The 143,491-nt window shown below is 50.1% G+C and overlaps 1 protein-coding gene and 1 long non-coding RNA gene across 3 annotated transcripts; one reads left to right on the forward strand and one right to left on the reverse strand.

Moving 5' to 3' along the window:
* Positions 1-2,095: 2,095 nt before the first annotated feature.
* On the reverse strand, positions 2,096-111,099 carry Smad3 (SMAD family member 3). Of its 2 annotated transcripts, none has more exons than XM_046426663.2 (9): positions 110,400-111,099; positions 24,936-25,129; positions 24,680-24,811; positions 23,337-23,411; positions 20,431-20,481; positions 13,114-13,326; positions 11,221-11,358; positions 8,903-9,047; positions 2,096-6,568 (listed from the first exon to the last, which is right to left on the reverse strand). In XM_046426663.2, the coding sequence occupies exons 1-9, from the start codon at positions 110,603-110,605 to the stop codon at positions 6,415-6,417; spliced, it is 1,308 nt and encodes a 435-aa protein (XP_046282619.1). In that variant the 5' UTR covers positions 110,606-111,099; the 3' UTR covers positions 2,096-6,414. The 2 variants fall into 2 exon arrangements, with proteins under 2 accessions (XP_046282619.1, XP_046282620.1); XM_046426664.2 differs by having other exon boundaries at positions 2,096-6,538; positions 110,400-111,094.
* Positions 111,100-111,322: 223 nt separating this feature from the next.
* LOC124080606 (uncharacterized) lies at positions 111,323-114,527 on the forward strand. The gene is made up of 2 exons (XR_006847743.2): positions 111,323-111,576; positions 112,589-114,527. It is a non-coding gene; the product is annotated as an uncharacterized LOC124080606 (long non-coding RNA).
* The last annotated feature ends 28,964 nt before the right edge of the window (positions 114,528-143,491 follow it).

Below are 143,491 nucleotides of genomic sequence, written 5' to 3' on the forward strand. Positions count from 1 at the left end.
ATGAGCAGTTGTGGAGAGAGGCAGACACAGAAGAACCATGAGTCGCTGGGCTGCAGGGATAAGGCAGGGAGTGATGAGAGCTACACAGGGACCGAGGAGGAAGGCCACATGTTCCATGGTCAGTTTGTGCTATGGACGGTGGTGTGAGGGAGGCATTTCTGGGGACAGAATTCTAATTTGGATATGAACTATCCCCCAAAGATCCATTTGTTAAAGTCTGGTCCCCATCTCATGATAATTGGGAGGTGGCACAGCCTTTTAGAGGTGGGGTGTAATGGAAGTTAGGTCCTTCATTGGGTGCCTACCCTTGAAGGGGATTTTGAGGTCTTGGCCCCTTCCTCTCTTTGCTTCGGGGTCACAGTGAGGTAAACAGCTCTTCATGCCACATACTCCTGCCTGATGCACTGAACCACCACAGGCCTAAAGTAACAGGACCAAGCAACCATGGGCTGAAAACCTCTGAAATGTGAGTCAAAATAAACCTTTTCCCTTATTAAGTTCATTGTCTTAGGTATTTTGTTACAGTAACAGAAAGCTAACAAAGGCAGTGTGAATTTGTAAAAATTCAGGCTGGAGGCGACGGGACCAGTTAGGAAGCTGGTCCAGTGGTCCAGGTGCTGAAGGACTTGCTGTAGAGCAGAGGAGAGCTCAGGGAGCAAGGCCAATTGGAGGTGGGAGCAAGGGAGCCAGAGACAACAGTGACTTCCTTCAGTACAGGCTAGGTGAATGGTCATGCCAAAAATGGGGGCAAAGTCCAGGGGACACAGATGGTTTAACAAAGGAAATGAATGTTTTGTGCTTGAGGTACATGTGTCACTTGTACATATCAGTAGCCAGCAGGTTTTCTGACATGAGTCTGAAGCTTTGGATTGGTGTTTGGTCTGTGAGTAGTGATGAGCAGTTTATGTGGCTTGAGATCATAGAGGCCAGGGAGCTCACTCAGGGACAAGTGTCAAGAGCACATACAGTGGTCTGGGAACACCAGATGAAGGAGGCAGCGGAGATGCTGGCCAAGAGAGTAGAGTTTAAGGGCCAAGGAGAACTGGGAAGTTTGGGGCAAGGCCTTTCCAGGGGAGTTTGCTCAGTCAGTGCGGCCTTAGCAAGGAGCAAGGAAGCTGTGAGGACCCCGGGAGGGGGAGGGCAGGCCTAAGAACCTGGAGGCAGGATGGAGGAACTGGGGCGGGCCCTGAGGAAACTGGTTCTGTTGGGGGAGGGGGGATGTGTGTTTTGGATCTGTTTTGGATCCCATGTAATGGGCTGTTGGAATTTATGATAGTATGGCTCAGCTGGAAGGTGCCAATCTGAGAGAAATATACATTTCGTAAAACCTTGGCGAAGGCCTTTTAGGGGTCTGGAGGGTGGGATAATCCCAAGGCAGGCATTTGATGCAGTTCACAGAGGACAAGTCTGCAAGCCCCTTGGTGCCCTTGCTGTGAAATGGCCTTCCTGGACTCTGGTGAGGTCCTAAGGTGGACTGCTGCAGAAGAGGTCACACTTGGGGATGATTCTGGCCCCATTTCTTCCTCTTCCCTCCAAATTCTGCTTATTCAAATTCATATTTAGACAAGGAAGAGATTTTGAAATTTCTTTTTTCTTGGGAGTTTAGAATTCAAAATGCATTCTCATAGATGCTAACAGTCATTTGAGCAGAAAGCATGGCAACCCCGTTACTTGTGAGTATGAAACTACCTGTGTGTCGATGGGAAGGCAAGTCTGGCAGCATTTAAGACACAGTGACAGTGCGGAAGAGGCAGAGTGGAAAGGACTAACAGAAGCGTGGGGTGCAGGGCTGGAGGCAATGGCTTCAGTCATGGCCAGGGGCCCTGCAGGTACCAGGGAAGTTAATGCAGATGCCACAGGGTCTCCTGCTGTCTCTCAAAGACTGGCAGGCCCTGGTGATGCCCTCAGTGAGTGAATGAGGGCAGCTGGGATTATCTGAGGACCACCTGGCACATTGGTGGTCAAAGTACATCTGGGTTTGCAGACATTTCCCTCTGATTGCCCTGGATGCTGAGGCCCCCAGGACCTCAGTGGGCTCTGTTAAATCTTCTCTTCACCCGGAGACAGCAGCAAGAATCAGACTGAGCTCCTGGCCTAGGAGCTTTTCAATGAAAAGTTTATTAGAAGGGCACTTACAAGAGGAAGGGAAGGGGAATGGACACGGATCTTTAACAATAGGGGTACAATGCTTAGAACAGGTGCTCTGCTTTTAAGATACAAAACTTAGAAAAATCTAAAACACTATAAATAGGTACATGCTTTTTACAAAGATATTAAAAGGTCAGGCTGGCTGAATAGTGAAGGTAATCAACATCCTCCACATTCTCGTCTTCACCCCGACACATGCCAACACAGGAGTCCAGAACAGCCTGTTGGCAGTGGCAGCAGTGCAGGCCTCCTGGATAAAAGTGGCTCCCTCTCTGGGTAGCGTCTTCACCCCAGGATCCCTGTGGAGGGCCTAGATTTGACTCAGAGCTGCCTGATTTTACACACTGTCACTTGTGCAGCCAGCCTCGCTTGGAGTTCTAGATGCTGAGCCAAAAAAGCCACTACACTCCTCAAGGCACCAACATTCAGAACTGGCTGTACCCAACTCTTCCAGCCACTGACCTCAGAAGGGAGAGGCCTTCGCAACTGTCTTAAAAAATTAAATAGTTATCTGTCTGAATGGTTTTAAGAAATTATTACATAAATATAAAAACACCAGAATGCTAGAGTATCCATTATTTCTGCATTAAAAAAACAAAAATCAATTACAGAATCACTGAGAATTTCTCACTCCAGTTTGCCCAAGAGGTGAGTTTCTTTTACATGACAGCTGTGTTTCTGAAGAGGTGCCTGTGTACCAAGTCATCCCCGCTGACTGACACCTCCCATCAGGGGTGCTACATCATCATGGTGACCCACATTCTCTTGAGTATGTTTCCTGCATTCCATCCACTCCAGGAAGTGGCCGATGCTCCTTAAGAGGGGGATGGACAATGTGAAGACTGTTACTTGAAGGGGTCCTACGGGGGAGCGTTGATGCCACAAAAAGAAAAATGGCACAACCTAGCTGTGCTAAGGTTTTCTTCTACTAAAAATGAGACACATGTACATTCTGAGAAAACACCCAACTCTAGCCACTTAAAGCACACTGTAAGAAACAGCGTCCGGAGCCAAGCTTGTGCCATCTCTGGCTACTAGTGGCCCCCTAGGTAAACAGTCCTGCGAGCAGCCTGCAGAGTCCTTTCCCAGCCTCTCCTTTTGAAGACTAGAGGGCACAATCATGAAGCCTCAGAAATGGCAGGTGGGGCTAAGAATGACAGCTCCCTGGACAACTTATGTCCATGCACAACATGCACACACTACTTAAAAGAAAACCTTCCTGTGGTTTGAGTAAAGGCATTCAGCCCTGGACTAGGTCCAGACTCTAGGAAGCCAAAGGGAGATGGAGAAAAACAGACTAAGCACACAATATGTGCTACAGCTCATTTCAATACATTAACAATTTAAAAAATAACTACGGTCAATTAAAAAAAAAAAAAAAACAGACCACATCAGGACAATGGGAAAGTCTGCCAGCAGCATTGCCCTCATGTGTTTTCTTCCCAAGAGTCAGAGTCCCTGCTCCTGACTCCAGGCTAGTCATAGGTGTCAGGTCCTCCAAAGCCTGCCAAGAAAGTGGCCAGCTGAGATGATGCGCCAGCACAGGCCTGTAGTCCAAACCGGCTGGGGCAGCTACCTGCGTGTGCACTGGAGGGTCTGTTACTGAATTAAGTGAGGAAGCAGAGAGTGGTGGGGAAGGAAAGGTGCTAAAAGCTGGCTCCTCGGGAGTGCTGCAGACACCGGATGCAGCTGGGGGACAGCACATGAGGTCATGTTGCCTGAGCAAACTACACTTAAAACTGCTGTCCGGCAGCCCTTCCCATGCCTCTGAAACTGCCCTGGTTTTCCTCTTGCCTCTTTCAGCTGTCCTTTTAAAAAAGTTTTTAAAATGTATAAATGTCATTCATATAAGATTTAAAACTAAGAAAACTAGTTTTGTGACTTAAGAAGGACACTAATATTACACATGCCCAAAGGACCTATTTGTGTTCCAGGATGGGAAAGGTACCATTCCCTGACATCCAAAAATGACCAAATTTATTTTCACGGATGCCAAAAGTAGATCTGCCTACAGTTTCCTCACATATCCTTTGGTGGTCTCTTAAGGAAAAGGGTCAAGAAAACAGCCTTTGGAAAAAAACACAAAACTCAAAACTTCATGCCAATTAGAAGCATCCATCAGATCTGAGCATTGAGGGTTCTAAGACGCCCTCCGAAATGCAGCCAATTATGACCAGCACATCACCAAGATTGTGTTACACCTAAAGCTGTCCCCAAGCACCTGGAGGACAACTGTGCCATAGGAAGCTCTTACGTAATAGGTGAGGAGTGCGAGCCTCAGAAACCACTGCCCGCAGCTTGCATGCGAGGGGCTGTGATTGCTCCAGCAGAAGCCAAAATGGAATATTCCTGCCCCGAGTTCTGAGCTGATCAGGAGCATGAAGGCACACACGGGAGGTTCAGAAGGCCTCGTGTGTGTGTGTGTATAGCAGTCTACAGACCACTTTTAGCCAAGCACAAATTCCATACCCACAGCATTTGCACCTATCTGAGGAAGTGAGAGGGTTTGTATTATCTCTGGGTTCTGTCAACACCCTTGTGGAAAGACTCACACAAGTGAGCAAGGTGTTCATTCCATCTCTTCCTGTGTCCTCATAAGGTGTAGGGAGCAGTTCTCCTAGATGGGAATCTCAAGACCATAGCTGCAGGGGCACTGGATCCTGCAGGTGAGATTCCAGGAAGTCCCCGACATCTTCAAGGAGCATGAGGAATTTCATCACATTTATGGTTTATGACCTGCCAAAAGTATACACTTTATTCCCTTCACCTAGAATAAGACAGGACTTCTATAGGAAATCCCCTCCCCCCTTTTTTTCCTGGTATAAATTCATGCAAAAATGTGGATAAGTCATTTCATATAAAAACAGCAGCAAAGAATAAAGTACCAATTGCAGGTGGCAATCCTGTGTCTGCTGTATTCTGCAAAAGGCCAGTAAAAGAATCTGTTTCGGTTTTTCTTTTTCCAGTTGAAATAATGTATACTAGTTTTCTACCTAATTGCCCTTGGGTGCTGTACTTAACACACAGCATCACTGCAATAGTTGTTACTGAGGGTTCTCTGCCACAAGCTACATAATATCACGTCCCAGGGCGAAGATGACAGATCTCTTTGCATCAAGCCTGCAATTTTCAAAGGTATAAAAAATTTTTAATAGCCCTTTTCATTTGCCTATGTTAGCCTGAGATTTTTCCCTTTTGGTGAATTTACTTCTGTAAATTTCAGCTTCCAAAAGTGCTGACAGGTGTCTCAACAGAACCTGGAAAAGCTTCACCTTGGGAGAGAAGTAGTTGTTGGGTCCCAGTCTGCTTTCCCAGTCGATATGCCTACCCAGGAACTTTTGTTTTTTAATATAAAACAAACATTTAAAAGAGCATATGATAAAGTTGGTTTAATTAATGCAACCGACTACATAAACCAACATAGCCGAATGCATCAGAATACGGCGCGAGACAACCGGGGATGCACTCGCGGTAGTGCTGCCTCAGCCCGAATGCCACTACATCCAACTGCCCTTTGCTTCATGTGAACACTTAATGTCATTCAAATCTCTTTGAGATTAATGTGATAATAGAAACTATACATTGCATACGCACTGAGACTCAGCAGATCCTCCCCACTTTTCCAAGTGAGGAAGGGCAAAAAAGTTTTTGAAGAGATGGGTCTCGTCAACTTTTCCCAGGGTCCCAGGAACACATTCTGCCGAACGTGCTTGCTCACACCAATCAGTGTGTTCTGAGAGGGGAGCCAGCCGGGCAAGCCCCTCCCCATGCGCAGTCAGCTCATCAGGTGCCCACTGCCAGCATGGTGGGGTATGGCTGGGAATGCTCTATCCGAGAGGCTCTTAATCAAAAGTGCCAGAGAAATGGAACACCTTCCAAGATGAATTCCACACCAAGCCCTGGGCAGAGAGGCTTTCCTGTTGGACTGTGACATCCCAGATCTCATTAAAAAAGGAGGTGGCTGCAGGAAGGGGCAGGTGGTGAAACACTACCTGTTGGCACAAGCCACTGGAGCAGAAGCCATTTCTTGCCCTTCACGCTGGAGCCTAGGGCATATGTGTTCAGCAGGTACAACTGTTCATAAAATCCATCACTGGGTTTGCTTCTGTGCTTTGGAAAACAGGTTGGTGCCACCTTGGTTGAGAGAGAAGATTTTCTTCCTTGACAAGAACGGGTTGAGGAGAGTTCTGATTTTCTCCTTTCTCCTCCATGGCCATTTTCCCCAAGCCCGCCCTCCCCTCCCCTCCCTCTTCACTCCCAGGGTCTCTAAGACACGCTGGAACAGCGGATGCTGGGGGAGCCCATCTGGGTGAGAACCTTGTCAAGCCACTGCAGAGGCCCATTCAGGTGCAGCTCAATCCAGCAGGGGGTGCTGGTCACTGTCTGTCTCCTGCAGGAACAGGGAAAGGGATGGGGGGGACTTAAAAAAAAGTCCACAAGGATACAAATATAAGTCAGAACATCTTTTTCTGCTTTGGTGACAAGTTAAACTCCTCCAACCAGGGAGGACTCAGTAACTCAGGTTTTTCTTTAGGGGACAAGGAGGGCCTTAAAGTGTTACACATGTAAGGTCAATTCCAGGGTACCCCAGAGGCTCACCAGGTACTGTGACAGGCCCCCCACTAGAGGACCTCCAGCCTGAGCAAAGGTCCCCCTGGCTCCCATCTGTGCCAGCTGGGCACCTGCAGCTCCCGGTCTCCAGACCAGGCCCAGCCCCAACAGGCTGCAATGACGTGTGTCTGTCTGGTGGAGGGGTGTTTTGTATGAAGTGCCGACTGAGTCCACATGCCTTCAGTTCCCAATGTGCTGATATAATTCCCATCTACGGCCTTATTTTGGAAAATCTTACGAGTAGAGCTAGCCATGAAACAATTACTGGAAAAAACCAAGGCACGCCACACGTTTCTTTTCCCCAAAGTACTTTGTCTAAATTCAGGCTGGCGGATGACGCAGCTCATAGGCGAAGTCCCAAAGGCCTCTGCTGAGCAGAGGCTATCTGCTGAGGCTGGAGTTATGGGTGCCAGCTGGAGGTAAGAAGACTGGGTCCTGCTTTCGGCCTCCTCACAGACACGGTCTGAAACCTTACTCTCCTTGGCCCACGAGGCAGGAGGACAAAGCTGTTCTGGGAAGGGGCCGCACCCGTCCGTTGGGCTGTGGTGCGTGCTGCCAGGCGGCGGTGACGCAGTGGGCTGCACAGGACTGGGAGTGCTGGCAGAACTTCCTGCACAGTGATACAGTGCCCCCAGGGAAAGGCTTCCGCCACCATGGAGCCTCTGCCTGGCCCTCAGCTGGAGGACCATGGTGCCACACCACATCAGGTCCACTGTCCTGAGGGCCACCCTCCTTGCTTGTTGGGCTTCACCTGAGACAGGCCTGCAACCTGGCCCTGGGGTGTCTGCTTGGTCAAGGGCACCTGAGTGTGGTCCCTGGGTTAGAATCTGGGTGTAAGAAGAGCCAGTGGACTTCCCCTGGCTCTTTTCCATTTGGGTCCATCTTTAAATATTTCCCTTTCCCACTAAAAACATTAATTTTCTAACCTTTCACTCTCATTCCCTAAGTGATCTTAGCCAGGGCTGAAAGGTTCGATAAAACATTTCTCCAACGGGACCTCTGGGCCTGGGCTAATCTCTCTAGTTCTTCATAACATGGTCATAAGTCCTCCCAAGGGCTGACAACCTCACCCCCTTGGTGGTTCCCTGGATTTTACAAAGACTGCAGGGATGAAGGTACGGTGTTCCCTGGCACTCTGGGGCAGACGCAGAAGAACAGCAGCTAAAACTACGGTAACTGGAGGAGGTGGATTTTACAGAGCAAAACCCTCTAATGAGAATCTGACTTTCCATAAGTCATGCTCATCAGGATTTCATTATAAACCGTGGCTCAGAGCCAGCACTGAAATGGGTTTGGCTGGGGTGCAGAATGACTGCAAAACAAAGTAGATTCCAAACATCTGGAAAAATGAAGAGAAGGGAGAGTAGCTTGCAAGGCGCTGACTCCAGCTGACATGTGGCACCTCTGCGTCTGTGCGCAGGAGCCGGGGGCTGGGCGGGGTGTGCAGCAGGGGGCACGCAGCCCTGCCTGTCAGGAAATCCCTGCCAGGTGTGGGGGGAGAAGGGGTGGATTCCAGGGAAACCCAACCCAGGATGGTCTGAGGGACTCGAGTAGGCAGAGTAGGCCGACCTGTTAATCAGTACCATATTCAGACCTGTATGTAGGATTCTTAAAAATTACGTCCATGCACAGTAAACTCTTGTAACCATGCAGATCTCCTCCCTCCTTCCTTGATTCTCCTAGATGTTCAGAGTCACCAGCGTCCCCAAGTTCAGAGAGGGAGCCACAGGTGGGAGACCCTTGGGTGAAGGAAACCATCTGCCCCAAGGACTGAGGATGAGTGGCCACGCACAGCTCTAGGCTCAGCTTCCCTCTGATGAAGTGACTTCAGGCAAGTCATTCGTCTTCCCTAGGCCTTAGTTCCCTCATCTGTGCAACAGGGATGATGCCTGTGTCCTCACCCAGGGTTGTGGAAAGGACAAAATGGGACATGTCTGTTGACAGCACTCGAGAAACTGCTCAGTGCGAGGCCAGTGCTGTCCTGCTCTTCCGGTTGTCTAGGAATGTCTCTGCCCCTCCCGCCCGCCGGGCTGTGGCCTCCCTGATCTGTGGTCTCTGCTCTGGGGTGTGACATCTGGCCTTGCTCATCTCCAAGGAGCCTCTGCTCTGCTGTTCTGGGTTGCCCGTGTTGGTCCCCACTGACCTGTACTCTGCTCCCCAGCCTTTGACGAAGCTCATGCGGATGGTGCACATTCGAGTCAACTGGTAGACAGCCTCGAAGCCCTGGTTGACAGACTGAGCCAAGAGGGCGGCGAACTCCTGGTTGTTGAAGATCTTCAGGTTGCATCCTGCCCAAAACGACAGTGCCGCTGGGAACAGAGGCCTGTACACGCCCGCTGCTCCCCTCCCGGCTAAAGCAATCCCGGATCACTCGGCTCAAGTGGCACCTGGTCATCTGAGGCATTAGCCGCATACTCCATGCTTGGCACCATGCCACAGATGGGCCTACCCAGTGCCTCCTCTCAAATCTGTCACCACCTCACTGAGGATGTGCAGCTGATGTGCAGGAGGGAAAATCAAAGGCTGGCCCACAAGCTCCGCCCCCTCCAGCTGTGGGGATGCTGAGGACCCAGGGCATAGTTTGGAGAGGCAAAGGGGCCAAGGCCTTCCAGGAAAAAGAGAGGAAAGGGACCTGAGCCTAGATGCCCATGCTGCCCCGGGCATGATCACCCCCCTGGGCCCTGGAGCTCTCACGTTGGTGGAGGAGCAGGGCGGGCCAGCAGAAAAGCCAGCTGCAAGCTGCGGGACCTGACACCCCGTAGGAAGCTCAGCAGAAGGTCGAGACACTGTCCACCTAGACTCTTCTGACGGATCTGCCTCATTCTGGGGCCAGGAAAGGGGAGAGATCTGGGTCACACTTTGGCCTCTGGGCACAGACTGGGTCGAGGTGACATTCCCAGCAAAGTGAAGGTGTGTGTCTAATTCTCCAGACAGTAAAACTAGAGACAGGCACAAATAAAGTTTAAAATAAACCTCCCACTGCCTGAGTGCCAAGAATGCGTCAACCAGAAAAATAAAGACCAACGCACACGCCAGAATAACCGAAAGGTGAGGCGAGGTGACACCTAGGAGTGGGCCAGCACCAGCGCCCGATCTTGCTGCATGTCTCTGGGCCAGTCACCTTCTCTTTGGAACCTTGTGTCTTTAAAATGGGGGTTCACTGGAGGTTGTCCCTGTTGTGATGTTCTGTGAGCTGACAGGGTCCACTTGGCCCTCACCAAAAAGATGGGGGAAGCCAGGGAAGGAGTGGGCAGAATGCCGGGAATGTCACTGATCTTCCTCTCCTTCCCCTTCTCCAGGGGACATGTGCTGGATCAGGGCTGAGACTGCTCTCCAGCCCCCATCCCCACTCTCTACCCTGCAGAGCTGAGAAACAGAAGAGCACTAGGCGAGAGTCAGCTAGTCTTAGGCTCATCCAGCTTGGCTCCTTCCTAGCTGTGTGTCCTTGGGCAGTTAGCTTAACCCCTCTGAACTTATTTCCTTAACTGCCTTATTAGTAGAGCCAGAGTAACTGGAGAAGATTAAATGAGATCAGATATAAAAATGAACTCTGTAAATGCAACCACAAAAATGCTCGGGAAGTGGGCCACTGTTAAAATTTCAGGTTTTCTGCATTTTAAGTGTATCTTGCTCAGGTCCACTGTCATCTTCTACTCAGCAAGCAGGAAGAGACATGCCACCCATGTGCCATGGGCAATGACCTGGCCCAGGCCACATGCTCTAGCAGCTAGTCACAGCCCACAGCCTTTGGTGCCTGTAGTGTGAGAAGTGGGCTTTGGCTGGGCTTCCACTGGGATATTTGAAGTAAAGAGGCCTTGGGGCAGGACAGGGGGCAGAGCAGCCTCCTACCTGACCTTGCTGTCCAAACTCCACTCTGCCTAAACCATCTTACAGGGTGTGGCCTCACACACATGCTCAGGGTCCAGGTAGATTCATCAGCCTCGCTGAGAAAACCCTCAACAGTTCCACAGGATAAAACTGAAACTTTCCTCCCATCTTCCCATGGCCCAGTCCCACCAAGTTCTTCAAACATTTCCTTCTTTTACACAACCCCTCCTCCAATCAGAGTGTCCCCTAAGTGTCCTGCCTTGCATCACCTCCATGCCTCTGCCTGCAGTGCCCTCCAGGGCTCCAGCCACCATCCTGTGCCTATCCCAATGGTTAAACCACCCTCTCCCCAGGTGCTGGGCACCCTCCCCTGCGTTAGACTCTTCTGTCTCTATCATACACACCTCACAGGTCTGCAGACAGGTAGCCCAGGGGAAAGGCAGATGTCCTTCATGCTGCCTCTGCTCCCTGGAGGACCAGGGAGAGCACAGGAAGACGTGGGCATGGAGAGAGCCCAGCCAAACACCTCCATGCTGACAGGGCGGACCCCGATGAGGAAACACGGCTGGAAAGAGGGACTCTCCAGCACCCTGGATGTGCCATCAAGATGGGCACCACATTGGGGAGGCTTACCTGGTGGGATCTTGCAGACGGTGGCTGGATGCCAACCGTAGCGCTGGTTACAGTTGGGAGACTGGACGAAGATGGCGCTGTCGCTGAGGCACTCTGCGAAGACCTCCCCTCCGATGTAGTAGAGCCTCACACCTCGCCCTGGAGATGTGGGGAGATGGGATCAGGAGCCTGTGCCCACACCGCAGCCCCAGGGCCAGTGGAGATTGGCAAAGAGGACTGAGCTGCAGTGGCTGCCCCAAGGGACTGCCAGCTCCCTTCACCATGGGACCCAGAGCCCAACTTGAAACCCAAGTAGAGAAATCACAAGTGACCCTGGATTTCTAAAGGGGGGGAGGCAGAGAAATAAGAGCCCGTGATAACCTCAGTGACAGTTTCTGCCACTGGCTAGCCATAGGTCTCAGTCACATTACCCCACCTGGGGGCTGAGCTCCTCTAGAAAACGGGTAGCTGCTGTGCCTGGTGAGTGACAGCTGCTGTCCCCCCTCTGACCACACCACCACTCTGCTCCCTCCTTGCCCCAAGATTCAGAGGGTCACTCGTAAACCTGCCAGGCTCCTGAGGCAGCAGACCCTCTGGGAGCCCTCTGCTGCAGGAATGGTGTGACGCCATCCCTCTCGGCGTGTTTCTGAAGGAGACCACAGGGTCACATCATTTACTTTTCCTTCATCTCTTAAATCCACTCCAGATGGACAGAAATTATTTTTAAATTGCTTCTGCAGTTCCAACAGTTAGATAAACACTCCGACAAGGAGCTCTCTGCTCAGCCAGGGGATGCGCCCTTATGCTCGGGAAATTCTCTGCTCCGCTCCTGAGGAGGAGGCCCAGAGGGCCAGAGAGGCAGCCAGGTTTTCCAGGCCCAATGGCAGGTGGGTGGAAACCAGGCGACCGACCTGTATACCATTCCATGTCCCTGTTCCTGCCTCTAATCCCCACTACTCCCATTTCCTCTCATCTGGGCCCTACAGGACTGTGTGCTTGGGGCCCAGAGTCCACAAGGAAGGGCAAGAGCACAAGGAAGGCAGCCAGGATGGGAGTGGAGAGATCCGGGCCAAGAGACCGCATGCCCTAGCCCGCGGCCTGCAAGCTCTTCTCTCCACTACAGAACTTCTTTTCAAGCCAATCTGAGAGAGAGCTCAGAGGAAGCCAGCAAGAGCAGAGGTACCCTGGGGCAGGTGGGGACAATGGCCCTTGCTGCTGCCCCTGCCAAGCTCCTGAGTTTGTCCGCAGAGCCTCTTGGCCAGCCCTTGGGGCTTCAGGATGATGGCTGAGGATGTCCTACCACATCATCTCCGCAGCCCTTCTGGGGGGCAGCAGTCTGTGACCCTGGATGGTAAAACCATGACTGTACTTAGCGTAACCTCCCACGGGAACCAAGACCATGCGGCTGTGTCTTCCCTGAACCCACAATGCTCCTCTCCTGGTGCTGGAACACAGCACGCTAGTAGTTGTATTTGAGTTGTGGACATTTCTTGTCTTTGAACCTTTTTGAAATTATCTAGAATATTCACATAAGAAATTTAACAAATGAAAAAAACCCTCCTCCAATAACGACCACCTACTTATCAACCTAGCTGTACCTCAAGGGATATTTATTAAAAGATTCGTACACGTTAACCTTCCCCACAGACTTCCTTGTCCCCTAAATGAGGTGTTCTCCTCCTTGGCTTCTGAGTTTTCAGAGATTATCTGCATCTCTGGGTGGAAATGAATTGAACTCCAAGGAGACTGAACCCTAGCTGTCTGGCCTCTACATGGAGCAAGAGGAGGATCTGGGGGCCAGGATGGATGAGTGAGTCCTATCCCCACATCCCAGCAGGAGGCTGAGCACAGCCAGGGGAGGCATGCAGAGGCTGCTCTGGGCCAGAGGTGGGGACAGCATGGCCACCCCATTACCGATGTGCCTCCGTGTGAGCTCCACGGCAGCGTTCCTGTTGACATTGGACAGTAGGCCTAGGCAGAAGCGCTCGGAGTTGGAGGGGTCAGTGAAGCCGTCCACCGTCATGGATGGCTGCGAGGCATGGAATGTCTCCCCGACACGCTGGTTCAGCTCGTAGTAGGAGATGGAGCACCAGAAGGCTGGCTCGCAGTAGGTGACTGGCTGCAGGTCTGCAGAGACAGAAGCCTCGGGTCAGGGCCTCAGGCCCCCTGCTCCCAGGGCCATCTGGTTATTCAGGGTGTATCTAGGAGCTGCTGCCTGTGAGCATCCTGATGATCCAACCCGACCATGAGGCCCAGAGCCCATCCCTCCTCCCTTGCCTTAGCCCTTTGGCTCTGATGGGAGAAGCAAGATGGCTGGCTATGCCCAGGTCCCAGCACTGGCCTGAGAACCCCACCCACTGTCTGTCTGGCAACTTGTGGGATCCAACAGATCTCGAAAGGTGCTAAGCCTTAGAGAAAAATCAGAAGCAGTGCTGCCCACAGGGAAGAGCCTGGGTGACCTCTGCCGACAGAGAGGCCCTGAGCTTCAGGAGTCCAGGCACACAGTCCCTTCTATAGGTGAAGGGACCTGAAGAAGAGATGCAGACCATTGCCAGCCCTGCCCGTCACATACTCAGAAAGTGCCCGCTGGAGGATACCCCCAGACTGGGCTCCTCGGCCTCAGCACCACTGACATTTGGGGCCAGACTGCTGTTTGGAGAAAGGGGGCTCCAAATGTCACAAGGTGTTTAGTGCCCTTCTGGCCCTTCCCATGAGATGCCAGTACCATACATCCCCCTCCCCCTCCCAAGAGGTGACAATAAAAAATGTCTCCAGGCACTGCCAGCTGCTTTGCAAGGGGTAAAACTGCCCTGGATGCTTGGCCAGGTCACGGAGCAGTGCAGGCCCTCTCTCTGAGCCCCAGTTCCCACCGTGCCTTGGTCTGGGTGCAGAAGCCTCTTTACCACCAGGGCTGTGAGTGGGTGTGCCAAGCTAGCTCACGGAGGGGCAGGCACATGTCAGGCACTCAATGTGAGGTGTCAAGAATTGCCCACCCTCCACCTCTGGAGTGGCAGAGCACCCTTGCCCTTCTAGGCAGGGAGCAAGGGAAGATGAGGTTGAAGGCAGAGGTCTAAGCTGCCTAATGGGGAAGGGAGGAATGACGAGGCAGGGGCATCTGTGGCCTGTGCCCTGGCTCCTGAGGTCGGGCTGAGACACGTCAGCCACATCCGGCTCTGGCTTTGCTGGATGCTTCAGCATTCCAATGAGATAAGCGATATTCTAAACACTGTGGTCACTAAAATGTAAGCTATGTTGCTTTGGAAACTTCAAAAAGAAAAGAAATCCAAGTGCAATCCAAGCATGCAAAGTGGTCAGGCAACACGTCAGGGCTTCTGGCTGCCCAGGTGCAGGCTCTGCTGACCTTGCTGTGTGAACTTGGGTACATGACTGCCCTCTGTGGCTCAGTTTCCTAGTCTGTACAATGGCTAGTGCACCAGAAGACACCCACAGCAAACTATCTAGGTCACTGTGCTTCTGGCAGGGGTCGGCCTGAATAGGCAGCTTTGGCTGATCTGGGCCAAACTTTTGGCTGATCTCAGCAACGTGGAGAACAGCACACAGGCCTCACCTCCAAGGCATAAAGCCCTGCCCAGAATTCCCCGGGCCTGGTACAGGTAAAAAGAGACCAAGCTAGGTTCCCAGAGACAGTGACACCCCACAGCCAAAACGAGCAGGCAGTGTATCCCCTGCAGAACATGGTCCCAAACCAGGCTCCGGGAAGCGTGGGCTTCGCGGAGTCTGAGTCCAAGAGGCCCTCCAAGCAGATCTGAGCCCTTCAAGTTGCTGACACACTGGACACATCAGTAGGAAGATTCTGGTTTGGGGAAGTGGTGTCATTAAACCAGTGTCAAAGTTTTGAGGGTTTCCATTTAAAAAAAGTGCTATTTGATCAGGAGCAGGGCAGAGCCAGAGCATGGTCCTGCCATGTGCTTGCTTTTCTCTGCAAACAACTGAAAGATGCCCCTGCCTTCCATCCTCCACTCCCATCAGCTCCCAGCTGCTTCCTAAAGGCAATTCTGCAAGAGAAGCCATGGACACAAAAGTATGGCAACCACCTCTGGGTTCTTCCTTCAATAGAACTTTATTTTTTAAACTATATATTGCCCTTGTTTCTTTTCCACCAAAGGCTTTATCCACATCATGCTAAGTATGAGAAATACAAAGTCTGGACTCTGGAAAGGAAAAAGCTATGACTGGGATGACCATAAAGTTACTTATAGTCACTGAAAGAACACTAGGCCCTGAGCTTCCTAGCAGCCAAAGTGAAAAGAGAACATAACCTGTTACATGGCTCTGGTTGACAAATGCACAATGCTTACTAGTTCCCCAAGAAAAACAAAACTTGTCCTGGCATGAAATCTTAAAGGTCATCTCTCAGGGGTAGGTGGCAATCCCTCTCCCATACCAAACAAGCCAGCAGGCCCTGGTTTCAAGAGTTTAGATGCAGAAGCAGTTCTACATGTAAGACACTATTGGAAGGCTCCTCTGGGAAAATACCTATGAGGGGGTTCAGTGATGTGCCCCTTGGAGGGCAGTTTTGCTTCTCCAGGCCAAGGAGAAGCCTAGAGTGGTAGAGGAAGTCACGGGTCAAGGCCTTGCCTTCAAGCAGTGCTGCTCACGGCCACACTGCCTCATCTGTGAACCTCCCTTCCCAGAGCAGAGGTGTCCGGGATGCAGGACCCTCCAGCTCCAGCCACCCTGCCGCCACCCCCCGTGGAGCGTCAGCCAGACTTCTCGGGTAGCATGGGGCACGGTGCTTAATTCTCAGCTGGCCCCCTGCCAGGCTAACGCGTTGGCTGGCTTCAGGTTTGAGCCTTGTTCCAAGCTGGCATAGACGTTCTGTTTTGTTTAAGGAAAAGAAAACAGAATAAAACCCAAAAGGCAACGCTCAGATTAAGGGATGCCTATTAAAAACATGTGCAAAAGATTCAGATCCGGTAAAGGGAAAGGTGGGGGAGGGGCAGGGAGTTAACTCTCTACTGCAGGGGAAAGCTGCAAATGGGCAACAGCCAGGCCAGCTGGCACCACAAGGCTCAAGGTCAAAACAAGTGGACTGGCCACATCTGGGTCTCTTCACCTGCAGAAGACAGCTCTGCCTCCGTCCGGGAGAGTCCACACTCCAGTCCCACACCCATCCTGCTGCATCTCCCAATCTGCTGTTCCCTCTCCCTGGACGGCCCTTCCCCTCCGTCTGCACGGACCTGACCTGGAAGGCCCAGCGAGTGTGCCCGAAACATTCCCTCCATGCGGAATGGCCCTCGTGTCCCAGCCTCCTGGGTAAGGAGTCGGCTGCATAGTGGGTTAGCGCCCTGCAGGCCCAGGCCAGCTATGTCCCCAGCATCCAGGGCAGCAATTCTGACCTCTCTCCAAGGATCAGAGCAACAACCAATTGTGCACAGAAAGAACCCCGCGTTCTTGATCCTGCAACCCAACTACCACCATTCCTGGTGGTAAAGTCTAAGCCGGACCCTGGGGAGGGTGACTTCCTGTCATCACGTGGCCTGCATGTGATTTCGCAAGCTTAGGGAAGACTGGAGCCAGAGGCAGCCCTAGGAAAACGGCTTGTGCAGCAGCATGAGGACACCTGGCACCAGATCATTGTGACCTGGACCCCTGTCCTTTTCTCCAGGGCTGGTGGCCTTCCACTTTCCAGCAGCCCTGCCACCCACCCCTGCCTCTGTCTCCTGGCAGAGAGGAAGGCTCATTCTGCCTGCGGCACTCTGGGAAACCATCCCCTCCTTAAACTCCAGCTCGACCTCTCCCAGGACACTCCCTGGGACCTCATTTTCCTCAGTCAAGCCGCTCCCTGAAAGTCTCACTTTAACGCAGGGAACAACTTACTCACCCAGCAGGACCCAGCGCGTTACCTTTCTCCTCTCCCTCCATCTCCATCTGCCCCAATCCTACCGACCCAAATGCCCAGGAAACTCCAGGTGACTCACCAAGCACAACACGTACTCAGAGAAACGTCACCTGCTCCTGTCCCTTTCCCTGCAAAACAAAGCTCCTGGGCTCCAGATGCCCAGCGGGGCCTCCTCTGCCTGGGGGCTCCTCCTCCAGTCACCAGGCCACGGCTCCTTGCCAGAAGTGGCTTTACTGTGGCAGGACACTCAGTCTTCCCCAGACCTAAGCCCAGGACCCATGCCTGGAGGGGGAGGAAATCAAAGAAGCCGGAAGTCCTTTCATCCTTGTTGTATAATAATTTTGTAATAATTTCTTTAAAGGACATACTGAGGTCCAGGTCACAGACGCATCCCGCCTCCTGCCTGGGGAGGAGACCTCACTCGTCCTAGTGCACACTGGCCAATGCAGCCTGTGGATCCAGGCTCAAGACCGGCTCCCAGACACCCGCCCCTGCCAGCCACATTTCCCTAAAGCATGCGTCCCTCCCAGCTGCCTCGCAGCAGCGGCTGCCACAGGGACTTTGTGCTTTTCCTCCAGTAATTCCCCCCAGCAGTTCCACTGTGGAGGGTGATAAACCCCTCACCATCTGGAGCCCACCACCAACTTCATTCTGTAGGCAGGAGGGCCAAGGGGACATCACGAGCCCTTTCAGCCTCATCTTTCCCAAGTCCCCCAATGTGCCACCCAGCACAGTGCCAGTTGTCCTTGAACACATCCTGCCCTCCCATCTGAAGGTCTCTCCCTCCACTTGGCCTCATAGTAGCCCCCTGTCCTTCAAGTTCATGCTCACATGTGTCACATGGCTCAAGTGGTCCTAGCCCATCATATTTTCCTCCTGGCACACACAATCCCCTTCCTCTGCACTTGCTCCCTTGGCACCTGGAGCAAGGTATCACAGGTAAACATGGATCCCTGGCCACCCCAGCAGGCTGTGAATGCCCAAATGTCGCCCCCACTCTGGACCCCAGCATTCATGAACACTAGGAACTTGGCAAATGCTGAGGATAGGATATTCCTGGTCAGACATCCCCACGAAGGCCCTGGTGTTGACCTCTGAACACTCCCAGTACTTTCATCTGCATTTACCTCTTGTTTTATAATTAATTATAATCCCAACTTATCAATCCCAACAAGGCCATTGACCTTGACAACAGGGTCTAGGATTCTCCCTTTGGTCCCCCCACCTGGACAGGCACATGGTGACCAGACGGAAGTACCTGGGGAATGAACGAGGAAGACAGGCAAGCTGGCAGGGCTCCTACCCGGGGACCATAGCCTGTTGCCTGTCCCTTCTGGAACCTTATTCTCTGAGTGAGGCAGGTGGGGACAGCTGGTCCAAATGGTCCAGCAAGGCAGAGTCCTGCTGCCATGGTGGACATGCTATGGATCAAGGAGGATCGAGGATGAACGAGTCCACCCTATTCTATGATATCCTAATTTATAAAATTAAAAGTTAAGAGTATGCCTCACAGAGTTGTTATGAAGATTAACACTCATGAAGCAGTTGAATAGCAATAAACAGAAGTTCTCAGGAAATGCCAGCCATCGTCACCATCACCCTCACCTCACCCCTTCCCACTGTGGTGCCTCGAATCTGTGACAGCTCTCAGGTAGGTTCTGAATGGAAAAGTGGGCGCAGGGGCTCATCCAGCAGAGAGGAGGCTGGGCCTGCCGGCACCAGTGTCTCGCCCTGGTCCTGCTCTTGACTTGCTGGCTGATTCGTTCCGATTCAGACCTTCCTGGCAGGCGAGTAACTAGGCCAGTATGAGTGGCCTCCATGCTCCATGGGCCAGCTCAGGGATGTTCCTGCCTTTGTCAGAAATGACCTAAGAATCATCCACTCTCAGATAAGCATGTGAAGAAGGGGCAAGGGTCCAAGCTTCACTCACCCCTCATCCTAGACTCCATGATCTAAGGGTGGTCCCTGCTAAATGCCACCTGGGACAGCTTGCTAAACGGCTGAGCTGGGCAGCGGCCACCTCCAACCTGCCCTGTGACCTCTGGTTTCAAAGCCAAGTGCTGACCCCAGAGTCTGTTGGCTGAATGTGCTGCCTTGACCATAGTAGGGTGAACAGAAAATAAATCTAAACCAGCTCATCTCAAAAGCTGAAAGCCAGAGTTAAGTGTGCAGTCATGGCCTTTAGTTTCTCGAGTGTTCCCATGGCTTCGGGCCTCCTGAGTTTGTTTTTAAGAACTCAGTTCTTTCCTATCAGGAACATGACCTTCCCTCTGCAAAGCCCAGTGCTCACAGTGAGATGTTAAAACAGATCCCCCAAAGTCACATGTCACTCTGCCCACATGGTAGCTTGTTTAAAGTGCTCCCAAGCACCTCCCAATATTCCAAATGATGAATTTTATCTGACACTCTCGGTCAAGGTCTGAAAACAAGCGGGCCCCAAAGCCAGTCCAGTGCACTCTGATTCACCACATGTGGACATTAACCATTGCTCTTCCTGAGCCACAGAGTAAGTTCCAGCAATAAAGCTTCAAACGAAACCCAAATCACATTTTCTAACACTACCAGCTCAGAAGACCAGAAACTCTCCTCCATAAAAATGACACAGACGTTTCCTTTGTTTTGAGCCCGTTGAAATAGGCTCCACGCTGAAGCCACAAGGACTCCAGAAGCCTGTCCCAGCCTGGAGAACTGAAGGACACTGCCGGGGCTGGCAGAGTGACCCTTAGAAACACTGAGCCAGAAGCCCAACAATCCAGGGGTGTTGGGGAAATGAGGGGCCAGCTGCTCAAAAACATCATGAGGTAATGCAGAGTGGTAAACTAGGCATCTAAATATGGAAACACGTTTGCACAACAACAGAGAAGACAGGAAGGCACGAGTACATACATGCTGGATCCCAGACAGCTGGCTGGTGGGATCATGGGCATAACTCCCCACCCCTGCTTATACGTTGCTGTTTTAATAAAAAGATAAATTATAGCAAGATGAAATATTCAGATAAAGTCCACATGCGTGTATCTGAAGCAAGTCTGTGAACGCCGGTGGGTGGAGTTGCATAGCCGCCGTGGCTTTGCACCAAACCACACGTATGTGCTTGGCTCACCACAGACCCTCATCTCCTGGGCCTAAGCTCTGGGGGATTTTCATTCACTCACGTCTGACCGCCACTCAGGTGAAATACAAACCCGGCACATGGTTGCCTTTTCTGCCACCACTGTCTCAGGTTTCCACGTTCTGAGGTGACCTGAGTCACTATAACCAGAAACCTGAGCGGCTAAGCTGGGCAGATGGTGGGGTGAGGGGCTGGGAGCCCCACCTTCAGTGTAGCAGCCAGGGGGGGGTTCCAGGCATGGGACAGAGATACTTACCCAGGTTATTGTGTGCTGGGGACATCGGATTTGGGGACAGATTTGGAGAACCTGAAAGGTGAGACACAGTGATAAGACTTAATAAAAGATCCTATGGGGAGAGCCCAGACTGAGCGCCAAGTCCCAGAAGGTGACCTAACCTCATGCCCTGGCCCATACTGCCCGCCCTGGGCCCCAGTTTCTCCACTGGTGGAACAAGGGTTGATGGGGTGATGATCTCAGAGGCCTCCTCCACACAGATGGTTTTAGGACCCTAACCAATGCTCCAGCACTGGCGTACTGCCTTCTCAACTAGGGTAGGTGGCATCTTTTTCTTCAGCTTACATGACCTTCCTGTTACCTATGCTTCCAGGAAAATAAGAGGAGCCTGAAGCCATGCCCACAGCCCCAGGTGGTGGAAGGCCGGCCTCCCACCCCAGGTGACCCAGGCATCCCCAGTTCTGCTCTCAGTCCTTTAGGCTCAGGAAATGCCAATCTTAGGACACTGACAGGTCCTGCCTCAGAAATCCTGAGCTAGATTGACCTTCTGTGCAAGACAGGAGAGTGCGCGTAGGGAAAGGCCAGTTCCTCCTAATTCATATTCTGACTTTTTTCTCCATCCCAGAGCCCCCTTCAAAGAAATCCAGTCGCTGCCCCTTCACAGAGCACCGTCCTGCTTGTCCCCTTTGTTCCTGTATGGTTGAGGCTACAGCAGTTACTGATTTCCTAATATCCCTGGGGGATAGATTTCCAGACCCCCGAACCAGGCCTGGAGGCTGTCCTTGCACCTGGCCTCAAGCACATGCTTTCTCAAGCTGCCTCTAGAGGTCTTTTATTTCAACCCAATGAGCTGTAACCTCCTTGAGGGCAAGGGATGAGCCACAGGGTTCTTCTCCAGGGTGGTACCTAATCCAAATGGAGACACTGAACAAATCACTGGAAGATCAACATTTCAAAGTCAGTCATGGGGTTTGGACACACCACCATGTACCAGCCGTGTGACTTTGGCAAAGTCCTTTAACCTTCTAAGACTTCATGTTCCCTGGGTGTGAAGTAGGGATAATATCATCTACTGGGTGACATGTAAACACGGAGATCGTGCATATCAAAATGCTCATGCCATGATTGGCACACGGTAGGCACTTAATAAATGTTCATTTCTAATTTGTGGTGGCCTGAAGGCTGTGGGACCTTCTCACTGCTCTGAAAGGTGCCCACGCTGGCCAGGGGAGACCCGTGGTGAACAGGTAACCTGCTGGCCTGAGACACTGCCATGCCTCACACAGGAGGGAAGTCAAGCCCTGAGCAACTGAACTGGGACCCAAATGGGGAACTCTGAGGAAGAAGAGAGAATAAATAGGAGCCCTCTACCCAACCACGCACAGGCTGGCCCGGGGCCACAAAAGCTAGTGTCACCTTTAGATACATCACTATAGTGCCATGTGGGCAGAGGAGAGAAAAAAAGAAGGAACACAGAAAGGGGGCAGAAGGGAAGAGAAACCAGGGAGGAGAGGGTGCAAACATGCTGCCCTTCCCATCTACATCCCCTCCCCTCTGAGCTCTGTTTACAAGAGTAATCATTCTACAGATATGGAGAGCAGCGAACGGGGAGGAGAGAAAGCAGACAAGAAATCGAGCAGCTGGAGAGAGACCGCTTAGCTGGCCCATTTCCCATGCCAGCCTTTAATAGCTGCAAGCCTGCAGCGGTCACTTGGCATTGAATGCAGGAAGGTCTTCAGTGCACTCCAGCTGGGTCCACATGGCCAGCCACTCACCAGGGTGTGTGTGTGTGTCGGGGCTGAGCTCAACCCCTAAGTGCCACAACACCCAGGCTGGATTTCAGCAACTACGTTTACAACACATTTGTGAGCCCGTTTCATTCTTTGGGGAATTGCACAATCCCTTCTGGGCTGTGTGCAGGGGTAGGTGGCTCCGCCATGTCTAGCAGCTCTGTGTGTACAAGGCATGCCCGCCACCGTAAGAATGGGACATCTGCTGGGCTCTCTCCTCCTCCTCCTCACCCAGCCACACACAACGCCGCACACATTCTATGTGGCAGCTGGGGTTCAGTTCAAGAAGCTGCTGGTTTGCGGCCAATTGGGTCCCATAACAAATGACGTGAGAAACATCTGGAGATGTGGCAGGAGAGAGCTAGGCTGGATCCCTCCTGGTAGGAGCACTGTGATCACATTTGACCACCATAAAAAATAGCTGCTTCTGTAGCCGTTGGAGATCTTTTTCTCTACCCAGGCTGCCTCTCCTTGCTTCTCACCTGAACTGTTCCGGTGTCTTAGCCTGGCTTCCACCCTACTGCCAGCAACATCTCACTGAGGCACAGGCCTGCCTAAGGCCTTCAGCAGCCCCCATCAGCCCTGGGCTGCGGGCCAAGTGCTCTGCCTAGCTGGAAGATCTGCAGCTTGAAGCCCACATGACTGGCCCTCTGTCATCCTCTCTGGACGGAGCATGCCAGCCCTACTGAGCAACCTGGGCTGGATATCCCTGGACTCAGACAGCACTGAGCTCTCACTGTCCCTAGAATGCACCAGGCTCTCCCATTCAGGACCCCTACAAGTCTGCCTGGTGCACCCTTTGCCCAGTCGGATGGCATGGCTAATGCTTATGCATCACCAAGACTCAACTCAGGAAAAAGTCTACAGTGCAAGATACACTTCCTTCCCTGACCAGGTTAAGTGACCTATTTTGTGCCCTAGCTGACACATTGTGTCTTCCATCCAGGCATATATGAGACAGCAGAGTAACTGCTGACCAACTTCTCCGTCTCCAATGATGTGTAAGCTCAGCATTTGCCACATAGTGGTTACTCTATAAACACTGGCTAGAGAGGAGGGAGCGAAGGGTGGTGGGGAGGGGAAGGGCGGGCAGGAGGAGCCACTCTGCTGAGACTGAGTACGCCTCCACCAACTGACCTGCGTCCATGCTGTGGTTCATCTGGTGGTCGCTGGTCTCTCCATCTTCACTCAGGTAGCCAGGGGGTGGGGTCTCTGGAATCAGAAGGTAGGTGGCCCATTAAACGGTTTGCACAGCTTGGCCCTGGTACACCATTTGCAAATACATCAAGGGTTCACGTTGCTACCCAGAATGGGGTGCTGGAGGAACACGGCCTAGGAGTGAAGGTGGCCACTCCTGGATTCTGCCTGCTCTGCCTGTCTGGACCAGACAGCACACCGACACGATGAACTCCCAAGCCTGAAATGCCTGTTCCTAGAGCTGCTGCCAGACTAACTTCTGCCTGTTCTTCAAGGTCAAGTTAACCCCACACCCTCTGGGGAGGCTTCTGGACTTGCCTCAGCCTCCCCCATCTCTGGCCTCTGGAGAGCTGCGCCCTCGAGCCCGCCCCTTGGCCCCTGCATCTTCCCCTGCAGACCGCTGCTGTCCGTATTTGTTGTCTCTAGGGATGTGGCTCAGCGCCCCAGGGAGACTGCTCTCCATTTCTCTCACACTCCTCCAGACCCTGCTTTAGCCTCCAAGGTCTGCCGTCCCAGGAAGGAGATGACTTACCCCCAGACCAGAGATACCTGCAAGGATCTGAAAGGGCTGGATAGGGGGCCTCTCCCACCCGCTCTGACCCGAGCACACAGGCTGGGCCACGCTCAGCCAGTGAGCTAAGCTAGAGTGAGAGCCACGTCCAAATTAGACCGCTCTAAAAGGAGCGCAGCTGGATGACTGCCCCAGCAAGCAAAAGTCGCTGTGGCTGGCCCAAGGGTGGCCAAGTACAATTCCCCAGGACGCCAAGAGTGCTGGTGATTCACACATCATTTGCATGTCAATGAGGGGCTTCTCAAAACATTTGCATTCTTTGACAGGGGAGCCCTTTTCTCCCAGCAGGCAGAGTAAAAACTCCAACTCTGCCTCCGCTCCCACCCAGGCTCTAACCCTTCCCAGGTCTGAAGCCCAGGCTACTTCCAGGGCCCTGGGCTCCCCTACTCCGCAGTCCCCCCTGCCTGCACGCCAGCCCTGGCCTACGGACCTGCGTGAGGGCGGCCGAGAAACACAGTGCTGCTATTTCCACTTCCAAAATAAATGAGTGCACTGAGGCTGGGCGGAAGGGTCACGCTGCCCCTCGTGCCAAGAAAAGCATCATTAGCCAGCGGGGAGCTGAGGCCACAGGTCCTCTCCCAGCAGGGATGCGGGTCTGTCAGGGGCCCAGGGCCTGCGTTTTGCACAGATAGAGGAGGACAGGGAGTTGGGGGGGACAGAGCAGGCCTGGGGCCACCCTGCTTCCCCAGCCTGTCCCCACCCCTATGAATACCTGGAATATTGCTCTGGGGCTCGATGCCGGCGGGGAAGTTGGTGTTCTCAGGGATGGAATGGCTGTAGTCGTCCAGCGGGGGGAACTCGGCCGGGATCTCTGTGTGCCGTGGCACCAGCACAGGAGGTAGAACTGTCCAAAGGAGACAGAGCAAGGCCACTCAGCACCTAGGCAGGCCTGGCACCAAAGCCCCTGAGCCCCCAGGCACGCCACACACCCTCCCTGGGGACGGTGCTGGGCAGCCCAGGGGCCATACCTGGCGTTTCTACCCTCTGGTAGTGGTAGGGGTTCACGCAGACCTCGTCCTTCTTCATGTTGAAGGCGAATTCACACAGCTCCATGGCCCGCAGCTCATGGTGGCTGTGCAGGTCAGGCCATCGCCACAGGCGGCAGTAGATGACATGGGGCAGCCCCTTCCGATGGGACACCTGCAGCCGGCCATCCAAAGACCTGCCGGCATGGGGAGGGGCAGAAAGAGACAGCCAAGTGGGTTTGGCTGGCCTTTTCCAGAGCCCAGCCCCCTCAGCTCCAGCCCCGGGTTGGCAGATGCTCAGCACTACACCCTCCCGCCTTCCTCTGGGCCCAGAAGTCCAGGAGATCAGAGCCGGGCTGTGCTGGAAGGGATCCTAGAAGAAGCAGGTGGCCCACCAAGGAAGACGCAGGGCCGCCACAGCCAGCAGAACTGGCCTTGCCCCCCAGGGTCAGGGTGAGCTCCCAGGAGAGCCGGGGCTCCTCTTGGAAAAGATTCACTGAAGCCTGCTCCAAAAAGGTCACTCCTCTGGCCCTGTTGCAGGCTAGAGGAGCAAGGAAGAGGGCTGGGTACAAGACAAGGCCAAGGTGGCAGGCAGAGTTGGTTCTACAGGGCCTGGGGGCTGTGACAGGGAGTCTGCCTTTTTAGTAAAAGCAGCTAAGTGGCCTCAAGGATGCTCACGGGGACTATGCTGGGGGCAGGTCCTGTGATAATTCTGGCTGAGGGTGACCAGTCACGAGGGTGACCAATCAGGTGGGGTTGAAGGTTGGAGTAGGGAGCTTAGAAGGGGGTGAGTAAAGAGGCTGAGTAAAGAGGCACCCTACCAAGGGGCATCGTAGGACTCTATCATTCAGGGAACGATTTTTCTCATAGCTGGGCGAGGCTGGCAGAAAGACAAGTGCTAGCTGTCCCCTTAGAACAGAGGATACCCATCAGTCTGAATAAACAGAATTTATGGGCACTCTGAAGGAGGTACAACCAGGGGCCCCATCCAGAGAAAAACAGAGGGAATCAATCAAAGTCTAAGCCATTGGCCTACGAAGGGTGAGGGACAGGCAAAGGTCAGCACTGGGCTTGGCCTCAGGGACAAACCAGGAGCTGCTGAGTAAGGGCATCTGGAGGCATCTGGAAGTATGTAATTACCTCCCTCCCGTGGGGCCCAGACCAAGGAACCCCTACAGCTGAAAACAGTAATTACCAGGCAGAACAAGAGAGGACAGACTGAGACTTGCCCCTAAGGTACAGCGGGAAGACTGCCAGATATGGAGTCATAAGGCCTGGAGTCAAGATGTGTTTCCACTTTCCCTGCTGCAAGACTCTGGGCAAGGCATAATGTTTCTAGGGCCTTCAGTTGCCTTCTCTGCAAAATGGAGACGTTCTCCCACTGCCCTGACCTCAGCGAAGCTCAGTGTCCATTTACAGATGCTTTGCAAAGCACTAACCAGCACAAACCTCCTAAGAGCCTCTCTCCACCTTGCTCTGGATAAGGGGGTGACCGAGAAAGAAAGGGAGAGTAGGAAGTGGTGAGAGGGGACAGAGAATTAGTCAGCCATTCTCACTCTCTTGCAAAGCCACCAAATGCCCACAGATTAAGGAAGTGGCCACATTGGCTCTTCAGGGTTTGACAAAAGCTCCAACAAAGGGCCAGCTGGGTGTTGTAGTCCCCTCTGCATGGAGCGCCCCTAGAGAAGAGCTCAGGCCAGCGGGAGAGAAGAACGAGGTCAGAGGGAGGCCCCATGTGGGTGCTGGAAGGAGGCGGCCACCTTTCTTTAAAAATAATGATACATGAATTATTCTGATGATAATTACATTTTTAGCAAGCCAGGAAGCTATGGTCATCAAGGAAGTGTGGAAAATAGTATGGAGTCAGACAAACAGACCAGTGGAACCTGACAGAGTCCACAAACGGTCACACATACACAGACAAGTGATTTCCAAGAGCTAAGTGAGTGAAGAAAGGATGGTTACTTCAACAAATAGTGGTAAAACAAGTGGGTATCCACAGACAAGAAGAGCAAATGCCAACCTATACCTTGCATTCACCCAAAATGTAATAGAAGAGGGCCACAGTGGAAAGCCGAAAATTACAAAACTTTGGAACAGACAAACATTTCCAGTACTTCATCAAAAGCACAATCCATCAAAAAGAAAGCTGAGATGTTGGACTTCATCAAAATTTAAGCCTCTGATCTTTGAAAGACATTATACTATTAAGAGAATAAAAAAGATGGGAAGCCAACCGGGAGAAAATATTTGTAAAGCAAGTATCTGATAAAGGACCTGAATAAAGAGCTCCAAAAACTCAAAAGAAACCAATTTTAAAATAAGCAGCAAGTGATTTTTAAAAGATGCTATACAAAAATAAGCTAGCAAATACGCACATGAAAAGATGTTCTGTATCATTAGTCATTAGAGAAGTGCAAATTAAAACTGCAATGAGCTACGACACCATTATCAGAATACCTGAAATTAAAAGGATTGTTTATGCCACCTGTTGGTGAGGAGGTGGAGCAGCGGGAACTCCAGAACCTCGCTGGTGGGGTAGAGAGATGGTTAGTGGGGAAAACAGTTCAGGAGTCAAAATGTAAACGCACCCTAAGATCCCCCCAGTCCTCAGCATTTACCCAAGAGAACTGAAAGCACATGTCCAAGGACTGGCATCCGATGGGGTCAACACAAAGGCACACCCTTGGCAATCAAGAAAGGACTGTTGATACGTGTGACATTGTGCATGGATCCAAAACTGATTGTGCTGACTGAAAAGAAGCCAGACATGATTCTGTTTATGTAAAATTATAGAGTAATTTAAAGTAAAGTAAAAATACAAACTGTTCCACACACAGTGACAGAAAGCAGATTGGCAGTTGCCCAGGCAGGGGAGAGGGCGTGTGCAGGGGAGGGAGGGATGAAGGACCGAAGTGTATAGGTATATACATGTCAATTTATCAAATTGTGTGTGTGTGCGTATTTTTTTTCTTTTCTTTTTTTTTTTTTTTTTGGTACCAGGGATTGAACTCAGGGGTGCTTAACCACTGAGCCACATCCCTAGCCCTTTTATTATATATATATATATATATATATATATATAAATTTTTTTAGTTATCAATGGACCTTTATTTTATTTATTGACACATGGTGCTGAGAATTGAATCCAGTGCCTCACACATGTTAGGCAAGCATTCTGCCACTGAGCCACAACCCCAGCCCTATGTTTTATTTTGAGACAGGGTCTTGCTAAGTTGCTTAGGGCCTCGATAAGTTGCTGAGGGTTGCTTTGAACTTGCAATCCTCCTGCCTCAGCTTCCTGAGCCGCTGGGATTACAGGTGTGCGCCACTGCATCTGTTTCAAACTGTATATTTTAAATGTGGGCAGTTCACTTGCAAATTATATCACAATTTCTTTAAAAAGGCAAGGGCCACACCTGGATTTGAATACAGATGCTGCGCTCACTATCTACATGAAGCTGAGCAGATCACCTGCTGTCTCAGTCTTAGGGCTTCACTTTCAGTGGACTGGCGGGAGGGCTAAGCAATACTCTTTGCAGAAAGCCCTAAAGCGGATGGCAGGTGAGGAGGCTATACACAGCAGCAACTGCCTTGTGACTTTGAGTAACTGTTGCTGCCTCGTTACTACAATGGCGCCTGACAAAGTAAGGTACACAGTAGGTGTTCAAAGATACTATTTTCCTCCCCACTCTGGCCATCTGAGTGCACAATTGGGGGGGGTCATGAAAAGAGGCCTCCCTTACGTGTCCTTTATTTGGTGGCATCCCCACTGCCATGCTGTGTGGTCAGTAAGGCCCCTCTCTGTACCCCTCGGACATCCAAGAGGCAAAGCTCAAATCCCAGGCCACCTAGCAGTCTGCACCAGGGCTGCCTCTCTGGCTTCAGGCTGGGTCCTGATGGCAGGGACACAGGCATAATCTTATTCTCCCGCTCATGAGCTCATGACCACCAGTCTGACTTGGTGGGATTTTTTAGAAGTCATTTGGTCCATGCCCCTGCTTCTGAGCCATCAAACTCTCATGACAGGAAGGGCATCTCGTTCACTTCTTTTGCATCAGTAACAATCCCTCTTGGTTCGGAGTCTGGCTGCCAGGGCCCAGAACCCTGGTGCTGTTCCTTCTTCCTCCCGGTCCCACTCAAAATACATACCAATGCTCAGCAAGATAATAATAGTGAATAGGGATTCCAGCTGCTGGATTTAGTACAGCTGATGTGTCCGGAATACACCCTCCCAGCCTTACAGGGCACCGGGCCCACTAAGTAAGTCCAATAAATGAGTCTTAATTCTGAGCTAATGTTACCATAAACATGCTTAGTTGCAGAAAAGGGTCTATTTCTGACCCACTCTTTCTCTAAGCTGGTCCAAGACCAGCTGCTGGAGTTTTGAGAGTACAGTCCCAGGAGGCGGCCTTGGGCCTCCCCGCTAGTCACAGCCTCCATCTCTTCCCACACCCAGTGGCTTCCTAATAAGACCCTCAAACGTCTTTCTCCAGCAACTCCCTCAAGCTTTTCTGACAGAAGGTCTTAATCTTTAAATATATTCTTCACTAGCCAAACAATTTCCTGTGGCAGGAAATTAGGTTTCCTCCCATTGGTTCCAAGTGGGTCCCGTAAAGTGTCCCAAAATGGTGGTGGAGCCACAGCCAAGGATGTGGACATGCCAGAGCCCAGGGCCCCTGGTGAAGGTGCAGCCGGCCAGAGCGCTCCCCAGGGAAGAGCTGCAGCCAAATACCACTCCTGTCCCTAGAGCTGTGATCAGCCACCCCATACCCCCATCTGGGGGACAGGACTGGGGCTCAGAGTTGGGGGCAGAACATAAAAGTTCCAGAAACACACCAAGCGCATGAACTATGTGCCAGGTACTGCCACCACACGAGAATACAAAACAGCCACCCCAGAGGACCTCATCCTGCCTGCCTGGTTCACAGAACTGAAGGGACCCTCTGGGGTCCACAACTTGCCCAAAGTAGGATCAGGTTCAAACCCAGACCAGTGCTAAAAAATGGGGAGGGAGGTGGGTGGGACGAAGAGAGCCTTCTATTGTCACACACTGCTTGTCTACAGGGAAACCGACTCCTTGTCAGGCATCGGGTAGTTAGTTATTGAACACCTACCATAGCCTGGGCACAGTGCCAGTGACTTGAGCCAAACCGGTGACAGAAAGTAAAGGTGTCAACACTAGCATCTTTCCAATGAAATGTATTTTAATATACATGCACACTTTCTCTCAATACTAAGCTTTCTAGACTCTTAAAGAGACAAGCTTTTAGCCAGATACAATGGTGCACACCTGTAATTCCAGCAACCCAGGGGGCTGAGGCAAGAGGATCTCAAGTTCAAGGCCAGCCTCAAAATAAAAAGGGTTAGGGATGTAGGTCAATGGTAGAGTCCCCCTGTACTCCAGAGAGGGGGGGAAAGGAGAGAGGGAGAGAGAGACTTTCTTTTTGCCTTGCCTATTGAGCAGTAATGATAGCACCAATGGTAGAGACCATATGTTGGGTACATGATAACTGCAGTAGGGTAAACCAGTCACTCCTCTCTGCATGCACACCCTCTGGCCTGTGGCTGTGCTGCTCTTCCTACCAGAGGCTGAGTGTGTTTTCCCAGTCTTTGACTTTAGGTTGAGCTACTGATTTGTTTTGTCTAGTGAGTTGCAGAAGAAAGAATAAGCACAATCACTGTTTTAAGCTGCTGCAATTTTTGCATGGTTGTTACACAATACTAGCTGACTAATACACTGACTGTACCACAAGTCTTCCCAATAAACTTAACAGTCATCATCTACACATGCCAATTAAGAAATGGAGCACCTGAGAGGTTAACCAACCTTCCTGCAGCCCCAGAGAAAAGGTAAAGTGAAGTTGGCCCTTGTGACTCACACAGTCAGCCTGTGTACCTTTAAATGGGTCACCCCCATTCCCTACCTTTGACTGCACCACCAGGATAGACTTAACCAGTTCAGAAAGACTTGAGTTTTTGTTTATGGAGAACACCTTACCTATCAGCTTTCAGTGTCATTTTTGCATAAAATGTGAACTTATCTCAAATACTCATCTAATGTTGATTTTTTTAGGGGGGTAGGTACCGGGGATTGAACCCAGGGGCCACTGAGCCACATCCCCAGTTCTTTTTAAATTTATTTTGAGACAGTATCTCATTAAGTTGCTGAGGCTGGTCTTTAACTTGGATCCTTTTACTTCTGCCTCCCAAGTCACTGTGATTACAGGCATGTGCCACCATGTTGGGCTTAACATTAATTTTTTGAAGTGGCCCAAGTAGCTTGTTAATAACCCAGAAGCCAAACCTCTGGCATCTATTCCACGCCCCCTCTCTTTCTTGGTGCTAGGGATTGAATCTAGGAGTGCTTAACCACTGAGCCACATTCCCAGCCCTTTTAAATATTTTATTTAGGGGCAGGGTCTTGCTGAGTTTCTTAGGGCCTCACTAAGTTGCTGAGCTGGCTTTGAACCTGAGATTCTCCTGCCTCAGCCTCCCAAGCTCCTGGAATTACAGGCGTGTGCCACCATGCTCGGCTTCATTTCATATTGATTAATTCTGTATCTTTACATTTCCCCCTCAAAGTATGCTGTTTTAGAGTAAGAAGGAAAGGTTCTTTCTCATCGTGGGTTTGCCAATGAATGTCACACACCCACATGCATCTCTCCATGTGTTTCCCAGCTGATCCTTGCTAAAGCTGAGATGCATCATTTGCCCTGAGTGTGGACGACACTCCTCTCCTCTCTCTCCCTCTGACAATAAGGCTTCCCCACTTTCCCTGGATTTGTTCAACTGCAACTAAAACTATATTCTCCACTTGTATTGAGTTTTTCATCATTTGTGGGTTTTATTTTTGTTTCTTTCCTTTTTGTGTGGCTCAAAATAAAAGCAAGCATTGAGCAACTTCAGTGCTGGGTTAAGTGCTCACTAGACCTTCTAGGAAGGCAGAAAAAATTCTGCTGGTGATGTGACTGGCCCCTCGCGTTGGTTCCATTTGGCCTTTGGGCTACAAGTGGTTCATCCTGAGCTCTCCTGCTGCTCTCCTTGTATATGCCAGGATCAGAGCATGCCTAATTTCTTCCAGCAGTGGAAAGCCCTGGGACAGCTACTTACTAGGGCAACAAACATGAGAGCCCTGAAAATGCTGCCTGATTTGGGGTTCACCAGAATCCATTCCCTCCAGGAAGCAGTCATATCCAAAACAATCCTTTGTTCCAGGCCAGGAGTTATAGGCTGAGTCAGCTGCAGGTGATAAACCACAGAGGCCCAATGTTCAGAGAACCATGTGTCCTGGTCAGGTGGTTCTCTGGCTAATTCTATGCTGCCCGAGACCAGTGTAGAGAACTTTGGCACCCGAGGAGACTCGATGGAAGACTTTGTGATGGAAGTTTGAGACCCTGACTCATTAGGCACCTTGCTCAAGGTCACCCAGCAAATCACTGCAGCCAAGGAGGAAGCTTTCTGGCAGCCTGTGACCAGCCTGTGGCACAAACCCCCATGGTAGATGAGAGTCCACTTTCCATTTCCTACCATGCTAAGTGGTGGGCGCTAAAATAAGATTATTTTTCTTTAATGTGCTAAATCTTAAGTTGCCTGAAGACCTCACCCTTCAGGAAAATATATGCTATTATTATTCTTGGGTTTTTTTTTTTTTTTTTTTTTCTGGAAAGAGACCGAGCAATTGGTGACTCTGCAGTGTAATTCCTTGTTCTACAATAGCAAGTTTCTGAGATTTGAAATTATATTAAAATAAGAATTATAAACAAAAACAAATCAGGGGGTTGGGGATGCAGCTCAGTAGTGGGACACTGACCTAGCATGTGCTAGGTTCTTAGGCCTAACCCAGCACCACAAAAATAGTTAAAACAGAAAATCAGACCATACACTGAGTGTACTATATCCAGACATTTTGAAAGTTTTGATGGTTGCTTAAGCTCCATTTCCAATGTCAGCCACTTCTTGGTGTTACACAGAAACAATACAGAAAGGTGAGGATTTATGGATGGGTGGGTTCTGGATAACTGAGGTTTCATTATAAATTCCACCCACTGACCATGTGCTCCACCCTCTACCCAAGTTTCAAAAGTTTTCTCCGCAGTTCTGTAAGAATGCTAAGCATGTTTTAAAATATTCCAGTTCAGATCAGCCCGCAAGGAGCCCCAAACAGAATTGCACGACCCTTGGTACCACTCACCAAGAAGCCTCCCCCCAAAACAACCCAATTTCCATCTGTACTTGCAAACGAACAATATCCAGGACTTTGGTGCTGCCAGTCTGGGGGAAACCAAATAAAACGCCAGGCTGGAAGGGGGTGCACTGCCCTGCGGACGGCAGCTGCTCTCTGCTACATCCCCCCCACACCCTTCTCTGGAGCAGTGTGCTCAGGCCCTCCCCAGAGCCCCAGGAAGGTGGGCACCCTGAGTGGACTCCTTAGAGATCTGCAGGAGCCTACAGGGCAGACCCGGGAGGAGAAAGCCCAGGCAGTCCTTGCCTTGCCCTGGCAGGACCCTGCCTGGAAACACAGGGTCATCTGACTCAGGGCTTCTCCCCTCCCCAGGGCCCCGGGCAGCTCAGGGGAGTGTGAGCTCTTGGGTAAAGGAGGAAGCTGATTAATGGAGAAAGTTCAGCTTGACCCTAGTCATCTGTAAAGCACATGGGCACCGAGAACTTTCCCTCATGGGGCCATGAGTACGGAGAGGCCCAGTTCTCCAGGCCGGCCCTGCTGAGGTCTGGGCCAGGCCATCCTTGGTGGGGAGCAGAGGCACTGCAGGGTGTGCAGCGGCAACCCCACCTCCAGCTGTGACAAGTGAAAATGTCTCCAGACTTTGCCAGGTCCCCTGGGGGCAGGTTGTCTGCACCCTCCCCACTTGAGAGCCCAGGCTTAAGGAATCTCCCAGGGGACCCTGGTGGAGGGAAGCAGAAGCAGAACAGAGCTCTGGGCAGATATGAGAGCCCAGCGCGCCTCAGCCTTACCTCCCTGGATACAGGGACCCTGAGAGCTGGGGCAGAGGGGGATTACTCCCATTTCACAGAAGAAATGTTTATGTGGGCTTAGGTGACTTGCCCAAAGTCAGCCTGGAGAGCAAGTCGCAGCGCCTGGCCTTGAACCTAGGTGTTACACTCCAAACCCGGTTCTCTATGACTGCAAAACAGTAGTTTGGATGGGCAGAGGATCCCCTTCGGCTCTGACAAGACAATCATCCTGTACCCTCCCTTCCTCATGAAAAGGAGGAGGTGACATCCTGGAAGAGGGGTATAGGGTCTCACTTGAGACCCTTCTAGTTTTCATTCAATCCACCCCCATCCCAGCACCAAGTTGAGGGGGGATCGCTCCTTTTCCAGTGTTGGCAGGACGACAGAACTTTCAAGTCGCCAACAGAGAATGCTGCAAAGATCTACACTGTTCTCTACTCACTGCCTGGATGGCTGCCAGGGTGCACAGAACCTTCTGGAATTTTTACTCTGCTGGAAAACTTGGCTGCTCACATTCACTTGGAGCAGGACTAAGCCCAAAGATGTTTATTTTTTTTTTTTTTCAGAGATCACCTGTGGGATATTTGGGACGCACACAGCCCTTGGCCACCTTCTGATGGCTTAAGGCAAAAGCACACTTCACCCCAGCTCTAAATACAACCCCCATGAGCAAAGCTGACCTCACCAGCACAGGGAGTCAGAAATGGAGTCACCGAGCCAGCGTGTCCAGACACCTCTTCTGGTTCTACTGTGACGAGGGCTCCCTCTTTGTCGCAGAGCTGCTCATGGGGCCAACACTTAAAGACTCTGCTTCAAAACTGCATTTGGGAAACGGGTTTGTCTGCATTGTCAATTTGAAGGAGAAGAAAATAAAATGCCAAGCTGAGCCCATAGGATGGAAAGATCCTTCCTGTGATCACGCGACACTCCCTTTGGGAAAACCCGTGAGTATTCAGGGAAAGACATTTATCAGCCTCAAAGGTCTGAGGGAAAGGTAAAAAGAAGAGAGAAAGAAGGGTTTGGGGAGATCTAACTTGGAACCTTGTCTCTGAAGAGGGGAGAGCAGCCAGGCCGGAGGGAAATGCCCAGCTCCACCTCCCACTGATGCAGGTCTGAATCTGGAGAAATATCTTTGCTCTCTGAAAAAGATTAAGGGCAGCTCGTTCACCACTTCTATTTAACATAGTTCTTGAAACACTGGCCAGAGCAATTAGACATATGAAAGAAATTAAAGGGATACAGTTAGGTAAAGAAAAACTCAAATTAGCACTATTTGCCAATGATATGATTCTATACCTAGAAGACCCAAAAAATTCTACCAGAAAACTTCTAGAACTGGTAAATGAATTCAGCAAAGTAGTAGGGTACAAAATCAACACCCATAAATCAAAGGCATTTCTGTGTATCAGTGACAAATCCTCTGAAAGGGAAATGAGGAAAACTACCCCATTTACAATAGCCTCAAAAGAAAAAATACTTGGGAATCGGCTTAATGAAAGAGGTGAAAGACCTCCACAACAAAAACTACAGAATGCTAAAGAATGAAATTAAAGAGACCTTAGAAGACGGAAAGATCTCCCTTGTTCTTGGATAGGCAGAATTAATATTGTCAAAATGGCCACACTACCAAAACCACTATACAGATTTAATACAATTCCAATCAAAATCCCAATGACATTCCTCATAGAAATAGAAAAAGCAGTCATGAAATTCACCTGAAAAAATAAGAGACTCAGAATAGCTAAAGCAATCCTTAGCAAGAAGAGTGGCATCACCATACCAGACCTTAAACTATACTTCAGAGCAATAGTAACAAAAACAGCATGATATTGGTACCAAAATAGACTGGTAGACCAATGGTACAGAATAGAGGACACAGAGACTAACCTACATAATTACAGTTACCTTATATTAGACAAAAGTGCCTAAAAACATACATTGGAGAAAAGATAGCCTCTTCAACAAATGGTGCTGGGAAAACTTTAAATCCATATGCAACAAAATGAAATTAAACCCCTATTTCTCACCATGCACAAAACTCAACTCAAAGTAGATCAAGGACCTAGGAATTAAACCAGAGACTCTGAGTCTAATAGAAGAAAAAGTAGGCCAAAATCTCCATTATGTTGGACTAGGCCCCTACTTCCTTAATAAGACTCCTGAGGCACAAGAATTAAACTAAGAATTAATAAATGGGATGGATTCAAACTAAAAAGCTTCTTCTCAGCAAAAGAAACAATCAGTGAGGTGAATAGAGAGCCTACAATTTGGGAACAAATTTTTACCACATACATGTCAGAGAGAGCACTAATCTCTAGGATATATGAAGAACTCAAAAATCTTAACACCAAAAAAACCCAAATAAACCAATCAAAAAAAGTCCAAGGAACTGAACAAACACTTCTCAGAAGGTGATATACAATTAGTCAATAAATATATAAAAAAATGTTCAACATCTCTAGCAATTAGAGAAATGCAAATCAAACTACTCTAAGATTTCATCTCACTCCAGTCAGAATGGCAGCTATTAAGAATACAAACAACAATAAGTGTTGGTGAGGATGTGGGGGAAAAGACACACTCATACATTGATAATGGGACTGCAAAATGGTACAGCCAATATGGAAAGCAGTTGGAGATTCCTTGGAAAACCGGGAATGGAACCACCTTTTGACCCAGCTATCCTATACCCAAAGGACTTAAAAGCAGCATATTACTGGGACACAGCCACATAAATGTTTATTGTGGCACAATTCACAATAGCTGAACTGTGGAACCAACCTAGATGCCCTTCAGTAGATGAATGGATAAAGAAAATGTGGCATATGTACACAATGGAATATTACTCAGCATAAAAGAATAAAATTATGGCATTTGCAGGTAAATGGATGGAGATGGAGAATATAATGCTTAGTGAAGTTAGCCAATCCCCAAAAACCAAATGCTGAATGTTTTCTCTCATATAAGGAAGCTGATTCATAGTGGAGTTGGGAGGGGGAACATGGGAGGATTAGATGAACTCTAGATAGGGTAAAGGGGAAGGAAGGGAAGGGAGGGGGCAGGGGGTTAAAAAAATGGTGGAATGAGATGGACATCATTACCCTAAGTACATGTATGAAGACATGAATGGTGTGAATATACTGTGTATACAACCAGAGATATGAAAAAATGTGCTCTTTATGTGTAATATGAATTGTAATGCATTCCGCTGTCATATATAACAAATTAGAATAAAAAATTAAAAAAAAAAAAAAGAAGGGCAGGTCACCAAAAGTCACCTCCCCTGACAATGGCAATTTCTCAAGTCTTATCTACCAACGGCCTTCAATATTAGCTCACTTCACAAAACAAACAATTCTTATTACAGGGCTCTTAGTCATTCTGTTTTTCACTTTCTTTCACCAAGCAGAAACCTTGAAGGGCTGAGTCTCCTCTCTGCTCTTTCTTCCCAGCTCCGGGTCCCAGCCTCCCACCTCCTGCACCAGGTTCGCATGTCTGGCCCCATGAATCACTTCCTGTGGCAGTCTGCACGCTTGGAGGCGGGATTTTCTTTCTTCTTTTTTCTTCCCTGGAGAAGATTCTCACAGACTTTTAGGGTAAGACAAATGGAACCAGGCAATGATGCTCACTGGCTGCCTTGTTCTAGTAAAGTTTCCAAAGACTTCAGAGAAAATGTCAGACAGGCATTTGTGCCTAGGGGAGCCTGGGGGAGGGCAGCGTGGGGAAGAGGTGAAGAGGGCAAATGAGGTTTTGTGTTAATTGCAGTTCTGACTTCCTTATGAGTCACGGCCAGGGAGATAACACCAGTGTCCCAAGTGCTACACAACATGCGAAGCTAAGCTGAGAGGTGGTGCCTGGCTGGGGGGCCAGGGCTCCCTCAGCTGCTATCTCACCACACTCCTAACAAAGTCCACGTGACCCAGCTGGAAAGGGAGCACCCCGCACCCCACATCTTGGTCTTAACCCCATTTCCCACACCTCTCCATGTTTGCTGTTGTTTTGTTCAAGCCCAGAGCCTCATGCATGCTAGGGAAGCGCTCTACCACGGAGCCACATCCCCAGCCCATTTAAAAGAGCCAAAGCCTTCGGGCTTCTCAAAACTTCCAGTTCTGCCACAGAGGGGTAAGGGTGGGGGAGGTGGAAGTGAGGGAGGGATTTGACCACATTTCTGGGGGAAGTTGAGCTGAGGGCCATGGAGTCAAATAGCTCCCTTGCTTAGGGACAAGGGGCCATCAGCAGGATCCCATGGCAAATGTTCCACAAACACCGACTCAGGCTGGGCCAAAGCTCTGCAAGCCTACAGAAGCAGTTTCTATCTGATATGATGGTAAAGAATGTGCGTCCTGTATCTTCCAGGCACTGGTGCCTGGGACAGTTAAGAAGCCATTAGCATTCCTTTCTGTCTGAGTACAGACATCCCATTGTACCTGAACAAAGGGTTCTGGTTCATTGGGGGCAATTTCACCTACAGCCAAGAACCCCCATGGCCAGGAAGACAGGAATGCCACATGAACAAGAAAGAGGCCTTCAGACAGGCCACCACAGGCGTACCACCTCAGGGTGGCAAGAGCCCTCCTGCCTCAGCTGGCCTCATCCTCCAAGAGCTCTCACTAAAAGCCAGAACCTGAAGCAGCCACAATCAGGAGCACAGGAAGGCTTCCAGGGACATTCCCTCCCTGGGGGTCCTGGACACTTACAACTCTGTCCTGTACCAGCCCACCCCATTCCAGCAGAGGCACAGGACACCAGTGGCCCACCGCAGCCCTGTTCTATGGCTCTTTCTGCCCCCAATGACCTCTCTCCATCCTCCTTCCTTGGAGTCCTGAAGTCCCTACAGTCCCCTTCATTTAGCACCAAGGCCTAGTATGATTAAGGAAAGTCTGTCTTGGTGGCCTCCCTGCCTGGCCAGGCCATGAGACCCAACTTACCCCTAGATGGAGGTGGGGCTGGCAGATCTCGTGTGTTAGGGAGGTAATGGCGAGGGAATTATTACTCCCTGCATCCATCACCAGCCGAACGCCACAGTGTCTCAGAATGTGAAGGAAATAAAACCCCAGGCTGCCCCCCAGCCTTCTGAGGCCCAGTGAGAAGTCATGCTTGGGGGAAGGAGCAGGAAAGGGAGAAGGAAAGTCCTGGGGAATAAATTGGAACAAAGTAGGATACGTGCATATGTGACTATGCCACAGCGAACCCCGCTATTATGTAGGTATAATTATAATGCACTTGCAAAAACACTTTAAAAAGTCAATCCTGTTGACAAAGGGACCCACAGACAGACGTCACGACCTGAGGCCCAACACCAGAAATGTTCTTTAAACAATCAGCCCATCTTGAGGGGTGCCATTAAAAACAGCAGGGCAATGACAGCTGCAGACGCCAGTTAGACTAACGGGGCCAGCAGGCAAGTGCAGGAAGTCAGAGTGCCTCTGATGAGGAGGCTCTGCCATGTCACTTGCCATGCCAGAGACCCCGAGTCATCTGAGGCTAAGGTTGCGGGTGGACTGTAGATAAAGGGCCTTGTAAGGAGTCTACTCAGCGGCTATTTATCCACTGGAGATTTCCATCAGCATTGGATTTACCTCCGAGAAAGCTTGCAGACACATGGGGACCACATCTCAGAGCAGGCGAGGAGCCCTAGGCCCTCGCCAGGAGATGGTGTTCATGGTCCCCACTCTGGCCATGCTGCCCACTGACAGGCAAACCTCTGGTCATCTCATTTAAAAATGATGGGTTCATTAGACAACGATTCTCCTCACTTTCTAATGCTCTTTTTACCTGGGAAAGACACCTAGAGGTGTCTGTGCCCACACTGCCCGTTCCTTCCCTGCCTGACAACACCAAGGGGCTTGTGAAAACCCACCTGGACCATCCCCATCAGCAGAGCCAGTAAGCGACCCAGAATGTGGGCTGCCATCCAAAGGTCCTTTCTTCTCCACCACACGTGGAACAACAAACAGAGGGCAAGAGGGAAAATTTCAGAACTCTGCAGGTTAGAAGCAAAACACAAACCCCAAACCCAGCAGCAATATCAACAAAATAGTGGCAGTCATCTGATGTGTGATGGAAAGGAGCTAAATTGGTACCAAACAGCCTCTTGGAAAGAAGGCTGCTTCAACCAGAGGCCTGCACAGGCACTTTCCTCAAGGCAGAGGTCACGAAAGGAGAGAGGCCTGTGCACCCCTGGTCTGCTTTGGTGGGTCTGACCTGGACACAGGGAGTGAACACAAGTGACCCCATGGTACTGTCCAGCTCAGGAACCCCAGGACATTGGGGCTAGGGGACATTTCACCACTACCCTTTTATTTATGAGGAAACTGGGGAAGAGGATGGTGCTTACCCAAGTTTCCTCGGAGGGAACTGTAGTATCTAATTTTTTTTTTTTTTTTTTTGCTACTCCAAGAATCCATGATCCCCAAATAATCGAGGACTCCAAATGGGAAACTCAGCTCTTGATGCAACTGCACAAATGAACTAAGGCCACGAGGAATGGCAGGAGCATTTCCCACCTCCACACACCCAGCTGTGGGGCCAGACCACCATCAAGAGAGCCCAGCTGTCCAGCCCAGGCCAGAGGGCAGAACCACTCATGTGCCTGGGCCTGGGTCCTCTGGTGACAGTGGAAGGGGATGTTAAACAGGATGACAACTGCGAGCCATCACTGAATTCTCCAGCAGGCTCCTGGGCAGGGCAGAGGGCAGAGGGAGGGCCCGAGACCCCACTGGCCTGGCAGGGAGGGAGGCTGTGCTGGGGCTGCCCTCCTCTTACCCCACCCAGGTCCTCCCTGCTCCACCAGGTGGCCGTGTGGTACGTCAGATGGGACCTAGCTCCTAAGTCACCCCAGCCAGGGATGACTCTGGTGTTCTGTGCACCAGGCAGGAGGAGCCAGAGATGGAATAGGGCCCCTCATCTCCAAGCACCAGACTTGGTCCCCGCACCCCTTAAGAAATCTGAACCCCACAAGGTGGCTGCTGACTCTTCCGTAGAAGGTCCTACTCAATGTCCCCTAGCACCTCAGAATATTAGCTGCTTAAAAGGAGACGTCCACAGTGAACATACAAAGACATGGATGGCGGTCAGGCCTGATTCGAGCTTCTGTCTAAGGGTCTGAGAGAAAGATGCCCCCATGCCAGACAAGCCCTCCTAGGTCTGTGCTGATTCCCCTTGGTGCCAGGGAACAGCCCCCGTCAGCCCCTCACACTCCCCACTCCAGGCCTCAACTCCACTGACCAGCTAGTGGCCCTGTCCACTCACTCTGGGCCAGAACATGGCCCAGAGATCAGGATTTGACTGTGTGTGGGACAGGAGCACTCACTCAGCCGGGGAGTGCTTCATCAGCCTGGCTGTTTTTATTGAAGGCCTACTATGGCAGGGCACATGGTAGGTGCTTCTGTCTTCCCTACTTCCTCTGCAAGTGATCAGACTGCAGACCCATCCTGGAGCCATTTAAAAATCTGTGTGCGGGTCTGGGGATGTGGCTCAAGTGGTAGCACACTCGCCTGGCATGCACGGGGCGCTGGGTTCAATCCTCAGCACCACATAAAATAAAATAAAGATGTTGTGTCCACCGAAAACTAAAAAAAAAATACTAAAAAATTCTCTCTCTTTCTCTCTCTCTCTTTAAAAAAAAAAAATATGTGTGCACCATAACACTGTAGTATGCTGATTTTAGATCTTTGGGATATGAATGGGGAGTGGGACAGCGAGGTCGTAAGGTGATTCTATTCCTAGTTTGTTGAGGTATCTCTTTTCCAGAGTGGTTGTACTAATTTGCTGTCTTACCAACGATGTATGAGTGGGCCTTTCCCCCCACATCCTCGCCTGTGCTGAGCACTTCAAATAAATGAATTTAAATATAAATTTAGTTCTATAGAACAAGGGTTACATTTTCCAAAAGAAGACAATGAAGTTCAGAGGCTAACTATCTTCCAGAAGATCACACAGCAAGTAGGTGGGGCAGAGTTAAAATCTGGACACCAAACACAAAGCCCATTTCTCACCGTGTCACGCCTTTGGCCTGCGTGCTGCACCACCCTCAGCAGACGTGGGAAGGGCAGGAGACTGGGAGCTGGGCCTGCGTTCTTGAGTCTGGGTCTTCTCCTTGCCACTGGGCAACCTTAGTGGGTACCTCATCTCCTAAGCCAGTTTCCTCACAGGTAAAAGGGGCTGTTGGGAAAGACCACCAAGGGGTTCGTGTGAGGGCTGTACTCGAAGGCCCTTCACCAGCCGGGAGGTGGTGCACTGATGTAAGAAGTGCCCCTCACCTTTCATCACGTGCCAGAAAATACGGCCCGATGACGCCACTGGGCAGCTACCCCTGTTTTTTAAAGTTATTCCTACAACAAGCTGGTGCAAGGTCAGGACACTGTCAGATGTGAGAACATTCTAGAAGTATCATCTGGGGACAACTTATTTTTACTGTCATTATATTGATAAGGGTACAAGCATCTGTGTGCATGGGGCTGAGAAAGCAACGATTTCTTCCCAGGCCTACCGAGTCCTGCCAAGCCTTCCTGAAATTCCCACCTTCAGAAACTGGACACAAAGGTCAATGGCACAGCCCAAGCCCCCAAGGCCCAGTTCTACTGTTAGTAACTATGTGTGAGTTATTCCTGCTCCCGAGTCTCAGTTTCCTTATCTGTAAAATGGGATGGAGAGAGACTTTCTCTGACGAGCTGTGACTCTGAACCTGAGGCTCGCTGTTTTTTCTCACACATAGGAGACTTTTCAGTATAAAACCAGTGAATATTGGAAAGGGAGCGTTTCCAGGCCCACAGCAACCCGTGGAAAATTCCCCCAGCTTCTGGCTTTGTGAGAAGGACTCGGAAACCCTGGCTACACCCCGGCTGCTGAAGGACAGATGGCTGGGAGACACCTATTTGCTGGAACATCCTGTAGAATCAAAATCCAGCACCAGGCTGCGAGCAGAGGCAGAAAGCAAGACCTCAGTGATTCTGCAGAGATGGCACAGTGATGGGTCTAAGGCTTGAACACACGCAGGCCAGGGTGTCACTGTTTATCTAACCACTGCCAGAGCCTCATAAGGAAATCAACCACTGGCTGGGACGTAAACTCCTACTGTGCCCTGCAGGTGCCACCAGCCTGGCCCTCAGCAGACAGTAGACACCAAACACACTCACTGACTTAAGTCATTAAGTATAAATCTGGGGCCAAAAGACTGCTAGAAAAATATTTGCTCTTTTGAAGCGCATTCCAAAAAAATAATAGCTCCTCCATAAGAAACTTGTTAAAATGGAAATAAAACAAGCCAAATAAAAAGCCCACAAAACCTTTCAATTGAAAATAAAATGAGGTGGGCGTGGTGGCACACTCCTGTAATCCCAGCAGCCGGGGAGGCTGAGACAGGAGGATCCTGAGTTCAAAGCCAGCTTTAGCAAAAGCAAAGTGCTAAGCAACTCAGTGAGACCCTTTCTCTAAATAAAACACAAAATAGGTCTGGGGATATGGCTCAATGGTCGAGTGCCCATGAGTTCAATCCCTAGTACTCCCCCAAAAGAAAAGAAAATGAAAAAAAAAAAAATCTTTAAGGCCAACTCTCCTCCTTTTGTATCTGTATAATGAAATATTACCTAGCCATGAAAAGCAACTCATGGGGCTGGGGCTGGGGCTCAGCAATAGAGCACTTGCCTAGCACATGAGAGGCGCTGGGTTCAATCCTCAGCACCACATAAAAATAAATAAATAAAATAAAGGTATTGTGTCCATCTACAGCTAAAAAAAAATTTTTAAAAGGAAGCAACTCACTTTTGAAAAATGAGTGAATCTGAAAATTAGGCTAGGTGAAAGAAACTGACAAAAAGAATATGTACTCCATGATTCCATTTATACAAAATTTTAGGAAATACAAATTAATGTTTAGTGACAGAAAGCAGATCAGTGGTGGCTTATGGCCAGGGGAGGGTGGTGGGGGGAAGGAAAGTGAAATTACAAGGGGCAAAAGGACGTTTTAGGAGTGACAGACAAAATGTCACACTCACCACATGATGCATTTGAGATGTGTGTAGCGGATCTTAGGACCCTGTCAGGAAGGCTATCAGCCATTGAAATCTGATTTTAAAATATAATAAAGTAGTAACGAGGCCCAGACACATACGGCTCCAGTAAACGTGGTCAAAGTTACCCTCCCTCCTTTGCCCACCCAAGGACAAACCCTGGAAAGAGCAAACTTGGAAACATGGATGACCAGCAGTAAGATGTTCTAAAAAAGTGACAGACGCTGAGGATTTCACTGAACAAACAGTTATGGCCTGTTGGCTCCACTCACGTCTTACTCAGTTCTTCACGCAAAGAGGCACACGGACCCATGGCTGGATGGCCTGAAAGTACTACTCTGCTGACACTGCTCATGACAACTACTCCATCAAGGAAAGCCCCAGAGGGCCAATGTGGACCTCCAAACTTCAAATGGGCATTTGGAAAACCAACTGCCCACATGATTGCCCACCCCTTCTGTGTGGTCCCAGGGTGGGTGCAGAGGCCTTGTGTCCAGCAAGGACATCTGGCCTGGCCAGGAATGGTCCATCCATCAAGCAAAGGGACATGCCAGAGGAAATGAGGAGCATGTTCAAATGCAGGAGTGACCATCAGGTATGTGGACGCCAAGTCATGTCCCACCCACAGGCTCAGGTCCCTGTGTTCCAGATCTGGTGGCCCACAGGAGCTCTTTTGTGAACTTCACGATCCTACTTAGTGATATCTTTGCTCCTATAAATGCTGAGGTTGCTAAAGCTCCATCACTACTTAATGCCACGGTCCCTGACAGTCTTAAAGAAGCCAGCAGCCTCTGCAGTCCCTTGACCTCCAGACCTTGGAGGCTGGCCTCTCACTCCAAACAAGATAGAGACCAATTCTCTGTCCATCAAAGGTACTGAAATCTGGCGTGGGGTTCAGATGAGGGGATGTCATCTGGAAGCCTCATTTAGGACACTGAGCAGAGAAAAGCACTCAACACACAGACGCTGAGTGGGGACAAAAGCTAGGGGCAGCATTAACAAGGTGAAGAATAGTGTCACCCACCCTCAAAGAAATTCTTTCCAACCCATTAGTGACTTGTCCTTGAAGTTCTGCAGACAGACCTAACAGTTCATAGCCCACGTAGCCCTAGGGTCAAGTGTTTCCCACACAATTTCACACAAACCCCCGAGGCTTGGTAAATATTCCGGACAGAGATGAAGTCCTACTCCGGACAGATGTACAGGGGAGATATATAGGTATTAAACGTCCAAACTATAACAGTCCAAAGAATAAGAGAAGAAAAACAAAAAACATAGAAGAATGAGCACACCAAAAGGAAATCAAAAAGTCTAACCTCAGCATGGAGTAAAGGGTAGCCATGCCAAGACACAAGCTCTGGGCCCTGGTTCCTCATGGCCTAGCTGTGTGGCCTTGAGACAGTTGATTAAGCTCTCTGAGCCTTAGCTGCCTCACACAGCCCTGTGAGGTAGATACTACTGTCCCCAACTTAAAATTCATGGAGGAGGAGAATGGAAAACAGTAAGGACATTTCACAGTTTTAACCCCCAATACCATCCATCTGGCTGGCAGGTGAACAGAGTCACCTCCAGGGGTCAGACTGGCTTCTCTGGGGCACTTGACCTCAAGGAGAGCAGCCAGAGAGTTCAAATAAGCCAGTAGTTGCTGGGAGTCCACTAGAAATAAACCAAGAGCCAGAGGGGGCTTAAAGCCTGGGAATCTAAGGGGTGTCCAGGAGGGAGCCTCAAGGCAGCCAATGTCCTGGATAATGAAGAATCAGCTGCAGGGTCATCCAGCCAACACCCCCAGGGCATAGGTGTGGGGAAAAAGTCCACCACAGGGCTGCCAAGTGCCATCTGCTCCTGCCGCTCGGACAACCGTTGAGGATCTCACAGGACCAGTGTGGTTGGCCGTGTCCCCTCTGTCCAGTTTCCTCAGGTGAGGGCCGTCTCATCCTGGGGACTTCTGCTGTTCCATTGATATCCAAGGAAATTATCAAGGACTGAGAACCAGAGTCCTGGTCCTCTGTCACATGGCTCCCTCCGAGATTCCGCCCACCACATCCAGCCTGGCTACAGTCCCAGGGGAGAACCCCGACGGTAGGGGACAGAGAGTCTGCAGGGTGAGCAGGACGCAGACCATCCCAAAACGTTGGGCAGGAAGCACAGAGTAACGGAGAAGGTGCTCTGCACACCACAGATGCCCAATAAATATTTGTCGTGTCAATGAGTGATCAGTGATCGATGGAAGCCAAGTCAAGCTCCTCCTTCCTCTCCCCACCCCACTGTGGTCAACCCGGGGAACTTCCGGAAAATACTTCCCGCTGCCGGAATTGGGACTCACAGAAGACAGCCATCAATTAATTAGCCTGGGCCGGAGGTCAAAAACAGGCAGCAGCCCACAGATGTTGTGTTTGGCCTGCAAAGTGTTTTTTAAATTTTAAAATTAGTTGCCAATTTTTAGAAGCGGGGAGATTTCATATGAGAATCTACATTTTTTTGGCTTCTCTTGAAAAAACTCAGAAGATCTGGCAACACTCGGCCACCAGCGGATGCTGAGCTGCCAACGGCCCTTTAGACTGGAAATGGACCCCAAATCCCAGGCCACTTGCAGGCACTAGACCCCCCTTCCTGCACACGGCCTGTCCCTGAAAGCACTTCAGCTGGCTTCTGCAGCAGAGGCAACATTGCTTATAGCACCAACTGGAAGGGCTGGGGTGAGGGGCTCAGTGGACGAGCACTTGCCCAGCACGCATGAGGCCCCGTTTCCATCCCCAGGGCAGCCTCGATAGGGCGGTCACAGGCCCTCACTGATGTGGGTACCCGCAGCAGCACCTCTTATCCTCGGTTGACCAGCAGCTGCATCCGTTTTTACTCTCAAAGGCACATTTGTATAAATTGTATGGCTACTCTGCACAGGCACACCTGGCTTGTTCCAGGGATTCCGTACCCAGAGCTCTGGAGGTCTCTGTCCTCTCAGGTGGAGTTCATCCCACAAAGAGTGAAGGCCTCCGCACATCTGCCAGCTCCAACTCCAGAGCCTGAGCCGCTGGTGGCTGTCCAGCCTATGGCGGTGGCTGGAGAGGGGAGGGATGGCAGGACTACATGGTGCAGTTGGGGTGGGCAGAGGTAAAGAGGGGAAGAGGGGAAGAAGGAAGGGAGAGGGAAGGAGAGAGCAAGGAACAGGAGTCTCCAATGGACTTGGCCTCCCAGGTACCACTTTGCCTGAAGCCAGAGAACCAAGCTCCCCACCCAACCCCACTCTCAGCAGGGACTCTGGAAGACAGAGGAGAGTGGTTTAAATAGTGAGACAAGTCACCAACCTGTCCTTGTTGTCTCTTCCAGGATCCTCTGCCCTCTTGGATCAACACATTCTCTTATCAAGCACTGTTCCACCCACGCCTGCCCCAGCCTGGTGACCGGCAGACACGCCAACCTTGAACTGACTGAAGTGGGTCAGGGTTATGTCAACATTTCCTGGGGCCTTATACCACAGCCAGAGTCCTGCCTGGCTTCAGAGGGGACACAGGAGAAGGCACAGAAGGGGACACAGGCAACATGAGCTGTTGTTCATACCAAACGCAACCACCCAGCCAGCTCCAGGGACCACGGGGGCTGCTGCATCCTGAATATTTCCTGAAGCACCTTGATTCCAGGCTGGGCCCACAAGGAAGTCTTCTATTAACCCTTCAAGTCAAAGTATTCCCAATATTTAAAGGGTTAAAATCCAGGGAGGGAATGAGTTCACTGAAGGGAGAAGGCAAGAGAATCTTCCCCTCCCCCTACTAAAAATTTAGGCATAGAAGACAGTGGAGAAAGGCTGGGCAGGAAATCAAGTATCGCCATCTTGACATTTTATCAGAAAATCTGATATAACTGGATATCACAGAAGACATTTGGGTTCTTCCCCTAAATGTGAACACAAAGGAGAAATCTGGTTCTTAACATCCTTAAGGTCCATGTAAACTTAAAGCCCTAACCCTCTTCTTCCCTAAGGCAAGGGTATCACACAGGACTTGCGGCAGTGGGTAGGTTTTTAAAGTTTCCTTTGGTAGCAGCCTCACATCCTCTCAAGCTCATCTAATTGGGCAACAGAGAGCTCACACAGGCACAATCTGTGTCCGAGGAAGTTTCCAGCACTTTCCACCTGTTGAAGATGATTTTGTCAACAGGCAGAGTGAAGGGCATCGGCTTTGAAGTGGGATGGGAACTAGCTGCAGTTGCTTCATCACTGATCAAATGCCACCAAAAGGGTAAATAGAAAACACACTTTAAAAATTATATTTCGCACCCTCCCGGATCAAGTCAACCAGCCGCCTTGGGTCTACTGGAGTCCACACTCCTCGTAGGAGGGAGGAGCCCGAGGGCCTGGAGTGTCCAGCTGGGCTTCCGCAGGGGCTGCTCCCACGGAGCAAGGCCATCACAAATTATGATGCCTGATACTCGTACAAATAGCCATCTGAAGACAGTCACGGGCTGACCGAAGGAGGAGCAGAAGGCACAGAGCCACAGGAAGCACTGGGCACAGCAATGAGCAGAGGGACCAAGCAGCTCCCCTTGCCACACGATCTGCCCCTGGCTTGCAGACCCTCCTGGGTTGAGCCACTGCACCAGCAGGCTGGACCCTCAGGGTGCAGGGTCCCAGGAGCTGGAACAGAGCCCAGGGCCATGAAGGAGGTGGCAGTTCCAAAGCTCTTGCTTCTTTCTTGAAGAGTTTAGAGCAAGCTTGCACAGGGCTGTCGTCCCTTTGGACATAGGGGGTTTCCTAGAGGAACAAAGCTTCCTGTCATCCCAAGAGTCCCCACTCCACTCAGGGAAAGATAAAACCAGAAGAACTTTCATGGCCCTCTGGTCAGCAACCCTGAGGACCAATGGGGCGACCAGACAAAGAGGGTAGGGGACCGTCCCTAGTGTGGGGCTTCTAACTCCCTATCTACTGTGCTTCCCCATGCACCAGCCTGGAGCTGCACCCAGCCAGGGCTTTTGCCCAGAGTGTGGCGACTAAGTGTGCACCGGGAGGCCAGCGGCTGGGAGGGGGACCTGTGGATAAAGACAACTCGACAGTCCAGGGGAGCAAGCAGCTTCTGCGCCTGCCAGGAGGGAAGTCCTGAACACCCAGATCGGAGACCTCCAAAGGGATGACAGTCCTGGGCAAACCTGTTCCAAAGTCATCGAGAAAGAAGCAAGGGCTTTGGAACTGCCACCCTGACCCCACAGGCAGCTGACCAGACTACCAGAAAGAGTCGGCCTGAGAGAAATTAACAACTCCAAACAAACTGGTAATAGCTCAAATTACACTTCTTAGACATTTGTTGAAAATGAAAACCAGACTGAAGTAGCACATTCCTTGGCAACATTCAAAAACTGAAAAATGGACCCAGGAAAAAAATAAACTTCATAGAAACAAAAATTAAACACAAAATAAATCTGAAAGCAGCTAAAACTGCCGTCAGTGTAAGCCCAACTTAAAAAAAAAAAATCAATGAAAGAATCCATTAACTCTGAGAGATGCAGACTTTTTACCCAGGGAAATTGGACTTGGTAGAAACAGTAGCACAAAGAAAATTCCAGAATGGCAGAAGCTAAAATCAGAACCAACAAGCAAGCAAGCAAACCAAAGAATGCCAAATTTTATGGTAAAATACACACAGAAAAGAAGCGATCCTAACGAGAATAATTTCCATTTTAAAAAAGAAGGAGCTGCAGGACAGTTTGGAGCCACAGCTGAGGAATGAATCCAGTTGGCAAGGCCCCTGTCATTAGGGTGGAGCACAGACTCGGGGACCAAGTAAGAATGCCCACAGGTGGAAATGGTAACATGAAGAATGCCCTATACTTTTTTCAGAAAAATGGTCAAAAGTTGGCCAAGGCAAACCCTCAAAGGCAGCCCAGCCTCTCCTGCACACCCCAACTTCCCCGGAGCAAGAGCAGACTCTGTGGGCATCTGTCACCATCCCTAGGTCAGGGCCGGGCTCTACCTGAGGAGCAGGCTTGCTGGGAAGTCCCCCCAGGAGGCAGCCTCAATTCCCAGCCCTGCCCTTGGGTGGATGACTGCCTCCACCCACCTCGGGGACTCTTGTCCCACTGCAAGTGGGGGTGGACACCCAGGCTGAGGCCCTACCTGCTAGGAAACCCAGGGGTCATGGTGCCAGGCACACCTGGAGGAGCCCAGGACCCTCGTCCTCCACCCTTGGGGGAGGGGAGGAAATATCCTGTGGGGGTTCAGCTGGGGGGAGCAATGAGCAATTTTAACCTATACCTCTCTGTTCTAAATATTCTACCATGAGCCTGTATTGTATTTGTGATGGGGGTGGGGGCATTAACGAAAAAAGCCAAAGCCCTGCTCTAAGAATCAGAGTCTCTGGGATGTAATTACTCCCATGACAGGTCCAGATGACCCTGGAAGCGCAGGATGGCACAATCTCAAATTTGTCTGCAGTTATGTGAGGGAAGGGGTCTATCTGGTTTTAAGTCAAAGGCGATGGATTTCCAACTGGAATTTCTTAGGTGAATCCTGGTAGGCTGCTTCTCCCAACCGCTATTTGGAGATTCCCATGGGTAATGTGGCTTTACAGGCAGTGACACACAAAAGCCTGGCAGGGGTGGACACAGACCCATTTCAAGAGAGTGAAAACCTGTTAGAAGAGAGGAAGAAGAACAGGAGGGACAGGGTGAAGAGAGGCCTTTGCAGAATCTTCATTTTCAGTAAAGAAATAGGCCTTACAAATGTCTAAAATGAATATGGAAAAACACTAAGTCTTGTTAAGCCTAGTAGAAGGGACATGGTAAGTCCTATTTGCCTGCTCCTTGAATATGTAAAATTTTGATACTACAATGAACACACGCACGCACACCAACAGGCCACGGAGGGAATCACTCTGGTATCTCAGAGGAACAAGCAAAGGGGCAGCAAAGAAAATCAAAATTCAAAGCACTGTGGTAGGTAACACTTAGGGAATTCTTGGCCCATGAGTACCTATACAGCAATGTGTTAACGTGCCTCCATCTTCAAAAATTTTTGTTATTATAGGGGGAAAGTCTTTCTTTTTTAAAATAAATAAGTAGAAGGGAAAACAAAACTACTATTTACATGGGACCTACTCAGTACCCGGCTCTGCAAGAAGTCTCAGGTGTCAAATTTGCTCGTCTAAACAGTAAGACAGGGTCTCATGACCCCTTCCCCTTTCTCAGAGGAGCAGATGAGCTCACCCAGCCAGGGGACCTCCAGAGGCAGGCTGGACTCCTGGCACAGGCAGGGGGCCCAGGCAGGAGGACTCACGGGCCGATCTCTCCCACCGTTGGTGGGGTCACTCTCTCCCCTACAAACCCACCCTTTGCCTCTTCTAGTGCCAGAGCTCGGATTGCTGACCCCTGGCACAGACAAGGAACCTTCCCAAACAAAGCCATTCCCTGCCATCTCCTTCCCTGAAGCCCATGAGACACTTGGTAGCTCCCCAGTCAGGCCAGCTCGGTCCCCAGCACCTGCCCAGCCTCCACAAGTCCCCAGTGGCCATTCCTGTCCCTCACATCCTAGGACAGAGCTAGAGGGACACATCCTTCCCCACAGGATATGAGCAGGTTCTGGAGGGCTGCTAGCTTCAAGTCCAAGCCACCTGCACCTCTTGCCAGCTCAGGCCACACCCCCTTTAAGCCTGTGCCTCGTCTGCTGGAGGAAGGCCACAGCACACCCAGCTCACCACAGGGCCGGGCACAGAGCCCCTCTCCATAATTGTGGGTGGGATGGTCCCAAACTCCTCGTATACACAGTTCTTAAGACCTGACTTCAGATTCTTCGTGGGCAGCAGCCTTGCCCTTAATCAGCTCACCCCTGCCACAGACAGGACCTGGCATCAGAGAGGGAGGAGAGAAGGCCCGAGGGGCTGGACTGAGTCGGAGCTCACCAGGGAAAGGGAGCTGGAGAACCGGAAGGCAGGGCCATTCTGCGCCCTTTAAGAGGTCCGCTAGGAAGGGCAGCAGGAAGCAAGGACTGAGCGCCCAGCAGTGCTCTCAGAGCTGCAGGGGAAAGGGCCTCACAGGGCTCCAACAGGTCGGGGGACAGCACCTCAAGGGCCTTGGCAGGAACCACAAGCACCTAAACACAGGCTCGCACGCACTGCTGGCTGACCCAGGCCCACTTCCTTTACAGAACAGCAGATCCCCACGTGCCACAGCAGGACCTGGCTCTGCAGGGGAGAAGAGGAGAGCCTTGGGAATAACCAGGCTCCTTACAGGGAGAACCACTGCTTTTCCCTGAAGCCCGTGAGACACTTGGCAGGCATCAGCACCTCTGAAACAAGAGCCGGGAAGGTGGCAGGCGGCTGAAAAGACCACTCCATTCCTTCTGATCCAATGGGGAGCAGTTTTAGACACATTTGGAATCAACCTGGCCTATCTCTCGCGCTAAACATGAAAGCCACAAGCACCTGGGAAGAAGTGTGGGCTTTGGTCCCTCTTCTGACCTTCCTGGCTGGGTGACTCTGGGCAAGTTGCTAACCCTCCCTGATTTCTCTCAGTAGCCTCCTTCAGAAAATGAAAAGGTTAGAACGGGGATCCTCCCGAAGGTCGCTGCCAGTTTTCAAAGCGTCAGAAAAGTGCTCACTTCTGGGGAATAGCTGAATCTGTCTTATTCCCCCAAAGTCACAGTCTTGGGTGGAAACCCAGGAACTCTTAGGGCTCCTCCCCCCATCTGGAAGTTTGGTATGGAGGTCCCTAAAATGTCCTCTCAACCCTTTCCTAATTTGTAGTTAATTACAAGGAACTGCACTTACATTCATTTTTGGGTTTGCAAATGGAAAATACTAATGACTTTGTAAATTAATTTCAGATTTGGCTCCACAGTTTCTGACAATAAGATCAGATTTTGTTTTCCTTCTCATTGTTTCTAGCGGCAAATAGAAACAGCCCACCCCCCAAAAAATGCATTAAAAATTCCAATTAAGTTTTTCTGGGGGAAAAAATAACCCAGCGATACAAGATTGGCCTCTGGGGAAAACTTCAGTTCCAGTGAGGAGCTGATGGCTACAAGCTGGAAAGTGCCCGAATGGGTGGAAAGGGACGTGGTTTTCCTCTGGCAAGAAGACAGCGGAGCCCGGGAGGGCTTCTCCTCTTCCACTGACAGTTCAGCAGATGTCACGGCGCTTACCCTTCCATAAAGTCAAACTGTCACAGCGACCCGCCTGCAGGAGAGGCACCGACCCCCCACAGGGGGTGGGGATGGGGGACAGGGTCTCAGCCCTTGGGCAGGGCTCCCGCATCCCACTCTGGGTGTGACTACAAGATGGGCCCAAAACAAGATGGACAGGCACTTAAAGGGGAGTGACGACAGGATGGTCAGGAGACGACAGAGCCAGGAGCTGAGGATGCTTTGCCAGGAGGAAAGCAACCTGGGCAGGCAGGACAGACTCCCACAGGGTGTGAGGCTCAGTGATGAGCTGTTTAAGGGGCAGAGAGGCTACAGGGAGACTGATTTCTGCTCAACCTCCAAAAAAGAGCTTATTAGAAGGAGAGAAAATTCAGTGGGCTGCCTTAGAGAGGTAGGTGAGGGGGGTGCCAGCAGCTCCTGCTTCCTGGTCTGTAGCACCATTAAACAGGCCACGTTATTCAATTCCTATTTGTGAGTCCATCCTCCTAGGTATGGAAACGGGGCTCAGCGCCTTGTGTCACATCCCAGTCACTTGGCTCATAATGCTGGTGCAGAGACCCAACCTGGACCTTCTGCCCAGGGCTCTTTCCTCTATAGTTTCTCCCACTCCAGAGCCTTGGAGTCCCCTGTCTCTCAAATCAGAAGGGTGAGTTTGAAAATCCTGCATTCTGGCCCCACTGCCCCTCCAAGAAGCACCAGCCGGTCCATCCTAGCCTAGCTTCCATCTTATCTAAGGGAGGGGCCCGCAGGCACCCTGCAGTGTGAACATTTCTTGATTTTCCATCTCAGACCAGGCAAAACAGTGAGGCTGTCCCTCTCCAAGCCCCTGTCAGGAGCTGGGGGGGATGGAATTATTCATCCAGCAAGGGTTTTACTGTCAACATCCATTTCCTGTAGAGAACTGTGAGGGCCAGGGTGAGCCACTGAGCAGGGGAGGTCGCTGATCAGACTGGAGACAGGCACACCCTCAACTCTGCAACACGGGGTCTGCGAGTCTGATCTCCTTGGGTTCCGCTTCCCCCTCTGTGAAGCGCAAGTCTCGCTAGTCATTCTCCACGACTCCTTCCTGTTAGGAAGTCCCATGTCTCTACAGTGCAGGACCGCTTGACAGGCATCAGTTTGAAGGGAGGTCTCTACAGGTCTGCTTAGGCAGTCCGTTCCACGGGAGATGACCACTCAGGGTCCTAGCCACCTACGGAGGACCATACCCCAGCTTGCCCTGTACAACGAGGGAAGAGGAGCAGACTGGAAGAACAGAGACGCACTAAAGGGACCACACAGGCTCCATCTCGCTGTCCTGCCAACGCGACCTCCATAGGCAGGCGGGATCCTGAAAGACATCCTCTCCCAGGCAGGAAGACTTCTGAAAATGCAGGTGACTGGCCACCCCATTCCCCCATTTTATACCTGGTAAAGTAAAGACTGGACAAGGCCTCACAAGAGCTGCCCACAAGCTTTGTTTCAAGACCAGTTCTTGACCCCATCACAGAGGCCAGCTAGAGTAACCAGGTCGGGTCTCTGGAGTGAGAGGTGTGGACGTGACCAGTTTCCTCCTCTTTACAACAGGACTGTGAGGAATCCCTGATGTAGACGGCGGCCAACACCCTGCACTGCAGCTGGCATGCAACAGTGTCAGCCACTGTCAACATTCAGGAGCACTAAGATCACTCTTAAAAATAAAACAGGACAGAGCCACTGAAAACTAAAACCCGAGGCTGTAGCTCAATACCTGGCCAACAGAAAGCTCCCTGATGGCCTGCGGGCGGGCTGATGGCCACACAGAGAGACGGACAAGTGAGTCAAAAAAACTTAGTTTTGAAGTCCCACGTCTTCCAGTCAGTAGCCACCTGCCCTCTTGCAAGGGACTGCCCCTCCCTGCAAGATAAAATATGAAAAACGCAAGCACTCCAGAGAGGCTGTGAGCCCTAAGTAAGCGAAGGCCAGGTTACGCAGGACACAGGGACAGCCGATACTCCTTGCTCAAGCACGTATGTAATCAGTACTGCTGAGTGAGCGGGTGAACGAGCGGCTGCAGAATGTCCCCATGCACTCCACAGCGTGCTCGATCCCAGCCTCTGCACATTCTTGGGGGGTTCCCCAAGCAGAAAGTCCCACCTACCTGGAGCCTCTCAAAGTGCTCAGCATTCCCAACAGTCAAGGGGACATTCTCTGCAATTGCTTACCATCCCCAGCCCCACCCCTACCTCCCCGCCACCCCTGGTCTCAGAAGCCCAGCTACCACTGACCCAGCCCCACAAAAGGCTTTAAGTGTCTACCTTGTGGGCAGAATCCATTCGCAGATGGAATGCTTTTATACGCTCACTGCCCCAACCAAAGCAAACACAGGCCTTCTGAACTTATGTCCCAAAGTCATTGCTGATCAGGCTGCTCAGCCCATAAGGCCCCCTCCTGTGCCCTAGCTCTTTTTCTGATTAGTTGGCTCACGTTGTCATTGGGCAATTCTCTTGCTCCGTGCAAGGGAAGGAGGACAGGTGAACAGAGGCACCTGGCTCTGAAGTCAGCAGGCCCTCATCCAGATGCCAACTCCATCTCTGACTGTGTGGCTTTGGGTAAGTTGCTGGGCCTCTCTGAACCTGTTTCCCTCATTTGTAAAATGCACATGGCATCCCATCATTACACAGGCTCCTGGGAAAATAACAAAGGTAATGTGTCCAGCGTGGCATCTGGGACACAGCAGACACTCAGCAAATGTAAGTTTCCTTCTTCCTTAGCAGAGAGAAGACCAAGCTCAGCCCTGCTCTGCTCCAGGCTTGCAGTGTAACTGATGCAGATCCCAGCCTTGGAGAGCTCAAGCATTTCCCTCGAAAGGCAGATGACATCGGCTGACCTAACAAACCCTACAGCTGTACTGTCCAGCAGGGCCCACCAGCCACTTGTGGCCAGTGATGCAGCTAATTCTGAGATGTGCTGCAAGTGTGAAGTACACCTTGATTTCAAAGACTTAGCATGCTAACAAAAGGACCAGGAAATAGCTCACTCATGATTTTTATGTTGGGTACGTCCTCAATTGATGCTGGTTTGGGATACGCCGCATGAAGTAAAACATTATTTAAAATTAAGGCATCCTTTCCTTTCACATTTTAGCATTGCCAGAAGATTTCAAATGACACTGAAACTCGCATCATATTTATCTATCAGATGACACTGTTCTAGAATTCGAGGAAATCTTGCACCATGACTTGGGCATTTTTCTCTCCCAGGCAGAGTATAGTTCCTTCTTGAGAGAGCATCCTGTTAGCTCTGACTTTATTTTTCCCCTGGTACTTAACACAGTGCTGAAAGTGCCCATTGCCAAGAATCTCTCAACCTAATGAATGAAATCTGAAAATATTTAGAAACTCTCAGCAGTTACTACTTATTAGGAACCATATCCGTGGGTTTCACATACACCTGCTCCTTTAATCCTTGCAAGAACCCCAGGAGTGAATTTCATTCCTTGCATTTTTGCAGATCAGGAAACTAAGGTTCAGGAAGGTCAAGTGCCTTGGCCAAGCAAGGCTATGGAGTGGTCAGGGGCAAACACTGGGATGCCAACCCACTTCTGACTCCAAGCTCAGGCTCTTCTCCACTGCCCATGAGACAAGGCAAACGGCCCCCACGCCTTGTCCTCTAAGTCACACCCTGCCTACAGAACACCACAGGTGGAGGTGCTCTCCTTCCCATCCCACCCTCTCCACATCAGCCAAAGGATTTCCCAGCAAGTCAGAAATGACAAACCACCAACAAAGTCCCTGCAGAATGCTATCCATGTCTTGCCACGCCTCAGCTAGCTCACAGTGAGTCATGCTTTAAAAGGGGTGAGTGATAGGGAATGCGGACTCTATTTTACTGCCTTTGAACTTCCTGGCCAGGGCACAGGCAGGAACCTGGAAATAGAGAGTCAGTAACCAGCAAAGGATCTGATAAGATATTTTTTTCAGAGGATCTTATTAGCAAGGCTGAGTATTACCTGGTCTCAGAAGCTCAGCTCCTCTGACTCCATTAAAGAGACTCCCTGCGACTTCTGGACCCTTCCCTCTGGGCTCTTGCCACCCACCCAGCCTCACATATGAACTTCTTAGCACCCTGCGAGGAACAGGCTTGGCCTGGCACAGAATAGGCTGGCTGTCAGTGCGTGTGCCTCGGGAGTGGGCAGAGGGACGCACAGCCAGCTGGCCACCCACCCGATAAAGGCACTGCCTAAAGGTGTGGAGGTCATAGCCCTTCACCTTCAGGAACTAAGAAGACAGGTAACGAAGGACAAGAAACGAGAGGACAACGCAAGAACTGCCTTCAACAGGTGCCAAATGGGAATCACGTGTCCAGGGGTGAAGCCAGAGGATGAGTGGCCCTCCTGCCCCGTCTCCCCACATGAGTTCACAGGTGGCCAGCTGTCTGCAGGCTGCAGCTCAGACATGGGCAAGGTCAAGTGGGCCAATCATCTGGGAAGGAGGATCACGACTCAGACAGGACCCGAGGACACGCCAATGGCCGGCTGTCAAGCCCGTCGCCTTACCCTGCCAGGCTCTCAGTTTCCCTTTTAAAAGGGGACGGACAGCAAGCAGAGGAGGAGGAGGAGACAGAAAAACAGTGCGCTGGGAGACGGTTCCCATTCGAGCTCAGACAGGGTAAATATTTACTCATCCATTCATGAGCCCGGCTCTGGTGAGCATCCTCGGCTTGGGCCACCTGGGTTTATACTGGCATCTGGTCTTGATTTGAGGCCCAAGGCAGCCGTGTTTAGCCTGTGGCACAGAATCCAGTCCCCTGCCTTGTCTGTCTGAGAGCTAAATGGATCCCATCCGATGGAAGTGGAAAAAGTGACCACTGATGACCTTGTTGCTCCTGCCAAGACACTGGGCAGCCGCGGCCGTCAGGGCTGCCCTTGGGGTGCCCACCTGGTGCTGGGGTGCCTGAGAGCGTGGGCGGTGTTTATCCTCCCCTCACCAGGAGCTGACGGGAGACACATCACCTCCACTGCATGGAAGGGGACCTGACTGAGCCAGGCCACAAAGGAGGGGGCAGGAGCCAGACCTGCCATGCTATCTGCAGAACTGAGGAAAAGACTTGTACATTCAAAAAATATTTACTGAAGACCTACTGTGTGCACGGTACTGGGGCAAAAACCAAGGACAAAATAGGAAAGAACTCTGTCCCGGAGTGGGCATTCCATGAGGAGAGAGAGGCCTTAAACATGGAAAGCCGAATTATGACACTTTCATGGTGAAACACATTTAATGTCTGGGGCAGGGAGGGTCAGGCCCTGGGCCACTTTCACGGAAGGTGCAGAAGAATCATTGCAGAGCCATGTTTAAAATACGTATTCTCAGTTCACACCCTGGAGTCCCATCACAAGTCCAGGAAGAGGCAAGAAATAGACATCTCTGGTGGCCAGCTAGGAGACCGGAAGCAGGAGGTCCCCGAGTCCTGGATGTCTGAGGTCTGGGCACAGAGCTCTAGCTTTGCCCCAACACTGAGGAAGCAACAGGGGATAGAGTCACCACCCATACCTCAGTCTTCTCACCTGTAAACAGAGTCTCAGAACACCTGGTCAACCCACCTGGCAAGATGGTGCCGAGACCCACAGAGGGCTGTGAAAGTGAACCATAAAGGGCTGAACAGATAGGGACCCAAACCACAGGAAAGAGTGGACCTGGCAGAGGAAAATCAAGCAAGCACTTGGGGACTCAGAGGCTGGCTGCCAAATGTCCAGTTTTGCAGTGACAAGCACCACCACCCATAACCCACCCAGCCAAATAAGATAACTCTTACTCAAGGGCCGTTGCTCAACACAGGCCGCGTGTGGGTTTCCATGCCGTCGTCCCGTCCTGTGGGAACCCAGAGTGTGGGGTTCCTGGTTAAGTGAGCGGCTGCAATAAATTACCCCCCGGCCACGGCTCCTGCCCACATGTTGCTCTTATGGTCAGCGTACTTCAGCCCTGCAGTGACCTAACCCAGGCCGGGTCGGCCCATAGCCTCGGCTGTCACCCTCCTCCAGCAAGCACAAGCTCACATTTCAGGCCGTTTGCTCCCCTGGGGATGACTCAGAGGAGTCAGTTGTCTTAAAAAAATACTTTTCATATTTCAAATAAAAAACAAATACCACGCACTCTGGACACAAGCTGAAACAGCTGTCTCCGTTGAGCTATTAAAATGACGATGTCCAAGGAGGCCAAAAAAGGGGCAGATTCATATCACCCAGTCCCGCTGCCTTCCTCTACGGTGGGCTTCAAGAGCAGCCTGAGGCCAGGTCACTGTTAATGCCCAGCGTGGCCGGTGAGGAGGAGGGCAGGGTGCATGGATTCGCTGGGGTCAGGAAGGGAGCAAGCGCTCCTGGGGGTAAGCCCATGAGAAGATGGCGTGGCTCTGGGCAAGCAGGCGGTGTCCCTTCACAGGGGCCCTGTACATATGCACTGCATAGGAATTAGTCTCTACAGGAAGAAGCGAGAGGCCAGCAGCAGCTGCAAGGCTGAGAAGTACAGTGGACAGAAGCAGCAGAGGTACAGGCCCCGGCCAGCAAGAAGTCTGGCCAGCAGCAGGGGGACAGTTCGGCACACAGTGGGACAGCACAGTGTGCTCTCGGCCACTCAGTGTGCTTGCTTCTATGACCCCCAGCTCCCTTCTTCAGGATCCCCAGGCCACCAGACCTCTGGGATCCCCCACAGGGTGCCCCCAAGATGCGAGTACCCGAGTTTCACGGTCTCATCACTCAACAATGGAAATACATTCTGCAAATGAAAATGAACTGTTAGGTGACTTTCACGTCACATGAACCTCATACACATCTCGATGGTACACTCACGTGCACACCTATGTGTACCCGCACACAGCACAGTCTACGGCTCCCAGGGCCACACCAAGCAAAAGACCATGAGATTCAATCGTGCCCTAGAAGAAGTGCTGCGTTCCAGACACGTGCGGGGCACGCTGGCGTCCCATGGCATGCTGTCCCACCCTGAGCACTTTTTTATAAGCATTTCTCAGTGAAGAGCCTACTGGCTTGACGGGTGCTCCAGCTTCCTGCCGGTTAGCAAGAACCAGTAGCCCTTACTCCAGCCTCACAGATAAGGTTTCTGAACCGTTAGGAAGGAGACCGCCTCTACAACAAAAATAGAAAGGATAGTAAATGCTTCAACCAGTAACGGTCACTTAACATTATCAAGTATTACGTAGTGAATATAATTATACGTCTGTACTTTTAGAACAGCGGCGGGCTGGTTGATACCAGCACCACAAACACGTGAGTATCACATCTTGCTAAGACAGCTATATCGTCACAGGAGATAGGAAATCTTAAACTCCGTTATAATCCTGAGGGACCCCTGTGGACACCCAGCCTGTCATTAACTGGAACGTCAGGAGGCAGCGCATGACTAACCCCAGCCCCAGCCCCAGTGGTTACAGGGTGGGACCTGCGCTTCTGCTCCCTGCTGGCCAGGGGGAGCCAGCAGCTCTGACACCGGCCTCATAAAAGGAGCTTTTGGAGTGGCTACAGCCAGGCCCAGCCCCCAGGTACATGCACCAAGGTCAGGGCCATCTTCTGGCCACCCGCCTCCATGACTGGCCTTGTGCCACCTCATTCCTTCCAAGCCTCTTACTTGGGCACAGGACTGTGAGGTTTTTTTAAGGCGCCCCAAGGTCACACGTAGGGGTTTGCCAGCTTTGAAAGTTGAAATTAAAAGCTGAAACTTCCCTTTCAGCTGTGCTTAATTTCTAGTCAAAACACAGTCACCCACGAGGCCTCAGTTGACTGTCCTGCTGGGTGATGACGTATTCCGCTGAAGAGGATTCTTGCTCACCAAAGGACAACCAAAAATCTTTTTCCTCTGAAAATATTTCCAGAAAGTACCTGTCCACTCTTCTCCCTCAACAACTCCATTTTTTTTTCCCCCAAAGACTGATGATCCTCAGGCCCAGACTGTGACGTGAATTCTCACTGTGGAGACCAACAAGCCAGGTAAGCAACAGAGATGGACAGTTGGCCAGGCCACCTGGACACCCCAGAACAGTCACTGGTGATGGTTTTCAAATGAACCAAAGTCTTAAAATCAACGGCAACCAATTTTCTGGTGATTCTTTTCAGTCTTACTCTATGGTCTATCCCAAAGTTGGAAAACAGGGGGCACTATTTCCCCTTGTTTCCAGTCTTTGGGGCCACCCCGGGATGCAGTGCTCATACATTTTAAAATAAGCAATGGGACTCCCAGCTTTATACTTAAGAGACCAAAAAGAAGTTCAAGGGCCACACAAACGCACCAGGCACCTTCTAGAAGATGGTTCCAAAATGAGTCCACTCTGTTTCCCTACTTTGGGGCACCTCTCCATCTGAGTGCTGAGACTGTACCATAAAGTTAGAGTGCCAGAGGCAGTGACAACACCACCCGAATGTGAATGGCTACCATTTAATGAGCACTTATTACGTGCTAGGAGTTATACTAAATCTGAGGCATTTACAATTTGTCATCTCTCATGTCATCCTGTTTTAGAGATGAAGACACTGAGATTCAGGAAGTTTAGGCCCTTGGCTAATGTCCCATTAATTCTTCAGGACATGTACCCTGGTCTGCAGGACCCTGAAGCCCTATTCTCTGCCTAAGATCATCTGATGAGCTTTTGTCTTTAAGATAAAGCTTAAGAACCAGCTCACCTCAGCTGCATGACCCTCAAAGTCTCCTAGCCTCTCCGGACCTCAGTATTGTGAAACTACTACATATTTCCTGAGACTTCTTTTGACTCTATCTAAAGGCCAAAAAACCCCAAGAGGTCACCAATGACCATAAATCCCCACATAGGAAATACGCCAAAGGATTCCTGTGGGGGAAGTGGTCCACGCCTGCCTGTTCCCAAAATCATGAGGAAACCAAAAGAAACCAGCCACCCACCGTGGGGCAAGGGGCAGGCAAAGAAACTGGTCCACACAGAACTCTTGCTGGAGGGTCCCAATGCCTACAGACCAATCTATCTTCTCTATGAAGGAAAGAAGAGTCTAGACTTTGGTTTCCTCATTTGTAAAGTGAAAATGTTTCATTCACTCATTCTTGTAAGTGGTCAAGTTAATTTAACACCCAGGGACTCAGTTTCCTCATCTATAAAATGCGGACATGTGTCCAACCCCTAGATCAGTGCTAGCCAAAGGAATAAATTTTCTCTCTCTCTCTCTTTTTTTTTTTTTTTGGTACTGGGGATTGAACTCAGGAACACTCAACCACTGAGCCACATCTCCAGCCCTATTTTGTATTTTATTTAGAAACTGGGTCTCTCTGAGTTGCTAAATGCGTCGCCATTGCTGAGATTGGCTTTGAACTCATGATCCTCCTGTCTCAGCCTCCCGAGTTGCTGGGATTACAGGCATGCGCCACCGTGCCTTGCAAAATTTTCTGATTATAATAACATACTACTCCAGACTATCGAATGTGGTAGCCAACACCCTACTTGAGTCCTTGAAATGTGGCTCAGATGACCAAGGTCTTAGACTAATCTTAAATGCCTGAAATTTAAATAGTCACCTCATGGACAGTGGCTTGATATTAGGTACAGCCTGAGACTGTGGTGGTAAGAATGGGATAAGACGACGTCTGTAAGCTGCCTGACACAGACCTGCATGGAACACAGTAAGTTCTGGAGGAGACAAGTACATGGCCACGCAGAGGCCCTATCACTGAGGACTGTCCTCTTATGGAAGGGAGGTATCAGATGCTGATGAACACAGACACACAGATCAGAAAGACCTAAAGCAACCGGCTGTACTACTGGACTCCTCCCTGCAAGCGCAGAAGCTGAATGGCTGCCAGTCTGCCCTTTTCTTCTGTTCCCGATAAGGTTCTTACCAGAAAATAAAAGCCTTTGGGTCACCCTAGATTTTTCTAACCCTAACTGCCCAGTGCAGGCTGCCCCATGAGCCAGGTCTCCCTCTACAAACCTCCCCCTCCCAGGGAGCTGCCCCCTCCCCAGGACAAGGGGACAGCACAGCAGGGTGCATGCCCCATAGGGGCACATCCCCCAGAGGGAGCTGGGAGGTGCCCCTGGGGTTCAAGGCAGGCTAGCATCCTCCTGGGCGGGCAGTGCCCATGGGGATCTCGCTGGCACGCAGCCTTCATCACAGGCCAACAGGAAACAGGAGAAGACAGTTCTGGGGCCGCGTGGAAATCCCCACCGGGCCCCAGCTGGGCTGTGACTCAGCGAGGCCAGGCCAGGGAGCAGCCCTCCCACCCCTCCTGGCAGGGGCAGCCGCAGGAAGTGCCTGCCCTGTGCAGACTCAAAAGTCATTCACTATCCACCCAAAGAGATAACCCAGGGTGTCCTGAGATCCGTTCTCCCCACGCCCTCCCCAACTCAAAGCCATGGCAGAGCGCCTGAGCTCCCAGAGGCTCTTCCTGCCTCTGTTCCCTGCTGTCCCATTAAGGAGCCCCAGGCAAAGTCGGCCCCACACTCTTTCTTCCCCCTGTGAGGGACCCAGTGTCCTCCAGGCACTCCTGGCTAGGAAAACGACCCAATCCAACAAAAGAGTGGTGGTTTCCAAAACCCATTCCTTGTGAGACACAAGGTTTACTAATCCTAAAGTCCTTATTTACCCCTTAAAATTACTAGAAAAATCTGGCCTATGTTATTTCACCTTAAAAATACCAACCCATCCCCAGGCACAGTGGTGCTCGCCTGGAATCCCAGCGGCTCGAGAGAGGCTGAGGCAGGAGGGTCCCAAGTTCAAATCCAGCCTCAGCAACTTAGTGAGATCCTGTATCATAATGAAAAATTTTAAAAAGGACTGGGGATGTGGCTCAGGGTTTTAGCGTCCCTGGGTTCAATCCCTGGTACAAATAAAAATAAAAAACCAACCCATCTTGACTTTTTACTTTCAGAAACAGCTTAAGCAACCTTTACCTGTAGCTTAGAAGCATCTTACAAAATAATCCATTTACCCCTTTCCCCTGTGGGTATGGGCCTGAATTTTAGGGATGTCTTAGGCAGGTTCAAGATTCATCTCGGCCCAGGGTCCAACCATCTACTCAAACAATTCCATTCGGCTGGCCCCTGTGAGCACCCGGGCTCTCCCAGCCATGGCTCATCCCTAAGCCAGCCCCGTCTAGCCCCTGTGCTCCCCACCCTTGCAGAGCTGTGCAGCCAGTTCACCAGCCCTCACCTCCCTTCACTAGGGGGCTCACAACAAGGACCCTTCCTAAAGTCACCTTGTGGCCTCCAGGTTACAACATCCAAAATATGCCTTCCAGGCCTTGCTGTCCTGGACTCCCCCCTACATGGGCACAGCCGTTAGTTCCTCTCCTCTCCTGCAGGAGCTCCCCGCTCTTGGCTTCAACGTCCCAGAACAGCATCTTCCCTCTCCCCTCTCCACCCGCCATGGCCATGGGGAAGGTGTTGTCCTGTGTCTTGTCCCACCCTCACATCCTCCCCAACCTGGCCCCACTCATGACAACTCACAGAAACCCTCCTCAGCTCACACCTCTCCCCAGACTCCATGCTGACCTGTCCAGCCACCTGGTCTAGGTCTCATGCAACAAGGGCTCATCCATGTCCACTGGTTTGTAGCAGCATTTAACAAGGACCACCGCTATGTGCATGTTCTGTGCTAGGTACAAAAGGTGATGCCCATCCCTGAGCTCCAGGGGACACAGGAAAAGTCATTCTTTGGGCAATTCCAGAGAAAGGGCAGAGCTCAGCCAGCCGGGGCTCCCAGCGAAGGCATCCCTGGGACTGTGGTATTTGGGTTGTGTCTCAGAAGACGGCTCAGGAAACCAGCACTTTTATTCCATGCAATGGGGGTCCTCATGACTCAGTACCCCCACATTGAGTTGAGAGGGCACAAAGTCTTAGCCAGTTATTTTAAACTACTGTTTCATATTCCACATTGGGTAACAACCTCTAAGAGAAAGGGTCTTCTAAGCAGCACCCTTTTTTTCTGTTGTTTTTTTTTTTGGGGGGGGTGACTATTGATTGCTTTTCGTCAGGTATATAAGTGACACCTTTGGGCCCAAGTCTGCTGGTCCCAGTTCCACCCTCACTCAACAATTGGGCATTACTTTTTGGCAAATTCTGAAGACCACCAGTAATCATGCCAAGAGTGGTCGTTTAGCAAAAGATGCATTTGATCTGCATTACCTAACCCTGGTAAAGAAGGCTCTAGAGAGGAAAGTTTAGTCCACGTTGTCACTTACGCCACCCAGCCTTCTGGGAGTCCCTCTCAGCTGGGTGGAAAGCCCTCACGGGTTCCCCACTGCAATGTCCACAGTGGCTTCCATGGAGATAGGTGCCCATCCTCATGTGAGCCAGCTGGCAGCCAGCACTCTGCCAGCTGTATGGTCGGCCCCCAACACGACCATGCCCAAAGGACAAACCCCAGGCTCTTAATTGGGAGTTCTGAGGATAATCCATCATCCACAGCAGTGCTTGGTATTATTTTTTTATGTTGTCACTAAAACAAACATCACCACTTGATCATGTTTCCAAGCCTTGCTAAGAACAGTTCTCCATAAAGAGAATTTGAAAATCTGTGTGGGATGTGTCACAGCCCTTTTCCATGAGGTTGGGGGCTTCACAGCAGGAAAGGTGACAACCTCACGCCCACCCACTTCTCATGCCCACCACCTGCTCAGTGAGACAGGCACTGGGCTGGACTTGGGGTGCTGCTTCAGGGAATGAGGGTTCCTCATCTGAGATGAAGAAGTCAGACTTCTGAGGTTGGGGATCCTGCTGGTGTGACAGCACTCTCTGCTGTTTCAGAGCCTTGTGGAACGAAGCTGGGTCAGTTCATCCTGGGGTCATCACCTGAGCAAGGCCGGTGAGGTGGGAAAACACCTGGCTGGAGGTCAGAAGACCCGAGTCTCTGTCCTACTTGGCATTTGCAGCCTGTGAGCCCTCTGCAAACCCTGCACATTTAAAATAGATCGAGTCTTCCCAGTTACTCCAGTAAAGAGGCCAGACACAGCCCCAGGTCTCTGGGAGACATCCACCCTAAAGAGGAGGCCAGACACATTGAGACAGAAGTGTGAGCTCTGTGCTGGGGAGATTAGAGGACCTGGCTGTGAGGAGGACAGGGTGGGGCAGTCCAGAGTGGCTTCCTGGAGGAAGTGCGCCTGGGGATTTCCAGGCAGTTTACAAGTTTTATCAAGATAAACGTTGCATCTCTCAGCTCCTGACCTCTGCCTTTCAAACTGACATGCCACAGTCTTCGGTCCCAGGATTTTCCTACAAGCATGAAGCAGAGCATTGGCTGGTGTCCCAGTGGCTGAGAAGTCACCTGCCTCAGCTCCCTGAACATGTGGCCCTGGGGTCCCTGTCCTACAAGCCTAATAGAGACCCCCATCACCGAGGGCCCTCCTCATTTCCTGATGCTCAGGTTTCCTGCCTCTTTCTAGAACATTCCTCCCCTCTGTCTATCTGGATCCCACAGGCCCTGAGGACACGGAACACCAAGGGCCGCCCCTTCCCTGATTTCCCAGGCACTTATTGTCAAGACTCACCGCAGGCCTCTAGGAACAATCACCCTAATGACCACAGCAGCAAATCTGAACCATGGGCCTCCCCATCCAGGCACCTGCCCTGCACATCCCAGGGATCACGAGGACGACACCCTCACCCACTGTGAGATGAGCACAACCACGACCCCCACCAAATCCAGGAGTGATCCAAGGTTCAAGAACCTGGGTCCCTCGCCTGAGGCCACGTGACCTGCGTATAAGGAAGACTTCTAAGTGCCTTGCAAGGCCAGCAGTGGATGTACACTCAGGCCAATGGGTCCAACAGTGATCCTCTTCCCCACTCCATTGTGCTGGGCACTATGGACATGGAGCCGAGCATGGCCAGGCTGTGCTCGGATGGCCTCAGTCTCTGGCTGGAGGCAGCCCATTAGCTGCCTCCTCTGATCATTGGGAGCTGCTGATGGGCAGCGTCCACCACTGCCGTCTGCAGGCCCAGCCCTGGCAATGCACCCAGCCCCTGCAGGTGCTCAGAAAAGGCCTGCAAAGAGACCCCAGGGAGACGTACCAAGCCCTCTGGGTGAGCTTCTCCCCACGCTGCCCATCTCTGTGGGGACTTCCATACCTCTGTTCCCTCTGCCCAGGATGCTCTTCTCCTGGTGACTCCACTCACCCTGGGGACTTTGTTCTTTTTAGATATACATGACAGTAGAGTGCATTTTGACATATTATACACACATTGAGTAGAACTTATTCTAATTAGGATCCCAGTCTTGTGTTTGTACATGATGGGGAGTGTCACTGGTTCGCCCTGGGGACTTGAACCCAAATGTCTCTCTTCCAGGATCACCTCTCCTTCCTCATGTGGACTCAGGCTCCTAACTTGCCATCTGTGGCTCCTGCAGTTTGCTCAGCTACACTTGCAGGGGCTTCGTCCTGCTCCCTACCCTACACAGAGTCCAGCGCTGCGATAACAGCACCCAACAAACCCACCACTGCCATAGACACTCCAGCGGCCCGTCATTGGGGGAGGCTAACTAGCCGTCCTCAGCCCCGCCTCCCTAATGGGAAACAGCACCTGGAGGGCACGTGGCCCCCGGGAGCTCAGGGATACCATCAGGGCCAAGACTAAGTGTCCCTCGGGGCCCCCACTATTTCTTGTCTGACGCTTTGGCATCTGGAGGAAAACGCTGAGTTCTGTGCGCAGCTCCGAGCACTGGGCAGACGTGGACTCCAAGCAGACACAAAGAGCAACCCAGCAAGCTGGGGTGAGCGGGAAACCGCGTGTCTGCTGACTTGCTCGGCCTCAGCCTCCATCGCAGCAGGCGCAGGGCGGAGGTCACGTTCTGTGCCTCTGATTCTACTTCACACGCTCTATTCTGAGAGCAGAGCTCAGTGCTGGAGAGACACAAAGAACCTGTGGGCGTGGGCGAGGCTTTCTCACAGGGGAAGAGAGACTTTCCTAGGGTCACATCGTCTGTCACACAGTGCATGGTGCTCCTGGAGGCAGAGTTCTGGGAATCCTCAACCAGTTGGTGCAACTTGATACCAAGGTGCTCAGTGGCTGGGGCTGAGCACGAGACCAGGAGTCCAGATCTGGCCTCTGACCTTGACCAGCTGGTGACCCTAGGAACACAATGGGGTTACAGCACCCACACTGCCTTTTGGGTTTTTTTTTGTTTGTTCTAATTAGTTATACATGACAGCAGAATGCACTTTGATACATTGTACACAAATGGAGCACAGCTTTTGACGTCTCTGATTGTACACGATGCAGTCACACCATTTGTGCAGTCATTCCCTCTCGACAGGCCTGTGGCCCAGATTAAATGAGCCAAGAGGTACAAAAGTTATTTGGAAGCCACAGGCAGGAATCCCGTGTATGGGACACCACCAGGCTGTGCTGGCGAGGCCAATAGGAAAGTGCTGGGTGCAGGGGCAACACCCAGCACCCAGCCCCCTACGGGGGTGGGGGGTGTGTGTGGACTGTACCTACCTGTCCCAGAGTGACCAAGTCAGAAACAATACTGGTTTATCATATCTCCTAAATTAGATAAAAACTGAGGGCCAACAGGTGGGAAGAAGAGAAGATGAGTTCAAAGTCAAGATTCTTTGGGTTCCAGTCTTGTTTTTATATGTCACTAGCCATATGACCTAGAGCAAGGGCTAAGCACAGAGCCTTGGTTTCCCTATCTGTCAATTGTGAAATAATGATAACCTTCCCACCTCCCCAGAGAATAGTGTTCAGCTGCAATATTAAAGTCCTGCTTATCTGGGGTCAAGGCCACCCAACATGGCCCACGCAGAGACCAAAGGCGGCCTGTGCCTTCCCTGGCGAGGGAGCCTGTCTGGGTGGGCCTCTCTGCACAGTGGTCATCCCAGTGCCAAGTTCCACTGTGGGTGGCAGTGGCCCCAAATCCACGAGAAGCCGTCCAGTTTGGGCCAGGACCTCCCTCACACATGCCGGATTTTTCCATGAGGCAGAAAAACTGGAAGGCACGTCGGAGAGAGAGCAAGAAAGAGGACCTGGGGTATGGAGGAGGCAGGAAGGCGGGCGAAGCCACCCCACCTCCCCTCTCTGTGAAGGATGGCCTCCACCAGGGCAGAGGCGCCCGCGGCCCACGGCCCCATGCTCCCACCACTCCTCTGGCTCTCAGGAAGCTCTATCCAAGAAACAATGTCTAAAACACGGCCAGCGAGCACCACTGCCACTTCTCCTCTCCACACTGGTCCCGACCAACCTCTGCCTGAGACAGATTGTGGATAAAGGATGTAATTAACATTCCGAATCTTGGAAAGAATCCAATCAAGATTCTGTAAGCCCTTGTGCTCCATCCCAAGCACTATGGAGGCATCGGAGGGAAATAAGACGAGGTTCCTCCCCTCAGGGTGCTATCAAACCAAAGGGACAGAACCAACACACATGAAATAATTACTGCATGAGAAGCTCCTGTTCCTAAGATCCACAGAGAAACTCTCTTATGTTTCAGTCCCTGGAAACAGAGTTTTTCCCTAAAGGAAAAAAAAAAAAAAAAAACTTTTATTTTATACACACACAATCTTGTCAAGTCACATTTCCATTTTACCTTTGGCTACTAGGAAGCTCAAAACCAAATCTGGAGGCCATCGGTAGCAATCTCACAAAATCTGACAACTTGCAGTACTGTGTACTATCTTTTTTTTTTTTTTCCTGCCTCTTCTTCCCTAATTTCCGTAACTATCTTTATCCTCTACACACTGTATTTTTTGAGAGTGGCCTCAAATTCTTTCTTGGAACAAAGCAGATTATGGAAATAAATATTTAAAACATTAATTAATACTACAAAGCTACAGTAATTAAGACTAGCGTGAGGGTAGACAGATGGATCAATGGAATCGAATCAAGGGTCCAGATATAAACCCTTACATTTGTGGCCAATTGATTTTCAACAAAGGTGCCAGGATAATTCCGTAGGAAAAGAGCAGTCTTCTCAGAGTATCCAGCGACTAGATAACAACAGGCAAAAGAATGAAGATGAGCCCCTACCATTATGTGTCACATGAAAATTAAATAAAAAAAATCAAAAGACCAAAATATAAGAGCTAAAATTATGAAACCTTTAGAAAAACACCAGTGAATGAATCTTTATGACCTTAGACTAGAAAATAGTTTTCCTTGGACATGACACCAAGAGCAAAAGTGACAGAAGTAAAAATAAATTGAATTTCATCAAAATAGAAAACGTTTGTGTTTCAAAGGATCCCATCACAAAAGTAAAAACTACCCGCAGAATTGGAGGAAATATTTACAAACCAGATATCTGATAAGGAAACTTGTATCCAGAATGTACAAGTAACTCTTACAGCTCAACAACAGAAAGACAATCCACTTTTAAAATGGGCAAAGGACTCGTAGACATTTCTCCAAGGGAGATATACAAATGGACAACAAAGCACATGAAAAGAATCTTAATACCATTAGCCATTAGGGAAATGGGAATCAAAACCAAAATGAGATTCCACTTCATGCCCAGTTAGCTGGCTAAAATAAAGACAGACAATAACAAGTGTTGACAAGTCTGGGGAGACACCAAACCCCTCATACATTCCCGAGGGAATCATGAAATGGCACAGCCACTGTAGAAAACAAGTTTGTAGTTCCTTAAAAAGTTAAATGTGAAATTACCAAATGACACAGTAACTACACTCCTAGGTATCTATCAAGATAAATGAAAACATGTACACCCAAAAATCTGTACACAAATATTTATAGCAGCATTATTCATAAAAGGCATAAAGTAAAAACAATCTAAAATGTCCATCAACTGAAGAACGAACAAATAAAATGTGGTATGTCTATATAATGGAATATTATTTGATCCTGAAAATGGACAACTGATTTATGCTACCACATAGATTAACCTTAAAAACATATTAAGTGAAAGAAGCCAGATATAAAAGACCACCTGTTCTGCCAGACCCACCACCCTCCAAATCCAAATCTTCCAACATACCCTGCAAGGGGCTGAGGTCCTGGGAAAGCCCGGTGGGCAGCTCTTGGCCTCCCACCCTGCTCCCCAGCACAGGAGTGAGCCTCTCTGCAGAAGCACCTGGGCCACTGGGTCTGGTGAACCCCCGCAAGTTCATGAGTCTTGTGCCCCAAGCAGCATGGAGCCCCCAGGGCAGAGGGGTCATCTGACTCATCCCTAGACCCCAGGGTCTTGCAGACACACATTTGAGCAAATTCACTCACTGGTAACCCCAGAGGAGTTCCAGAAGCACAAAGTCACATTATCCCTAGAGGAAGCCTGTCCATTTCCAGCAGAGAACTGTAAAAAGAAAAAAAAAATCTTCTTGGTCCTGTCCCGTCTGCACAAATATCTCGAATGGGCTGGCCCCACGAATGGGCTGGCCCCATGGGGTGGCTCTCCCCCTCCAGGAGCTGGAGCGCAGCGGGTGGGAACTGGGCTGTGGGGGAGGAGGGGCTCCCACGCTCCTCTGGCTGAGCTGGCTGCCGGCAGCCCCGCTTCCTGTGGGCCGCAGCCTGCTGACATCACCCAGCGGCCAGCTGCGCAGGGGGCACCCGGGTGTCGCAATGGCAGGCAGCACGCGGGGTCATGTGAAGTTCAGTTCTGGGGTTTTCTCAGTCCATTGGGTTTTACTCTTCCCCTGTCCATTACGCCCGTTCTCTCTCTCGCTTTCCCTTCTTTGTGTGTGTGTGTGTGTGCTTTAATGATTCCCTGGCTCTTGGCTGGCTTTCCCAGCCCCACATTCACATCTCTCACTGCTGCGGGCGACCAGGCACTCCACCCACCGCAATGCGAGAGGCTGCAGAGAATTCCAGCCCTGAGCGGGTCCCTGGCCAGAAGGGAGGACCTGAGAATGACACGCAGCTGAAGGCCCTTGGAAGCCACAGGGTCCCATCACATCTCCCACCCCCTTTACAGATGAGGGTCACAGGCCCCAAGGACTTGCACAAGGTCACCCGGCTTCAATCAGTGCAAAATGACTCCATTTTTCAAAACTGCTACCACAAAGCATATTTCAGTTCAGGCAAGGCAGACATCCTGCACCAACATCATTCCCACGCAAAGAATTTACAAAAGAAATCATATCTTACAAATGCACAAGCCATGGGAATGTTTTAATGGCCAAACATTAAAAACACCCAAACAAATATTCATCTTGGACATTCCTTCCAGGACTAATAATCAAGGGACCACCGAGTCTGAGAGAGACATGAAGTTGAACAAGAACGGTCCCTCTGTCTTCAAAGAGAACCCAGTGGTGAGACCCAGATGGAGACCAACCCAGGGAAAATAAGAAGCCCTGATTTACATAACACGCCAACAAGTGATGTTTTCTTTGATTTTCCTAATTTTATCTTAGCCTCCAGATCAGTAAAATATCCACATTTCCACTTTTTTCTTCCCAGATGAAAAGAAAGCACAAGTGTCTTTTTCAACCTATGAAGTCAAAAACCACAGGCAGGAGCGGAGAGGAGAGCTCGCACCAGGCAGGGGCTGTGCTGTGGTCTGATGAGGGACAGGCTCGGACGACCAGGGCACCAGCCTCCCATCCAGAGGTCAGTCCACAGAGCCCTGCCTTGGAGGAGCTGCCTGTCTGGGACCGTGAGAAGAAAGACCCAGAAACAGATTATTTTTATATACTGTGGTACATGACAAGACCTAGGCATGCCAGTGACCGGGGGACAGGGGCAGGAAGCTTTGCAGCAAATGAGGGAGGATGGGGCCTAAGGGCTGCTTCCCTGAGACTCAGTGGGATCCTATTTGGAGGAAGCTAGTTGAGTAGGCTTGGGGCACCCCAAGCTGGGCATGTGGCAAAGCAAAGAGGCCAGAGACGACCTGGGGCCGTGGGGAAGGTGAGCAGGACTCCAGTGTACAGTCGGAATGGGGCAATGAGTGGTCATTTTTAATTCCAGTGATTTTCACAGACCTTTTCCACAACGGTGGTTGTGCTTGGAATCATTCGCCCGAGGAACGCCTGGGACCCACCTGCAGCAGATCCACAAGAGTCTGCGCAGACAGGTTGGAAAGCTCCTCATCAGCGCCACCGAGGGCAGGCCATCATACGGACCCCGAGGGACAATCCAGGTTATCTCTGAAGCACCAGGACCCAGGAGACAGGGTCTAAACAGGGGGTAGCAGGCAGGATCTGCCCTTCAGAAAGATCACCCCAGGCCCAGGGCGGTAGCGGGGAGGCTGTGGAGGAGAGCCCCGGACCGAGTCACCCAGGTGACTTTCCACACCTGATGTGGATGTCACAGAGGCCTCATGCCCCAGATAATATGCCCTCCTAAACCTGGACTGAGCCAGACCACTCACTCCCGTTCCACGACAGGGCCGCCTTCTTTGTACACAACACTAAACAAATCAAAAAGGGTGGCTTTCTCACATGAGGGTAAGGAGACCACAGGGCAGGGAGGCAGGGCTGAGGGATGGAGAGGGGATTGGTCCACAGGGTGACCACAGCCAGACCAGAGAGCAGTGGCTTGGGCTGGGCCACCAACGTGACCTGGGGGAGGCTGGGCAGCAGTTCTCCCATCAGGGATCCCTTGCAACCCCCTGCCCCCACCTGCAGAGGACCACAGGTTGGAGCAGGAGAGGAGGACATGGTGACCACATCCTCCCCTCCTCCAGGTCCTGGGAGAGCAAACAGCTGATCCATCTCATCCAGGAGACAAACAGATGGGCCATGTGTGGTATGACCCACGGGGCAGTTGGAGAGAGATCTAGATTCGGGGACTCTGAAGGGCCACCCCTCTTCCTCCTCCTCCCAGATACAGCCACCTCTCTCCTGGTCTCCTTGGGGTATGATAGTCACTGAAATTCCCACCATTTGTCATTTCTCTGGCATCCAGGACCTAAAGACTGACTACACCGACAGCTGAGAGCTTCGGTTAGAGCGTGAGTCACTGCAATCTGCTGCTTTGAAATCCACGTAGTAAACATTTATTGCAGCCCTGCCCATGCCAGGTACTGCGCTGGGTGCTGGGTGGGGGAGAGGAGATGACTAAGGCTCGTAGAGCTGAGGCTGGGGACGCAGTGAGAAGCCAAATCATGCACACAGGGCCTTGGAAACCCAGTTAAGGGGACTGGACTGGACTCACTGGGAAGTTACGGAAGGGTTTTAAACCATGGGGGATGATACGTTCTGATACCATCATTTTGCATCCCCTGGGGTAATAAACACTATGTCATTAGCACCATTAACACCTTAGTGTGAATTAGGTAATCAGATGAAGTGTCACCTTGCAAAAGGCTGAGATGTGGGACTGATAAGTTTTGATGCCAGAGGAGTGGAGCCAGGAAGAGGTGGCGCCCATGGCCACTCAGTGGGGACAGGGGAGGAGGGAACAGACCCGGAAGGAACCTGGGTGCTCAGTGATCACACCATAAGCATCCTACACATATGATTCATGCCTGCAAATATTTACTGAGCTCCTTGGCCATGGGCATTGTGGAGAACAAAAGAGATGGTCCCTGCCCTCTAAGGAAAGACAGACAGTAAACAAACAATCACCTAGATCTGTAACTACAAGCCGGGGTAAGGTCTCGGAAGGAAAAGAATAGGGCTCTAGGAAAAAGTGTATCAGGGATATAATTAAGATGGACGGGCAACCAGGAAGGGTCTTAGATGATAGTTAAGCTGAGAACTGACTCACAAAGCAGCTGGAAACTCCAGAAAGAGCATCCAAGGCTGAAGGGTAGCATGTGCAAAGGCCCTGAAGAGGAAATGTAAGAAGGCCAGGAGAGGGCAAAGGGCCCAGCTAGGGGCAGAGGCTAGAAAGGCAGGCCAGGGTCAGATCCTGTGGCCTCACTAGAGGTTTGGACTCTAATCTTCAAGGGGACAAGAAGCCCCTCAACACTTTTCAGCAGATGTGCCAGATGATAGTCTGTAAGTTTTTGGAGGTCACCCTGGCAGCTGGTGGAAAATGGGTCCAGCAGGTACGGAGGTCAGTGAGAAGGGAAGCTGGGCCCAAAGGCTCCTGAGTGGGATGGGAAGGCAGTGGAGAGAGGGCAGGATGTGGTCCCAGACGTTCTAGAGCAGGACTGATGGGCTTGGAGGTTCACTGGACGCGGAGGAGGGAGGGGAGAAGGGGCGGCTTCCTGACCCAGTGGACAGGGGTGCCTTTCACTGAGAGAGACAGGAGCCTGAGCCTTCAGAAGGCAGCAGGGGTGGGGGAGGAGGGCAGGTCAAGTCTTTGATTTATGAGAAGCAAAGCCCCCCAAGGGGCCTGCCATCATCTCCAGGGCACTGTCCTCACCTAGGACGAGTGGTCTCAGCAGGCCTCAGTGGCTGCCAGTAGGCTGAAGACCCCTGGGGTCTGGGCACATTCTGCCTCCCCCTGGTGACCTGTCAGGGAGAAGGCTTCTCCTGTTCTGGAAGTGCCAACCCTGCAGCACAGGAAGCTCCTTCTGCTGCCAGAGTGACTAGCATTGATCCCTGGGACGCGCAGTAGCCATTCTTCAAGGAGATGAAATTCCGCCCAGGTCACAGCCACAAGCCTCTCTGTGCCCTGCCGGCCGGCTGCTTCCTGGAGGGGCTCTGCCGACCCCACCCCATGACTCCTCAGCATCCCAGACTCACAGCCCAGGGCTCAGGGGCTCCACCGTGGCCTGCGCAGATGCACCTCCCCACCCTCCAGCCCAAGACCCTCACAGACAGAGGTGGCTCCTCACCCGAGTCCCTCCCTTGACACAGATAGCAGCAACTTCAGAAAGCACCTCATCTGTTTTCTGAGCAACAAACTGAAGCTCAGAGTCAAACAGTAGAGCTAAGGGAGTGGAGTGGGGGAATAAAACCTCCAAGTCAGCGCTCTTTCTTTGGGGTCCTTTTCACAGGACCAAAAGTAGTAGCAGACACTCCTGACACACAGTGCCTCCTGCTTGGGTAGGTGACATCAAGCTGCATGGAGCTTTGACACTTAGGAAACAGACCAAGAAAAGAGGGCCAGAGACCCCATGAGAAGTTCTCGAGCAGTCTGCACATGGGTGATGTGAGGGCTGTCCTCTCCACACAGCGCTGGGCTCAGGCACAGACAAAAGGTGCCAGGGGTTCCAGGGAGCTTCTCCGGAGACCTTCAGGATAACCCTAGCTCTTAACAGAAACAGGTCCATTCACGACGCAGCTTAAGAGCTCATCTAGGCCCAGAGGCCCCTGTGAAGGGAAGGGGGTGGGCAGATCCCACAGAGGAAGTACTTTCTCGGGACAATGACCATGGAGGAAACAAGATAGCACAGAATACAGTGATCTGGTGTCAACTTGGCCACTGGTGCCAAGCCCCTTGCCAAAGTCATCGGCCCTCAGCCACGTGCCACACAGACTAAGGGGCACTTGGCTGGAAAAGAACAATACCCACCATTCGAATGAATGTTGATCGCATACAGTGTGCAGAGCACAATAATATCCCTACAGGGGACAGAGAATGGGGGGGGCGGGCTTCCCTTTCCTATCCAGGTGTTCCTGAACTCGGGATCAAGGAACGGTAGACACAAAGTGCAGAGGGCTGGGCACACACAAGGGCAGTCCCTTCCTCCTAGAATTTCCATCTAGAATCATACATGTTGATCAACATTTCTTAACCTAGCAAACCCACTGCTGACCACGACAGGATGGACACAAAGCCACCCTGGTTCTATGAGAATTGGGAAAACATTCACTCATTCATCAAACCCTAACTGGGCATGTTGTGTGGTGCCAAGCCTCGTGCTAGACACAAGGATCAGGACAGCGGAGGAGTACCACGTGCTGCCCTGACCACCCTGGAAAAGCTCTCAGCTGTCAAAAGTGGCAGGGAAGTGGGGGAGGGGGAAATCCCAAAATCTGATCTGATCTACCGCCTGCCTTTGAACAAGGCCACCACAAAACCAGCAGGGCCTGTTCCATACCTCTCAGCCACGGGCCCCTTTCCTTCCTGGAGGTTTCCTGTCTGCCTTCTGTAGGATCGCCTCCCACCACCCTTAGCTGTCCACACCGCTCCAGAAGGGGAAAAAAATCACCACCTTAGCCCAAAGTCATGATCCAAGAGAGCACTTATGGAGGTCCAGCAACAAGCCAGGCTGAGAAAGGGCCCATGGTGGTCCCTCAGGCGCATCCCTTGCAGGGATGTCCAAAGCGCCACAGCTGGCCCAGGAACTGGAAGAAAGCTGCTGGGTGTTGGAGCAGCGTCCAGCATGAGCTGGGGACCCAGAAAGGCCACACCCACCCCTGCATCCACAGTGGTGAGCTGAGGAAACTGAGGCACCGGGAGGGTGAGTGGTACTCCGGGACCCCAGGTCAGCAGCACACCCAGCCAGAGCCAGCCTCCATGCCAGCTCAGTCACTGACAGCCTGTACCCAAGGCCAATCATAACCACATGGCACAGCACTTGACTCTCTTCCAAAACTCCTTCCCATCCCTTTGCTCTCTCCTGATCCTCACAGCAGCCTTCCATTGGGCAGGGTGGGTCTTATGTCTGTCTTATGTGATATAAAGTGAGTCCCGGAGGCTGGGTGCCGTGTCTGAGGCCACATGGAAGAGACTCAGCGTGCAGGTCTTGCCAGCCCTGGCCCACTCCTCTTCCTCTAGGGTGGTGGACGGCAGCAACAGGAGTAAGAAGAAAGCACAGGACGCTTGCTCCTGTACAGAGGAAGTTGACGATCAGATCGGGGCGGATGAATGACACACAGACAAGTTACCTTCATGGAGAAGGGCCAAATTAACACATTCAAAAATATTTCTGAGCTATGTGCCAAAGCCAGGAAGTGAGTCAGCAGACAGAGAAAGAAGGGTGGTCAAGAGCGAGCAAGGTGGTCCAGGCAAAGGAGAGGGGACCATTCTGGAAAGGACGGAGGGTAAGCATCCCAGGAAACATAAAGGAAGCCCAAACATGACAGTGACTGGGCATAAGGTACCCTGGAGAGGAATGTGGAGGAGCAAAGGGATTCAGAAGGTAAATTTGCAAAGTGGTCAGCTCAGCAGAATTTGAATACTCTGCTAAGGGAGCCCATCTACAGAAACGTGATGCGTCCAGTTCCTCCCTGTCCACCCTAGGTCACCCCCTTGCTCCACCAGGAGCTTGACCAAGACCTTTAAGAGGCACAGAATTCTAGGTGTCCCACAGAATCGCCTGGGATCTGGTGCCTGTCACTCAGTACACATCTACCACACACAGCAGACTGGACTGGGCAGACTCCGAATTCCTGCACATGAGGAATTATCTGAACACCCACAAATCCACTCCACTGCTCGAGAGAAGGCAGGCTAAAGCATACTTTGAAAACGGCTGCATTTTGCACATTTTAAGTGGTTTTCACACATTTCTGAGCAAGAGCATGACTGCTGCATGTGTGAACATAACAAGTTTCAAGAGGGAAAAAAACAGTGGTTAAATCTGACTCATCCTCCTCTCCTGGCTTTTTTCTCTTTCAACACATACACACCCCCAACACACATGGCATTTCCCCTGAGAATGGTCAGACTGGCAGGTGGGCCTGGGGGAGCCTGGGGGATCCATCAGGTCAACTCCCCTCGCTCTCAGTGTGATGACCTCCCAGGTGACCCGAGAAAACACAATTAACCCGAGGACCAGACCTGGGTTTTCACTGCACTGCCTTCAAGAGAGCAGGTGTCTCTCAACCCTGCCGAGTCGATGGCAGAATAAATCCTGTGCGCTTTGAGCGCCACTTCCCATTTTCCCGGAAAATGAAGGCAAATCAGTCCACAAAGAACGACTCCCAACACTAATCGGGGTGCGTTCGTTCTTCTCTATTCTTCAACAGTCCTCACCATCCTGCCCGCCCTTGGGCTCCATGACCATTTCACAAGAGCAAAGCGCTCAGGACCCAATTCACACAGGTGCTCACACCAACTCACAACCTCTCCACGGAGAGGCTGGGGGTGCTGCTGACACTACAGGACATGGGGGCCGAGGCCTGGGAGCACGGTTTCCCCTGACTCACGCAGCTAGTAAAACCCAAACCGTGATCCTGGATCTTACCTCAGCTGCCGAGAAAACCACAGAACTTCCAAGATTCTGAAACCACGCTTGGCTTCTCCTAGGGATTAATATACATCTAATTCAATGACAGCTCAACTCTTCAGATGGCATCACTGTCACTGTCCTTACTGTCACTCGATGGCCACCAACCAGGACAGTCTGCTACAGCTGGTCTTGAGAAGGAAGGCGGGCCTGCCGACTACAGAAGCAGAAGGACCGCCGCAGGGCTTGCTAAATTTGAAACCCTCTCCTGACATCCAGGCATTTAAACAGCTCATTGACTCCCGCCTATAAATATTACTATAAGCTACAGTTTCATTTACTCTGAGCCGGAGTCAGAAGGGTCTGAAAGTAGAGTGGGCACAAATCGGGTCCTGGAAAGCTGCTTATTTCCTTATGTTAGATGTTCATCGTCAAAGAGAAGAAGCTGCGCCACAGGATGACTCTCATCACACCCGAGGGTGTAGGTTCACACCGAACCGCCCCTTTCATTCAGTGCCCAGAGCCAGCGGCACAACCGAAGTGTTCTAGACACACACCCGTGGGCACAGCCCAGCCTCCAGAGCCAATCCTGAGCCTGTTCCACCAGCACAGGACACACAGCTTCCCTGAGCACACTAGGAAGGCACAGAACGCCGGGTGGAACAGGGCTGACCCTTTGCAACCCAGGGGTGTCCAGTTATGCAAAGGAGCTAAGACCTGCACGGAGAGTGAGAAGGCAGCATCCAACTCTGAACTTTGGTACCTTGCTCTGGGTCCTTGGGGAGATCCCGAGCCCTCTCTGGGTCTCTGGCTCCCAATAAAGGTGGAGCCTGAATTAGACTGTCCCACGCGTGATTCAGTCTCTTGCACACATACACAACCCCTTCCCTTCTCTCCCACTCAACACAACCATGTCGGAGACCAAGTCAGTGAGAAGCAACAGCAGAGGAACACACCTGTTTTTATAGACACTGGGATTTCATCATATATACAGAAAGCCACCGTTTTAGCCATTTTAATGTGTACAATTCAGTGGTGGATTTGTTCCCAGTACTGCACAACTATCACTGCTGCCTGACTACAGAATGTGGCCACCGCCCCTAAGTGGTCAACCCTACACCCACTGAGCAGGTGCTCCCCATGGCTCCCTCAGCCCGGCCACACTAGGCCGCCTGCTGTCTCTACACGTCTGCAATCCCAAGTATTTGGTGTAAGTGGAATCACATACGGGCTCCTCCGTGTCTGGTTTCTTTCACTCAACTTAATGTGTTCAAGGTTTATCCACCTCGTAGCCTGGACTTCATTTCTTGGCTGAAAACTAGTCCACGGTGGAACAGAATATCCCTTTAAATCAAGGGGTCAGTAATTCATTCACAAACTTTGGTACTCTTAATAGTAAAAATTAAATCAGATATCCTATGTGTGGGACCGGGCCCACGGAAGTGCTCAGCTAGCCACTGCTCTTCATCATCATTCACAAAACCCCTGCGGCATGTCCCCCACGGGGGTGTCCTCATACCTCATTTCAGAGGCACAGACTGGAGGCTCCATCAGGCCTCAACTTCTAAGCTAAATCAGTGTCCCATACATCCTCCCGGTTCTCCAGTGTGTCCCTGAGAAGTAACTCACCCTCATGCAGGGCTACAAAACAGTGGGACCCCCTCTTTGAGCCATCTTGCCACATGGAATTTACCAAAATAGAAAATCACTGGGAGGTGGTATAATTCTTCATTTTTCGAAATAATTCTTAACAGGATTTCTCTAAAGCGTTTTGCTGGTGCTCCCAGGGACACTTCAGTTGGCACAAGGTCTCAGCAACAAACCTGCTCCATGAAACGCATGTGGCAGCTGGCAGCTGGGCTCCTGGTTCTGCAGGACAGGAAGGGTGACGGACCGAGCAGCCCGATCTGGAGACCAGGGTCTGGTCCCTCCTCCCCTTTCCAGGCCTGTGCCTTTGCATGGGGACCGCTACTTCCCTCAGTGTCCGTTTACTCTTGGGGAATGACAGAGTCACACCCACTTTCCCTAAAGCTGGTGTGTGCATCCACAGGACAGGGCCACAGAGGTGGGAACTGCCACTGTCACTCACAGTGTTAGCTCTCAGGACACAGGCTCCGTCCACCATTTGGGATGGAAGTCTAGTTTGTGGAGCATTTCAACACTGTCCCATCTCTGCAGGCTGCTTGAACTTCTCCCACGGCCTCCTCCGGGTCTTCCAGCTAAGCCCCACGGGGTGGAGGGGGGCGTTGGGGACCCCGCGTGCCCACTTCCACCTGCCTTCCGGGGCCGCGGAGGCGTCCACAGCAAAGCAACCCTCCCCAAGGGCTCTGTGGCCGGCTCTCTCCGGCTCCTGAAGCTTGTTTTCTTTAATTAGCTCACTGTGGCAAGAGAAAAACGCGGCTCCACCCTCCAAATGAGCGGCTCTGAGCCTCAAATGTACTCTGTGGTTTGCCCCGGTGCTGCCAAGCTGCGAGCCAGGCAGCAGCAGCCTCCCGGGGCTGGGAGGCAGGGCAGGAAGAAGCCCGCTCCTCACCCTGGGCCTTTCTCTTCCTAACAGCTGACGTTGGGTGCTCAACCACAGGCCAGCTGCACCCCTTCCTGAGTCCCTGAAACCTGCGATTGTGGCTCCAGTTAGAGAACATTCCAAACCCTGCCAGTTTTCTTTTTCTCTCCCTCCCTCCCTCCTGCCTTTCTTTTTCTTTTTTTTTATTTTTTTATTTTTTTATTTTAACCTGGTCAGGGAGCAGTGGATGGTCCAAAGTCCTATCCCCTCATCTCACAGACAATGAGCAGAGACCCAAGAAAAGTCACTACTTCCTCCAGTTGTCACAATAGTACACAAGCTGAAGACCCCGCAGAGCTCTTCTGAACACCAGTATTTACAGAAGATTTCTGCACAAGTCCTCTTGGCTGGGTCTCATCCATGAAGCAGGGATATCCATCAGCACTTCCCACATTAAGAAACTGAGGCTTGCCGGGTGTGGTGGCACATGCCAGTGATCCCAGTGGCGCAGGAGGCTGAGGTAGGAGGATCGTGAGTTCGAAGCCAGCCTCAGCAACTTAGCAAAGCCCTAAGCAACTCAGCAAGACCCCATCTCTAAATAAAATATTTAGAAAAAATAGGGCTGGAATGTAGCTCAGTGGTAATGCACCCCTGGATACCAAAAAAAAAAAAAAGAAAAAAGAAAGAAAGGAAGAAACTGAGGGTTAATGAAGGAAAGGACAGTTAAGGTCACATGATTAAGGATGGTAGAAGGTGACAGAATGAAAACCCAGATCTTCAAACTGCAAGCACTACAATTTTTCTTTCATTCCAGAAACTTTTAAAGCACAGTCTGATAAACTGCTTAGAAATCTGGGCAGAGGCCCCTGGAACTGCAGCCACAGAATCTCTGGGGCCAGATATACTTTCGTCCTAGCACCTCTAAACAATTGTTTCTTCCTCCTCCTGTCCTTCACCATCGTCCTTCACCGTCACAACCGCTGCTGACATGGACTCAGGAAGGTGGTCCAGATACGATGTTAACTCCTCGGCTCTCACTGAGCCCTCATGATTTTGCAGATGGAGAAACTGAGGCTTCAGGCAGCCTGGACAAGTTGCTCAAGGACAAGAGACTAGTTAAGAGGAGATGAGATCTGATCCAAGAATTCAGCCTCCACTTGGCCCCTGTTGTCAACAACTACATTACAACCAGGAGACAGAGAATGGCCTGATAAAGAAGAGACTTGACCAAGGAGACAAGCTAAGAGCTAGGATTCAAACCACCTCTCTCTCTCCAGTCTATGGCTGGCTTACACCTCTACACTGGGCTGCTCAAAAACTCCCAAGATTGAATGCACAGTAGAACCCAAAATATCTCCAACAAGGGTATGTTTCAGCCTCTGAAATCCATCAATTGTCATCTCTATCAATGGGGCCACCATCGTTTGGAATAGCCCAGAATCTTTAGAGCAAGAGGCTCACTTGCCTAGATGTCATTTCTCTGCTCTGCAACCCAGAAGACAGGGTGAGCAGATCTGGGATCTAGCAAAGGGCCAGCCTCCAGCTGGGCTGGCTATGTCGTGACAGCATCCAGGGTGCAACAAAAGTGGGGACCCTCGGTGCAAAAAAAGCAGGAGAAAGTACCCTGGTACTAAAACATAAAGCTCTTCCTCTTACCTAAGCCTCTCTTAACTTGTCATGGTGGTTTTCATAATCTATTTAATATCATTTTAAAAAAATAAAATTTGAATTATTACCATAAATTTACCATTCAGACCATGTGATACCAGCTCTAAATGCAAAACCAGGAGCGTTTAACTAGTAGGTGGAAATGACACAGACTGCACTCTGCAGCCCGGACATACACAGGTGTCCTGTGATTTACCACATCCCCCTCCCTCCGCCATTTTCCTTCACTTCTTCCCATGCCCATAGTCTACCTCGGTTCTCAGGCACTCTGGGCAGCCCTATCTTTCCCTCACCTTCCATGTCGTCATCTTCAGCATAAGAGGTGGCTAATACCAGGAAGTAACCAGTGAGAAGGGAGATGATGGGGTTCCTGGGTCGTTGACGTTTCTTAGAAAGCCATGGCCTTCTCTCCACATCCAAAACAAGTTCAAATGAAAAGCATGGGGCCTTCGGGGCCCCCACCCACTCGGTCAGAGCTGTGATGTCTTATCTAGCACTCGCTTTGACTCTGCTCTGCTCCCCCACATCGTGGGACTGGCAGACATCTGTGCTCATGGACAATGAGAACGCCATGTGTGAAGGAGGCAGAAAGAGACAGGGGACACATATGTGGTGGCCTCAGTAGACCTCCCTCCTGAAACATTGGCTCAGAGATAAAATCAGTAAGAGATTCTAGATGGTAGTAACATCACCGAGCCAGGCACAGGGCCCTCCACCGCACGCCCTCATGCCATCCACACACTCCCACACTGTACTGCGCTTGCCAACCTGGTCCATCAAAAGCCAAATGGGCTCAGGACCCCAGATCAGGGGTTCTGGAACCTCTATATGCTGGAAAATGGCTCCAATACTAATAAGCAAAAAGGACCCAAGTGAAATGCTTACCCAGTCCAGTACCCATGAACTACAAGCCTTCGCTGGCCTTCTTTAACCTGCCTGAGGCTGCCATACTGAGTGACAGCTCTCTCCCCATACAGTAAAGCTGGATAGGTGAGCAAGCAGTCATCCTTTGAGCCAATTATCACTAAGGGGAAGGAGGAAGAGACCAACCATTGACCAGCTCTCAGGCAGGTGACAAACATGAGTTAGGAATTGTACACACATTAACTCCATCTTCCAACAATACTAACAGACAGGTACTATTATCCCCATTTTCCTGCTGGAGAAACTCTTCTTTGAGACTCAGAGAAGATATGTGACTTGTCCAAGGCCTGCCCAGCCACTCAAGCTGGCTTCTCTGGACCCATCTCCACCCACCAAGTCTGGCTCCTGCAGCCTTGCCCTCCGCCCAGCGGCTGGGGGAATTGGAGCTGGGCTACACAAGTGCATTTAACACAAGAGAAAGAGAAAGTGACTGACTACAAAGGCTCTGGCAATAAGTCAGTTAGAATCCAGGGCTTAAATGAAAAAATGAAAGCCAAGCCTTCTATGAGACACGAGTAAAAGGTATGTGGCCACGTCCTTGTCTACATTAATGCAGCCGCCCCCCCCCCCGGCACCCCTAAATGCCTATAAAGCAGATCTCAGGTAATTATGACCCTCTGATGGTCTCTGGCTACATGAGAAGCACTGTGTGGATTACGTTAAAGGCTCAGGTCCTGCCTCTGCACGGTTATTTAGTCAGTGGGACCTGCTGGAGCAGGCCCTGGGCTCCGTGTTATCACAGCTGCCCTGCCCTGCCACAGCCCTCTCCTCAGGGCAGCAATTCTGAGCAGAGTCTGACAGCAAGATGGTTTAGTGCTGAGTCTGCCTCAGACACTGAACAGGTAAACACTCTTGCTGTGTGCAGGTGGAGCCTCTGGGATGGAGGGGAATGGCAGGACCCCAAATGCAGGGCAAATGGGAGCAGAGGTCACTCTTGCCCCAGGGATCCTCCTCCTATCTTGGTTACCTACAGCAGCCAGAGGCTGGAACCCAGTTGCAACCCAAATGGTGAAAATGCACAGAAGAGGCTGAGGCTGGCCTTGCATGGCCTTTTGCCCCAGGGGCCACCTACAGGCTGCCTCAGGGGATCCTACTGCCTGGCTGAGGACCCATCCACTAAACGGATGGGAAAGGGCTTGGAACACTGTGAGGTGCTGGTCTGGGAAGCACACAAGAGCCCTGGGTTCAGATTCCTCGCCCGAGTCACCCTAGGAAACCATCGGCTTTCTCTGAGCCTTGGTTTCCTCAACCACAAACTGGAAACAACTCTGAGCAGAGAAGACCCCAGTCACCTCAGCAATGTGTGCAGTAGGGTGGTGGGCAGTCCTCCCAGTGGTCCAAGAGGCTGCCAGAGGCAGGAAGACAAGAACAGCTGGCTGCCTCTGGCTGCTGTAGGTAACCACCACCCCCCTGTCCCTGTGAGTAAGGCCACACTTCATAGACCCAACCTGCCCCCACCAGTGAACAAGAGCATTTACCCAGTTCCTCTTTCCCCTCTCAGAGCAGCAGTACGGCAGCGGCTCAGAGGCAAAGCAGCTCTGTCTGCCCCCCCAGGACTGGGCATGCTCACATGCTTCCTCTTAAACTACGTGAGTCTTGGTGACTTCTTGTTAGATCCCTGCTTGACAGGGCTGCTGAGAGGACTGAGAGAGAAGGGTGTGAAAAGCCCAGGTGGTGTCTTCTCCCAGGCACTGGTGGCCGTGCCTGCCTTCATGGACCAACACAGACCAAGTCCCTGTGCTCTGAGGTGGAGTGGGAGGCTCACAGAGGAGGCAAGTCTGGACACAGGCCAGAAAAGTGGTGTGAACCCTAACAACTTTCTATTCAGGGGACCCCCAGGGCAGTTTCACGTCAACCACCCCATCTGAACTGCACCCTGGTCAGTGAGAGGGGGCCAGGCAGGGGTCTGACAGGTAAGTCCAGTGCGCCTCAGAAAGCTTATGTGATGAGCCTCAGAACACTCCACCAGCACAGGCTGCCAGGGGCCCTGGTTCTGGATCTTTCCCTTCAACTAAGTTACCAGACACAAGTGACAAGGCAGCGGCACCCATAGAGTGGAGAAGGAAAGTCTGATGACAGAAAGCAAATTCTAGTCCAGTATTCCTTCTCAGAGCAGGCTGCCAGCCCCCAAGTGTCCACCACTGCTTTGCAGAGCTCTGGCATGGGGACCAATTTCCTACGGCCCAGAGACTGACTGCTATTGCCTGCTGTTGCCACACTTCCTTCCCCAAAGCTCCAAAAGACCCAACACATATGGAACATGGAGCCTGTTGCAGCGTTTACTCCTCAAAGCGAACTCGTGGTTTGATATTTTTAGCTCTTTAACAAGAGGAAAGATGAAGTCCAGCAGGAAAGTAAGAGCAAGCGCTAGGCCTGGCCTGAGAGGTGTGCGGCCTACAGTCCTGCTCTGCTACCCCGCTGCTCTGGATGATCCTCACCAGCAGCACCGCCACATCCTGCCCCCAAACAACCGAGGTTCTCCAACACTGATGTGCAGCAGCTGCCCTCAGAGCAAGTGCAAAATGCAGGTGGCTGGGTCCATCCCAGGGTTTCTGGCCCAAGAGGCCTGGGGTGGGACTGAGACTGCACCTCTAACAAGTGCCCCAGGGAGGCTGATCGTGATCTGCCCCAGGAAGCACACTTTGACAATTGCTAACTGATAACCAAAAGCACCCGCCCAACAGTGGGGGACTGCCTAGGTTAAGTGTGGTGCATCTACTTGATGAAATAGCTGTATAATTATGAAGACCAGAGCAAAGTGCTCAGAGCAGCAGCAGGTTAGAGCATCAAGTTTGTAGCTCGTGCTGGTCCTGGTCCAGTTTGCCTTCTGATCCATCCTCCTTTCCCTGTGCTGTGTTCTGTGGGACCCCGCCTGACCCCTGAATTTCTAGCCCCCGCATGGAAGGGTATAGGCCGGGCACTTCTCCCCTCTCCCTTTCTACAAGGATGGGCCTTTGTAGAAGCAGCTGCATCTGCTCTAGACAGGCCCACGGTGACCCCAACCCTGGGCACTGGGAACAACACCTCTTCCCTTTGTCCCTCCAGTATAAAGGTGGTAATGTCCTCCCACTAAGCTCTGGGTCACCTCGCCTTCCCATGTTTGGCTTCTCAGCTTCTTTATCTCCTGTGCAACCAAGGCCCCATATTAAATTCCCTCTGTGGTAAATACTTGATGCTGTTCCTGCTTTCCCGGTCGGACTCTGACTAAAAAATATATCTGATTTCAGCAACGCAAAAATGCTTGTGTGAACGGACACTTACAGAAGGCAACGTAAGAGAATTTTAAGAGGTAAAATTATGAAGGGTTTCTTCCTCAAAAACTGTTGGAGGAGTGCTGGTTATCTATTATTATTAACACATAAAACTCACCCCAGGTATGCAAGTTAAGGGAAAGCAGAGACAAGGCTTTATGAGGAAAAAGTCGGAGAGCTGTGACTTCATGACAACAAATCTAAGAAAACCAACCCCTGTACTTTCATTTCTAAAAACACCTTATTTTGGAGAAACCATGGCCATAGCCACAATGACACCAGCAGTTCCCCCTGAAAGCATGGGGTGGTTATCTGGGGCGAGTGACTCACTTGCTGAAGAGGTCACATAGCATATCACGCTGGCTCCTCAGCACCCAGTGGGAGCAGGTTACCAGCCAGCCCCCAGCCCCCAGCCCTGTGCGACAGCAGAGGCAGATCCCTCACATCTGCAGGGATCCGTCATAGGAGATGGGCCAGAGACCGCTGGGGGGCAGGAATAGTAAATTAGGATGTTCAAAGAAGAGAAGGGGGCTGGCTGGCAGTGTGTCTTAGTGGTTGAGCAGTTGCTGAGCTTATGCAAGGCCCTAGGGTCCGTCCTCAGCACCACCAAAAAAAAAAGAGAGAGAATAAGAGGGCTTTGGTCAGCCAGGTCCACCTAGCATCATGGCAGCCACGTGTGTACTGGGTGCTCTGGGGGAAAGATTAGCATCTTCTTTGTCCACCATTTTGAGGGGTTTTCCCTCCCATGGGCAAAGTTAAAATCAAAAGGAACATACTCCATGAAACCAGATGGTTACAATATAATAAATTCTAGTGGCTTCCTCCATGGGAACTCGAAGGGCCCTGAAGGAAACCACCTCCTCCACTGAGCTTGGTGGCAGGTAACCAAGTGCTCAAGGAGGCGCTTGGCCAGGGACCAAGTGCAGTTTGGTGGTCTGTTTATAAGATTTGAGTCTGACAACACCACAGACCAGGAGGCCGCCGCTGTGAGTTCCTTTCAAACTCAAGCCAAGGCAGATTGGGAGTTGGGGAGAAACACCAAGGCCGGGGTGCTAGGAAGGATGGAGGAGCCCTGAGGGCTTCCAGGAAAACAGTCTTCTTTCCAAAACCTGAGGGGAAGAGCTCAGCCTCTGAACAGCGCTCACCAGCAGGCGCATGTGGAAAACCAGGGCTCCCCAAGCCAGCACCAGGAAGTGCTCCCCAACCTGCACCTCCCAGCCATTCTCATTCCCCAGGACGCTGACATCAGGCCCTGACACTCTCACCCCGGGGTGCTAGCCTGCTCTACCTCACAAGACAATGATCCGCTTAGGGGAAATGCTCTTGGCCAGGCTGTCAAGAATAAAAAAAGACAGTCCAGATTCAAGTGAAACCCATATATGCAAAAAAATAAAAATAAAAAATCCCAGGCATAGGACCCAGAGACCTGGTTGTAACTCGGATTTTGCCACTAATTCACCACAGGCTCTTGGACAAGTCTCTGCACCCCTCAGGCCCTATTTCCCATCTGTCAATAACAGGGTTAGACTAGGCCACCTGTCAAGTCATGGTGAACATATGCCATCACCTGTCTTGAGACGGACTCCTCCAGAGCTCCTGAAGAAGATATGAGCACACCCCTACTTTGAGGTTCAAAGAACTGAAGCAACTATCTTAAGAGTCAGAGCTACTAAGTAGTAAAGTTGAAATGTTCAACAAAATCTGACTCCAGACTCCTTTATCTTTCAAGTACACTAAGAGGCACCACGATTCTAAGTGTGGCCCTCCTTCGGAGTACACCAGTCAGTCATGTGAGATAGGAAGGCCCTACCCTGAGCAAGGGGAACCCCCCTCCATCAGCTCTCTGGGGGCCTGTCACCACCTCCTCAGGTGCCACACTTGGCCACTCCTCCCTGGCTCCCATGTGAGGCAGAGAATGCACAAGACAGTCCTTTGGGAGAAAGTGACCCTGGGGAATAGAAATCCACGTGGCTTCAGAAGCAACGACAGCAAACCACCGCTGACGGCTCTCATACCATTGAGTGCTCCATGAGTCTCTGCTTCCCCGTCCACAGCACCCAGCTGAGGCCACCTGCTGACCACTGAGCTGCTTCCTGGCTGTGGACCCTGGGTCAAACCTCTACCCTCCAGCTCTCCACCTGCTCACCGAGACTACCACCTACTTCTAAAAACCGTCACAGAGAGGAAAGGGAATCACGTGTAGAAAAGTGCTTCATAAACTGTAAAGTGCTGTACATAGGAAAGGTGGTGGTGTTTCCCCTTGTTCCAGGAACTGAAAAAGAATCCAGTATTTTCCAAGAGATATAAAGGGAACATACACAGTACGTTCTTTTTTTTTTTTTTTTTTTCTTTTCTTTTGAGGCAACAGAGTCTTGTCAAAGAATTCTGTGGAACAGAAGGACTGGCCTCAGGCCCTGCTCCTCCACTAACTCTAAGAGACCATTCACCCTGTCCCCGCCCAGGGCTGCTGTGAAGAGACAGTGGGAAAGTGCTCCGTGCACCATAGTGCGCTACACGTCAACCCGCTGTGAGGCTGAGGACGATGACAGGATGGCCCAGATAGATGGTCATTGGGCTTAATTCCTGGCTATTCAAAAATGACCAACAAGCTCAAGAAATAAATGGAAAAGAAAAAAAAAAAAAAAAACAGAAAAGATTGCTCACTGAAAAGCCCCAAGGTAGCAAAGGTGGTCCTCAGGGAGGGCAGGCAGTGGGTTCCTAGGGTACTCCTCCTTCTGCCTGCTGGGGTCCCCTAGTGTGCCCTCTTCAGATCTAACAACCCAAACCAGCCACACGCACCCTTTAAAAAACCCAATTCGTGGGCTGGGGCTCAGTGGTAAAGCGCTTGCTTGCATGCGCGAGGCACTGGGTTCGACCACATAAAAATAAATAACGATACTGTGCGCCATCTACAACACAAATTTAAGCCCAATTTGCAAGCAAAAGCTGCTGGGGACACCTCCTGCAGTCTGCAATGCTTACTTTGTGTCAAATGCTTTCTTTGGGGTCTCACTGGGACTCTCATCCTAGTGCTGAGGGCCCCTCCCTTCTGGGCTCACTGGGCCATCTTTGTCCGAGAAAGGTTACCATGAAAAAGATCTGAGGTCAGCCCTACCCAGCCCATATACCCTGGGCGGCAGGAAGCTGCTCCCTTCTTACCCAGAGTATTTCTCCCTCAGGTTGGTTGGCCAGGGAAGGCACTCTGAAATCAGCTTCCTAGCAAGCAAGCTCAAAGTGGGGTGAAAAAGCAGCAAAGCCCCGCCACATTTCCTCTGCTGCCACTGCTTTTGTGCATCTACCCTGCTTACACGCCTCCCCTGTCCACGTGTTTTCACACTTGCTGATGATGCAAATGGGGCCTCCACCAACTCTCGCCCCAGCCCATGGTGGGCTGCCCCAGCTCTGATTCATCTGCCTCACCTTCCCTAACCAACAGCGCAGCTAACAAAGAACAGCAATGAGCTCACCGAGTCCATCAAGAACACCCTTTAGCATCAGCCAACCCTAAACCCATCCTCCAAGTCACTGGCTCCCAGGAGAGTGGGTCCAAAGTCAGGGGCTCCTAGCACCCACACAGGTGAACAGGGAACAGGGTAAACCAACCCTAGGCCACAGTTTCACCACCAAGAGCTCCCCTTGCCACCAAGGTGATAATGAGATATAAACTAACAAATGCATGTGCTCTTCTCCTCCAGCCCAAGGTTTCTATTTTTATCCTTCTCCAGAAGCTGGAGTAATCAAGTCTGAGCTGTCAATCAACTGGGCAGGAGAAACTGCAAGAACCTGGTCTACACCCTGGCCTCCAAAGGGGTGGCTGGCATCACAGCAAGATGATCTCAAAGCACAGAGACCATAAACACAAAATTAAAAGGTAAAGTTAAAAGGGAGGAGATGTTTACTGGAAACTTGAATTCTGTTGCCCAGAAAATATAGGGCTTTTTTTAAACACACACAAACATACACACATATATAAATGCCTCTGCCACCCACCTTAAGAAGTATGTACTTTGCTCTATATATGGCTTTCTTATCTGCCCCTGATTACCCTCAGCTCGTGACCGGGAAACCAGGAATCATTACCCCACAGAGAAATGACAGCCTTCACCACCTCAGGGCCTAGCAAAGCTAGTCCTGCATTTACTGATGATCACTGTCCCAGGGCACACTTGAGTATTCTGATGCACAGAAAACACTGCCACTGCTTCAAGGATGCCAGGGAGCTCCTGCAACCGAGGACATAATAGGTCCGTGGTATCTCTGGGTACAGAGAGAAAAGACTTTCCAACTGAAACCATGCAGGAAATTAAAGTTTGCAGGTGGCAAATATTAAAGCAGAGATCTGGCAAAGATGGCTCCACTCATACCCAGCCAAAGGGGAAAAAAAGCTAGAGAAACATGTACTCCCGAAAGGAGGAAAGCTTCACGAATACAAGAATGTTAAAGTCTTTGTTGCTAGAAATGAGGTGTCCACCAAGGCTACTCGCCAGAGACAACTGGCATCGTGTGAGAAGGGCGCAGACAGGCACAATTTGCAAATTGGGCCTGTGCGTCTTGCTTTTGCTAGCTCCGGTCCAGGTTCCTTGATACATCTTGTCCCATCCCACTCCCTGTGGTTTCTGAATCCCTAGAACACTCACCATGTGGCTGCAGCACAAAAGGCCTCATTACTACCATCTGACCTGGTGTACTCAAACCTTCAGGACTCCATGCTTTCTGGGGCGGGAGCTACACTTGCCCTTTCTCCAAGGGCCTTGCTCAGCTTCCTAAATGCTGAACTGACAGCTTCCCTCAAAAAAAAAAAATATATACATATATATATATATATATATATATATATATATATATATCTCAACCTAGTCAGATTGAAATGTCTACACCTGCATTGCCAAGCATGCCTTTTGCAAAGCTTCTCACCAGCCCCTTCTTCTGTGGAACCCCTTGAGATTCACCAGGCTTGACAAGTTCTCTTCCCTGCAGCTCATTCCACAATTAAGTGTCCACCTCTGCATTCCTCTTATCCAAAGAAGTCCACCCCTCTACCTGGATGAGAGATTATTTTAACCCACTGCCCTTTGCTGGTTTGGCCTCTTGTGTTAACGTTTAATCCCAGCAGCTGTGCCCATCAGATCTCTTAGGCTAGAGGCGTGATTCTCTGCAGGAAACCAAGAACAACTAGACATGAACAGGACTGTGTAGATGAAGTGGCAGAACACGGCCGACCAAAGACAGAGGCCCTTTCACCAATGTGTCAGGGAACAACATACACTCCCGCACCCTGCAGCCCCTAGGACCCACCAGCGTGCTGCCAGGGATCTGACACTAAGGAATGCCAGGGCTGGCTGAGGCTTCTTATTTAAGTTTCATGAAAAAAGTGTGTGGGGGGTGGGGTATAATGGCCTGTTCAATCCTCTCCTGCTCCACCCACTGACTCTACCCGACTTCTTACTCTTGAGTTTCCTGAGCAGAAATAACCAACTACAGATGGGCCCACTACTTCAAAGATGCTGAGAAACCACTGACCCAGAGATATGAGAGAACTAGAGCTCTAAACCTCAGGGCAACTCCTCACCAATGGCAGCTGCCATTACCAAATCAACACACATCCAGAACCCAGGACTTGCTGTGTGCATGTGCTTTTTATTTTCCTAGCCAACCACTATCACTTTCCACCTGAAACACATGCCAGTGCCTTCAGACTGAACCATGGGTTTACATAAGCATCCACAGCTGTGGCTCTGGGGCCTAGATACACCCCAGAATTACCTGGGAAAATTCAAATGTACTGACTTCCCAGCCCCCATCTGTAGAAATTCTGAATTAACTGGCCTGAGATATAGTCTGAGCACCAGAATTTTTATAAGCAGCCAGGGTTGAGAACCTTCTGGGGTGACTCCAACAACCAATTGTGAACCATTGGAAGAAGCCACCACAGCTTACTTTGAACCCCAAACTTCTATCCTGTCCTCAACTGCAGGCCCCAATTTTCTAGTCCCTGAGTGACTGTACTGTGATTCTGAAACTATCAGAATGAGTAACAGGGTTGTTTCTTTGAATGCAAGTGCAGGAATTTGAACGCTAGTGTGGAAGAAACTTTAAAATCCTGCTAAGCCAACGCCTTCAGTTTGCAGAAGAGGAAGACAGAGGCTGGGTGGCAGCGTGACTCACTGGGGGTCACAAAGCTGGTGCACCAGGGGCCAGGCCTCTAATTCTCTCTTTCCCATCAAAAGGGGCCCCTCTGGTGACAGATACCAGACAAAAACAACCTGGAAGGACTGGCCATTGCTTGCTTCCGGGTGTGCTCTCAGGGGTCACCCTCTGGCTGCCTGATCTCTGAATGGCTGTCTCCTCGTTGGCCTTAAAATGCCTGCAGGTAAAGATGGTGCTGCTCGTTCAAGATTCCTTAGCACACTGGTCAGATCGCAATCCTCAAAGGCTATACCAGCCGGCTGGCTGAGGTTCCTGGAAAAAGCCATTAGCAGAGAGAGGCTAACCCAGTTTTGAAAGGGCACTCTGTTGAGCTGCAGGTCTGAGAGACCAAAGCCAGCAGCAGATTCTGGTTTCTCGTGGATCAGAGAGAGCTGATTATTGGTTTCGAAATCTCTAACCAACCTGTGAACACGTTTTCCTTCCTTCCTGTAATTTTATGGGGGCACAGTGGCAACGCAGCTGGTGCCTGGCGGTCCAGGAGACCTGTGCTCGGAGCTAGATGAGCATTGCCTTTCATCTGCAGCCCTGCATCAGTTTTCAGGTGCAGCCTCACTCACCATGAGGACAGGGGGGTGCGTGACCTTCCAAATCAAGAACGTACTTGTACCTCCTGGACCATGGGGTGACACATTCTCCACCACCACCAAAACGATGGCTGCTCAGTGAAGTCTGATGAATTAAACAATGACTAGGATGCAGTAAGAAACTTCTCGAAGCAGCACGTCCAACAAAAACTTAGAAGAGGTCCCTGGGAAAACGTGTCATGGAGAAAACAGAAAGGCAAGGAGCCAAGGAGGAGAGCTCAGAGGGGGGCCTCCTCTGAACTAATAAAACTAACACAAAACTGTGAGGTTTGTGCTTTTTTTTTTTCTACCAGGGATCGAACTCAGGGATATTTAGTCACTGAGCCACACCCCAGCCCTTTTTTATATTTTTACTTAGAGAAAGGGTCTTGCTGGGTTGCGTACGGTCTCACTAAGTTGCTGAGACTGGCTTTGAACTCACCATCTCCTGCCTCAGCCTCCCCAGCTGCTAGGGTTACAGGAAGCATCACCAAGTCTGGCCAAGGTTCGCTCTTCAAGCTTGTCATTCTGCAGATGGAGAGACCAACACTCAGGAAGTTAAGGTGATTTTCCCAAAGTCACAGAGCCTATCTCCACAAGCGAGTGCCAAGGGTCCTCAGTCTCACCAGGAGAACAGGACACTAAGCTCACAGCTCCTTCACGGCTCTTCCCTATTGTGTCCACTTGCTGATTCAGCACTATATTGAACCTGGGGGCTCTGATAAGGATGAAGAAGACCAGAGCAGTGTGGGAGGTAGAATAAGGAGAGATGGTACAAGTTCAATTTCAGGTGTTGCAGGGATATTCAGGTCTTGATGTCTGGAGCTGAGGGCCTCTAGCTCTGAAGAACTTCAGACCTGGAAGTCTCCCTGACAATGGTCACAAACAAAACCAGAGAGAGCTCTGACCTGCACCTCCGACTCAGGCCAGCTGGGTAGAACGATGTCCAGCATGTGGTTCCATTTTCTCATCACCAAAATGGAAAGCAGATAGCAAAAAGTAAAAACACGGTGGCCAAATGGTGACATTCTAAAAGATCCCTGGATCAAAGCCCTTTTGTGAAGAGTGTTATTTCACCCTCCTAACCACTTCCCACACGAACCCCAGTAAGGCACCATGCAGCCCACAAGACAGAGAGAAATATGACCACACTTCCCTCTCATAAACAGCCCATGGTAAACATCTGAGACCACTGGTCCACAGCGTGGTTACGCCAAGGGTTGGGGGCTCCTCGCATGAGTCCTCCAGTGTCCCACATGCAGACACTTCCTCTCAATGGGAAGCCTGCACCATTAACTTTAGAACCGAGGCTGATCAAATAGGAACCAGCCTCCCACTGGGTCAACTTACTGGGTTTCACACCCAGGCTCACCTGGCCACCGCTCCTGGAACCCTGAGAATTTCCAAGGAAAGGAGCCGTTTGGCTTCCAGACGCATGCCCTCTGTGCCGGACGGTGCTAGGGGGGTAGGAGGGCAACCTCACAGGTCTATTAATGTGTACAGGCCCCACCCCACGTATCTGCCAACCCCACCTTCTGGATTTGGTAGTAGGGACTCTTATTTTAAATAATCAAAGCAAAAACAGCAACACTTACACTCGAGCAAGGAAAAACAGGCCAATCTCAAACAAACTTCTTTAGCTTTGAGATGCTCTCTGGGGTCCCAAGTTATCCCATTCAATATCAATAGGAAAATAAACCATGAGGCCTTGCCCAGGCTCTGTTTGCTCAGAATTGGGATGAAAGGGCATTGGCAGATCTGAAGTTAGCTGTCAGCTCCCTGGGACAAGAAGATGCCAGGGTCCCCATGCCAGCCTGCAGACAGCACCCTCAGGAAACGGCAGAGCCCTCCTAGGAACGTCAGCACTTTGTTTTCAAGCGGCACTCATGCATAGAATTTTTATTTTTTCATCGGCATGCTTTCAGAGAACGCATCCTGCAGATTCAAAGCAAGTGAGAGGTACCAAGGCATTAAACGTGAAATTAACCTGCGTAAGCTTCTGAAGCTAGAATACACAGAAACCTTCAGAAAATTCCCCTGGGGGAAGGAGGCTCTTAGCTCTGCACCCTGCCCCCCTCCAGACTCAGGGGGAGGTTTTTTCATCTTCATTTTGTCAACAGGAAAATAAAATGGGCAGAGAGGTGGAGACAGAAACCTAGACTGTTTGAAAAGTCCTGGCGTGGGTCACAAAATGTGTGGTCCTCAGACCTCATCAGAGGCCCCCAGAGTCCCCTCTGTGATTCTCACTTCTGCCTGTCTCCCTGAGACGTAATTTAACACCTCTTCCAAAGCTGCCAAAGCCACCAGACTGCTATAATCTACCCATTAGATGCTCCAACACAGTTACATAATTGTCTCTCCACCTCGAATGACTGCAAGCCACATGAGGGCGGGAACTGCGACTGGCTTTCGGAGACAGCCTCACCAAGCGGAGGCACTGGTATAGGCCAAGGAGTCTGGCTGGGAGAAGAGAACAAATGACAGGTGTTAATTAAAATTACCTAGCACCACACTAGAACCCTAATGGGTTAAAGAAACATCTGGGTCCTTGATTTCAAGAGGCTTTTGACAATCCACTACTTCTGCCATGGACTGCATGTGACAGGACGCTGCCCAATGACATCTCTATCGTTGATCTTTCTTGCTGGATAGAGACCCCCGAGGAGAAACAGCCCCTTTCTGCCCTTGGCTGCAACTGCTTAAAGAGGTTATATCTGCAATAGTCGTGGCCATCTGTGGAAACCATATTGAAAACAAAAAGCCATCCAGCTAGAGATGGCAGAGCAGGAAGAAGGAAGGCTCCCGAGACCCTCTGACACTTGAATCCTCCCTGCCTCGAATTCTTTTATTTTTTAGTTGCCAATGGATTTTTCACTTTGTTTATTTCTAAGTGGTGCTAAGGATGGAACCCAGGGCCTCACACGTGCCAGGCAAGCACTCTACCATTGAGCCACCACTCCAGTCCCCCTGCCTCGAATTCTTATGGGACAGAACAGCCCCCACATGGAGAACTGTTTGTTCACTGGGTTTCAGAGGACTTTCAGCCCAAAGCATCTTGTTATGGTGAGTCTGGCGCCTGACCCAGAATGTGCCCTGGGAGGGGCCTAGTGACTTACTGTGTAACCCAGGCGGGAGGGGACATGGGCCTCAGCTTCTAGAAAGAGGAGAGCAATGGTGGAAGGACAGGAACTCAGGAAATGTGAAAGCAGATTCTAGTCTTGCCCATAGGATGGCCTAGTGGTCCCCTAGAGATGCTGGGGATCCGTTTCCATGGTGGCTCTCCAATAAACAGGGACAAAAGCAATGAGTACCCTGTGGCCAAAGTGCCCCCTCAACCACCACCACAGGCCTCCTTGTGTTGGGTGGGTCAGGAAAGGGGAAATGCACACTGTTTTATATGAGACCTGGAGAGGCACCCAGGTGAATGACAGGTGGCAGCATCAGCTGAAGGTCTCCAAGCAGATGCCGAGCTCGGTTTGTTTTACTTTCCTCTTTTCTCAGCCTGTCACCATTACTCCGTTACCTCAGCTGCTCTCCTCTGAGCTCAGCAAACCAGGCCTCACCTGGGGCCACAGCTGGCCACAGCTGGCCTTCAGACCTCCAGGCCCTCTGCAGACTTGCAAAGCATTATGTGGGGCAAGGGAAGGATGAGGTCTGGACAACTGCAAAAACCAACCCTGAAAGCACCACGCAGCAGCGAACCAGCGCTGCCTCCACACACCCTCCACAGAACTCAGCTGGCACAGGGGCTTGTTCACGTCACGTGCTCACTCCACGAGCCTGGCACAGTCCGTGCATTTACCACAATCACAGAGAAAGACAGGCATGCTTGCTGTTATTTTTGATTCCTTCCTCACCACCTCGAAAAAATTCTTGAGTAAAAAGATTATCCACTAAACTTTCACCACTCCCAGCCAAGAGTATATCTGAGGCCTCAGCCCAGATGCAACATAGGAGCCAGAGAGGTCAGCCCCCAGAAGTCTCTGCTCCTGGCCATTTAACATCATCCGGGTTACACTGGGCCTAGTGGCATCTCCCAGGTTTCAAAGGGACACAGCCTGATGAGGGTACAGACATCCCCTATATGCACCCACTTCCACCCCCACCTCCCTTCAGTCCGTAACAGCCAAATTCCCCTCCCTCTGGCTGCAATCAATTAAGCTCTGTGCTGACTTCACCACGTCGGATCATCCTTAAGGTCTCATGCTGTTTTAAAATATGATGTTGCCAACTTACTACAGGACCTCAGGTCAGTCCCTTCACCTGGAATAGCAGTCACTAATGCAAACCACTGGAGCCATAATCTGGAAACCGGCAGATCTGGCTCTCCCTGTTCCTGAGCTCAGGGTCACGGTCACTGGTGCAGAGACAGGAGTGGAGAACCACTCACCCAGGTTTGCCTGCACAGCCCAGGTTTATGCACACCAGTTATTAATGGTGTTGCCCTTTTCTTCTTAGAAACGTCCTGAGTAGTTTTTTTTAATTATATAACCACTCTAGATTCTAGGAGAAGGAGGTAAATCCATCTCTGTCCCTTCTCATGAGGCCTAAAGCAACTTTCCAGAATCATCTGAACCTTGTTTCTCTTGTTTACAAAATAAGGAGAGGCAAGTTTCATATAATGATGAGAGTGGTGTTTTTCTCAGGCTGTTGTGGAGACAGAGGGCAGAGAACAGGACTGAGCTCCAGAGTTCTGAGTGCAAAATCCCAATCCATCACTGACACCCTCAAAGCTTCAGTACACAGGACAGCACACCTTCCCAGAGGACTTCAGAGAAACCCTGCTGCCTGGCGTACTGCCAGCACTCAGTCCAGGCAGAGCATCCCAGGATCACCCCTGGAAGGGGCCTAGATGACATGCTGAAGGCCAGAACCACCAACCCTGACATATTCTGACTCAAACTCTGGATCAAGACAAGAGTAACAGCCCAGCTGAGCTTCCAAGGCAAGGGGCTGGAACACGCATGCACTGGTTCATACCCTATCCAAGCTGTGCACTCTAATTGTCTCCAATGTCTCTGTGAAATTTGGGCGTTCACTTAGAAGCTTAAGTCTATCACTGCCGGCAAGGGTTTTGAGCCACACTAGAGAGCTGGGCTTCGCAAAGTATCAGAGGTGACACTGATTAACACTTTGCACCTTGAAAACCACTTTTCATACACAGATTATCTAAATAATCAACTTCAACAAGCCTAGGGAGAGAGGGTTTATATTCTCCATTTTACTCAGGAGGAAAGGGAGGCCCCGAGGAGTTGAGGGACTGGGCCACCATCACCAGTGCCATCAGTTGGGAGCAGGGACAGGAACCCAGGGTGCTCCTCTGCCAAGCGCCAGCTTCATCTCACTTTTAGTAGCAGGCTCCTAGCAATGGTCCCGAGAATGGTCCATGTACTAGAACCTGTGTGTGGATACAAAACTCCATCGTTTAAAAACCCATCGACTTAGATTGCCAAAAAAGAAAATGGACTTTAAACAGATAAGGTCAATTGTACACGATGTCTACATGGTCAAGATGACCTGTTAGTTCTCAGTGACAACAATAAATGAACCACACTGATCTAAGCAAACTATTTTACTCTCTTATTAGAGAATATAAGGTTTCTAACACACCAATACCATTTCATGTGCCAGCTGCAGTGGAGACGGCAACAGGAAAGCCTGGCCTAGGGAGTCACCCAGGAAGAAATGGAGACACTGGGCAGCCACTGGGCCATACCCAGGGAGACACCAAGAGGGGCCCAGCGCCCCCTCTGGACTCTTTGCTTAGGGACAGCAGGTACCAGAGGAAGCCCAGCAACATTCCACTTCACTTCCCAAGGAATCCATGACATGAGTCACTGCATAACACCTGAACACTCGGCTCCCAGAGCCCTCCTGGCTGAACAACGCGTCTCCTCTCCTGACAGCCAACACAACACTGTTTTCAACGTGGTCCAGACAGAGCCTAAAACTGTCCGCATGGTGGTGTAAGGGATTATGACTCTGACCTGGATAACTCGGGCAGAAACCCTGCTGTTACTGGCCATGGGGCCTGGGGCGGAAACGGAATAGGAACAGGACAGAGGCTTTCGCCACGCCACTCCCCCACTTTAAAATCTGCTGGAGGCTGACAGAGCAAGGTCCAGAGGCCAAGCCTGGCCGATCAAGGGCTTGGCAACATCCTTCTCCCTTCCTCGCCGGCCACTCCCTCTTCTATGCTCTGGCCACCCTGAACTGCTCTGCTGTCCCCAGACATCAGGCCTTCACAGCTCTGTCTGGCCTGCTCTCTCTACAGCCTCCCATGCTTCTGTCCATCCTTCAAGACCCCACTGCTGTATCACCTCCTCTCTGGAATCTTCTGACACCCCCAGGTTGGCTGCTCCTCCTCTGGGTTCCCAAATAACACTGTTTGACCTTTACTGAACTGTCTCTCCATGGGGCTGAGCCACTGTGCTGGTTACTGGTGTCCCCTTTACCTCTAGGCATTTCAGAGACAGGGCTTCATTTGTGTCCCCGGAGGCCGAGCCCAAAGTCGGTGCTCCGTAAATGTTTCCTTCACACAAATGCTCAGTGAGTGTTTGGCTCTCTGCTCCACTTTTTGGAGGGGCAACTGCAGTAGGGGGCACCTGCTCCTGGACCTCCTCATTCCCTTGGCCTGAGCTCAGGGTGAGGGTGATCAACTCCTGCAGATATTTCCATAATTCTATCCATCCCATGGTGCCACCTGGACCGGGCCTCAGTTATGGCCACACAGTTGAATGGATAGTGCTAACAGTAGGTTTGCCACCACCATCAATGGGCCCCAGAGCAAGGAGCCATGCACGCCTGCATCCCGTGTCACATTTCAAATAGAGAGACTGAGGGAACAAACTGTGAACTGGAATGTGTCCCAGCATCCTACCTTGACAGGTACCTTAATGTGACCTAGAAGACCAGGTTTGAACTTGGAATTCTCTGATCCCTTGGCTTCACAGTGGAATGGGGAGGCCTAGGAAGAACCAGCCCTGGGTGTCAACCTACCCCACCACCATCTTCTACCTTGGGGGCCTCACGAATACCAACTGGATTCCCCAGGACATAAGTCAAAGATCCAGCTGAACCCTCCACCAGGCCCCTGAACCTCTTGCCCAGCCTATAAGCCCACGGGTGTACCCACTGTCCATGGCAGACACCATCTGACCTCAGACAGATGGACCTGAGGATGAGGCCCAGGTAGAACTTAGAAGCAGACACTGGAGCAGCCAACTGAAGGGTCAGGGCCCTGGGTACAGTCTGGACAGAGGAGATACATGTTTGAGATGGGCCTGTCCCTTGGCCCTACACACTCCTTGCCCCATGAAGAGAAGTCCAGCCAAGAGGAGAGACAAGGCATGGCTTCCTAGGCTCACACAGCTCTAGGGACAATCAAAGTTCCCACCACCCAGGTCCAGGACACTGAGGAGACGTGTGTCTACAGCTGACCCTTCTCACTTAACAGCCCAAACCAGGGAGGCAGTACCTCAGGGAGAGCCAGAACTGCCTCCCAACTGGGCCTCCAGAAAACACCAGCAACAATAAACATCACACACTTCCACACACTTACGGGCAGCTATCGGTGACCAGTGCATGAGTCATGGCCTTTCTGCTTCAGGATCTTGCCCATCCCCCACCCCAACAGCACTGATTCATCAAAGTCTGTTTTCAGTACTATTATTTTTAGTCAGCCAAACAATTTTAAAAATGGCAGTAGAAAAGGTGAGGGGGGGGAAGGCAGAAGCACAAAGAATATGAATTATTTGTCTTTCAACAGCCCTAAGTCAACAAGCATGGCCACATACTTTTGGAGTACGTTGGAAGTTCAGTCCCTCACTGCATAAACTGAGGTCCTCCAAATGGTGAGCCCTGAGCACAAGGGGCCGGAGGGGCCCCCTACTGGAGCTGATTGACACCATAAATCCAGTTTCCCCCTTGAAAGGGAAAATGGGCATTCATTGAACACCTACTATGTGCCCTGAGCTACAAATACTAAGTACTTGATCTATCTTATCTCATTCAGGTTGATTTATATGGGGCAGGTGGTTCCAACCCCATTTTACAGAAGGGGAAACCAGACTCAGTAAGTTGATGTTCTGAGGCCACCACATGCCTAGTAGACTCAAAGGGACTACTCTTTCCGCCTTAGTGTGCACTACTTCCTGTCTTCTTCTCCCAGCTGCTCCCCAGGTGAAGAACCTGTATGGAGAGAGGGAAATGGCTACACACCAAATTTAAAGGGGTACACAATCAAATCCACCTGCCCGCCCACGCGTGTGGAGAAGTGAAATGCACCTCGAGTCTGCATCCACTGAGGCTGGGGGAGTTTACAGCAGACAAGAAAGAAGCAGAAGGAAAAACCCAACATCGATCATCAGCTCAGCACTCAGCCTCTCGTAACTACTCAAAAAGTCCTTTCTGGATCCGTTACTCCACATTTGGGTTTAGCCCAGAGGTGATTTTTTAAGGAAAAAATGCCTTTTGGCATTGTTGAGCTGTGACAGCGTAAAAACAGACCTTTAAAAAACACACACCCAGAAAGCATTTCTATTTTCAAAAGTCTGGTTTTCAAAAAGAAATGATGGTAGCCCCTGCAAACTACTAGTCGGCCGGCTGGGCAGCCGGTGACAACGCTCAGCCGTAAAGGCCACGGGGCGATCCCTCTGCAGGTTTCCACGGCAAGCCCATGTGCAGTGTTTCTTCAACAATATTCGAGCCCTCACCACCCGCAAAGCACTCGAGAGAAACCCTCGCCAGCCCTGAGAGCCACGTGACCGAGAGCCAGCGGCTGGCGGAAGAAACTCACTTTTCATTTCCCAGCTGGGGTTTCAACTTGTAACCTCCACGCTGCCTGACAAAGGCTCGTGCTTACGCAATCCAGTGTAGTCTTTCTTTATATAGATGTTTGAAAATAAATAAAGGAAGCTTCCTGGGTAAACGCTGACATATGAGCAAACATTTTCCGCAGGTATCCTCTATAATGCCCACCTCTTCCATGTCACCATTTTTAGGCATCTGTGGTCATTAGTTTAAGAAAACTTCCTGCTCTGAGAATAGCTGAAAATAGCCACAAAGGAAGAAAAACTGCTCTTGGCATCTTAAGCCACGCAGCCTCCACGTCTTTATCCTTGGGGTCAGTTATTTTCATATTCCTTTGTAGTTAAATTTCACTGTTAGACTCCCGGGGTAGGAAGAAGTAGGGAAAAAAACCCAAATTAAAGACTGAATTACAGTTTTGTTATTTTCATTTATATAAACGGACACCAGGCAAAGAGGGTCTTGGAACACGAATATTTAAGATCTCTGGTTCACTGATTAACTGGTCGCATGCAAACAGAAGTGTCCAGAATGCTTACGTGAAGATCAAGTTAGAACCAGAAGAGCCTTCCAGGAGAGCTCAGCCAGTCTGTCTTCCAGTTGAGAAGATCAGAGGCCCAGAAAAGTTATGTGACTTGCCCCAGTTCACACAAAACAGAGCTAGGTCTAGAACCTACCCAGCTCTTCTGACTACTGCCTCCAAAATAATCCCCCCAAAACCTTGCTTATTAGTAATTTTTCTTTGATAACATTTATGGGGAGGAAAAAAAACACTGCTGAGTACACGTTAGCAGAGTCCAGAATTAGCCAAACTTCTTAATTAATAGGCTTCTACTGTGTTTTCATTTTAAACTGAGTCTCTCTGTCAAAACATCGTGCCGCAGTGTGCCACTGTGCCAGGCTGCTGTGGACAGCAGGGGCCTCTGATCATCAGCAGCAGATAGTGGCACTGTGCTGTGGATTTGTTGTTTCTCAAACTGTTAATTAAGTCAAAACAGACAATTATATTTTACACACACACACACACACACACATACACAGAGTTACTTTTGTCAGGAGTCCATAAACAGCAGAGCTTGGGGGATTTGGTCTCTTAACACCAAGAAAACATTATTTACAAATTAGCTCAAGCCTGAACACACACAGCATTATTACAACTCCAAAGAACCCGTGTTCACTAGCCAGTGAACTAGAGGCTATGGAAGGGCAGGGATGGCATCTGCCTCATTCACTGTTTTGTCCCTGTTTCCCAGTGCAGGGGGTCAGTACAGGGCAAGTACACTAAAGACAAGGGTTTGCAGTAATATATTACTTTTTACTTCAAAGAGAAAACATTTAACCAGTGCATTAAGATACACCCCCAGGTCACACTAGCCTTTCCATGCAAGTGACAAGGTAACATTCACAAGAGTGCATTGAACAAGGTCTTTGGATCTTCTTTGTTCTAAAACTTGGAATTGAGTAAAATTTAAAACCAAACTTCTGTGGGTTGGGCTTAGCAAGACAGCTTCCATCTATTTCCAGGAACTATTGTGTTTAAAGATGCTACAGGGGGATTTGAACACCTTCTGTTGCTCCTGGCCCAGGAACTTGTCAGGGGGCAACAGAAAAGCACAGCTCTCCTCAGGGAGGAGCTGTCTGGTCCACACAACACCAACGACTGTATCTGCTGCTAAGCTCCAGGGAACTCCGGGAACTCCAGCAGGCCAGGCCACCTGCACTAAGAGCCCCCTGGGCAGGGCTCCTTCCAGCCAGCCAGCCCTATCAAATGTGAGCTAGGAGGAAGGAATGGAGTTGTTTTCTTGTTTTGCTTCTAAGCAGTCAATACAGCAAAGGAGACAAGGGCAAAACTTAATTAGAACTATTCATGAGCTTGGTTAGGAAAGCTGCATTCCAAACTCACAGAACTTAATGCATGGACCGGGGGCTAGTGGGGAGGTAGAGAAGGCAGAGGAAGGTTAACAGGAGAATCCTGTTTATTTCATAAAGGAGCTCTCACAGAATAATAGCTATACAGTACATCATAAGCATTAAAACTGCCTAATAAATAAACGAATAGAAATTCATGGTCATTCAGTCCATTAAATCGTGTTAATTTTATTTCCATTATAATAACACAGCAATCACAAGTTTACATTGTTAAACCAATGTTTATTTTTTAAAAATTCATTTTAATTGGATTCCTGATGTGATCATTGAAAATCAAATTCTCTAGATTTCACCAACTTCTTGTATTTCTCATCAAAACTCAATAACCATTGTACTCATCAACTTTTTTCTTCAATTAAAAATGATCATTTAAAACTAAATTCTTGCAAAGGATTTTTAAAAACCTATCACTAAAAGTTCTTATGTCCATTCAGAAACTCAGGCTTAGAAAGCTTATTTTCATGAAGTGTTAACTAAAGAAATAAAATGCTAGGGCACTTCCAAATTGAAATGCTGAGCCTCCACAACCATCTGCAAGTTGTGAACTTCCTATTGATATTTGGAGCTCAGCTATCTCAAGGCCCTCCTCCCACCCATTCAGGGAACCTGAATTTCAGGTTTGCAGTAATATATTACTTTTTACTTCAAAGAGGAAACATTTAACAGTGCAGTAAGATACAGCCCCCAGGTCATACTAGCCTTTCCATGCAAGTGACAAGGTAACATTCACAGTAGCACTCAGTTTAGTAAAAGGAAAAAGTTAAACATATCCCTATTCTTGTAGGCAGATTCTCCCCATGGACCAAAAAGTTTCCATGATATCATTCTGGTCCTCTTCTTGGTTTCCCATCACACACGGACTTGCCTCTCTACACCCCCTCCCTCCATAAATAACTGTGTGTCTCCCTACGGCTTGGTACTCCATGTGTCCCTTGGCTGCCATTCCTGTCCTATATATTGGGGCAAGTCTGCCTCCAGCCCTAAACAGGAGCTCATTGAGCACAGGGCCCCTGCTTGGTCATCACAGAAGGGAGCAGATACAAGACTGAACAATTCCATCATGAATGAGCGATACAGACAGAAGCCTAAATATTCACATCTCTCCAGCTCTCTAGTTTACAAACCACTTCCACAGGCTTTATCTCCTCCTGACTATACAGGTTCAGACAGGAAGGCATTAAGCGAATCCCTAAATCCACGCAGATAGTAAAACAGATGGCAGTCATCATTTCATTTTCTACCACAGTGACTTCTACAGCATTTAAAAGATGCATCCTAGCCCCCTTCTCCCCCAAATCCCTCAATACCAGATCTCACATTTCTTCTGATTGCTGGGAATACAAAAGAAATAGCAATTCACTTAAATGATGTCCTATTCACGTTTCCCTTACTGAAGTATAAAGCTCTCCACAAGAAGGGACCTTCTCAAATGTATCTCCGCCTCCTCCCCTGGGGCCTGTAGTATTGACTCAGACATGACATAGGTCCAATAAATATCAATCACTCAACAAAATCTAGCCCTGTAACATCCGATGGGAGCAAGACACTGTGTGTGACACACTTCAGCCCACATGTTCACCACCCAGGTGTAAGCAGAAAGGACAAGGACATTCAAGTGGCTCCTAGGTTCAGCCACAGATCAGGATCAGCCCCCTAGTCAGCTTCTCATTGTCCTGCAGGTCCTCCTCTCCCCAGGCCCCACGTGGAGTAGCCCTCACCAAGGTTTGCAAGCGAGAGCAAGGGGAGGATGGACGGCCCCTGGAGGCTGAAAGTGGGCTTGCAGCCAGCGGTTCACACTGGAGGTGGGAGGATCAAGATGCGGAGAGATCTGAAAGATACTGAGGAGGGCATCCCAGCAGCCTTGGTAACTGGTCTGGGCTAGAACCCTGAGAAAAGAGTATTGAAGATGAATCTCTTTTCCCCTCTCCCCCAGGCAAAAGGAGTTTGCAAAATCCTAGGAGATAACAGGAGGCTAAACTCAAAGATCAGGTGCACAGACAGGGAAGAGATGCTGTGTGTGACACCAGTGTTTGGTTCACTTTTTTCTCTTCTGTCTCTGGGCTTAACACTGACACAAGGAAATCAAAATTCCCTTTCAAACAAACAGTGCTCCAACACCTGAGCTATATCCTCAGCCCCTTTTTTTCTTTCTATTTTGAGACAAGGTCTTGATAAGTTGCCCACACTGGCCTCCAACTTTGCAATCCTCCTGCCTCAGCCTCCTGAGTAGCTGGGATCACAGGCATGCCCCATTGTGCACAGCCACTACAACTTGTCAGTGTGTATGAGAAAAGGAGGGTTAGGTGTGCTCAACTCCTTATGACTGACCTAACATTCTCTCAGTGGCAAGAGCTTCAACCCATTCCTTATGAACTTGGGAGGAGACACCTGCAGCTTCCACCAGGTCCTTGAGCCTGTGCCCAAGTTCTGCCCATCCACCAAGTTCAGTATCCTGACAACTACTTTGTGCTATATCTAAGAGGCAAGCTCCTCCACTTTGCTGGCCCATCTTTGTGACAGTCTTTAGCCTACATGCCAGTTAAGTCTGCATCACTGACACTGTCCTGATCACTAAAATGGCTCAAACCAGGGGAACAGAGAAACCCTATTCAGTCCATAGTATCCAGCTATAATTGTCAAATGTTGCTGCTGCTATTCACAATTCCATATTAGCCAAAATCTGCCTGTCATAATCTCTTTATACTAAGGGCTCCTTAAACCCCAGAGTCCAGATCTTGCAGAGTGTTCTGAAATACCCTGTGCCCCATCCCACACACAGGGGGATGACTAAGTTAAACATTTTCCTTTGTCTACTTTCCAAAGCCCCAGTTCTCAAAGTCATCATGAAGACAGCAATGTGACAATACTGAAACCTATGGGGCTTGGCAGACATATAAATATGGCTTGTGGTTTTCTATCCATGACCAAGATGGCAGCAGCTGTTGCCAGGGAGATGAGGTGATCCCAGTGACTTGGGCAAAAAATCCAGGGATGGGGCCAATGAGGTGGCTCACGTCTGTAATTCTGGCAGCTCAGGAGGCTGAGACAGGAGGACTGTGAGTTCTGCCTCAGCAATGGTGAGGCACTTAGCAATTCAGTGAGACCCTGTCTCTAAATAAAATACAAAACAAGGCTGGGGATGTGGCTCAGTGGTCAAGTGGTCCTGAGTTCAATCCCCAGTACCAAAAAAAAAAAAAAAAATCCAGGGATGAAAATTTATTTTGTCTGGATCTACCCAAGTACTAGGGTTTCTCTGAAAAGATTTTATACACACAAACACACACACACACACACACACACAACACTTAGGTCTGAGGGATATGGCTCAGTGGCAGGGCTCTTGTCTATTTTATGCAAGGCCCTGGGTTCCCAGCACTGCAAATTAAAACAATAACAAACAAAAAACAAACAAAAAAAAAACTCCTTTAGCATTAAGTCCTCTCCAGGTAGGGAGAAGATGCCCCAGTCCTAAGTCAGGAGAAGGCCAAGGGGCAGGCGGGCTGGAATTCTCAGAAACCTTCCAAGAGTTCACAGGCCTCAGGCTATGCAAGAGAGAAAGGCAGGCCACAGCAACCCCCCACCCCCAGCAGGAGGCAAACTTTTACCCCGGCAAGGTGTCTCTCCAAGCTGTCATCAGCCCAGTGGCTAAAGTATCACCTTCCCAGCAGAGACACCACCTACTCCAGGCCTAGGGTGCTTAAGCACTCAGCAGGGAATGCTGCTCAGAATGTCAAAAGTCTAGAGCAGCCTGGGGTCCCAAGGAGCACCTCGGGTCAGAATGCCACGTCTGCCAGGCCCAGCCTTCCCACCTCTCTCCTCCAAAGTTCTCTCTACTTTAAAAACAAGATCGTCTTCGCCTGCATTATCTATTTTCCGGAGCTCAGTTTTTTTCTTTCGGCCTTTCTTCGAGGACCTCATAAAACCATGTGAAAGCGCTTTGTAAATTGTGAAACCCTTTCCACAGCTGTGTGTTTTATAATTGATACCACTTTTCCTCTGTTTCAATGCATGAAGAATTTGTCCTCAATGCACGCAGGCAGATTAGGAGTAGGCAGCTTTTACAGACCCCCTCCTCAGATGGAGAGGTATCAACCCACACATCCAACCTCCCCAGCCCCACCAAAAGAATAAAGAATTAAGAACCAGACCTGGGACCAAAACCCAGATTTCTCTGACCATCACATCACCTCCTCTGAAGTCAATTCTGGCTCCTGATCACTCGCCCAGGGCGCACTCCCCAGACAGCACACCGCCTTCTCTCCCCCCTTTATTGACTGGATCCACCCAGTTTTTAAAAAAAAAAAACAAACTATTTTTTAAGTCAGCATTCCCACCATATGTGGCATTTATTTCCAGGGAAGGCCAGCCCTGGGTTCCCATGGACAGATGTTGCTTTGTGCCTGCCTGAAACGGCTGGCAGCTTTTGCACAGCTGCCCCAAGCAGGTGGCCAAGGATGGAGTTTACCCCTGGCCCAGAAGAGAGAAGGACAATCCCTGCCAAACTCAGGCCTGAGGAGTCCTCTATTCATCCTTCTGCAGCCCGGGACCCCCAAGAAACCCACCCCCACCCAACCGCACATTCTCTCTCCCCACCTTGGTTCAGAATCAGACTTCAGGGGGACTGAGAGGCAGGAGCAGGAGACCAAGGTACCCTGGCCCCCGATGCCCTGCCAGGCACAGCTAAGCTCAGGAAGGCCCTGAGAGTGGAGAGAAGTCACTGACCCCTTCTATCAGCCATCTGTGAGCTCCAGCTCGATCTAGGTAGCGCGATGGAAGCATAAAGGAGGTCCGGACAGATGGCAAAGCGCTTTAGGAAGGAAGGCTGTACAGGAATGCGAGGGCCCAAGCGAGGCCCGCACTGGGGCATGTTTTGTTATCAGTGGGACGCTAACCTCTTCTATCGATATGCAATCTCAGACTAAAAAGAAGGCAAAAAGTCAGAAGTGGGGTGGGAAGTGGGGGAGAAGACCCTATTTTCTGCCACTTGTCTTTCCCACTTGAAAGTCAGAGCTCTGTGCTGTAACTAAAGTGCGTGCATGCACAGGGGGCGGGAGACTGGCACAACCGAGTCTAAAAATACTCGATAAAAATGCTAATCCCGAAGGCAAAGAAAGAACGAAGAAGGAATCTGTCAATCACCAGGCTCCCGCTCCTCACCCACAGCCCCAGCTGTACCGACTGCATTCCTGTAGAGGAAAGAAGTGGGGGGACAGCACTGAAGAAAAGAAAGGGAGAGACACCACCACCTCCACGAGCGCGGGCCGCCGCGGGGCGGGAGGCGGCGGCGGAGGAGGGGCTCGGCCCGCGGAGCCTAACAAAGCGGGCCTCAACTTGGAGCCCGCAGCTCCAGGAATGGGGGACCAATCCCAGAAGCACCCCCTTTTCCGGAGGTGGAAAACGAATGTGAAGTCTGGAAATCAAAGTGCCGCGTGGAAGCCCCAGGCTCCGAATCTTGGCAAATCCAGAGAAGGTTTTGTTTGGGGTCTCTCCGCTCTCTCCTTGGCCGCACTCACAAGCCCCCCCTTATACACATACACACACGCACTCCTTCTCTTTCTAGCTCAGCCGGGCCGGCCCCGCCGGGCCGGCGCTTCCCCCTGGTCCTCCAGGGGCCCCCACCTGGGGATGGTGATGCACTTGGTGTTGACGTTCTGCGTGGTGATGGCCTTCTCCAGTTCATCCAGCTGCCCCGTCTTCTTAAGCTTCTTGACCAAGCTCTTGACCGCCTTCTCGCACCACTTCTCCTCCTGCCCGTTCTGCTCGCCTTTCTTCCAGCCCAGCAGGCGCTTCACGATCGGCGGGGTGAAGGGCAGGATGGACGACATGGTTGGGGAGGGAACGCAGGCGGAGAGGGGCGCCCCCGGCGGGGCTGAGAGCGGCGGGACGCCGGGGGCGCGGAGCCCGGGCCGGCCGCGCAGCCCAAACTTCGCCTCAACTCTCGGCGAACTTGCCGGTGCGCTGGGCCGGGCCGCGGCGTTGCAGCCTGCGGGTCTCGGCGCGCGGCCCTGTGCCTGAGCGGCTCCCGCGACAAGGAGAAGAGCTGCGCGGGGCGGACGGGCCGGCGGACGGCAGCGGCGCGGGATCGAGAAGGCCCCAATCGCGGGGCGGAGGCGGCGGCCGCGAGGCTCGGAGTGGCAGCAGAAAGTTTGGGTTTCCGCACGGAGTGGCTGTTTGGGTGCCACCTCCGGGAAAGAAAGTCCAGCCCCCAGCCAAACTTTGCTCGCCTTGCTCGCTTTGATGCGCAGATCCCTCCGCCTCTGCGGCCTCGCCTCCCCGCTGCCCTCCTCCTCCTCCTCCTCCTGCCGGCTCGCTCGCTCGCTGGGCAGGTCCCGGGCGTGCGCCGCGCTCCCGCTCCCGCTCCCGCTCCCGCCCGCTCCCAGTCTATGTTTCATGCAAATCCGCGTGCAGCCTCCTTTCCAAGCGCTGTCACCGCCCCCTCGCCGCCGGGGCTCCCCGCCTCCTCCCCCGCGCCCCGCCGCCTCCTCCCCCGGGCGCCCTGCCGGCCCCCAGCTCCGGGGAGGACACCCGCCTGCCTCCGCCCTGCGCCCAACACGCCCACGTGGGCGACCCGGCACTGCTGAGGCCCCGGCCCGAAGCCGTGCGGGCGTGGAGAGGAAGTTCTGGGAGTGGGGTGGCGAGAGGGGCCCCTGGCGGGCAAGCAGAGCTCGGGCCTCGCGTCCGCTCTGGGATCCCAGGCTGAAGAAGCTCCGTCGCAGTTGCGGGCCAGAGAGGGTTAGACTCGGCTGGCGGTGGTGCCCCCAGAAGATCCGGACCCAAGACGCGGCGCACGCGGAAGGTTGGAGGCCCTGGAAGTCGGGGCGCGCTGATCCCGGTCTGGGGCCTTGGCTGGCGCCAACGACCTGGGGGCTGTTTTTATTTTCTCAGCGATGAGATCACTCCGACTGACAGCCCCGAAGCTGTGTGCGGAGGAGGGAGTTGGAAGGGGGAAAAGTAGACTTTTAAAAGTGGAGTATTGGGTACCCCAGTGACAATCTGAACAATAGCTGGAGCCAGGGGTCTCTTGGGCCCTGTGAGCCAAGCACTTGTTAGAAAATGGGCCTCGGAGACATCCCTTGAGTTCAGGAAGAAATGAAGGGGGGGGAAGATTTAGAATTTATTTGGGGGAAAATTTAAGGGGTATTAGAAAAACTCTGATACAGAAAGATCCGAAATTCGATACCAAATAACTAGGAAAGGGAACTTTGTTTCCAAACCAATGAACAAAAAAGTGGGGGGCAGAGAATACTACTTGGAAGTTGATGTGTTTTTAAGTTAGCTTAGGTGGGAAGCCCGGAAACCGTGGCACGTTGGAGAGCTGTGGGGCTTTTCTCCCACCAGCAGAATTCAGGGGCCTCTGCCCACAGGCCCCCCAGCGCCTTCCTCCTACCGCCTCCCCTATCAGGCAGCCGGCGGCTTAGGCTTTTGTTTGTTTTTAACAGCAGGAAACCCCCCATGGTGAGAAAGAAGTTATCTCCAAACCCTGGTGCCGGTGGGGAGTTACAAAGCCCTGTGAGGTGTGGCCGGATCCACAAAGTCAGCTCAGAAGCTGCAGGGGACTTGCCCTTTCACAGAGGATGGCCTCCCACTAGCTGTCAGGGGCGGCCGCTTCTCTTTCCCCTCTGAACTCCCTGCTTGCTGGGACCTGAAAGGAGAAATCTTAAGCCTCATCGAAGCTGGTTCCAGCGCTGCTGATCCTATTTGTTGGTGGCAGCTGTAGTCTTGCGTTTTGCTGTCCTATTCCCAGCCCTTAGGAAGAGAGATCAGGATAGAAGGCAGTTGACATTTATTAATTGCCGTCTTCATTCCAGATAACCCAAGTGCTGCCCTCTGAAGTAATCTGCACAGTAGTCCCTGAAGTAGATGTCCTTATTCTTCACATCTATGAATGAGGCACCTGAGACACGGAGAGATTTCTGGACTTCTGGGGATCCCACATGGCAGAGCTGGGGCTTAAGCTCAGGACTTTGTGAGGCCTTATTCCGAAATTGCCATTGCACCCAGCTGCCTCATAGAGCAAGGCAGAGGTGACTTTGTTAAGAGAGCTCTTTGCAAAACAAAAGTTCTTTATCCAGGCACACTATTGTGAGAGCTTAAGAAATGTTTGCTTGTGGTGACATGGGCTACAAATAGCTTTCCTCACAGTCTCCTAGGTCTGCTGTGGGACCCTAATGTGAAAGCCTCACTGAAAGAGAACCAGCAGCTGTGGAGTAGTAGACCACACCTTGGGACCCAGGAGTGGTGTGGTGCAGGGAGCCGAGTTCAGGCTAAGGCATCTATGGAGCATCTCAATGCAGCCCTCCTGCTCAGGTCTGGGAACTCTGAAAGATACCAGGGGACCTAGGGAAGCACCAAGGAGTGGGGTCAGGGTGTGCCTGAGTGGGCAGAGGATACAGAGGGACCCTTGCAGTCATCATCTTGCAGACAATGGTTAATTTTAACCCAAACCTCAAATCCAGCAAGGCCAGCCCTTGAGAGTCAGCCAGAATACAAGTTCAGGCTCCATCACCAACTAATGTGGCTTTGGATCCTGGCTCTTTTCCTCCTTCACTTTGCTGAGCATGTGTTCTCTCAGCTGTAAGAATGGAACTAAGGATTCTTATGGTGCATAGTGGTGAATTCAGAAAGAGAATCATACGCATCCTGCTCCAGTACAACCCCTCATCTTACACAAAAGAGAGCCAGTTTGCACTAGGGAGGGAAGCAGCCCAAGAGAGATTCAAGGATTAAATGGAGTGGAAGGGCCTGATGTGTACCTCACCTTCTAAACTCATGGCATTGGAAGGGACCTTGTTCAAGCCCCTCATTTTCCTGAGGGGAGGAAAAAACTAGTCAGCCAACTAGTTAGTGTGACTGAACCATGCATGCTTTCCCACATTTCCTTTCCAAGGCAGCATTGTTGTGACAGGGTCTGCTGGGTGTGCAGAAAAATAAAAAGCTGGACCCACATGGGAATCTGATGGTGCTGTCTCTGGGCTAGTTCTTTCTCCTCCAGTGAGAAAAGTTGAATAAGCCCAGTGTCACAAAACCCCCTAGGAAGAGTGAGAAGTTACTTTTTCTCAGTTCCAAGAGACCCTTACATGCCCTCCCCAGTTTGGGTGATAATGGGTAAGTGGCTACTGATGGATGCAACTCTGTTCTGGCGCCTGGTTTCCTGGGGCCCAGCCAGTCCTGCTTTGCAGAGGTTGTCCTTGTCCTTGGAAGGGAAACATTAGCCCAGTTAATTTTTCATCATGGTAAGTGCAAAGTTCAGGAGAGGTGGGATGGGGGTGGAGGCACAGCTCTGTCTCCCTGGGAATAGTCAGCCCTATCAGGAGCCTCCAGACAGACATGCCAAAGCATGTTTGGAGCAGCTCCCAGGTGGAACCCTGGAGAGAAACGAACACCTGACTTGGGTTATGTTTTTTTCCCATTAGCCAAAGGGTGTTTAATCAGCAAGTGGTGAGTCTAGAAAGAACATTGGGATCATTCTGTCTTCATTTTACAGAGACAGAAAGGGATATCTGAGGAAGGGAGGTGAGCAGGTTGGAACTAGAACTCTCCTGAGCGTGTCCTCACCCAGAAGAGGGCCTCTACCTACAGCCAGGTCTCTGTAGCTCTTTATAGCACCTTACCCAGTGGGCTCTCCTGGTACCAGACAACCTGGGTTAAACTTCCATCTTCACCACTTCCAGCTGTGTAACTTAACTCTTATGTGTCAGTTTCCTCGACCATATAATGGGAATGGTAATAAAATTGCTTCTTAGATTATGCGTGGAATCAAATTAAATTGGCTGTGTCAAGAGCACATAGTAGGTTCTCAACATACATGGATATGGCTGATGCATAGGATAGAGCATCATACAAGAACTAGAAGTTTCATGTACATAAGACAAATGAATGATTCCTAAAAACAGTTTGGAGGGAAAATAGCCACAGTGAAATGAATAGCGTAATGCCACCTGGGTAAAACATCACATACAGGCCTGGGGCTGTGGCTTAGTAGTAGAGCACTTGCCTAGCACATGTGAGGCACTGGGTTCAATCCTCAGCACCACATAAAAAAAATAAATGAATCAATAAAATAAAGGTATGGTGTCTATAACTAAAAAAAAATCATGTGCAAAACAACAATGCATATTTTGAAAGAAGTCATACAAACAAAAAGTAAACACACATTGAGATGGCTATTTTTAAAAAATAAAATAACAATTGTTGTAGAAGATGTAAGGAAATTGGAACTCTTACTCATTGCTGGTAGGAATGTAAAATAGTGCTTGCCTCTGTGTATGGTACTTCCTCAAAAAATTCGTTAGGATCACTATATGATCCCTCTATGATCCAGCAACGTGTGGGTATATACATAAAAGAAGTGAAAGCAGGTGCTCAAAGGTATCTGTGCATGCCATGTTCAGAGCAGCATAGTTCACAATAGCCTCAGGTGGAAACAACAATAGCCACAGGTTGAAATGCATTAAGAAAAATGTTTCTGCAACCAATGAAATATGTGGTGTATACATACAACAAGATTCCGATTAGTGCTACGACATGGATAAACCTTGAAAACATTATGCTAAAAGAAATAAGCCAGTCACAAAAAGATTTAAAAGTCACTTACAGACGTACCTAGAATAGTACCCAGGGGAGCTTAACCAGTGAGCTTCATCCCCAGCCATTTTTGTATTCTATTTAGAAACAGGGCCTCACTAAGCTGTTTAGGGCCTTGCTGAATTGCTGAGACTGGCTTTGAACTTGCAATCCTCCTGCCTCAGCTTCCCAAGCCACTGGGAATACAGGCGTATGCCATTGCACCCAGCCAAGAGTAGTCAGATTCTTAGAGACAGTGTAGATGGAAGTCTGAGGGGTCTGAGGGGAAGGGGAATGCGGAGTTGTGGTTGAATGGATGTGGAATTTCAGTTGGGGAATGTGAAAAAGTTCTGGGGGTGGATAGTGGGAATTCTCAAAAAACAATGTGATTGTATTTACTGCCACAGGACTGTACACTTAAAATGATAAACTTTATACACTTTTGCCTCAGTAAAAATCAATAGGAATAAAAAGATCCATGAACACAGTAGAACAGGTATGCAAGGGTGGGTATCTGGGAATAAGGGATGAGGCCAAAGAGGGAAAAATAAATGAGTGAATTCAGGGCTCTATAATGATTGACACCCTCGGCTCCCGAGCTGCACATTTCAAAGTGCTCTGTATATGTTAGTAAATATGCTAATTTTCTGTGGTATGCTCAAATGTCAATACCTGTGGCTTCCAGACTAATCTAGTTGAGGATCATGACTTTTCACCTTTGGAGAAATTATTTAAAATGTTTGTCTCACAGTATCCCTAAGAGAGTGCAGGATCAGGCGTCATCCCCTCTGACAGCTTAGGGAGCAGAGGGCAGCAGACTGACGCCATTTGTGGGTTTGCCTGTGCCAGGCTCAGGGCCTGGGACTTGAAGGATGTGGTCATATTTAAAGTTCTCACAGCCTCTGCAAGATGATTGTTATTGCTGTTTCAGGAAGGAGGGACCAGGAAAGCAGGGAGTTGAGCTGCTGTTGACCCAAACTGGACTAACCCTGGACTGCTGATCCCTGACTACCAGCCCAACCTGGGGTTTTCTGTCCCCAAAGCTCTTGGCATGGTGTCCAATGATGATTGCAGAACATGCCTGGAAGATCAAGGCTCTGCAAGAAGGAGCTGGGGATAGATGCTATCCAAGGAAGGCACTTAGAGGGACCAGGTCTGATTCAGGGAGGCATTAAGCAGAGATTAGACGTGGGGCGGTGGCTGCCGTGGGAGGACAGTCCAGGCCCATGGGAGTCCAGGGCAGAGTGCATGGAGCTATCTTGAGTTCACTTGCAGGAACTCCTTCCTGGCCTTTGAAAACTGCATGTCTAGGAGTCAGGGGCCAGGAGAGGATCTTAGTACTATGGGGTTGTATGTGTATGCTTTAAATTTTACTATTTATGTCCAGGTGTGTTGATCACTCTCTTCATACATACAGGTGATGTTGAGATTCTGGTGTGTGCGTGTTAGTGGTCTCCATCTGCCCACGCATTTCAGGCCCTTCTAATTCAAATCTCATTCTTTCAGAGTTCAGTCCTAGTTGTTTAAGTGAAATAGGTACATGTCTGAGTTTTCTCCCCACATTCATGTGTCTTTGTTTTTGCATACATTTTGTATGTATCTAGATATTTATAGAGGTCATTATGTTTTCCCTTTCCTGTTTTCTAGGACAGTAAGAGTCACAAACATTACTTGGCTCTGTCTGAGCACCTCCCTCAGTTCATGGTTCAGTGTGCAGGGTGGACCTAAAAAATAGCAGTTGGAAAATTGTTCTTTCATTATCATTTGTTTTTAAAAACACATGTGTATGAACAGCCATCAAAGACGATGCCCTGAAATGAACTATGGTTCTATAAAAGTGGTGAGATTGTATACCTTTGTTATTTTTAATGTTGGCATGTTGTTTTTACTTAAAAAAAAAAAAAAGCAGTAGAGGTAAATCCCAAAGGAATTTAAAGCAGGAACTTGGACAGATATTTATACACCCATGTGCATAGCAGTGTTATTCACAGTAGCCAAAAAGTGGAAACAACCCAAGTGTCCATCAACAGGTAGATGGATAAGCAACTGCAGTGTATGAACACAAAAGAATATTATTTGACCTTGATAAAAAAGAGGTCGCTTCTAAAATGTGCTAAAACCTGAATGCACCTAGAGAACTTTATAAGTTAAATAAGCCACTCACAAAAGGACAAATATTGCATGATCCTACTTATATGAGATACTTTAGTCAGATTCATAGAGACAGAAAAAAGAATAATGGATTCCCAGAGCTGGGGGAGGGGAAATGGGAGTTAGTGTTTAAAGTGTACAGAGCTGTAGCTCATCGGTGGAGCGCTTGCCTAGTGCGTGTGAGGCACTGGGTTTGATTCTCAGCACTGCACAAAAATAGATAAATGAAATAAAAGTATTCTGTCCCTCTACAACTAAAAAAAATGTTTTAAGAAAGTGTACAGAGCTTCAACTTTAGAGGAGGAAGCGTTCTAGAAACGAATGGTGGTGGTCGGAGCAGAACTTATGAACGTATTTGATGCCACTGAACTGTACATTTAACAATGGCAGAGCTGGTAAATTTTGTCATGTGTACTTGGTCACACTTTTAAAAATAAATAAATAAATTCTAGAAACTGAAGTTTAGAGTGTACTGTCAAAAATGTTATCATTCAATAAAAATAGATTCTTCAATTGGTTTTTTTGGGGGTGCTGGAGATTGAACCCAGGGCCTCAGTCATGCTGGGAAAGTGCTCTACCACTGAGCTTGGCCCCAGAGAAAGAAAACAATGTGTAGGTGGAAGCGGAGTTGGGTCTATCCTGAGTGAGGAATGTGGCTCTGGAGAGTGTCTCTGGAGAGAATGAGACAATGGCTACCTGTGCTCTCTGGTCAGGTGTGAGCTTATTGTGTTGCTGGCCCCCAGGGGCCTGCTAATACTTCTCTGTAGTCAGGCACCAGGGTGTGACAGGAGAGAGTGAATCCTTGACCTCTTAAAATGACTTCCTGGTCTAGAATACCTCACCTCACAGACACTCCAGCAAGTGTGGCCCCTGGGAATCCTGCTGTGGGCTCCAACTCTGAGGGATTCAAATAAAAGTTAACAAGGCAGGCTGTCCCTCTCCCTGCCATTCAGCCTCACCAGAGGGGGGACACCTGCTTAAGGATAAATATGTTCAGTGGTTGTTGTAAAACAGATGTTTTCATTGTAGAGAAATGTTTTGAATTTTATGATGGCGTCGATAATCAAGCCTGTCTGCAATAGAAGAGGAACAAAGCGCTGGACACATGCTGTGGCACAGTGGCCTTTGGAAACATGGTGCTAAGTGAAAGAACAAGTAGCAAAAGACCTGGCACTGTAGGATTTCAGCTCCATGAAATGTCCACAACTGACCGACTCTAGAGATAGGCAGGTGGTAGCAGATGGCTGGGGCTGGGCTGGGCTGGTAGAGCAGCTCATGGATGCCGAGTTTCTCTCTGGAGTGATAGAAATGTTCTAAAATTGGCTGCAGTGACTACACAACCCTGTAAATATACAAAACACAATTGGGCATCGTTAAATGGGTGAATTACATGGAAGGTGCACTACATCTCGATAAGGATGTTTTCAAAAATAATAATACAGACTGGCACGAACAAAGCCCTTCCAAGGGTTCCAACCTGCTCACAGGGTTAGGTTAACTACATTCATTTTTACAACTACCTGTGGGCTGTGTTAGTGTCATCCCTTTTTAGCAGGGAGCACTGAGGCACACAAGGGGACATCAGTGAGTGGCCATGCTCTGACAGTCCAGGCAGTCTGCTAGACAGTCCTTGTTCCTAACCACAATGGAGACGAACAGCCACCACCACCACCTAGAAATAACCACACTGCAGTCCCCTGAGGTTTCATTGGCACATCATGAACATCTTTCTATGTTAATAAACATGCATTTGCAATGTGGTATTGAATGACTGTAGAGCATATTGTCACATGGATCTGTCATCATTTATTAAACCAGTTTCCTGTGACTGGACATACAGGTTACTTCTAGTTTTATTTGATATTACAAATGGTTCTGCTCTAAACATTTCTGGGCATCACATATGTGTACATCCCTGATTAGTTTCCTAGAATAAGTCCCTAGAAAGTGCATTGCTACTTTTGATGCCATTACGAGAGGGGCCCCTGAAAACCTATTGTACCAGCTTACCCTCACCACACCAGCTTAACAGAGAGATGGCATCTGGGGAGACTCTTTTCTAGTCTGACTTAGCCATCAGTGGTTCCATCCAAGGGGACCAGAAAGCTTTAGCCTTAGCTATGACTTTTTTGTTTTGCTTTGAAATGAGAAAAGGGGTCTCTTCTGAAAGACATCCCAGCATGAAGCAGGGACCAACCTGCCTTAAGGTAAGGAATTCTGGTTTGTCATTCTTGGTAGGAAGGCTAAGGATATACCTTTATTTAATATATATATATATATATATATATATATATATATATATATATATATATATATGTTGTAGTTGGACACAATACCTTCATTTTAGTAATTTATCCTTATGTGGTGCTGAGGATTGAACCCAGGGCCTCACACATGCCAGGGGAGCGCTCTACCGCTGAGCCACAAACCCAGGCCCCTAAGGATATACCTTTCAGACCTCTTCCCCTGCCCTTCCATAGTTAATGTTCCCGAGAGCTAAGTACTTGCCTCTGTTACCTTCCTCCCAGGGTGATCTTATTCACCCTTGAGTCTCATCTAACCCTTATACACCGATTCCCAAAACTGAGTAACCTGGCCCAAACTTCTCTCCAGAGTGCTGGTCTCAGACATGTGACTGTCTCTGGACCTCCCAGGCATCTCAGAGTTAGCGCTGGGAGCTGAACCAGTTTCCTTCATGGAGCCCTTCCTCCACCCTCCACCCTCCAGCGGCCTTACCACAGTCTACCGTCACTCCTCCCTTCCCATGCTGTCCCTAATCCCAGCTGTCCCTGCACCCTATAGAATCTCCCCAATACCCAGCCTCCATCTACTTCGAGTCCCCATCACCGCTCGCCACCAGTTATTATAACCATTCTCTAATTGCGTTCTCTGCTCGATGCCAGCATGAGCATTCTAAAGCACAAATCTAATTTGCATCTCCTCTGCCTTTTAAAAAAATTGCTTTCAGTGATTTGCCATTGTCTCCGGCAATGCTGTCCAATAGAAATAGAGAGTGACATATGTCATTTTAAATTTTCTTTAGGCCACATTATAAAAAGGAAAAAGAAACAGGTGGCATTAATTTAGATAATGTATTTTTAACTCAGCATACCCAGTGTGTTACTATTTCAACATGCAATCAATATAAAAATTATCTTGTGTGATTTTTTTGTTTGTTTGTTCACAAGCTTTGCAATTCCTTGTGCCTTGCACTTACATCTCCATTAGCACCCAGTCATATTTCAAGGGATCAACAGCCACATACGTTTGTTGGGAGCTGAACCAGTATCCTTCATGGACCCCTTCCTGTTTGGGTGGCACAGGTTCAGAGACTGGAGTCCATAGTCCTTCATATAGAATAGAAGGCCCTGGGCAATGGGGTTTGAGCCAGGTTTGAACATCACCTCTGCACGAGGCTTTTCTTCTCTCACTCCTAGGGCTGGACGGAGCCCCACTCTACCCTGTGCAGACCTCTATGCTCGTTATGTCCATTGCTAACCCATTGGTGTATTTATTTGTGGACTTAACTGATCTATTACACTCGATTTTAAGCCCCTTAATGGCCAGGACTTTGTCTTGCTTTTCTATCACCAACGCCTATGCCTAAGCACATCAAAGACACTTAATAATAAATATTTGGTGGATGAATGGATTAACATAAGAAAATGAGGCCCAGAAAGAGGAAGTGACTGGACCAAGGTCCCATAACTAAAACACGGCGTCCTGGCTTACACTGCAGGCACTCAGTCCCTGGGTTAGAGGACAGAAGTGTCCTAATCTGTAGTATATGCCATGTCCATACATACCGCTAAAATCCAGGCGGCCTGGACCACAATCCTGTGTTTCTGGTATGCGTTCAGCTTTAGTTGCATTATATTTTACTGCCCTTAAATAATTCCTAGGAAATGACAGGAACCAAAAGAAACATAGGTGCATGCTATAGGATGATACACGGCACTCAGTCAGGACTGGCCTCACTCACAGATAAAGAGGATGCCGTGGACTGGAGAAGAAGTCCTCTGCCTGAGAATTCTCTGAAGTGCCTAGGGAAGGGGCAGGAGGAAGATGGACTGACTAGAGTACGAGGGACACATGGAGGGCCAGCTTCTCTCAACCGACCTGTGCCAACTTGTGTAGTAGCTACACTCCGGTCTCTTGTTCTGTTTGTAAGTTTAAGGGATTGGACTGACCTTGGGTAGTATAAATACATGACTCCACTGTCCTCCATTGCATTAGCCACAGTAGACACTGCTAATCAATCACCGAGTTCTTCCCTGCCTTGGGATCCTTAATCTCTACCATGGAGAAGTCAGGCTTCTGGTTGAAACATATTAGTCTTTGAGACTCTTCTAACTTTGACCCAATTCTATCCATAAAGATGCATTCCTCCGGTCGTTGGGAATCCCCTAACGAGATGCAAACGACACCTCAAGTTCTTGTCAGCTTTAATCAACAGCTGAACTCTCAGGGCCTGATCTTGCCAAGACCTCCCAGGAGATCCAGCAAATAAGAGCAGAGAGGAAGTGATAGAAGGAAAGGAATCTAGTGCCTTCCAGAGCGGCAGGCTTGTTGCTTCAGCATCCATTGTGGGCCCAAGTGTTTAGGACTCTTTGTGGAAGAAATGTCATAAGAAAATAGCAAGACCTCTGCCCGGGGTGGCATGCAGTCTAATTCAAGAGCCAGAAGGTAAAAGTTCTGTTCCCACTGACTGGAGCAGACAGAGTAGGAGCTCATCTATCTAACCAGTGTCCATGTTGTCAAGTGTCCAGGACAACACCTGACACAAAAAATATGTGAGTGAATGAGTAAAAGAGGAATGTACATGCACACACATTGCCAAGTCTTGCTGGGTAGGGCTGAGCTTCTAGCCAGCATAGAACTCGTACTATCATAGGGGCTCTCTCCTCCCCTCAGATTTTTCTAAGCGAAGCTCTGTTACCATAACTTAATGTCCAAAATACACACAATTATGTACTCCCCCTCAAATTCAAACCGTACTCTCTGTGGTTTTGCAATGTGTAACACATTCATTAAGTGTATTTTTGAAGCAGATCGAAGCCTGCATTAGGTAGGAATGCATTTGTCTTCTTGGTGCTGCATCAGGAAATCTAAGATCTCTTGTTGGAATAGCATCCTCTGTGAAGCTGGGGTTCTAGGCCAGCATACCAGCCTTTTATTTCAGGGTTAGAAGCTGACACTTCTGACCATAAAGGGCCGATGAGCACTGGGAGAGGGGCCTGGCAATTGTAAAAACTCAAAGCACATACATTAATTTTGAGAGGAAAAAACATGTTTTAATTTTGTCATCCCTTCAAACCAGAACTAAGGAAGGTTGCTGAGCCCACACATGTCCTCTGTGCGCATGGGTGTGCACAAGTGCCCACTGGTGCAGATGCTGTCCCGACTCCAACACAATGCTACTTGGATCCAGTCCTCTCCTGGGAGTAGGCATGCTTTATTCAGTTGCAAAGATGTGGGCTGAGTACCCTGGCAGTCCAGGTGACCCAGAAGGCAGAACGAGTGGGCGCTTAGGCCAAGGGCAAAGCCCTTCCCCCGTCCTACCCCCTCCTAGCCCAGAGGAAAATATGGAGCTTCGTTGCATTCACCCAGGATTTTGCAATCACAGTCTCTAGAAGGAAGCTATTTTGAGTTCAGCACACATGGATGGGTGGCACTTTTTAAGGGGTAGAATTGTTTTTGTTTGAATTTCATCTGAGGGAGGCCTGATCTTTCAGGGTATCTAAGGGCCTAACCCCAGCCCTGTCCTAGTGATGGTCCCTGGAATAGTGTGGGGAAGAATCAGACAAGGCCTTGGACGAGGTTCACAGAAACTGTGCCCACTGCCTCTCCAAGCTCCATTCCTTTGGTCCAGAGCTGGCAAAGAGGAGCAAAGGAACCCTGTAGCCACATACCCTGGATACCACAGTCCCAGAGCCCTGGGACGAAAGCCATGTATAATGCCATGTTCCTCGGGAACAACATGAATCACGTCCAGGCAGTTGGACATCCTAGGAACATTTTGTTGGACCAGAATCTGCTGATCTAGGAGTCAGAGGACTAAGGCTCCTCTTCTGGCTCTGCCAGGAATTCCGTTGAGGTCTTCTGTCCAAGAGACCTTTGCAAACAAACCCCACTTTCTGTGGTTTACTGTTGACTTTTCCTTGCTTCCTGGAGCACATCACAGAACTCTAAGGAGTGGACCCCTGCCTCTTCGGTGAGGTAGGGAACACACCTGAGAGAGAGAGGCACAGGCCTTGGGGAACTGAATGGCAACTGTCAGCATCACCACACCCCCCACACACACACACACCCAGCCACAAGAACAGGGGCCAAGGGTGGTACTGTGTGAACCACGCTCTTGGCTCCATAGCCACTGGGAACCCATGCCCTGGTCCCAAGGACCCTGTGACAGAGCCAGTTTCACAAGCTGAAGGAGTTTAGTCAAAGTGGGGTGAAGAACCCAAGTGGCTTCCGGTACTCCTCTTACCCAAAGGCTGAGGACCCAGCAGAGCTCCCTGCCCTTGGTCTTTGCCCCTCCTCAGGAGGATCATGGGAGGCCAGGCACAGAAGAGAGCCCCTTCCCCAGGCACAGGTGGGTTCCACCTTTCCTCGGGGAAGCCTCATCAGGCATGTGACCAGGGACAAAGGGTTTCCCCAGGATGGGGGTGGAGTACCAGGAGTTTAGGATTTGGATTTTGTTGCCCTGAGTCTAAAACTGGAATTCCTGGGCTTGGGGTGGAGCTCAGTGGTAAGTACTTGCCTAGCATGCACAAGGCCCTGGGTTCAAACCCCCAGCACTGTTAAAAAAAAAAAAAGAAAAGAAAAGAAAGAAAAATTAAAAATAAAACTGCATTGTCTGTTCGTTTCTACCAGGTTAAGACCTGGTCCCAGTGTGAACTGATTTCCCCATCTCTGAGCTATGCTATTGCAAATAACTTACACATGAGTAATGTGGCCATGTTTGTGCAGAGTTTATTTAGATAAGAAAAACAACCTCAGCCTCATGGGAGGGGCTGCCCGGCACCACAGAGCCAAACCCATTTCCTGGGCCTGCCCCAGAGGGTGGACTTGGAGGCTGCTGAAAAGCCTGCCTGTCCCCAGATACCTCCTGGTCCTGCCATGGGGAGGAAAAGTGAGGGAAGGAGCAGAGGATGCCGGGAACGCGGGCTGGAGTGGGTATGAGGGCAGGTCAGCTCCTGGTAGCTGTGTGAGTGTGGAGGAGACCTCCAACCCTCCCGCCCCTCGGGAAAGGCCTGGGGAAGGGGCATTATTGATGACACCCACCCACAGAAGGGCTGTGAGATTAAGAGGCCATGCCTGGGAAAGCCCTTTGTAAACTTCAGAGGGCAGGCCCCCTGTTAGTCATTAGGTGAGATCTGGACTAAGGCCAAGGTCTCTGGCCAGGCCCCCTGTGGGGCACAATGCTGGGGTTCCAAAGCCTTGGGTCCAAGTCCTCATCCCACCTACCAGTCACATGACCATCAGCTCCTTCCCCTCCCCGAGCCTCAGTATTCACCTCAGTGAAATGGGAAGAGTCATTTCTCCACTGTAGAATCTTGGGGCTCTTTATTGGCTGGTTTGGGAATGAGAGAGAGGAGTGTCGCTTGTGAGCCATAAAAGGCACAAATATGAGATGACGATGGTCCCCAGTTATTCAAAAGTTTATTCATCAATTATATCCACAATAAAGAGTTTGGCTGAAAGAGAAAGGAAGACAGCACATGAAGAGTTAATAAAGTAGGCAAAGTAGCAGTGGTGGGCACACTGGTTGGGCTCAAGGGTGAGTCACTCATCTTTTTTGTTTTTTTAAACCTAATAATACTTTAGGAACAGTGCATTAACTCAGTTACTTGCTTTAAAAAAATACTTTTTGTTTTGTTTTTTTTTTTTAAAGCAGAACCCATTTTTTTCAAATAAAAGGTTAAACAGAACCCCAGGTCCTAAACCATGAAAGCCAATCTTTTCTGGCTGAAACAGAGATCTAGGCCCAGAGCCAGGACTCCCCAGAACCCTCACCCCACCCACCCACCTATTGATCTCCCTAATCCTACTCTTCAGCAGCCCCAGAGGCACCTACTCTGAGTGCTGAGTTTCTATGGCTCCAAAACCACAGCCCCAACGGAGATGCGGATCCCAAACACCCTCTCACAAGGAGGGGCGTGCAAGCACGTTCAGAGAAGCGGTACTGTGATGATGGACGCTGGAAACATCCTAAATGTCCATTAGCAGGAGAAGGGTAAAGGGATGGTGATATACGCTCACGGCATAATTCAGCTCACTGCAGTGAAAGTGAACGTGTGGGCGCTGCACACGCCAACAGGGCACTCACACAAACGCACTAGTGAGCACGAAAAGCAAGCTGCAAAATACACTGTGTATTATCTGTATAAATTCTAAAGACATGGAAGACAATATTGTGCATGCTTGGTGAGAGAGTATGAAGATGTATCTGGGAAATGATAAAACTTCTAGAAGAAATCCAAATCGTCTTAACTTTAGGGGTGGGAAAAGATTTCTTTTTTTCTTTCTTTTCTTTTTTTTTTTGGTACCAAGAATTGAACCTAGGGGTGCTTAACCCTGAGCCACATCCCCAGCCCTTTTTATTTTTATTTATTTATTTTTGGTACCGAGGATTGAACCCAGGAGTGCTCAGCCACTGAGCCACATTCCCAGCCTTTTTTTTTTTTTAGAGTCATGGTCTTGCTGAGTTGCTAAGTACCTCACTAAATTGCTGAGGCTGGCTTTGAACTCAACACCCTCCTGCCTCAGCCTCCTGAGCCACTGGGATTACAGGCTTCTACCACTGCACCAGGCCCTTTCTATTTTTATTTTAAGAGAAGTTCTCAGTAAGTTGCTTGGGGCTTCATCAAGTTGCTTAGTCTGGCTTTCAACTTGCGATCCTCTTGCCTCGGCCTCCTGAGTCACTGGGATTATCGGTGTGTGCCACCATGCCTGGCGAAGATTTCTTTAAAGGACACAAAAAGCACAAAGAGGGTGCACACACACATACACACACACACACATACACACACAATCAATAAATTGGACTTTATTAAATTTAAAACTGTTCATGCCACAAGAAAATGAAGAGCTATTGAATAAAACTGTAGAAAAAGACATTTTGTGATACATATATCTAAAAAACTTATTTGTTGTATAATAAACCTAAAAAATCAATAATAAAAACACTTAATTCTTTTAAAAAATCAAATTTGAATGGCTATTTGATTTAAAAGAGGTCATTTATGTGCTTCTTCCAAGGTCCTTAAGCATATAAAAAGGTGTTGAACATCATCAACCATCCAGAAAAGGCCCAGAGAAGCAATCTCATACCACTGCCCACCTTTCGGATAGATCGAATTTAAAAGAATCACAGCACCAAGTACTAACAAGGATGTGGGTCCCCCAGAGCTCCAGAGCTCTCACACTGCCGGTGGGAATGTGAATTGGTGCAAGCACTTTGGAAAATTGTGTGACAGTATCTCCTCCTAACTGTATGTAAACATCCCCCGGAAATACTCCTGGCTACACACCCTGCAGAAGTGAGAGATTAAGTCCATCCAAATACATGACAAGAATGTTTATATATTCATATATTCCTAATATCCTGCAACTGGAAATAACCCAATGGCCACCATCACTGAGATGGATACATCATGGTATAGCCACACAATCGATAGAATTCTACACAGCAAAAGAAAAAGAAGGAGGAGGAGGAGGAGGAGGAGGAGGAGGAGGAGGAGGAGGAGGAGAGGAAGAGAAAGAGGATGAGGAGAAGGAGCTGCTACTACACACACAACAGAATGAATCTTATGGATGAAATAATTTCACTCTCATGAAGGTCAAATCTGGCAAAACTTATGCATGAGACAGAGGTCAGACAGAGGTAGTATTTGGGGGAGCTCCAAATTCTGGGCATGTTCCATATCTTTTATTCTTTTTAATATTCTTTTAGTTGTAGATGGACACAGTACCTTTATTTATTTATTTATTTTTAGGTGGTGCTGAGGATCAGAGCCAGGGCCTCACACACGCTAGGCAAGTGCTCTGCCACTGAGCCACCACCCCAGCCCCTGCTCCATGTCTTGATTTCAGGGAGGACCACATGGGTGTATTCATCATAAAACTCCCCAAGCTGTGTGCTCACGGTTTATACACCTAAAGCAAGTGACATCCTGACCAAAAACTTAACTAGACCTACATATGGGAAGGGAAATCACTAAGCGCAGGATAAATGCTGCATACAGCAGAGTTACTATGTGGAGGGGGCGGGGCAGTGGGGAGAAAGTGACTTGGATGGGGCTGGCCCAAAGCCTATGGTCCAATGGACTTTTAAGGGAACCGTATAGAGTACAGCCCAGAAGGGGTCATTCCAGGAGCACGGACTGGACCGTAAAAGCGCATACATGTGCTGAGGCTCAGAGGGAAAGGGGTTGGTGGCTGGAGCAGAGGGTCATGTCAGGTCAGGGCAGCAGGGACAGAACAGCACTGGCCTGGTGGAGAAAGGCCGGACTTGAATCTGGAAGTCTAGGTTCAAATTCTAACTACTACCACCAGTCCCAGTGACCTTGGGAAGAGTCACTTAACCTCTCTGGTCTCGGTTTTGCCTTTTGTAATATGGGGACTGCACTGAAGCCAGGCATCTAAGCTGCAGAGCATTGTGGCTGGCATATAGGAGCAGTAGTCCCAGAACCACGGGCGTCCAGCAGGGTTACACCAGCAGACTCTCCTGAGAAGACGCCACAGCCAGGGCTTGCTGTCTCTATCCTAGGGGACATCCCCAAAGGCCTGGAATAATGTAGCAGGTGTTAAGAACCACCCCCGCCATGCCATAAAGCATGGGCAAAGCTATCTGTGGGGCACAAGCTAAGGGACTGGAACCTTCTGTCAGCACCTGTAGGGGAACAGAGAATGGGGCTGAAAGAAAATAACTGTGAGCCTTTCTTTGAAGAGAGCTGCAAAGGTGTCATGTGTTCCCTGGACGAGCCAACGAAAGCACGGGGCACTGAGGAGGCCACCTAGAGAGCTTGAGAGGTGACCTGAGTTTGGGGGACACAAGGACTGATGTCTGACCCACACCTGGGAGATCTAAAGACCAGAGCTGTTTAGAGAGGCTGCAGCAGGGAGAGAGGGCGCTGCTCCTAAGGAAGAGCCATATTGCTGTCCCATCAAGGACCCACCCGGATTGGGGACTCCTAAACTGGATGCCACTGCAGATGACACCGGAAGTGGGGGAGATTCCCACAGAGCAGAAAGCCTGGGATCTGATGGAGGCTGTAAGTATAAAGGCGGGGTGGGGTGGGGGTGGGGCATGATTCACAGCAGGACACCACAAAAGATACCTGTGTCAGCAGCAGGCCTCCACCCAAGTCCCTGGAAACCAGCCAGTGCCTGACCTGCAGGGGCCAAATAGCAACCAGGGGCAGAAAGGTGGAGTGAAGCAAGTCAGGTGGCGGCCATGTGTGCAGCCCGGAGCAGGCCTGAGCTAGAGGAGCCCAAAACCTGAGTCGGGTAAGAGCCAGAGTTTCCAGTTACTGATATGAGTCTGTCATGGACTCTAAAAGGCCCACAGAGTCTACAAGAGCTGCCTGAGGTTTTATTTAGGGACAGGAAGAAGGAAAAGAGGCTGAAAGGGACAGAAAATGACATTCAAGTGCTGGTGTGTTGAATCCAGGCATGTTAACATGCCCAGCCCTCCTTTCCCCTCAGCCCTGGGAAAAGGCTGCTCCCCAGGCCATCCTGCCCCTGCTCCATACCCAAGAAGTGCCTCCCCCTAGGAAGGCCTTGTGGAGGCCAGAGGCTGACAGGGAAGGAAAAAAAAAAAAAAAAAAAAAAACTCCTCTGCAAAATGTTGCTTCAGCCTCTGGAATTTACACTTGCCCCACTTCAGCCTGCTAAACATTCCTGCCTGAAATTCCAGCTGAACCCTAGGAAGCAACCGAAGCAACCGCTCTGGGAAGCCCGGGGCCTGGCAGGGGCTGGCAGGCCTCTCCCAACTTCCGAATTGCTGTCAGAGGCTATGACCTCACTTCCTTCGCCTGCTCCAGCCTGAGCCTCCCTGCTGTCCTGAATGCCCAGTGGTCAGGGGAACAGCAGCATGGGCTCTGAGAAGGCCCAGCTCCGGTCACTGTGGGCCACCAAGCGGGGCTTGGATAGACCATTGCCACTGACCCTTCCCTGCTGTGGCGAGCCAAAGCAGGGAGCCCCTGCTCAAAGTTAAATGTGCAGAGGAAATTCCCCCTTCCAGGGGGTTTGGGGCAGGGATATTCTCTGGGCTTCGTTTCTGGGTAAGTAAAAGGGAAGAAAGGCGCTGCTGTTATTGAGCACCTACTGAATATCGGGCCCTGTGCAATATGTGAGCTGTCTAACAGGAAAGTAGCAAGGGGCAGGGCTGCCTTTCCAGAGTGCCGCTGCTCTGCACACGGGCACGCTCTCACGTTCACGGCTCCGCAGCAGTTTCAAATTCGGCAGTGTTCTGGCATATAATGCTGAATGGAGTCCTACGGAGTGAGGTGACAAGGACTGGGGCCAGCCAGCCTCACTCCTGCCACTTAGGAGCTGTGCGCCCGTGGAAGGATTGTCCAACCTCTCTGAACCTTGTTTCCTGTAGGAGACAGTAGTAATGACACCTTCGCCGCCACCCTGTGAGGATGTCATGAGCTCAGGCAGGGGAGGAGATTCTTAGTTCAGAACCCGACATACTATGTGTATTTGGTAATTATCACTTCTGATAGCTCTTATCATGGCCCAGTAGGGGACAGAACAGAAACTATGGTTACCTCAAGTGCACGGATGATTAGGACTCTGAAGGTCAAAGGTTAGATGATATCTGTGGTCACTAAGAAGGTCCTAACCCATAACCTGGGTCTCCGCAGGCTGCCAATTCCCTATGGTCCCTGCCTACTGGTGGAGCCCTCCCGCGGGTTTCTGGGCATGCCGGCGCCGTCTCTCCCCACAGCACACACCCAGGAAGGCACAGGCCACGTGCAGAGAGGAGGAAGGATGTGTAGGTAGCTGGTGCTGCAGGTGACCAGGGAGGGCTGCTCCTGTGTATTCTCTACTCCGGGAGCAGTTTGCAGGGGTGGGAAGAGGTGGCTGCTTGGAATAGACAAAAAGTACAGATGGCTCCCTCCGTAGGCAGAGAGTCCTCCCCGGCGTGGTCTTCCTCTCTCGGCCTCCCAGGCAGGCCAGGCTCCCCTACCCTTGCCCAGGCCTTTAACAGAGCTATGCTAAGTATTTTTCTAGCTTTTACTCAGTGTGGTCCTGCCTCACACTGAGAGTCCCTTTTTCCCAGGCACCCCCGAATCTCACAGGCACTCCCACCACGAGCTCAGTGCTCCCAGACAAGGCTGGGTGCCCCCTCTCATCCTCAAGTAGGAACCAGCCCACATCTGGGCATCTGGACAATCACTGGCCGGCCCCAAGTCCAGGAACAATAGCGAGTCTCCAAGCCAGCAAAGGAACCCAGCTTATTCCAAGTAAAAATAACCTGTCAAATCAATTACAGCAGCAGAACCAATTAGGGCAACCACAGGGGAATAAATATGCAGTGTTTAACTTAATCATCTCTCTGTTCCAAAAGCACTCCACTGGGCTGCATGACTAAGGCAAATGACTATTATGTAACTGGTATTTCTATTCCTTGCTCCTTCTCAAAAAATAAAAAAGCCATTAAATTCTTTTTTTTTTTTCAAGGTAGAGGAAAAAGACACAGGAAAAGAAAAAAGATTGTCTCTGAACTTGCACAAATCTTGGGAGAGAAATTCTAGGTGCCTGAATTATTGATACACAGATGTAAAACTATGCACTAGTGATGTGCAGGACTCTGAAGGTCAAAGGTTAGATGATATCTGTGGTCACTAAGAAGGTCCTAACCCATACCTAGGCAAATCACTTTTCTTCCCAAAGAAGGAAATGGAGGGATTTGGATGTGGAGCTCTCCAAAGCCCAGCCTTTTAAATTCTGATTTTCTATTCCCTAGGACAGCTTTGACTCTAAAATCCTTCACAGCTGGCCTGGGGTCTCATTTATGTTTGAGTAACTCCACTGTTCCTGAGAGGGTGTCTGTGTACTCAGGTGCTCTGTAAATACTTGCTAACTGAACTTCCAGGCTCATCTCCCTGGAGAGCAACATCTCCCACCTCTAGGACGCCTGCTAGGCACTGAGGTGGCAGCTATGTGCTAGAAAGAAGAGCTTGCATTTGCAGGAGGCTAGTTGTGTCTCTGAGAAGTGAAGAACCTTGTGTGGTCAGGGCTGGCTGTGTGCCACTGTCAACAGATGCTCAGAAAAGAGGACAACTTCTAACCTTGGGATGGCCTTGAAGCACATTGGGGAGGAGGTGAAATAGGAGTTGTGCCTTGAAAGATGTTTTAAATTCTGACAGATCAATAGGATGGAGGGTACTCCAGGGCTCTCTACAGGGACAGCCCAAACAGGCAGGAAGGGAGAAAGCCCGACGGCAACAGGTATTTTTTGTTGGGAAGCAAAATAATAATTATTATTATATTATATAATGATATTATATAATATAATAATAACATTATTATTATAAATCTTGGAACCAGACTGTGAAAACCTTTGGAAGCTGGTGGTGAAGGGGATTGTTATTCTGAATGCCATGGAAGAGGAAGGTGGATAGAGTAAAAAGTAAAAATAACCTGTCAAGTCAATTACATGGTCCTTCCATGTCAACATTAAAGAAGTGCATATCCCTTTGGCATTATTCTAATAGTTAGAGATGGCCAGGCACAGTGGCACATTCCTGTAATCTCAGCATCTTGGGAGGCTGAGGCAGGAGGATCACAAGTTTCAGGCTAGCTTCAGCAATTTTATGAGGCCCTAAGCAACTCTGCAAGACCCTTCCTCAAAATAAAAAAGTAAAAAGGGCTGGGGATGTGGCTCAGTGATTAAGCACCCCTGGGTTCAATCCCTGGTGGCAACAACAACAACATAATAATAATAATAAAATAAATAGCTAGAGAGATACTCTGCTGTCCCTCCTAGGCACAGCCTGGAGGTCTGGAGTCACAGAGGTTGTAGCTGATTGTGGAGGATGCAGCCCTCAGCTTTCCAAGACCCCCAATTCACTTACTTTGCCCAAGTTCTCACTTCTAACTTTTCAGGGCTAGAAGAAATCTGAAGTTCAACTCTGACAGCAGATGCTGTCTGTGACCGGCTGCAGTTCCTCGGCACGCATTCCCATACTGAGGGCTGTTTACTTCTAGGGCTGTGAGCACGGTGGGAATGTGGGGGGCAAAGCCTGAAGTGCCCACAGTTTGTGCCCCTGGAAACAGCCCTCTCTATTTGTGAGCAATGAGGCCCTGGAGACACCTCCCCAGCCTCCTTGCTCCTTGGCCACTTGACTCTGTCTCCCTGAGTGCACCACCAGGACAGAGCTCCAGGTACCCTCTCAGGTGGCCTGCTCAACACACCTTGCCATGGCCTCCTTCCCTTCTCTGTCTTGTTTCCATACCTTTAACCTGAGCTTCTAGGGATCAGCTCCTAAATGAACTATTTCAACTTGAATCCTAGACTCAAAGTCAGCTCCTGGGGAAACCCAAACCAAGATCCTAACGAACCTCCCTCACTTGGTGGTTGGGGAAACGGAGACCCAGAAAGGAGAAGGCGATTGCTCATGATCACCAAACAAGCTGCGGAAGCAGGTGAAAGCCTGGACCCCCTGTCCCCTAGTCCCTGACCCTTCCCAGTACACAGATGTGTCTTCGATTGGGGATCCCCTCCCTCTGTACTAGCCCAGTTGAGGTTCCACAAGGTCAAAAGTTTGCTGCAGAAACTACTTCCTCCATTCTTGTTTGAACAGAAAGCCAGAGGCCTCAGCCAGGGGGAGGGGCGAGGGCCTGAGGCTCCCAGATGTGGCCCTCTTTATCCCGCAAGTGCACTTTTGTCTCTGCGGTAACCAGGGCAGCTGCCCCATTTATCTGATTTCAGTAAAGCAGCCACATCCTTCGGCTCTAACTGCTGGGGCTGAAATGGCATGTTTGCAAAATGGAGCCATTAGCCCTTACAAAAGAGGAGGAGGGTGTTGTTTTTCCTCAGGGAAAGGGCTATGAACCTTGGGGTCCTTCCATGTCAACATTAAAGAAGTGCAATATCCATAGAAATGACTCAAAGGGGGCCAGAGTAATTCTGCATAAAGATAGCAGCCAGGAAGCAGGGTTTAGATGGACAGAGTGTGTCCTTCTAAAAGCAAGCAAATCTTATAATGGATTGCTGTTTGCTGTCTGTGAAAGGAATCCAAGGGGAATATCACGGAGGAACAAAGACATGTTCTGTCTCTTTAAATAACTCAAGGCAGGTTGACATCTTAGTCAACAGAGGGAACAAAGATATTGTGTGCTCAGGGAAAGAAAACTATTTTTCTCTTGAAAAGAAAGCAGATGTTATCACCTGGTTTTGGAAAAGTCTGAGGAACCCAAGCACAATCTGACATTTGCCAGGTTCAATAAACACTCTTTGATGTGCTAACAACTCCTAATGAAGTTGGTCAGTTAAATGAGCTAACCCTTCAGGCTAGTAATCTGTTGTTATGAGAGTCTGCCTTTCCATGTACGAAGGCTAGACGGAGGACCTCTTGGGCAACTTGTTCTAGCCCCATCCTGCCTTAGAGTATTTAAGGGCTAACTGCAAATCCATCCATCCATCCATCTATCCATCCATCCATCCATCCATCCAGAAGTCTCAGCCTTTTTACTGTCTTATTGGAGAAACACCATAGATGCAGAGGATGTATTAAACAGGTCACACTTAGTCACTTAAGATCAAAAAAGCCACCCTAGTATTCAACACTAGTATTGAAGGCAGGGCAAAGAAATATCATGGGGGCCTCAGAAAGAAGGGAACATTTCTCTGGGATTAAACATTTTTTTCTCTGTCCCTCACATATTTGGGGAAGAATTTGAATAAATATTTGGGATGGACTTAGCTTGGTTGGGGCAGTTGGTACTGAGTTGTTAGTGATAAGCACCAAAGATAATTCGAGTCCCAATTTGGAAGACCTGAGGTGTCAGACATAGAAGTCTAAGCTATTTTTCTAAAAGCAACAGGGAGCCATTGAATGTTCAAGATCATATCTGGGAAGGACACCCAAGCTCCAGATGGTTGCCTACTTACCCCAAAGAGCAGTAATTAACATCCCTGACCTGGTGTTGATACGGTTTGTCAGTTATGAAGTCCATTCGCATAACTGGCTATTTTTCTGGGGTTGATAGAGAAAGAAAGGGTTGAGTTATTAAAGATTTCAAGGTATGAAGTGGAAGAGGAATTTGTCAGTTGGAGCAGACAATAAGGGCACACTCTCCTGGGGGAAACCAAGACCCCCCAATTGCCCAGGTCTAGTGCAAATCACAGAATTATAGCAGGCACCTATTTGAGCTGCTGGTTAAAATTCCACAGGGTTTTCCATTATAAACCCTTGACATTTTTATAGCCTGGTCACAAAACTTTAGCTTCAGGCTGGACCTCACCCTGTTACTTGCTTAATTAATCTGCTTTCCAGTATCCCTTCAAAATCTACCAGAGGGAGTAAAACTTCAACAAGACTTCTGCAAGAGGTCTCTGCATTTCTGGCTTATTTGGAATTTTTCCCCTTCCACTCCTCCAAGATCAGACTTTGGAAATGTACCTTTCAGTCAATACTCTATTAAGCAGAAAGCCCAGGGAGCAGAGGATGAGAGGGAATGACATTTTCTGGGTAATGGAGGGTTCTGTTGATAAAACTCAATTTGTTTTCCTCCTCTTTGCAACTTCTGGTTATAAAAATAAAATAATTTAAAAACAAAGTCCGAATCCACTTTTTCTGTCCCAACTGTGATTAAATGGATCTGTGCTGGAAAGGATTCTTGCAGGTCATAGAGAACCTGTGTGGTCATCAATTACCAAAGGCCAAGGATGGAAATGGGATAGAGGAGGACACAGGCCAGTCACGGATGGCCACAGGGCCACAGGACACATGGGGTCCACAGCAGCTGCTACCACATCCCTCAGCCTCCCTCACCAGCCCCTCCCCTCGCCCAACCCAGCACAGGATCTCTTTTCCCGCCTAATCTTCCCTTGACTTTGAGGAGGAGAAGACAGATGGTGGGGGAAATGGTGAGGGGCCTTGTTTTAAACGGCAGCTTGCAGGGGAGGCCCCAGCGGCCTGGACACCCTGGGTCAAATAGCATGTTAGCAAGAACACAGGCCTAGCAGGAAGAGTTCGCTAACTCTGCTATTCATTACCTGTGTGGCCTCGGGCTATCGGGTCTCCTCTCTGAGCCTCATTATCAGCCTCCATAAAGGGAGGGGGCCAGGCGGGGGCTGTAACACTGGGACAACAGGAGCCTTTCTGCTCAGCTCAAGGAGGCATGAGGAGATGAAATAAAACCTGATTGGAAATGGGTGGTAGGTTGTAAAGCCCTGCATAAGGAGGAGCGCTCTTCCCCCAGCAGTTGGATGGGAACCAGGTGTGGCAGGGCTGGAGGCTCCCAGCTGGGGCAGCCCTGTGGCTGGGATGGGGAAGGGAGGTAGTGGGCAGCCTGGCCTCCCGGCCTCCATTCAGGCATGGCTCCCCATTCCTCCTGCAGTCTCCAAATCCAGTAGGATGTCCCCGCCCTGCGCTGCTCAGGCTATGCTATACTGTGACCATCTCACCTGCTCCTGGGATTCTTCTCCCTGGGTCCTCAGGACATCTCTGGCAAGGGGTCCCTGCCCAGATGAGGACTGAACCATCTTCAGGGAGAGTCAAGATGATGGGCCAAAGTACCCAAGCAAGTCAGAGCCTAACTGGACCTTGGTCTGCTGTATAATAACCATGGGATAAGTGTGGTTCTCATCCCTGGGGCGTCATGACTCACCCACCAGCTGTGTGTCCTTAGGCAGGCAATATAACATCTCTGAACCACAGCTGTCCACCAACTTGGGAAGCTGTCTGTGTTTCTCAGGAGGTGCTAGCTGAGTTGCACCCTTTCTGCCCACACCATGACCTCAACAGCACAGCATTAAGGGACACTATCTGGCACCAGACAGGTAGGTACTTACAGATGCTAGATGCAGCTGAAGCTGTGTTTTCTAGATGTTTCCACTTGAAATTCTGAAAACCCCTCCCCACCCCACCTGCCACCAAGAGGACCCTGCCTTTAGCTTTGGGGCCCCACTTAGGTCCACCCTGGATCCCACACAGCCTGCTCTTCTCTCCCCTAGGCTTTGACCTTGAGGGGCCTCTGTTCTCATCAGACGGTTGGTGCAGATCCAGGACTGTGGGACATCAACCCTCTTCAAAGGTACAGAGTTTTCAGAAAAGTGGACAACATGGGCCAAGAGGATTGTGGTTTGGTCTCTTGAGCTTAAGGTTTAACTGAACCTTAAGATGAAGTTGGCATCCATGTGAAATCTCTGCTCTGTGTCCCCAGCTGCAGGACAATGGGGGCCATTTATAACTTTGTACATGGAATGAGAACATCTGGTTCAAATAACACACACACAGAGAGAGAGAGAGAGAGAGAGAGAGAGAGAGAGAGAGGAGTCTATCACAATAGAGGATCATTTTTAAAGGGAATGTAGTCTTCATCTTTCAATTCAGGGACCACGGGAAACAATAAAACACAATCCCTGCTAGAAGGAACGGGTGCCCGTCTTAACCTGCGCCACTAGCTTTGAAGCTAGAAATCTGAGACGGTGAATAAGGGGTCTGCAGTCACACAGCAAGTGAGACTTGGGTGGCCCAACTTCCAAGCTGCAGCTTCCCCCACCTGCTCGTGAAACCAGGGGCGAAGAAACTAGGCACTCTACCCTGTGGATTCTCAATTCCCTAGGAATCTGGAGATTCTCGCCAAGAGGCCGGGGGGGGGGGGGGCCAGGGTCCCCAGCCGGCAGATGGCCTTTAATCACACGTGGAAGCCATGTGTGCAGCCAGTCCTGTCGCGGCAGGCAAGGAGACCCAGCGTCTTGGAGTCTGCGGGGAGAGCTCCACAACCTGCAGACCTGGGTCGCAGGCCGAGATGGGCCCTGGGCGGGTGGGAAGCGACCGCGCAGGTGCCAGCGAGCAAGGCGAATGGTGCAGCTGAGCCCGGAGCGCATGCCCCGCGGAGGTGCCCAGACCTTAGTTTCCAAGGGAGGATACCAGGGGCTGTAGGGCGGAGAAAGTGGCTAGGGCGACCCGCGGGTGGGACGGGAGGGTCGACGCCTGGAGCGGCTCCCGCAGTGGCGCCTCTGTCCCGCAGCGCCTTCCAAAGAGCGCTCAGGGTGGAGAGGCCTGGTTATTGCTCTCTTTCCTTCCTCCTTCTTCCATTAGGGCTCTGCTGCCCAAGGCAGCAGAATACGAGGAGACCCCTGCCTCATCCTGCCCTTCTTCTCTGGGGAGTCATTGATTTCAAATATCTATACACACAGCCCTGAGGAAGAGCAACGCCCCTTCCCACCTCCCAGTTCCTGCCTTCCCTGAAGAGTGCCCCCACTGCTGGCTTCATTCAGACCAAGCACAGCCTGCTGCGAAATGCTGCCCCTTATGTCCCTAACCCCCTTTTTTCTAACTATAGGTCTGAAGAGCTGAAGGACCTCAGGGTTCCTCTGGCCCAACCCCCTCCTTAACTGGCAGATCATAACTGGGTTCAGATCTCTGTGCTCTACACTGTGATGTTGCACAATTCTTCACAAACACTTATTGAAAACCTCCTAGGCCTCAGAGAGAACAGCAGTGACCAAAAACAAGGTCCATGCAGTGGTGGAACTTACAGGGTAGGCAGGAAGACAGACAAGAAACAAATATATTCATCAGACATCGATGAATGTTAAAATGAATAAAGTAGCAAAGTGAAGGGACAGTGAGTATGGCAGGGGAGGCCTTTCTGGCAAGAGGACACTAAGCAAAAACCCAAGGGAAGTGAGAGTGGACCATGTTGGGTAAGAGCATTCCAGGGAGAGGGAGCAGCAAGTATAAAGGCCCTGAGGCAGGATTTCAAAGCACTGGCTGCAGCAGAGTGAAGGGTGAGAATGGTGGATGAGATCAGAGAGGAAGTAAGGGGTACATATTGCCTAGGTATTGGAGGTCAGGGTCAGGATTTTTAATTGGATTTTGAATGAGAAGGAAAGTCGCTGGGGAATCTTGAGCAGAGGGGTGACATGATGTGACATATTCTAAAAGGGGAATCAGGGAGGCCAGTTATGAGGTGATTTCACTCATCCAAGTAAAGGAAATGGTGGCTGGAACCTGGTGGTAGTGATAGAGGTGAATTCTGGGTATATTTCAGGGTGGGTTGATGGGGGCTATCAACTAGGACTTCAAATATCTAAACTGAGGGCTCCCAAATTTCTCCCTCCAACCAGACCTCTGACCTGACTCTAAATCCACATCTGTCTGCCTTCTTTGGTTTTGTAGAATACTCCAGAGGAATCAAAAAGCCAGAAAGTGGTCTGGTATTTTCATTGTTTCCTCTGGAAGGGTCACTTTTTTTTCCCTTAGAAAATGAGAGTCGGAGAGGATCCAAGTGGCCATCTGGTCTACCTCTTCAGTGTTTGCAAATGAGGAAACTGAGTCCCAAGAGAGGAAGTGACTTGCTTAAGGTCACATTAAGGATCAAGCATCAGGGCTCCATGTGCTGCCCACAATGTCAGCTGCCTTTTTGAAAGTAGGAAGAATAGTGCTCTGCTCAAATAGGAACGTGACCTCATCCCTGTCCCTTGGAAATGCTTCAGTGGCTTCCTATTGCCTCCTCCTCCTCAAGTCCGGTTCCTTAGAAGGACAGATGAGTTATTGCCACCTTCTCCAGCTGCACCTCCTACCACTCTCGGGGACACCCACACCAAATCATTAGCCTGTCCCTAAAGAAGCCTGGTATGCCATGCCCCAGACCCTCGTGCATGCTCTTACCCTGCCAAAATACCTTCCCACTTGCTTTCTCTGATCTGTTCTTACTCACCTTTTAAGTTCCAGCCTAGATGTTCCATCCTCCAAAGAACCTTCTCTGAGAGCCTCCCCTCCGCCTCGACCACGTTCCCTTCCTCAGTGTCCTTGGGAGCACACTGTTACCACATGGCATGGTCCTGTCTCTGTTTTTTAGCTTATCCACATTTATAAAAAGGGCTCAGTGAAGTTAATGACTTAACATACAGGACAATGACAGGGGAAATCACAGTGTTTTAGGATAAAACAGGTGGAGATGATGCCCACCCTACCCCAGCCGGACCCCAGAGAGGCCTTTGGAGTAACGTCCTAGGATCAAGCAGGCCTGGCCCCAGGTCCCAGTTCAGCCAGCCCTTATCTGTGTGGCCCACGATTCCTCACCTGTAAAACTAGTCAGTCTCGGCTATTCATGGGCTCGCTCTGAGGATCTGTTGAGGGCAATCCTTGACCATAGGAAGGCTAGAAAATGGAGGATGGAATTGCTGTTCCTTATGATCAGCCCTCTTCCCTTTGGAAAGAACCAAATCACAATGCTAGCGGGTGGGGGAGGGGGAAGGGGGTTGTCACAGGATAGCCAGTGGGTGCTCACCACCAAAGGGGGGACAGCACATGGGAAGACAGGCTCTGTTTGCAGAGGTGGTGGGCCGCGTTCCTGAGGGACAGCAGCATCACTGTCAAACACATGACCTGAGCAAAACTAGCGAAGCTTGGACGAGCAGGGTCTGAGGAAAGTGGCTTGAGGGAGGTGATGCTGAGTTCCCAGGAGGCCTCTGTGGCCATCACCTGCTTCCACAGTGCCCTTTCCACCCTGTGCCATCCACCCCATCTTACACTCTTTCCACGTCTCCCTTGGGCCTCTGGCTGCCCACGAGGCCTCCTCTCCTGATGGAGACCTGACTCATCATCACAGTTGGCAGAGGGCACCCACGGTGGGGGTTTGGCTTTCTGGAGAGAAGCCCTATGACTGAGTTAGAAGGCCCCCTGAGAGTCCCGTGTGGGTCTTCCCACACTCCCCCATGCCCATGCCCAGCTGGCCAGGTGGACCCTTGCTGGGGGCACCTGGAGCTGGACTTGGGTGTTTTCCCAGCTCTTGTATGGCGTCTCCTGTAACCCTGCCATCTCGAGCTGGGCTTTAGCCTTCTGCCGCCTCTCTTGGGCAATAGACCCAGGCCCCATTTCTGCCTTACTAGTTTTAAGTGGGAGCTGCCAGCTCTGGAGACCCCTCTCTACACCAGCTCCCAGTAGGACGCCCTCCACTGCTGGGCCTCAGGACTTGGTCTCTTCTCCAAAGGACTTCTCATGTGTCCTTGCTGGACCCCATTCTTTGGATTTTTTTCCTTTTGCGGTGCTGTTGATAGAATCTTTGGACTCTGAAAGCCTTTCCCTTTTCTGTCTTAGGTTTAATTTGCACTTGTTGTTTTAGTCTTTAGTTATATACTTTAAAAATCAAACATTTTTATATAGTATAGTTAAAAAACAAGAAGAAGAAGAAACATTCTTTATAGTCTCTAAATCCTGGCTCTGCTGAAGGATTTTGGCAAATGACTTCACTTCCTTGGGCTTCAGTTTCTGCATCTGTATAATGGAATAAGAATAACTTTCTTAGGTCAGGTGTATTGGTGAGCGCCTGTAATCCCAGCTATTCTGGAGGCAGAGGCAGGAAGGTCCTAAATTTGAGGCCAGCCTCAGCAACTCAATGAAAACTTGTCTCAATATAAAAACAAAAAAGGGTTGGGGGTGTAGCTCAGTGGTAGAACACAGCAAAATAATAGTAATAATAATTACAACATACTGCAAAATGACAATAATAACAATAGCACCAACAACTTTCTTAGGGCACTCATTTTGAGAATTAAATTAAGTGTCTAGCTTAGAGTCCACATGCAATGAGTGATGGATGAGTGACAGTGTTGCTACCTAAGATGCAGAGGTTAAGCATGTGCCATCTGGGGCCAGGATGCTTGTTCTAAACCTAATTCACTACTGTCCAGCCTTGAGGTCATGGACAAACTCCTTAACATTTGTAAGTGTCAACCTGCTCTGCTGTGGAATGAGGCCAATGTCTATTTTTTAATTTAATTTTTAGTTGTAATTTTTAGTTGTAATTGTGTAATTGGACACAATACAATAAATTTTATAAATACAATGAATTTTATTTATTAATTTTTATGTGGTGCTGAGTATCGAACCCAGGGCTTCACACGTGCTAGGTGAGTGCTCTACCGCTGAGCCACAACCCCAGGCCCCAATGTCTGTTTTTAAAGGTGAAGAAACAGATAAAGTGGCTTTCACTAGGTTACACGGCTAGCAGGTGTCCAATACAGGCTGTGAAGGCTCTGGAGGCTGCACACTTGACCACAAGCACAAAATGACACGGAGATACACAGAGGGCCATGCAGTGAGGGAATGTAAAGGGACAAGTATCGTTGCTGTTAGGGAAAGACGGGGAAAGCTTTAAACAGAAGGCAAAAATTACTCCGGTCCTACAAAGGTGGTATGTGTGGCTGAGCTGGGGGTGAGATCAGGAAGCCATCCCAACTGACCCTCCACAGTGCAGACATACTTCCTGCCACCGAACTGACCCCATGTGTGAAAATGGTTCCAATGGTCATGAGTGCATTTTTAAAAAATTTTAACTAAAAATTAAAATTTGGGGCTGGGGTTGTGGCTGAGTGGTAGAGTGCTTGCCTAGCACATGTGAAGCACTAGGTTCGATCCTCAGCACCACATAAAAATGAAATAAAGAGATGTGTTCACCTACAATTAAAAAATAAATATTTTTTAAAAATTAAAATTTGACTTCCATGATTCTTTATATATACACACACACACATATCTATATACATATATATACATATGTGCTGTAGATGGACACAATACCTTTATTTTATTTATTTATTTTTATGTGGTGCTGAGGATCAAACCCAGGGCCTCGAACATGCTAGGTGAGTGCTCTACCACTGAGCCCCAGCCCCAGCCCCTTAAATGATTCTTAAAAATAACAACTTGTTAGACTGACATGTGCCTTTCTGTGAACATTCAAGAAATAGAAATCGTCTATAAATAAAATCATTTGTTATCCCACCATTCAGATATAAATATTATCATTTAATACATTAAGTCACTGAGATTTTTTATACATACATTTCTAATATTATTTACTCAGGGTGGGCACTTACTGTATTTCTATGCATGTGGTTTTGTGGTTTACTTTTTCTATTCACTAAACTACACATTTTCCATTTCATTAAGTGGGAAAAAGGGGAAAGAAAAAGGAAGGTGGGGGCTGAGATTGTGGCTCAGTGGTAGAGCACTTGCCTGGCACGTGTGAGGCACTGGGTTCGATCCTCAGCACCACATAAAAAATAAACAATATTTGGAGTATATTTCCAATTTAAAAAAAAGAAAGAAAGAAGGAAGGTGGGCCGGGCGCAGTGGCACACGCCTGTAATCCCAGTGGTTTGAGAGGCTGAGGCAGGAGGATTGCAAGTTCAAAGCCAGCCTCAGCAATAGTGAGACGCTCAGCAACTGAGTGAGACCCTGTCTCTAAATAAAATTCCAAATAGGGTTGGGGAGGTGGCAGAGTAGTCGAGTGCCCCTGAGTTCAATCCTGGGTACCCACCCTCCACCCCCACCCCCAAAAAGAAAAAGGAAAGCGGGTGGGCAGGCAGCAGGGTCAGTGAGTCAGGCCAGTTAGGAGGACTGGCAAGGAGGAATGACAAAAGGTTAGGAGCCCCGAAGACCCGGGGCACACACAGAGGAAGAAAACCTGGATTGGCTGTTGGATCTGGAGACTGAAAGGCCTTCCGGGAAAAATAATGATCATGCCTGAAAATCTGCACTCCAGGAAGTTGCTGCACTTTATCCCAGAATTCAGCAGAAGCTCCAGGTAGCCAAGGCGCAAAGAAAACTGCAAAGAAAAAAAAAAAAAAAAAAACTGGCCTTACTAGAAAGGAGGGAAGAGCACATCCTCGGGCGCCCATCCAGGCCCTGAGTACCCACTTTGCCACTGCCCAGCTACGCCACTCGGGCAAATCACTCACCTGCTTTGTCACTCAGTTTCTGTGTTTGTAAAACAGGACAAATAATCGTGCCCACTTC

The sequence above is a fragment of the Marmota monax genome, unplaced genomic scaffold, assembly GCF_021218885.2.
Source record: "Marmota monax isolate L192 unplaced genomic scaffold, Marmota_monax_Labrador192_F-V1.1 WCK01_AAM20220418_F8-fsc00078, whole genome shotgun sequence".
Lineage (NCBI taxonomy): Eukaryota > Metazoa > Chordata > Mammalia > Rodentia > Sciuridae > Marmota > Marmota monax.

Excerpts from the sequence above, each read along its gene's own strand:
- Smad3 (XM_046426663.2), bottom strand. The coding sequence starts at position 110,605 with ATGTCGTCCATCCTGCCCTTCACCCCGCCGATCGTGAAGCGCCTGCTG. Across the intron at positions 24,812-24,935 it reads CCAGAGGGTAGAAACGCCAG|TTCTACCTCCTGTGCTGGTG; the intron begins GTATGGCCCCTG and ends TCCTTTGGACAG. Across the intron at positions 20,482-23,336 it reads GAACCACAGCATGGACGCAG|GTTCTCCAAATCTGTCCCCA; the intron begins GTCAGTTGGTGG and ends CTCACCTTTCAG.